General features: G+C 42.8%; 8 protein-coding genes across 14 annotated transcripts in view; 4 read left to right on the top strand and 4 right to left on the bottom strand.

Moving 5' to 3' along the window:
* The first annotated feature begins 1,756 nt into the window (after positions 1 to 1,756).
* Positions 1,757 to 4,624, top strand: fzd9b (frizzled class receptor 9b). The gene has a single exon (XM_030407515.1). The coding sequence runs from the start codon at positions 2,333 to 2,335 to the stop codon at positions 4,088 to 4,090; it is 1,758 nt and encodes a 585-aa protein (XP_030263375.1). The 5' UTR covers positions 1,757 to 2,332; the 3' UTR covers positions 4,091 to 4,624.
* Positions 4,625 to 23,930: 19,306 nt separating this feature from the next.
* Positions 23,931 to 38,256, bottom strand: baz1b (bromodomain adjacent to zinc finger domain, 1B). 4 transcript variants are annotated; one of them, XM_030392524.1, is made up of 22 exons: positions 37,460 to 38,256; positions 36,139 to 36,255; positions 35,189 to 35,333; positions 34,748 to 34,940; positions 34,350 to 34,471; positions 34,011 to 34,208; positions 33,736 to 33,924; positions 32,314 to 33,619; positions 31,960 to 32,133; positions 31,638 to 31,776; positions 31,383 to 31,546; positions 30,952 to 31,072; positions 30,756 to 30,854; positions 30,250 to 30,427; positions 29,811 to 29,996; positions 29,506 to 29,653; positions 29,137 to 29,307; positions 28,795 to 28,942; positions 28,099 to 28,214; positions 27,391 to 27,527; positions 27,131 to 27,237; positions 23,931 to 26,942 (listed from the first exon to the last, which is right to left on the bottom strand). In XM_030392524.1, the coding sequence occupies exons 1-22, from the start codon at positions 37,576 to 37,578 to the stop codon at positions 26,216 to 26,218; spliced, it is 5,004 nt and encodes a 1,667-aa protein (XP_030248384.1). In that variant the 5' UTR covers positions 37,579 to 38,256; the 3' UTR covers positions 23,931 to 26,215. The 4 variants fall into 4 exon arrangements, with proteins under 4 accessions (XP_030248384.1, XP_030248394.1, XP_030248403.1 ...); XM_030392534.1 differs by having other exon boundaries at positions 29,137 to 29,280; XM_030392543.1 differs by having other exon boundaries at positions 32,314 to 33,589.
* A 413-nt stretch (positions 38,257 to 38,669) lies between these two features.
* bcl7bb (BAF chromatin remodeling complex subunit BCL7B b) lies at positions 38,670 to 41,049 on the bottom strand. Its single transcript, XM_030439170.1, has 6 exons — positions 40,858 to 41,049; positions 40,300 to 40,375; positions 40,122 to 40,209; positions 39,792 to 39,950; positions 39,409 to 39,512; positions 38,670 to 39,318 (listed from the first exon to the last, which is right to left on the bottom strand). The coding sequence occupies exons 1-6, from the start codon at positions 40,968 to 40,970 to the stop codon at positions 39,247 to 39,249; spliced, it is 612 nt and encodes a 203-aa protein (XP_030295030.1). The 5' UTR covers positions 40,971 to 41,049; the 3' UTR covers positions 38,670 to 39,246.
* A 4,858-nt stretch (positions 41,050 to 45,907) lies between these two features.
* On the top strand, positions 45,908 to 95,174 carry hip1 (huntingtin interacting protein 1). Of its 4 annotated transcripts, none has more exons than XM_030393968.1 (32): positions 45,908 to 46,239; positions 68,827 to 68,890; positions 70,343 to 70,485; positions 70,596 to 70,652; positions 72,611 to 72,691; positions 74,269 to 74,345; positions 76,527 to 76,588; positions 77,670 to 77,810; positions 79,100 to 79,157; positions 79,317 to 79,392; positions 79,699 to 79,842; positions 80,343 to 80,440; positions 80,560 to 80,632; positions 80,720 to 80,903; positions 81,325 to 81,413; positions 81,664 to 81,780; positions 81,999 to 82,100; positions 83,825 to 83,827; positions 84,169 to 84,363; positions 84,533 to 84,680; positions 84,815 to 84,901; positions 86,232 to 86,339; positions 87,299 to 87,435; positions 87,539 to 87,649; positions 87,854 to 87,912; positions 89,270 to 89,363; positions 90,066 to 90,166; positions 90,453 to 90,558; positions 91,309 to 91,432; positions 91,636 to 91,697; positions 92,336 to 92,453; positions 92,637 to 95,174. In XM_030393968.1, the coding sequence occupies exons 1-32, from the start codon at positions 46,123 to 46,125 to the stop codon at positions 92,645 to 92,647; spliced, it is 3,147 nt and encodes a 1,048-aa protein (XP_030249828.1). In that variant the 5' UTR covers positions 45,908 to 46,122; the 3' UTR covers positions 92,648 to 95,174. The 4 variants fall into 4 exon arrangements, with proteins under 4 accessions (XP_030249828.1, XP_030249838.1, XP_030249846.1 ...); XM_030393986.1 differs by lacking the exon at positions 45,908 to 46,239 and adding an exon at positions 55,383 to 55,717; XM_030393996.1 differs by lacking the exon at positions 45,908 to 46,239 and adding an exon at positions 55,385 to 56,065.
* Positions 95,175 to 107,475: 12,301 nt separating this feature from the next.
* On the bottom strand, positions 107,476 to 120,036 carry ypel2b (yippee-like 2b). The gene is made up of 5 exons (XM_030403478.1): positions 119,831 to 120,036; positions 113,430 to 113,661; positions 112,759 to 112,802; positions 112,248 to 112,356; positions 107,476 to 107,642 (listed from the first exon to the last, which is right to left on the bottom strand). Exons 2-5 carry the CDS (start codon positions 113,544 to 113,546, stop codon positions 107,553 to 107,555), a joined length of 360 nt encoding a protein of 119 aa, XP_030259338.1. The 5' UTR covers positions 113,547 to 113,661; positions 119,831 to 120,036; the 3' UTR covers positions 107,476 to 107,552.
* Positions 120,037 to 121,185: 1,149 nt separating this feature from the next.
* On the bottom strand, positions 121,186 to 131,231 carry gdpd1 (glycerophosphodiester phosphodiesterase domain containing 1). Its single transcript, XM_030407090.1, has 11 exons — positions 131,006 to 131,231; positions 130,075 to 130,224; positions 129,504 to 129,546; positions 128,987 to 129,122; positions 127,979 to 128,024; positions 127,481 to 127,602; positions 126,995 to 127,084; positions 126,719 to 126,852; positions 125,023 to 125,082; positions 124,672 to 124,723; positions 121,186 to 123,030 (listed from the first exon to the last, which is right to left on the bottom strand). Exons 2-11 carry the CDS (start codon positions 130,208 to 130,210, stop codon positions 122,896 to 122,898), a joined length of 954 nt encoding a protein of 317 aa, XP_030262950.1. The 5' UTR covers positions 130,211 to 130,224; positions 131,006 to 131,231; the 3' UTR covers positions 121,186 to 122,895.
* A 1,639-nt stretch (positions 131,232 to 132,870) lies between these two features.
* Positions 132,871 to 136,683, top strand: LOC115575211 (transmembrane protein 120A). The gene is made up of 12 exons (XM_030407086.1): positions 132,871 to 133,100; positions 133,411 to 133,529; positions 133,619 to 133,735; positions 133,876 to 133,935; positions 134,217 to 134,312; positions 134,422 to 134,511; positions 134,930 to 134,995; positions 135,198 to 135,259; positions 135,354 to 135,446; positions 135,608 to 135,672; positions 135,932 to 136,000; positions 136,309 to 136,683. Exons 1-12 carry the CDS (start codon positions 133,032 to 133,034, stop codon positions 136,420 to 136,422), a joined length of 1,020 nt encoding a protein of 339 aa, XP_030262946.1. The 5' UTR covers positions 132,871 to 133,031; the 3' UTR covers positions 136,423 to 136,683.
* Positions 136,684 to 138,698: 2,015 nt separating this feature from the next.
* The window catches only part of porb (P450 (cytochrome) oxidoreductase b), a 22,911-nt gene continuing 21,061 nt past the window's right edge, over positions 138,699 to 140,548 (top strand). Inside the window, exon 1 of the mRNA XM_030396363.1 lies at positions 138,699 to 138,825. The gene's annotated coding sequence lies outside the window, so the exon portion shown is untranslated. The remainder of the gene's footprint in view (positions 138,826 to 140,548) is intronic.

The raw sequence follows: 140,548 nt of genomic DNA, 5'->3' as shown, positions 1-140,548 counted from the left end.
CAGGAGGCCAAAATCCTTGAGTTCCACCCCTGTTTGAGAAAAGATCAAATGTTCAGTGCAACAGCTGTGGAGCTGCAGGCTCGCCCCATTCAGCCACTAGATGGAAACAATAGTCCTCCGCTCTGCACAATCACTTGTGCATTCATTTGTTGCACGTTGTGTCTGATTCTGTGCACCGTTTTGTCTTTTTCCTCTCCCTCAATTCAAATCATCCCATTTATGGATTCACTGTTCATGTGTATTTGTGTTTTTTTGGCAGACTGTCCTTGATGCACCCACGCCTGCCTGAAGTGTCCTCAAGCAAGGCAGCGAAACCCCCCACCAGCTTTGTTTTACAGATGAGACCTGACCTGCGGGGCTCAATAAAGTTTCAAATTATACTGCAAGAAAACATTAGCAGAAAATGGTGACAGGGTAATAATGAGTCCGCAGCACTACAACACTGCTGGGACTATCACTTTACAAGAGGAGCGTGCATTTTCTTACAACTGTACTGGAGAAAAGTGTTGACAGGTTTCTTATTACGGATCCGGAGGGGGAAAGTTTTGCTCCCCTTTATAATGTCCTTCTGGTTTTTAAAATTTCTTAATTTTAAATCCATTTTGTGGATATTAATATAACTTTCTAACAGGCTGCACAGTCATCCAGCTGTTGTACATTAGTCCTGCACAGAGGTACTTGTGCATTTCTTGAATTTCTCCAAATTATATCCCTTGGTACTTTTACTTCACTGCAGTTTGAGAAGGAAATATCATACTTTTTACATCAGTAAAATGATCTGAGAGTTGAAGTGACTTTGAAGATTAAAATTAAGATTGATTTACAGCAATTTAAACACTCAAGAGTTTGCTACAATGTTAAAATCCTGCTTACATCTTAACGCCTCAGCAGAAAAAGCAAAAACAATGTGCTTTAACTACCCCAATACAATGTGACGTTAAACCTGTTGCCATACTGCATTTATTAACTAGTATTTGCCCCTTAAACTTGCATAGAACAAATATAAGATAAGCTTGTAAGTATAATGTTTAATAATCAATAATAATAATAATCTAAAAGGTACTTTTGACTGATACTTATGTGAATACTTCTGCCACCACTATGTGTAAGTAATAACACAACACATCAAACTAAAGGGCCATTCTGCAAAAAAAGAGAAGTAGAGGTGGATATTTTCAGATTACGGCACTAGTTTAAAAATCTTTGTTACAGGTAAAAGTCCTCCATTTTTAAAAACGTGTGGGCAAATTGGACCAAAAGTTAAAAAAAGTATTCATTATACAAATACATGAAACACCTGAGCATTATTTAAATATAACTTCCTTGTACTTTATTCTGGTTTATAATCTCACATTTGTTTGTGTAGTTTTTTGGTTTTTTTTTTTTAAGTATAATATATCAAATAAACAGAAATGTATCCTACTCAAGTAAAGGGCAAGAACCTTGTATCATACAGTGATTTATGTATCATACTTGAATGTGACACACATTTCACTACTGCAATGTGCATTTTATTGATAAATCTTCCACCTAGTATCATTTTGAACGCAGCTCTTTCGCTGTAATTGAACATCTGCATTGTTGTGTTGCTCTTTCGCCACACTGAAGGCTCTGAGTTAGATTCGCAGCGGACACGTCGGAGGTATGTTCACCATCCTGCAGCATCTGTCTGATAATTTTCCTTGTGTGGTGCTGCCGGCTGAAATGTGAGCGTCACGGAGCGCCCTCCTCCTCCTCCTCCCCCCCTCACCCCCTCCCCTCCTCCTCCTCCTCCGCCTCTCCCCCTGACTGGAGTCCCACTGAGCGGCTCTCAAACTTCAGTGTCGAGCCTGAACGCGGAGGACGGAGAGCAGGAGCCCGACAGGCGGCTACACAGCCCTTTTGGACCGGCGACAAACACACGCGGACGGCCGCTTTCCTGACCTGCTGTTCATCCCCGCTCGCCCGCCGACGGTCGCTCTGAGGATTTACAGCCGGAGCTCCGTGTCTCGTTTCTTTTTGCTAATTCTCCCCCTCCATTGTTTTTCGAAGTTTCCCGACTGTCACGTCTCACTTGCGGACCTTTATCTCGACTGCATGTGGGATTATTCGCTTTTCAAAATTCAACACCGACTAATCCAGCAGTCAGCCACTTTCAGCGCGAGGCTGTGTTTTTTTTTTGAGGGGGCTTTTCTCCTCTGACGGAGCGGGAGAGGAGACATTCGGACCTGCCTTCGCCATGGGGAAATAGCGGGGATCTCTCTCCCGTGTCCGACCCCCGTTGTTTTGACTTTTTGTTTTTTATTTCATGATTGTTTCTCAGAGACTAGAGCTCAGCTTCTGACTCGACACGATGAGCGTGGACGGCGTCCCGCTGAAGGTGGGGATCTTTCTGTGGTGTCTGCTGGTGATTTCTGGCTCCAGCTTTGAGATCGGCTCCTACGACCTGGAGCGAGGCAGACCGGCCAAGTGCGAGCCCATCGTGATCCCCATGTGCGAGGGGATCGGCTACAACCTGACCCGCATGCCCAACTTCATGGACCACGACGACCAGAAGGAGGCTGCCATCAAGCTGAACGAGTTCGCCCCTCTGGTGGCGTACGGCTGCGACGTGCACCTCCGCTTCTTCCTCTGCTCCCTCTACGCCCCCATGTGCACGGACAAAGTGTCCACCTCCATCCCGGCCTGCAGACCCATGTGCGAGCAGGCCAGGGAGAAGTGTGCACCCATCATGAAGAAGTTCAGCTACACCTGGCCCGACTCGCTCGACTGCTCCAAGCTGCCCACCAGGAACGACCCCAACGCCCTGTGCATGGAGGCCCCCGAGAACGAGACCAGGACGGAGGTCAAGAAGGGCGAGGGCATGCTTCCGGTGCCCCCTCGCCCCAGGCAGCCGGGCACCACCGGCGGCCGCTCTCCGGGCGGCCCGGGCTCCTGCGAGAACCCGGACAAGTTCCAGTTTGTGGAGAAGAGCCAGTCGTGTGCGCCCCGCTGCTCCCCCGCCGTGGACGTCTTCTGGTCCAGGCAGGACAAGGACTTCGCCTTCATCTGGATGACGGTGTGGTCCATCCTGTGCTTCGTCTCCACCGCCTTCACGGTCCTCACCTTCCTCCTGGAGCCTCACCGCTTCCAGTACCCCGAGCGGCCCATCATCTTCCTCTCCATGTGCTACAACGTCTACTCTGTGGCATTCATCATCCGCTCTGTGGCTGGGGCCGAGAACATCGCCTGCGACAGGGAGGACGGCGAGCTGTACATCATCCAGGAGGGGCTGGAGTCCACGGGCTGCACCATCGTCTTCCTCATCCTCTACTACTTCGGCATGGCCTCCTCCATCTGGTGGGTCATCCTCACCCTCACCTGGTTCCTGGCCGCGGGGAAGAAGTGGGGCCACGAGGCTATCGAGGCCCACAGCAACTACTTCCACATGGCTGCGTGGGGCATCCCGGCCCTCAAGACTATCATCATCCTCACGATGAGGAAGGTGGCTGGAGATGAGCTGACCGGCCTGTGCTATGTGGGCAGCATGGACTCCGGGGCGCTCACAGGCTTCGTCCTCATCCCCCTGTCCTGCTACCTGATCATTGGCACCTCCTTCATCCTCACCGGCTTCGTGGCCCTCTTCCACATCCGCAAAGTGATGAAGACAGAGGGCACCAACACGGAGAAGCTGGAGAAGCTCATGGTGAAAATCGGCATCTACTCCATCCTCTACACGGTGCCGGCCACCTGCGTCATCGTCTGCTACTTCTACGAGAGGCTGAACATGGACTACTGGAAGCTGAGGGGGCTGCAGATGAAGTGCGGCTCGTTCAACGGGCTCAGCAGCGACTGCTCGCTGCAGACGTCCGTGCCCACGGTGGCCGTCTTCATGCTGAAGATCTTCATGTCGCTGGTGGTGGGCATCACCAGCGGGGTGTGGGTGTGGAGCTCCAAGACCCTGCAGACCTGGCAGGGCCTGTGCAGCAGGAAGCTGACAGACAGGACTAGAAGCAGGAAGCCCTGCAGCGGGGTGAGCTGTGGCAGCACACACTGCCACTACAAATCTCCTGCTGTGGTGCTGCACATGGCCAAGACTGACCTGCACTCAGACAACCCCACACATGTCTGAGAGGGAGCATGACACGCACACACACACAAGCTGCCAAACACTCACACCACGTACATGCATACATATGCCCTGAGTAAGGAGCTGCTAAAGACTTTGTAAGAAGATGAGTGGTCGAATTGAACTGTTACTGCTCTGCTGCTGCCAAGGGACACACAGGTACAAGCGTCACTATGAGAAACTATAAACAGTATTCAGTGCATAAAGGGAAAATGTTCAGTATTGTTACCCATATTTTCTGTTCAGTAGTGTTCTGTGCAGTAGACATGCCCGGTGTTTGAATGCAAAAAAAAAAGAAGAAGAAGACTGTTACGGAGGTATTTTGGGAAAAATATTAGTCTCCTCCCTGAAAGTGGCATGATTATCTGTATAAATCTGTATAAATGTTTTATTTATTGTAAATATATTTAATTTAAAATCGGCTCTTATCAGATTTGTTGTCTAGATGCATTTATTAAAGGTAAAGGGAAACTAAGTGCCTTTTCTAAGAACTCTGGTTCTGGCCTTTTTGGAGGATAATAAATTTGTGGAATTCATCTTCAGCTTCCTCATTGTCATTTTTGCAACTATTCTCACAGCACAACCAACATTTAACCATTTTAACAGTCCTCAACAGTCCCACATTAAATAGTCACAAGTGGCTGCTCATTTCAGTCTCGTTTGCCTGATCTTTCTGCCATTCTTCTCCTGGGAGTTCTCCTTTTTTTTTTAGCGGGGGGGGCTCTCCGCCAAATGTGTTGTCTTCCAAGTGCACGCTCCGCGCCCCAGAGGCGTCCTCGACAATAATCCTCAAAGAGAATCGCTGATGAATGGAGTGACAATCCGTGGCAAGCGTTAATGTTTGCATCATCGTCTTCAAAAATGCAGGAGCAGTTTGCGATGGCATATATTTAATTAATGGCAGGGTTTTTTTTTTTTTTTAATCCTCGCACAGAATCGCTGTTGTTGCCCTCTCGCTGCTCCATTTGATCCCCGTGCAAACACTCGGCACTTTGATCTGAGAGGACAAATCTGAAGTGGATTTCAGCCTTATTGCATGGTCTCACTGACAGATTGGAGTTAAGCGCAGGCACTCAAAATTGCGGTCGCTCATTGAGTAGAAGGATTATTAACTTAATATTTAGTTTATGTGTGGTTTGTGGTGTTTCTGGTGTCGATTAAGGGAATTCCGTGATACAAAAGCTCCAGATTTCCATGTTTGAATGAATCTGAACTGCGAGAAAACAGTCGATCGCTGCCTGATGCAGAAAAAAAAGTTTGCATAACATTATTTTCATTAAATAAATCCCCCTAACTTGGGATCTTCCAATGAACATTTCAGTAATAAAGGCCACTTTTATTATGCACAAGAGCCACCGCGTTCTCAGATGCTCCATAAAAAAGAGAAAATGAATAGCTTTTACATTACGGGGACTTCAACAATTGAAGTGCCAACGTGAATTGCAGCCACACACAGCAAGTCATGTCACAGCACAACACGGTGGAAATGACTGTGTTTGACAGCAGTGGAATTGATTATTATGTCTATGTGTGTAATTGTGTGTTGTGTCACCAGCAGCGGCGGCACATGGGAGTGATAGCATGGAAAAAATGTGATGACCAGGAGCTTGTTTTCATTACATTACTGGAACCTCGGCAGCGCGAAAAGCAGGCGTGTGCTGGCCGACATCTCCAGAGGTTAAAAGTTGTTTTGTTTTCAGTTTTCCACCGTTTATAATTCCAGCTGAGTTATAATAAGATTCATGTACTACAACGTGTTCCACGCACATGTTAGTGTTCATTTACCAAACACACAGCTGTCCGAGTCAAAGCTGCAGTTTGTCTCCGTAGTAAATTAACCACATTTCCACTCAGCGTTCTGTGGATCTGCGTAACGCCTGAGTTAACTCCAATTACTTATTCCTTCCTCCTGCACAACTCGATGTGGGTTAACTACCAACATCCTCCCTCCTCCTCCTCCTCCACCTCCTCCCCTTCTTCTTTTTTTTTTTTTTTGTTTTCATTACTCAGCCATTGTAGACGTTGTCCATGGCTTGGCAGGCGAACGCTGCGAGTCCTGGACTCTGACACCGTGTGGATCACATTTAACTATTAAAAAGGGCTGTTTGGCTTGGAGCGCGCTCGCAGCCAGAGACTCGGCTGGTGGTGTTTCAGCCACATGTTCCAGTTCATGGGCGCCTGAACGGGGGCGCGTGCTTCCCCCCCAGTTTACACTCCAGTGACATGACCCGGAGAGGCCAAACACTTGCTGTGTGAGACACAAACCAGCTTGTCCCACCTGCACTGATTAGATAGGAAGGAGGTAGCTGCAGAGGGTTAAGGACGTGGGGGTAGTGCGGAGGGCAAGTTTGTCTTTAATGCTGTATTTAAACTTTCTTTTCCTCTCTCAGCCCTTTTCTGCGTTTCTTTCCTGTTATTTTTTTTTTCACATATCGCAGAATGACTAAGTCAGGTTTTGAAGAATTACAAAGGTCAAACAGAGAGGACTTGTGAGAGCAGCAACAGGACGCCTTTGCTCTGCCTCTTTTTCCCACAAATATGAATTCTATCTCTACATTTCCAGGTCACCGACAGCTATTTTTAGCTCCCCTCTCTCGCAGAGCAAAGGAATCACGCAGCACACGGCGCTTCAGATAGAGGCAAGAAAGAAAGGCTCATTCCAAAAACAGAGTTTGTTTGAGCTGTGGTTCCTTTGGCGCCAGAGATGTGGCTGCCGGGAACACCTTCTCCTCACACACACACAAACACACACACACACACCTGAGGTCTGCAGTGCTTGGGCAGCAGCAGCCAATCAACAACAAGCTTCTTCTGAGGAAGACCCCACCCCATCTTCCAGTAATGTCCAATTTCAGGAGTAAGTAAGCTAGGCCTCGCTCGAAAGATTTAGTTTGGCTGAGCCTCCGCGCTGTTTTTCTTCTCCTCTGGCTCAGGAGGTTAAATAGTGTCAGTCGCACTGAGCAGCAAGTCTGTCTGGGCCAAAAGTGAGACTACTCCCAGAAAAGGCAACACTGTTCCTTATAGGTTTCTCAGCAGTATTTCATTGTGTTAACCTGCGTGCCCACTGGTGTATTTATTGACTCTGAAGTAACACAGAACAAGGCCGTTTACACAGGATTTGTACAATTTGTTTTGTGTAAAAAGGTGTAAAAACACCTTCCCGCTTTAGCTGCTGACACCGTGTTATTGTCTGCGGAGGAGAAATCCCTCCATCTGGTCATGGGTCTGATTAAAGGCGATCATTATGGCATCAATGCGCCTCCCTCATAGACTTAAACCCCTGCCCAGCCCTGAGGGGGAGAAAAAAAAAGAGAGAAAATAAAGCATCCTTCATTACCCTGCCCTCCCTCCTCCTGCAGTCCCTCGCCCCCCTTGAGCACTATCCCTTTCCTGTGCTGTTTTGATGTGTAAATGAGCGTATTGAAAACCTGCAGGCCCCCAAAGAGACGCTTTCCATGAAAATGCGGCAGTCAGAGAGCACCAGAGTTCACACAGCTCACCACTCCTCGCAACCGGACTCCGATCAGACACCCAGTACGCCGTCTCGCCTGTTAGAGCAAGACACAAACACACATGAAATCACACACAATTGCACAGGCACATGCTGACTCACGTCGTTATGCAGACATAAACATTTACACGGTGGGGTAAAAAGCTTGCGCAGGCGAGGTTGAGGATTTGGCTTCCCAGTGGCTTCTTTTTCTTTGACAAAGTGAGGATACAGTGTCAAGTGTGTGAGGAGATACGGCAGCTGAAATATTTCTGCAGCATCTATCACGTCCACGATATGAAAGCACGCAGGCGGAGAGATTAAAAGTGTTCTGGAGCACAGAGGATTTGCTGTGTTTTGTTCAGTGTCTTGGAATTTTTGAAGCACTTGCAGAGGGAGAAACACTTTGACTTCTTGTCTTCTTTTATTCTTAACCGCATGTTCCCCAATCAGCAGTCCAAAGTTGATCAACTTTAAGTCCAACTGATAACTACAGCAGTCAAATTCTCAAAAAACGAGCGCCATTATTTCGAAACAAAACTGGCAAATTGCCTCACAGTTGTTAAGAAAAACGACCCTTGGTTTGAGATTCTTGGAAAAACTTCTTTTAAGGACACAGACATCAAGACAGAATAGACATGCTGATCAGTTAACGCAGAGATTTTCTGCAGTGTGAATAAAATCCAAGTGGTAACTGCACTTGATCTGACCTGAAGGACGCAAGTTGTCAGTCTCAGTTTCCAGACTTCACACTTTCATCTCGATATGAAAGACAGTGAAGACATGAACTCCACTGGAAGATAAGTCCTTTTGAATTTAAATCAGAACGAACTTTTAATGAAACATTTGCCAAGCAGGACCCAAAACAAGACGTGAACTCGAGTTAACTCAGTGAATGTAGTCAGTTTTATTCATAAAGCCAAAAACCATGAATCAACCCCTTCGAAATGCCGGAGAAGGAGAAAGAAACCATTTGATTGGAGGTCGAAAGTAAAGAGTGAAAGAGAATGGATGCTTCTTCCATAATGGGCAAACATGCAAAATGTTGTGTGCTTACAAAGTACACAGGAACTAAGAAACACATTTGAGGGATTACACTCTTTTTAATGCCTCAACAAACTAAATAAACAAACTCTATCAGTTTTTCATGACTGAATGAACTGAATAAAAAGGACAACACAGTTTCATACCGTTTTACTTTGCTTATACGTGGCGGACCCTGCCACCTTTCTAGCTTCATGTCATCCAGTTATGGAAAAGATACATTTTTTAAATTTGTATTATCACCTCATTTAAGTTGTAAATGATTCTGAGTTTTAATTTCTTCTCCAAATGCTCCTCTGATCTGAGCAGCTGCACACTACTAACTGCGAATAGATGCGAAGTTACGGATGTGCTGGAAAGTGTACGGGACGCTGCAGTATGGGAGGTATATCCAATACTGGTATCACCCGGAACAGCTCTACTCATGACAGCATTAAGAAGGAATACTAAATGAAAACTTTGTGAAATGAATGCTTGAGTTGCTTCTACACAAAATGCTTAAAAAGTAATGAGAAAGCTCGTATGCAAAATAAATGGATTTTTGACCAAGAGAAGAAAAGTTCAAATCGAGTGCAAACTGGAAGAAAAAGTAGATGCTGAGTTTAGAATTTGTTGCATGATCTTTTGCCACGGACTGAAAACTTTCAAACTTCATTTCCAACACCTCCTGCTATAAACATTTTGCATGAAAACTGCTTTTGGTGTCAAACGTGTGGGAATATTGTCTGTGTTTTTAAATATTTCATCATGAAATAGCCATCTGAAAAAAGAGTTTTTAACTTTTTGCTAGAAGGGAGCCTTGGATCTTTCTTTTTTGAACTCCTGTGGTTCCCACCGAAGAGCACCTTCATCACATTTTGTTTGAACTTGCAAGCACTCCAGATGCTTGCTTAATGTAGATGCTTTGTTGTTTATTTGGGGAAGAAAATGCACTTACAATCTTTGATGACATCAAGATCTAGCTCCGACAGTGATTGAACACGTCTTTGGACACAAAGCATCTGTCAAAGATGCAGACAGGTAGAAAATGGAAGGTAACAAGGTGAGGAGGAGTGAAGGCCAGGCGGATTACTTTAAGAACACAGTGCAGGAGGAGAAAGTTTCAAGAAAAAGTTTCCAGCTTTTTGCTGTATCTTCCTCTTTTCAGAGTGTTTTTTCATGTCCTTTGATCAATAAGCAGAAGACAGAGAAGTAAAGCTTTCTCATCCCTCTGTACTCGTTCCTGTGCTCCGTCTGCCTGTGGCTGAAGGAGAGATGAATCAGTGAACAGAGGGAGGTTCCGCCGCTCGCTCTCGCTCTCTGAAGCCAACAGCGTTGCTGTGATCACTGTTAATCTCCTTTGCCACTCTGCTGCCATCTCCTCAAATACATTCATCTCATTTCCAATAGTGTTCACGGCCTCTTCTTCCTTTCTAATTAGGCACCATCAAGATTTCAGAAGTCACCCTTTGGTGTTCTGCGGCAGGCGAGATTGCTCTTTGAGCTAAGGGGTCAGTGATGGCAAGTATTTGTTTGAGGGTTAAATCACAGCAGGCCTTTCATCATGTTGTTATGTTGCACGATCAGAGGCTTGGGATTATGTAGGTCAGACGTTGGAGAGTGAGAGCGCCCCTTTTGTAGCTGCCATTTTTATTCAGTTGCTAGGCAGCACCCGCTCTAATCTCTTGTACCAAAGAGTCTCTCCCCGGAGAAAAAGAGAGGGAGCAGGAGTTACAAAGGACGGGAAAAAATGTGAAAACAGCATCAACAAAGAACACAAACCCATGCAAGGACTGCTTTTAGAAACACTCTAAAGGGAGGGAGTGAAAAAGGACAGGATGTGGGAGTCTAAGCTCGGCCCTGAAACCCACTCTGGCCCTCCTGAACATCTTTAAACCCCTGTGGTTTTGTTTGTGCCATTGACGGAATATCTAAAGGATGATCGTCCAATCACACAACTCCGGCGGCAGAGTGGGCTCCAACACCGAAACCTGTGCACACTTGCTGGGAAATGTTATTTCGGTGTCAGGGAACAAACAGTTGAGTCTAGACTTTCAAAAACAAGCTGAGTGCCCCAGCAGGTCAGTGAAGAAAGTTGTTTGTCAACAGGTACCAAAATGGATCAGGACCGCTGTGATTCGGGGCCGGGTCGTCTGGTGAGAGTGTCTGCTGCTGTCACACTGCCGCAGTACCCCCCATCCTAAATGTGCTCATGTCACGCTCCGCCATCAAAGGCTCACCCCTCGGCTCTGTGTTCTGAGAGAGGAGCCCCCCCCCCCCCCCCCCCCCCCCACTCCCCTCCTCCACCACCTCCCCCCCACGCATGCACTGATCCCCTCCCTCCCACCCCGGCCCCGGGCTCGGTAAGGATCTGCTATTCTCCGTTGCATTTCACACTCTTTGATTTGGAGTTTTGAAGTTTGTTCTTGTTCTTGCCTCTTTTTTCACCTCCTTTTTTGACTTGGTTGTGTTTCATATTGACTGTCGTGATTCATGAAGTTTCCAGATGATGTTTGCGCTCTGCAAACTTGACACTGCTGCCTCTGATGCTGCCTTTAATCACTTGAAATAAACCTGCTCTGAATCTCGCAGTTTTTATTTATTTTTTCATTTTTTTTACAAAGACAGAGGGAAAAATAATTACATGAAATAGTCTCAAAGGAACAGTTGGGTATTTTTAGACAACAGGCTTGTTTGCTTTCTTGGCGAAAGTTAGAAGACTGATAGCACTCACAATGTCTGTACAGTAGCCTAGATATGAAGCCACAGCAGATTAGCCTAGCTTAGCATTAAGTATGGAAACGGGGAGACAGTTTGCCTGGCTATAAACTGTCAGTTAAACCAGCCTATACGCACATTTACAGCTAAATAATGAACTTGTTACACAATTATTTTGTTTGTTTGTTTGCTTGATTTTAGCTTTGGACAGAGCCAGGCTAGCTGTTTCGCCCCAAAACGATTCTTCATGCTAAGCTAATTGGCGGCATCGTCATATTTAGCTTACAATCCATCACTTGAACTTGAGGTTTACATTCAAGTTGCCGTTTCTTAGAAGAAGGTTATGTGTTCTCTTTTTTTTTTTTTTAACAAATTAAATAAACAGGGTATAACAGCCAGGCAAGCTGTTTCCCACTGTTTCCAGTCTTAATGATAAGCTAAGCTAACCTGTCAGAGAGAGTTACCCATTTTCTCATCCGAAGGCCCTGACACACCAGGCCTGGCGGTCAGTCGTCGGCCGTTGTCAGGGCTGTTGGTGAGCTTCCGTGGTTCTAGCTGGCACATCACTAGACAGCTCTTGTTGGCAGAATTTTAATTGATTCAGTCGATAGAATCGGAAATGACTGGCTGTTCAGGTAAGTGGGTCAGTGCACGAAAAGAGAAAAGAAAAAAGAAAGTGAAGTGGTGTCAAAAAAATGCGGCTTAATCATAACAAGTTTGTATATATCGACAAAGAGGTATTTCCCTTCGTGCCATCGGCTGCTGTCTCTGCGGTGCGTTCAAGTGCAGCTTTTTGCGAAGTAAGAGACGTGAAGTGACGCAACGGTCGGCCTGGGTGGCAGTTTTTTGATGTCAGCGTGGTGTGTCAGGGCCTTAACACACGAAAAGAAGCCAATAAGCATAGTTTCCCAAAATGTTGAACTGTTCCTTTAATATTACCATTAATTCTTATGCATACGTGTGAGTGAGCGAGTAAGTGAGAGAGCGAGCGAGAGTGAGTGAGTGGGACCCGTGAAGCACTCTCAAACAGAGGAGTGATTTTCCTCGACAAGGCTGTCTATAGGTATAAAAGTCCTTTGTGAAGCGGCTCAAAGATTTGTATGGAGGGATGTAATTGGCTAATTAAGGAGAGGCTGTGTGTGTGTGTGTGTGTGTGTGTGTGTGTGTGTGTGTGTGTGTGTGTGTGTGTGTGTGTATGTGTGTGTAGTTTGGGGGGTGTCTCCTAATCATGTACCCAGTGGAAACTACTCTCCAGTCCTTGCTCTGTTCTCGGTTTCTCTGCATTAATTAGCTCACATTTGTACTATTTGCTCAGTGCCTTAAGTATCTGCTGAGGTTATCCAGAGTCATTGGTATTTTGTGAACAAAATGACAGAACATTCAACGGGACATCTTGGGGCAGTTCAAACACATTTGGCCCAAAAAAGTTTCCGATCATCAATTAAGCTCCTTTTCCGGCCAGCACTGTTGACTCAGGCTGATCACTGTACATTAGCCAGTCTGCGTGGTAAAGGGAACCAGCTGGGGCCACACTCGCTCCAACACTGGACCTTTTGTCAAGGTCTCAGCCCCCCTAAAAGTTAAATACAAACCTTGTTGCATGAGAAATACTCTTTGTGTAGAGGCAGACATTGTTCCTATTGTGGCGTGTCAAAGCTGACATGCCAGGTCCAACACGGTGCTGAATAAACTGTGGTTTGTGTACATACTGTAACTGTAGGCTGTGGAAAAGGAGCGAGGCAGCGGTCTGTGATGATCTTGGCGGCCGGTGAGGATTTGGCATGCAGAGCAGGAGCTGGAGCAGTCATACCACATGCGGCCCTTTCCCTCAGGATAATAAGTGCTTGTGGAGCAGAGAGGGAGAAAACCTGCAAGGATCAGCCTTCCTGTTCACACCCCATCATGCATGAGCTGGCAGGATTTTTGTGTTGTTATGGTCATGAGACATTTCCTGTGTGTGTTTTGGGGTTGCATCTGGGCTTGTTTACAGCCCAGGGTAGAAGCCTCATTAAGTGGAACATGGTACTAGGCGGATGTGGGGGGGCTCAAGTGCCTATTAGTGGGGCCGGTCTGTAGCCCCAAACCAAAACGTAACTGGGCCAGGTGCTCCGTACTACAGCCTGGTTTCCACAACACAGCCAAACAGGGCTGGACGCGGCTTACTCATTAGAAAAGTGTGCGTCGTTAAGTTTCGCCAAAAAATCCCCCCTCTGCAACACCGCACGTTTTATCATCCATGTGAATTGTGAGATCGGATAATGAATTTTAAGGATACTCTATAGTTTCTTTTTATCAGCAAATCCCATGAAAACACCAAAAAACAACCTTTGTCTCTATATTTTCCTTCTTGCCTGTCTGTGGCCTGTTGGTTACTACAAGAAACATAATTTTTCTTTTAAATAACAGTTGATGGTTCCTTGTCTTCTAACAGGCTGAATGTTGTCTCTGTCTCAGCCACTCCGCCGCCCCCCCGTCACTTGTTCCTGCGCTGTGTAGAGAGGGTAGGATCACAGCATTACACACATGTTTACTTCAACATACAAGTTTTTAACACATAACTGTTATGATGTAATGAGTTGTAGTCAGCACCTACATTACATCTGACAAACTGTTACAGACCTGGGATTTGTATTTACGTCAGTGCTGTTGCTCTCAGAAACTGTGGAGGGCGCAGAATCGCACAAAATGCCAATTTCTACATAATGTTGCTTTGATTTTCCTGGAACAGCAGAGCACCCATACAGGAATACACAGTGTGTTTGTTGTGAATCACGTTTAGTGCACTAGTGAATATTTATGGCAGCCAGACCGTGGGACTGATTCAAACTACAGTGCCTATATCACTAGGTTTTGTAGAGGGGTCCTGGGACTAATAATAAATAATTTATTATCACTTTAATTTAATCCATAAGTAAAAAATAATCACAATAATGACAGAAAGTTTGACTGCTGGCCATTAATTTTCACACACTTGCTATATTTAAACATCTAACAGTTTGAGGGTCTTTGGTCTGCTTTGTGTCAGTTTAGGGGTCCTTAATGTTAAAAAGCTTGACAAACATTGGCTTTCATTCATCATAATGAAGGAACATGTTGCCCACTGCTGCAGTGAGGCTCACTCATGTTTTTCATGCCTGAATTCCACCAGATCCGTGATCGACCCGTCTCGAAGATCCACCACAGCAGCAGTGATGATAAATTTCAGTCTATGTGTTAACGTCCACTGACTCCGCTGCTTTGCGTATTTAATCAGTTGCAGCCCCTGCATTTCGGACCCTTCTGTAGAAGATACGTAAGGTTTCTATTTCTGCCGGATGCAATTCAGCCCAATTCAACACAGAGCAGACTGAAACAACAACATCTGGTTCATTTTTCATGATAAAGGAGTGACTATATTTGGGTAAGAGTGGAGCTGGGGAGTATAGGCATTGCTACATCTCATCTCTGATTGACAGATGTCATGGTAGCAACTTACAAGCTAGCCAAGCCCTAATATATATAGGGTCCATTTTACTCTAAATAGGAACATTATTTACTAAATGAACTTCATGATGTATTCGGACAACTTGAAACTAGCAATTGGCACCACAATCTGACTAAGTAATAGTTTACTGAGGTAATAAATCAAGTAAGAAGTAGGTCATTTTTCTCATAGGCTTAAATACAATCCGACTTCATTTGCAACCAGTGGAGTCGCCCCTGCTGCCAAGTAAAGAGTGCAGGTTTAAGGCACTTCTACACTGGCTTTTTTTTTAGTCATTTTGATACATGCATAACTTGTCAGTAGCATCGGTTCATTGTTTATCTTTTGATTATAGACAAAAATGTTTGCGGACCAAGCTATAAATATGACCTCAAACAGCGTGAGCACACTGTGGTGTCCTTGATTCCTCCCGTCGTTCTGTTTGTTCATGAGCAAGTAGCCCTCCCCAGTTAATCTTTGTGTGTGTATGCATAACTACAAGACCCTCACATCCAACAGGCCGCTCTCTCAGCAGCAGCTCCATGAATTCCTCCTCGGTTCCAGTGTGAAGTGTCCTGCGAAGACTAAAGCTGTGCAGCAGAGGACAAAGCGGAGAGGGATTAGCATCCCCCGCCTTTCTGCTCATGCACACCCGCACCGTGTAACACTCAACATAATCAAACACTCACCCAGTGTGACACACAACACAACCAAACACTCTTCTGGGGCTATGCTACTAAAACAAACCCTGCGCCTAGAACCCCAGGGGCTGAGGAGAGTGGCCGAGGAGCTGAGGAGACGGATGTGAGGAAGGCCAAGAACTGGTGGTGTTTATGCTGAACGGCCAGAGAGTGGGAAACGCACGCAACATGATCCCCATGTTTTCCTTACCCCAGCTAATCCGACGAAACGACAGAGGGAGCAGATTCCCTTACAGAGAAAGCTGCCACTTAGATATTTATCCTCGCTAAGGCAAACATCTGGCCCCGGCGGGCTCTTTTCATAGGGCGATATGAGTGGGTGTGATACACAGCTACATTTATTTGGGTGTGAAGTTTTAATTAAAAGTGAAAGCGATGCCCGCCGGCTAACCCCCCTCAGCTTTGTCTATCCCCTGAGCGTGGAATGAAGAGTAGCAAAAGCTAGAGAAGAAGAGACAGACAGATGGCAGGAAAAATAGCAGAAAATAGACAAACAAATGCACAGACATGTAGGAGAAGAGATACAGATGGGAGATGTGGAGTCATTTCTCCGCCCGGGGTGTGAAATTCGCCTTCTCGCAGTTTGTTTTCAGTTGCAGTCACATGGAACAGCCTCATTTACAGACAAAGTGGCCGTTGCCCCCCACACACAGAAGAGGGCGTATAGCTTACAGAAGAGTCTGGTTTTCCCAGAAGCCCCCTTGCATGCAAGATCACCTCGACTGACTTAGAGCACATTAGGGACCTTTACAACCCTGAATCAGGAAAATTAGAGGGCCTTCCTGACATCCATCCATCCCGTTTTCTACATTTCCAGACTCGTCCGATCGTGCTCTTCTTTGGAAAGATTTTAGCAACGTTTTTTTTCTCTGAGTAAACCCCTGACACCGCTGCAGCTTTTTGCACTGTGGTCACACAGCATTTTACGAGTAATACTGAGCTCATGTTGTGTTTACCAATCGCCTCCGGATACTAAGTGCTGGGGCCTCATTTATGAGCTGGCACATGGATTCCCTCATCACTCTAAACTAAAAAAAGCTCATTGTACGTACACCTTGTTTATGGCAACACAGGTAATAAAGCTAAACCTTCCATCTATCAGTTGTAATTACCTTTAGGAGGCAGAAAGTGTGTGAATGAGCTTCAGGGCCCCCCCACGTGATAAATGTTCCAGACTCCTTCTAATTAGAGCCGGGGCTGATTTTTTGCTGATGCACAGGAGGGAACTTTTACCCATTTGTCAAGTAAAAAAATGCAAAAGTAGATCACTACATGTAGTGCACATTAAACGTTATTTACATAGTTTCTAGATACTGTAATAATTAGTCATCACATTAACACAGAGGGCCACTTGCCAAGTTGGTTACTGAGTTTAAAAGCAATTAAAGGGACAGTTCGACCTTAAAAAATACATATTTTTCCTCTTACCCTAACTGTATCATGTAAGTAAAATGAGAAATATGATATCACTCTGCCTGTGTTTACAATATGGCAAATATAACGGTATAGCCAGCAGCTAATTGGTTTAGCAACTAGTAACAAGGAAACTTTTAGCTTGGATGTAAAACAAAAGGTTGATGTTTACAGTGTGTACATGAGTTAATATTTCATTTTTAAAAGAAAAAAAGAAATTTTTTGCATGCGTCCATTTTTGATGCCACTGTCCTGTCTGTCAGGCGCACTTCCTGGATTCATCTGTCACTTATAGAGATATAGTGTGTTGAGTCAGTGAGCTTTAGAGATGCTGGTAGGGAGATTATTTTACCATTGGACTGAGCCAGGCTAACTGTCCCCCCTTGTTTCCGCACTAAGCTAAGCTAACGCCACCATTGGCTCTTACCCTTTAGAAAGAAAAAAAAGCCCCGGGTAGTATCACCGACAGATGTCAGGCGCATGGATAAGTTAATGAGTCTCACCCTACTCAACTGTCTACTGGGCCCTTTGCTCGAAGGAGTCTGGCCTATCATGTGTTACCTGGCCGCGCTCTCAGTGTGAGAGGACGTTAATTGGCGGTGAGGCGCCAGTCTCTCCCCAGCCCTCCTCTGGCGTCAGTCGGAGCCAGGAAAGGTGGCATAAAGCCTGGCCTCGGAGCGCTCCAGACTCCGTGGGTCCACAGGGAACCAGAATGCGTGATCCAGTGTGTGGAGGTCATCCCTGAAGCACACACCTGGCCTCAACTTGTACACTTGAGTGGAAAACCTGTCCAGAGAGCAACACCGGGAACTCAGAGTTGTTCTTTCAGGAATAAAAGGGAGAATTATTTTCAATTTAAAAGCCGGAGTGGCTCAAAGAGAAACTCCTGTCTCCTGTTCAGTGCCGTGCAGAGTTCCCCTCCTGGCTGATTGGAGCTCTCCCAACATGTGTGTGCATGTGTGTGTGTGTGTGTCTGCCCTGGCTCCTGTCTGCCGTCCGTCTGCCTCCCCTGGATTGGACTCCTGTCGCCTTCGCAGTGAAGGGCCACTCAACCTGGGTGGATATTCTTTCCCTCACATCTGCTATGAATTTACCAGAGCCAAGCCATTCAAAGGCTCCTTTATGGAGCCGTCAGCAGCTCTGTGACTGCTTCCTATTAAGACACATGCACACCATGGCACACACGCACACACACACACACACATAAAGTGCACTCAGGTTTGTACAGACACATTCACACTGATGCCTACCTTTGAATAGATATTTTTATATAAGCTGCGTTGTCTTTTCTTTCTCTTTCTCTGCTCTTTGTCACATGCCGTATACAAACACACACAAACACACACACACACACACACACACACACACACACACACACACACACACACACACACACACCTCCAGTTTCTTACTAAACCTTAAATATGAACTTAAGTCAGCCCCCAACAGCTGCAGCCTCCTTGTTTTTTTCTTCTTCTTTTTTTTTAAATGAATCACCCGTGCATGGTGGGGCAGTGCAGCGGTGGTTATTGGGCCATTACACACTTTAATCTATTTATTGCTGACATCCCCCTGACTGGGCATATGCACACTCCAGAGAAACATGAGCCATCACAGAAGCAAAGTCATCATGTAACTGTGGATGGATCTGATTTGGAGAGAAAAAGGAAAAAAAATATAAATGTGAAAAAACAATCTGATCCAGGATCAGTGTGCTGTGGTCATTTTAATTTACACACACACAAACAAAGAAGAGATGCTTTCAGGAAACAGGATCTGGGGCATAAGGAATTACTTACTACTATTATTAGATTCCGATTTTGACTTCTTCGCAGCGAGGAATGAGAGATTGAGACGTTTGCCAGCTCCATTTTATAAAAAAAAACTTTTCAAAGACATGGGAATATGATTGTAAAGCAAAAGTTTGAAATCTTTAAAGTTCATTTCCTTGCAGAGAGCTCAATTGGAAGATGGAGATGAAATATTAAGCTAACGCCTGCAGCTCATTAGCCTAGCCTGGCTCTGTCCAAAGCTAACAAAGTCCGCCAACATCGAACGTTCCCTAATTAGAACGATATGGTCCAATCTTAAGACATCCGTTGACCTTACTGCTTAGTCCCACCTCTTGGTTTTGCTACATGGCCCCTTCAAACTCAGGTCTCTGAAACTCATCTCAACCGAGGATTGTGAGAACTCTGTCCTATCAATGTGTCGTGGTCCTACAGGTAAAACATCGCTAGTGGCCAGGTAATTAAACACTGTTCTCTTTTACTGGATGACTTGAGTGATTGTGTGAAGATGAGAAATAACTGTGAACTTTGTTAAATTCACACAAAAACTTGTAAAATTGACATTTACAGGTTTCACAGGGCAAGGTGTAAGCTCGTAACAGAGCTAAGCTAGCTGCGGCCCTCTGTTTCCAGTCATTATGCTAAGCTATGCTAACCTCCTCCTGGCTAAAGCTCCATATTTAACACACAGATATGAGAGTGGTGTCAATTCTCTCTGGAGATTAAGTGTATTTTTACAAATCAGAAAACTTTAAAAGACAGCTTTCGGTGGAGTCGGTGGTAAAACTGAATCAAGGGGTAGCGCTGTGTGTCAGGTGCACGTGTTGTGAGGGAGCTCATCATAATTTGGGCATTTTGTCTTTTAAAAATCAGTCTATGTGCCCACTCAGAACAGTGGGAGGAAGTTAATTGGCTTCCTATCATCCACTGCAAAGCTTTACAGAGAATCCAGATATACATAAGCCTATTCAACATTTGGGATCACTGGCTTGACTGAACAGTAAGATGAAGCCTCAGTATGAATCATGAAAGGCCTCAGCCCACTTATTACGACAACAACTTTGACTGCCTTTCATCTTCCGCGCGGCGCGCTCATCCAATTGTTGCCGCTGCCATATCTGCATCCGCAAGTTCAAAGACATCCCCGGGTTGATTCTGAGGTTATTCTCTCCGGTCCCTTTTTCAGATTGCCTTTAACATTTCTCACTTTTGTGCCTTCATGTAAATCTGGAAATGAAAATATTATTGGTAAAGCGGGAGGCAGCATGTTAGGAATAGCCTACATTTACCATGTTTGATGAGAAGCCAGCCGGAGTAGGCAGGCCAAGTGTGTTATCTTGGCACTGATGTGTGTGGTAGCAGCGATGGCAGAGAGGATCTATGACTGCTGTGTTAAAACTGCTGTTTGTAGCCCGGTCTACGGGAAGACTCAGAGTGTTTCAGAAGAGTGCAGGGTCCCCCTTTGGGATGAGAGCTCTGTGTTCCCGAGAGAAAAGCCATCCTCTGAACTCCTCTGTTTCTGCGCTCCCTCGCTTTTCTCCCCTCTTACTTTGGTTATATCATCAAAGGAAGAGGAAGCACATGAGCGGAGAAAATTGGGGGAGAAGGCTCTGTTTTTGTGAATAATGCATTAATAATCATTTGTACTTGCAGTTAAAGGAGAAGGAAGAGAGAAAGATTGAGGGCATGTCGCCGCCGCTGCGGTCATAGACGTTGGTTTTGGCGCTCAATCACCAGGTCACGTTCACGCTCTGTGAATGATTGTGTTACTTCTCTTCCTGTCTGTTCTGGCAGCGTGTCAGGATTTTTCCTTGTCCTCATTTTCTCTGTGTGTATTCCTGCGGCTGCCAGCGTGATAGACTATTGACCGAGCTCCTTCTGAAGTGTGCCGTGATGTGACACAAATCCAGTTTACGCTCACAGCTCAAAACTCTCCTTCATGCACCGCGACACCGGCTCCAGCAGGAGAGAGCTTGACTCACTGTGTCACGGCACCCGTGGGACAGGTGTCAAAAAAAATGCAGCGGGCAGGTCTCAGTGTAACGTTACCTCAGGCTGGAGACCTGCTCGACATGGAGGAAGATATTTATAACAATTTGATCTCCAGAGTCATCTCAGGGTGATAGTGGGTGTCACGGGAAGGCGTGGAGACACCGCAAGCCTACAGAGCAGCTTCGGCATAAACTCTGCAGGTCTGAACTCTACTGGATTGATGAACGCCATTTTCCAAAAATATATTCCCTCATCAGGTGACCGTGAAGACCTGTTTTACATCTGGAAGGGCGTCAGCTGAGATTTCATCACATCTCTCGACACGTTTCATTTTCTTTCAAACCGCTCATTGACTCCTCGTGTTCTGCATCTACATTAGTTACAATTCTCCACTCCTTGTACTTCAATATATCAAATCTCCACTGGATAGTTTGAAGGAGATCTCGTGACAATGTTTGCAGTCACGTTTTCTGACGACGGTGAGATGTAAAACGTGTAAAACCGGCTAGACCTGGAAAATCAGATGATACATGGGAGTGTGAGGAAGGAAGTCAGCGAATGAAACCAAACGCAGTTTGACTTCAAGTTTGAACTGTTACCCTGTCTGTGAACATTTCTGCCTCATGTCACATAGATCTTTGTGGTGATTGTACAACAATGACGACAACAACTCTCATCAACCGAAACGGAATCTGTTTCAGCTACATAGTCTCTATAAAGATACCAGAGATGTTATTGCGGCAGTTGATTTTATTTAATCAATTAAACACAAATTTCAGGAGAACTTAAAGGAGTGGGACAGTGTTTCGCACATCATGTCTGGTAGAATGAGAGTGAGAAACAAACTTGCTCGCTCCTTGCCAGATGCCCTCTGCACCGACCTGAGGTAAATATTTGCTGGGTGGGTGGCTACACGCTCTGCGAGGATGGCTTGGTCATTCACTGCTGCTGTCAGTTTGCACAGGGGACAAAGATTAGTTAACGCAAGGCAGTTGTTTGCTTGTTAGAGAGCAGGAGCACCTGCTTCTGCTGCTCCTGCTTTAACCTGCCGGGTCAGACTTGGCGATATAATAGCAGAGGCAACATGAATAAATATTTCTAACTAATTCAGTCAAATGCATCCTGACAAGTTAAATCACTGGTGGGTATCCTGAACTGACTTTGTGATGCTCAGCAAGCTTGTTTCATCAACACACACTCATCTGCTACCACAAGAAGTTTAAAACACGCACAGGGGTTTTGATTTGAATTTTTCAACACAGTCGTTAGGATAAACTGTTGGCAGTTAACTGAAAACCACTGGCATGTTCACATGTGTCATAAGTTATGTACCGTATTGAAATGTTCAAATTAACGTTCATGACCAGACAGTCCCACGGGAGGTGGAGGAGCCGATTAAGTTAAAGGCGAGAGGCTGCCAAGCCAGTGACCGCAGTTTGAGACTGTGTTTCAACATTTGTAAATGAGAAACTCCTGCATATTTTTAAGGAGACTGATGGACAATTTCCAGCCATGTTTGTGGCGACAAAAGAAATATTTTTTATAAAAATGCTTACATGCCAGTTTGGTCGTAGTGACAATGCCAAGATGCTAATATACTCACACTGATGACGATAACGTGCTTTTTCATGGAAATGGGCTATAATAACCATCTGAGTTTAGGGTATTAGCATGCTAACATTTGCTTATTAGCACTAATAGCAGATTAAGCTAATGAGAATGTCATTACCTCTGCAGGTAATTTGGTCATATTAACCAAACTATTAGAGATGTTGAGGGTTTTACCCCAAAAAATCATTACAATTCATCCTAAGGGAGGTGTGAATGTCTGTGCAGAATGTCATGGCAAGCCAGAAACCACAAACGTGAACCTCATTGGTCGAGCTAAAAGTCAGGTGATCACCAGAGTTGGATGGGTTCATCCTCTGGGGGACCAGAAATGAATCAATCAAATACATAACTCATCATTATAAAGGATGATTATGTTACATTATGTTACTGTGTGTTAACTGTTTCTGAACCTCTTAGTCCTGCTTGCCGTAGAAACTCAGGAGCACCAGTCATTGATTTCTCCTGCCTCATCGGGGAGTAAAAGTGCGGTGATTAATGCATGTCTCAGCTATGTTTCACTGCGTAGGACGCACTGCACTTCAAGTCCCGAGTTTGGAGAATTAGATCCAGCAAACATCTTAAAGTTAATATATCAAGACTGAATTGTATTTTATCTGGGGTTTACAACAAATTCTCGAAAGAGTCGAAGCCTCCTAAGAGCGAAGTGATGCACGTCTCAGGGTTCATCACAAGTTCGCTCAGGAGTTCATTTTGGTGAACGGCAGTTGGTTTTGGCACCATTTCCCCAACCAGTCTGCCACCAGAACTCGCTGTCGCATCGATTCCGTCACCGTGTAGTCCCAGAAAAAGCAGGGAAAAAGCAGTGACGCCTCAGGGCTTGTGACTCATAACGTCCTCAATCTGCCATCTCTTCTTGTGGGTCAAAATCACAGGCCTGCATCCTCTTTCTTCTTCTCTGGCTCAAATGTAACACACCTCCATTCCCTCTACTTCATATAATAACCATCGTAAATAATGAAAAGGACTATATATCATAAGCTAAACATCCCTTTAGGCTTGAATGCAGCTGCTCCACTAATCAAGTGCTACGTTTCCACTGACTTTCCACATCCCTGACCTTTACTCTGATCCATCTTAGCCTCTACACCTGTTTCCAAGTTACAGATGGCTCAGAGGCTGTCAGCACCTCAGGAGATATTTCATAAGATCTTACTGTCCTCCTTGCACTCTCCTCGGCTCAATACATCACGGAAACAATCTTCACTCTGGCTCCGAGTTCAACAAAGTTATTATTTTGGTCCAGAAGCCACATCCAGGGGCGGTCTCGACACTATCAACAGCCTTGTGTAAATATTTAATGTTTCCTGTGTCTAAACATTTTTTACATCCTCAGATTTGCTTCCCCGTTGGATCTTAAACTTCGACACCAAGTGGATTTCAACCAGCAGACAGAGCCCGACTTGTGCAATTAAGATCAAGCCACTGTCAGCTTCACCTTTTCCACTGAGTGTTTTCATGGAACAGTTTCAGTCCAGCTTGCTCATCCTTCTCTGTGAATAGTGAAGCTATTTATGTTCTGTAATGTCAGTTTTGGCTTCAGCACGCCTCATTTTGTAGCGGACCTGGCTTCTATTAGAAGATGCAGATGTTTGTGAGAAAAGGGTCCACACCAGAGTAAGAAAACTGTTTGATATTTTATTAAAAAGTAAAATTAGACATCAGTCGGCGGTCACGGCTAACCCGTTTTCCTCCCCGTTTATTGTCTCTTCACAAGGTTTACAGATGGCAGTGATGTGTGTCTGTCCGACCCGGGGATGCTCATCAGCTCAACACAAATAAAACAGGGAGAACTACGGTATTCGTCCATGGCCTTTATTGGAAATTCTTTACATGTGAATCCTCTAAACCCGCCCAAACCCTGCTTTAGAGACTATAAATATATATATAAAAAAAGGAAGTGTAAAAGACTTTTGCAGTTCCTCCGAGAACAAAGAAAGCATTTACAGTCAGGTCTCAACTCGAGGGCGGCGATCAACTTTGTGTTTGTTTTTTTTTTCTAATTGTGATTTTGAACTAATGTTAATCATGTCAAAGCCAGATTCAAACAGATATTAGAGGGGGGAAACAAATAAGTGGCCAAATGAAATCAGTAAAGTCTTGATGATAACAGCACTAGAGAAACACAGGAGAACAGCACAGCACAGTACAGACCGAAGAGGGGAAACCAACCACTGCCTTATCAGTATATATACTGTATATATACACACACATATACATACACGTTGCTGGCAACCTCGCCACAAACAGCAGGAGCTTCTGCACAGTCTAAGAGGCTTTCATTTAGTGGGTGTGTGATGATTAAATCAATTAGCTGCAGCAATTTTCATGCGCAGTGTGCATAAGTTATTATAAAGCAAGTTAAAGAGCCAAAAATCCCTCAGCACTGTGAAGCTTCCCCTCTGTCGGGAGTCAGGTGTTGCACCAGACCAGCGAACAGCGCCGGGGCAAATGTATTCAGAGCGCAGAAGTAGAGCACCACCTGGTGACTGAACCAGGACGAGCAGGGAGATCTTTGCATGCCTCTGAGGAGCCGTTTGAGTCATTGATGCTACTAAAACTGCTGTGACAAAAAAAATTAAAAGCAAAACTGACTCTGACATGTTCTCTGCATCGACTAGGAGAGCCCTGGTTTTAAACCTTTGCAATTTATTGGATTTGATTAAGATCGACTGAACAAGTTATCATTTACAATACCAAATAAAATGTGCAAAAAATATCAAATATTCAAAAATGCCCATTTTTTCTTAACAAACGTCACATTTGTTGTTTTTAAACACCGTTTACAAATGTTTATGCACATAATTTCAATAAAGTATGGTCCTGCAGCTGCTGGCATATTGGGTGCACTTTACACAGGCAGAGGTGTGCAAACTGACGGAGCATTGAGGTACCGGTTCTTTTAAAGTGGCAGGGCACTACAGGAGGAGGAGGAGGAAAGGCTGCTCAGCTCTACGCCGCCAAGAACGAGACACCAGGTCGGGTCCATGGTTTTGAAAACACCTTGGCACCAAGAGCTGAGGTGAAAGTTGTGTTTTTGCACTAAAGTGAGGAGACTACACGTGTGATCTGCAGTCTCAACCCAGACAATAAATCTGAGCCTGGGCTGGAAAAACACACACAAAATTAATACTACAACTAGTAAAATCCTATCATGTTTATCTATAGACTTGCATTTGACCAAAGATAATCTTGGTGTCAAGATGCTTCGTAAAGAGAGATTTACAGGTGAACATCTCATATCAGCCATCAGCACAGTTTTTAAGCAAAGAAGGGGATTCCTAGCTACATGGACACCATCTCCTCAACAAGAAGTACTTCAAGTCAGTGAGACCACAATGGTTTGTGACAGATGTGAGTGGGACAAATGTATTACAGCTGGATTTAGTCATCCTGAAAAACACTCCCAGTGACGTGATGGCTGGACTACGTGTGACGACAGACCTCTGATTACACTGAACTGGTGTTTTGGGAGCGCAAATGTTAAAACAAAACAAAATAAACAAAAAAAAAAAACAGCAGTTCACAGGACAACATTTTAAGTCAAATTACACATCTGTGTGTGAGGTTGTCAACTTTGGAACTGAAATTCAAAAGAGTCTTAAGAGCTACGAGGACCTCTTCATTATCTCAAATGTCTCGTTTTTTTCTTGGTTTGGAAAAAAAATAAAAAGCATCACCAATATTAAACATGTTACAAATATAAATCAGTTTTCTTTTTTCAAAATATGAACAAAAATTTTAATAACACAAAAAAGTCCTTCTGAGGTTTAAGTCCCCCGCTGGTTGTAGGAGGAGGAGGAGGAGCGCTCTTGATCGTTTTTTAGAAGAGCAAGAAAGAAATTTTAAAGCAAAGAGATACCACAAAAAACAAAAGAGAAAGAAAAAAAAAAAAGTTCACCCTGAACTTCACGAGCGCTTCTGTCTCTTGGAATGTCGCTGCTGGCTGGACCGCTCCTCGTCGCTGCTTGCCTCCGCGGCTTTGTCCCGGCCGCGCCGCTGACGAGTCCTCCGTGTGTCCCGCTCGCCATCGCTATCCTGTTCCCTGTAATCCTTCTTGCCTGAGGTGGCAGAGGTCCGCTTACTCCTCCTCCTGCCATCATCATCGTCGTCGTCATCCTCCTCCTCCTCTTCCTCTTCCTGATTTTCTTCATCCTCCTCCTCACTCTCGCTCTCTTCGTCCCTCCTTCCCCGACTGTTACTGGCCTTCTTCCTGTTCGATTTGCCATTCTGCATCTTCTTCTTCGGTTCCTCTTCCTGCTCTTCATCATCATCATCATCATCCTCCTCCTCTTCTTCCTCTTCCTCTTCTTCCTCCTCCTCCTCCTCCTCTTCGGATGTAGCAGGGGCCTGGCTGACGCGTTTGCGCGACCGCCGGCGGAGGTAGCTGAGGCCGGGCAAAAGCTTCTGGAGCAGCTCGGTGAATGACTGCTCCGTCTTGACCATGCAGGAGAGCACGGTGCTGCCTTGCTGGTTGTACTCCTCTGCATTGGAGAAGACCAGTTTTATATCTTCCAGGAAGTCCTGGGCATGACGATATGAACCCTGACTGAACTTCCCCAGCATCGTCTGGAAATCCATTGGCTGGGAGATGATGTCCAGGTAGTCTTCAGCCTCCTCTGGGGACACAGGCTCCCTGTACAAAGAGAAACATGAGGGAAGAGATGTTTGGTATGGAGCAGAAAATATTTAATTGTTTTATTCAAATGATACCTACAATTGTATCATTAATTAAAAATTCACCTTACAGTTGAAGTAAACATTTTATACGGTTGGTGCTGCTCCAGTCATTAATAACCCTAACAGATTATGTTCTTTGCTCACCTGAATGGCCAGCTGTAGCGGAATTTGGTCAGTTTCTTGAGGATCTCCTCACACCTCTCCAGTTCCAGCGCCTGCCTGCGCACTCCGGATTGGGAACTCTGTCGCACCTGCATGAACAACAATATAAAAACTGATTTTATTCTGCAGACAACAAATTACTGTAAGTCTATGACGCAAACATCAATGCCTGCCACAAATGTAGTCTTTTTGGGTATCAAGATCTATTTTTTATATCGTGAGTGTGCTGGTTGTTTTGTTACCAATTCATCGATGTCCGCAGGGCTGTTGGGGCCAGTCTTCTGTTTGCTGCTCTGACTACTTGAAGACGGCTTCTTGGATTTACTTTTGGAGTTTTTCTGCCGAGATGAGGACTGCTTGTTTTTCTTCCTTGGTCTCACTGTAGAGAAATAACGGAGAGGTGATCAGGACAACAAGAAGAAACAACCCCCGTTGGAACAGGAAAATTGTAGATATTTAAACGTGTCACCAAAATGTCCTGTCATTTTAATGATATTGTAGCAGTTAATGTTGTGCTACACCCCCATTAATGTGTTCTTAGAGGCACTGCTTTTCATCATCGATGCATAAACTTTCTTAATGGTTGCGGTGCAGGCTCGAGCTGACAGAGGGGATCATCCTGCCACATACTCTGAGTGAAGCCAGAGTGAGACAGGGCTTCAAAGCAAAGGTCCAGACCTGAGCTGTGCTACATGACAACACACAGACAATAGAGACAGGGAGAGGACAGGGACTGAAATTCCCCGTCAGCATTCCTCTCATTCCCAGCCTTCGTCGCAAAAGATCCCCAATTTTCCCAAAACCAACCCAGGTGCCCAAGAATGTGACTTGTTTTTTTTGTTTTGCACATTTGACAAAAATGTTAAAGATATCCTGGATGGAGCAGAGAAACTTACACTCAGAAAATTTTGTGAACCCTGGACGTAATTTTAACTCTCGCAGATACTCACAGCTGTGCCCCATGGCTTTGTAATCATTCTCTTCCTCGTCCTCTTCATCCTCCTCAGAGTCCTCCTCTTCAGACTCCTCCTCGTCCTCTTCGTCATCTGTGTCCTGGTTGTAGTTTCTGCAACAGAGAGTTTAGCAATCAAAGATCTTGACGCGAATGATGAAGACGGAACATTGTCTGTAGCTAGAGAAGAGGAAAGTTTACTGCAGAAATTTTGTTGAATTGGGGAAAATAATCAAACATTAGGTTCATACTAGTGTCTCAAATAACATGTCATAGTCTCACTAATTCTAAAATTCTATTTTCCCCCCTCAATGTACATTTTTCACAGTGAGGGGGACTAGGTACAGTTGTCTTGAGCAAAACTGCAGCTTTAAGAATAATGTCAGTGGAAAAGACACCTGTACATGAGAAACCTGCAAATTTAACACGTATGTCTTCAGTCATTTTTTACTAGATTACATTTTTTTACACATGAAACCTTACTAGATGTGTGCATGCAGATTGTTAAATTGTACATGCCAGTTTAAAAATGGTATGTAAAGCAGCCATTTCTGTGATGACATCTATATTTACAACAATCTAATAAAAACATTGTTTTCTTAGGGATGCAGCTAACGATTACTCACATTAGCCATGACGTAGCAGAACAGTTTATATGCCAAGACAAATCAGAAAGTGTGAGGCAGACAGTTACCTTGAGCGGGAGCCACGTCTGGCCACAGTGGGCTGGCAGGCTGGGCACCGCCACTCTCCGACAGGAATGCGGTACAGTGCCGGTCGCAGACAGAACAAGTGGAAGGCCTTGTTGCACTCATCACAGAGGATGAGTTTCTCATCGTCACCTGGAAGAGATCAGTATTTATCATCAAACTGAGCTTTGTTTCAATATTTTTCCTAGTTTTACCTACAATTTATCCCTGATTTTATCCTTCCTGTTTAATTATTCTGGTCATCACGCCTTGTTAAGGCCTAAAAACTTATTTAACATTTCCCTTGTGTTTCAGTTTGTGATGTCATCTTATCGCTACAGGTTCACCTGTTGGCCTGCAGGGACGCCGACTCTTTACGTAGACCTGCCTGACACTACTAGTCTGTTCTGCTCTGAGCTTGCTGCTGTTGCCCTGTTTGGATCTGGGCTTAGACTCCGTCAGCTTCAGCACAGACGGGTTCTGCCTAAGCGCTAGAGAGGGAGCAGGAGACCACCAAACTGCAATTCAAACATCCAGCACACCTCATAGTAAAGACTGGTTGTTGTACTGAGAGAGAAAAGCCAAGTTACAACAAATCTCTCTTTATGCCAATAAAGGAATAATGCTCTCATTTGCTTATATACTATACTTTATTTAGAGCCAACTCCTCACTTTGAGACCCAATGAGTGGGACGGCAGTTGAAGACTGTCCTTACCTTTCCTGCGACAGACTTTGCAGCGAGCGTTCTCGGCAGACATGTCCCACTTTATGCAGGCGTCCAACATTCCCAGCAGGACATGCATGCGGGAAAACGTCTGGGCCTCTCGGATAGCGGTTTTCCACTTCTCTACCGCTGTCGCTACCTAAGAGGAAAAAGGCCAGACTTGTTTAAAATCAGCAGAACATCACATGAAGAGAGTCCAACAGTGGTAAGCTTTATTCAAATATTAATCTGCTGTTTCACGAACAAATCTCAGCTTCTTTATGGATACTTTAATCACAGCAACCCTGTTCTCTTACCCGAGCCTCTTCTGCCAGTCTCTTCTCCTCGTCCACCTCTTCAGACTTACTGCTCTCCTCCCCTACGTGCTTTTTCTTCTTCTTCTGTTTGGGGGCCATGAATCCCTGCAGGAACTTTTTGATTACACAGGCCTGAATGGTGATGATGCACTCGCCAAAGTCTTTCAAGCTCTCCATGTCTTTCATCTGTGGAGAGAATTAAGAGCTATTAAATCAGTAACACTTCACTCTAAGATTAAACATAAAAATGACAAATATAACCCTTGAAGTTAAAACGCAAACAAACCTGATTTAGACCTCATATTTATGTTTTTTTTATGCCTACAACCGATGAATATTCCAGATGTTTGTGCACAATCCTTCAGACCCAAATATAAAGGAACAGTCTACTATTACTACTAAATGTAACATCTAATATTGTATGTAGTGAAATGATCACCTGCTCTTCGATGTCTACGTTGTCATCCAGGTAACCGAGACCTCCCTTCTGCAGTCGTGAGGCCACCTCCTGGATGTCACTGCGCAGGTACCTGAGAAGCTCAGTGTAGCCGTCGCAGGTCCTGAGGCCCAGTTTGGCCTTACGGGTCATATGGATGGAGTGAAGGATTTCCTGGTATCTGAAAAAGATGAGAGAGACAACTTTGGGTTCAGTTTTATATTTACGACATCACTGCTGCTGACTTGTTTAAAACCCGAAATGTCTTGGTGGATGAAAGACACTGCATTGGTGTTCTTGTCTGCTTTTTTGTAAAACCAGCTTTGTTCATACTTTCTTATAAATGCTCTGACAGTTCTGTATTCAATTTATTTTAAGTGTGCAGCTGCTGCTAGTTCCAACACAACAAAGGCTAATTTAACAACTGAGGTTCGTTTAGCAGCGCACTAGGATGGGATGGATTCATATTTGTTGAAGCAACTATCTTTTATAATAATGAGCATACTCACTTGTTTTGTATCTTCACCCTCAGTTCACTCTCTCTGACCCCCTGAGGATGAAGACTTTCCACAAGTTCATCCAGCTCAGCTGGGTTGTCACATACGAACCTGCGTGCAGACAGGAAAAATTAGAACAAACAGTTGTGTAAAAAGCAAAGAAAGAAATGAGAGAGGATGAACACAAAAAGACAAAGAAAGCTCTTACCAGAGGTTCTGTCCCTGCTTGGGAACAGTCGTTTCAATACAGATGTCGAATGCTGCTCCCTGCTGGGCTCCCTCACTTATAGCACCATCTATGCTGCTATCGTCCTTCTCAACTCCTGCAACTGCATATTATTTTTCACAATAAATAATTTTGTCTGAAACATGTCATAGAGCCCAAAGTGACATCTACAAACTGCTGCTTTTGTCCAAACAACAGTCTAAAACCCAATGACTCTTCATTTACAATAATAAATGACAACCAAGAGCAGCAAATCCTTACATTACAGAAGTTTAAGATTTCTTCTGAAAATGTATAATTGCTTATCAGACCAGGGTGCAACTAATTCTTTCCAGCGATTATTAATAATAATAATAATAATAATAATAATAATAATAATAATAATAATAATAATAATACTTCAGGTTTTGTACCTTGTGAATCATTAGTTGTGGCCGACCCACCATCCTCTTCCTCTTCTACCTCAGGCTCTGCTGGTTTTTCTTCAGGTGGAGGGGTGAAGTTGTAGTCTATACTATCATTAACCCATCCTTTCTCGATATACAGACCAGGAACCACGTCGGAGAAAAGCCAGTATCTGAAAAAAAAATGCGAAGCAGACCACGGTTAGATTTTAGAGTGTACATTCATCCGTCTGTAATCGTTTAATGTTTGTGAGCAGCACTGACCTGTTATGATTTCTGTCTGTACCCAGTGGCGTCCGGCGCATGACATTTCTGGCTTTAGTGATACCATCCTGAAAGGCCTTTTCTGTTGCAGCCCTCTGTCTGCGCATTCGCTCCTCTTCAGCCTCCTTCTCCATGCGCTCTGAGGGGAGATTACATGGTAACAAATATGAGTGAGAAGTTTCAGGCTTAGTAGTCGTAGTTACTACAGATAAACAATCTGGCTTTGCTCCAAGTGACTTACAACAAGGACTCGGGCGTAGGAAGCTACTTGGAAAACAAAATCTTCTTACATTTTTTCTAGATTAACTACTCCATATCTTACCTTTATTCTGTCTGTCCATCTCCTCTTTCTCCTTCTTGGCCTGCATGGACATCAGCCGTCGGCTCTTCACGGTGCTGATCATGTCCTCAGGCTCCGGCTCGGGCTCAACCTTTGGCTCCACCTTTAATTCTTTTTTGCCCTCCTTCTTAGAACCGCCTTCTTTCTTTTTCTCACCTTTGAGTAGAGAAAAAGAGATCAAAAATGTACATAGTCGAATCATGCTGTGTATAAGCTTAGAAGTTATTAATAATTTAAATATAAAAGAAAGTAATCATAATTGAAACATTTATAAATGCATGGAAATAAAAGTCTCCTCCATGGTGGAGCTCTCTGGTGGCAACCACCTACTGTTACCTTCCATCTCCTTCTGCTTCTTCTTCTCTGCCTTCTTGCGGTCATTGACCTCTTTCAGCATTGCCAGGCGCTCTTTCCACAGCTCTGCTGACCGTTGCTGCTTCGCATCAACATGGTCTTCGACCGAGTATGTCATGAGTATGCGGTGACACAGGGCCACCAGCAGATTCACCTTCTCCTGAGGGCTCAGCTCAAACACCTCGATTGTCTCGAGCTTCTCCAAGAACTCGCTGGTCACCACATCATCAAAGCCCCCAAAACCCCCTGTGTCGTCTGAGCCCTGGCCACTCTCCTCACCGTGAGCGTCACACGGTCTCAAGCACAAGCGGGCCAGCTCCGATGCAGAGTGCATGGTGAGGGGGATCTCGGATAAGGGCATGTCGAGCTCGCTGTAGCCTTCTGCCAGCTCATCCTGCAGCAGCGTCTGAAGGAGCACCACCAGCACTCGGTTCAGGTAGAGGAAGCCAGATCGTTCCCCCGAAAGTGCTTCCATCAGCGCCACTGCTGTGATGGGATACTGGTCATCCGGCATCAGCAGCCCTGCATAGCAATGAAGGAAGTCCACAACCATAGCCACATCACCAAACAAGGCATTAGGCAGCCCCTCTGGCATGTCAACAAGCTTGAACGCCGGCAGGTTCTTGCCTTCGATCTCCTGGTCCTCGTATCTGCGAGACTGTTCGCGGCGTACGAGCATCTCCTTCTCGCGCCTCTCCTTGGCCTTTTCCCGCAGTTTCTCTCTGATCTCCTCACGCTTTTTCTTCATCTCTTCCTGCCTTTCTTCTTCACTCATGGCCTTCCATCGCTTCTTTTGCTCCAGCAGCTCCCAGCGTTTCTGCACCAGATCCTTGAGCTCCTCTGGCAGCCGGCCCCGATCATCTGGGGACAAGGCCTTTGCAGCCTTGGAGATGAGGCAGGAAAGAGAGTTCTTTTTGTCCTCTTTGCCCTTGTTCTCCTTATAGTAACGAAGGAGGTGGAGAGCCATCGGGTGTAGTGCCTTACCCAGTTTAGGCGTACCCATGCCTGTACTACGGGCCCTCTTTTTCGGGCTTCCAGCAGGGGTGCTCTTAGCCAGATGCAGCAGAGTCATCTGCTTCATCTTCGGTGTCTTTGTACCAGCTTTACCATCATTTTTAGAAGCTTTAAGTACATTGAGTTTCTTGTCACCACTCTTTCTCCCTCTCTTCCCTTCTTTCTTGTCCCCCGACTTCCTGCTGGATTTTGGTGTGGAGGGAGTCGAGCCTTCACCTTTCTTTGGAGTTCCAGAATTCTTTACCTTGAGTGGGGAGCCATTCATTGTTATTTTCTGAAATACAGAGAAGAAGAGCCCCTTAAGCAAAACCTTGACCTTAAAGGGATACCCCATAATAATTGAGTAATATCTTAACTGAGACATGATACTGTGCATACAAGCCAGCTCACCTGCATGTGGCCCCAAATGGTTGGACTAAGGGGCATGCCTAAAGAGTCCTTCTTCCTTTTCCTTTTCTTCTCACCCTTCTCATTTCCTGAATCCTCTCCTGGCGTGTCAGGAGACTTGAGCTTCTTGCTGGGTCTACCCTCTGGAGATGTCAGGCTCTTACGCTTTGCAGAGGGATTCTCTGCTAAAAACTGTAGACAAGCAAAAAGAGTGTGAGGCAAGAATGAGAGATACCTTTATATCAAGCAACATGCTAAAAATAGAATGAGTAAATTACCTTGTGGGGATCAAGAAGAAAGTCACTGAATTTGCTGGGGAGGTTAAACTTTTTCACCAGTTCATCTTCAACCACCCAGGGAGCACTCTCTCCCATGCCGAGCCTCAGTGCGTTGTGCCTAATGAAGTAGCGCATGATCTCTTTGGTTGGAGGGCGCTCTGTTCTGTAAAGACTGTCTGCTGGGACGTCACTGATTACCTATGCGACAGACAAGATTCATTCAATTATGGTTAAGGAATTTGTTTCAAAATGCAAAGTCTGTGTCAACATTAAAAGGATTGTGAACAACACATGGAAATACAGAAGAGTAGCACTTTGACTGCTGATGCAGATACGAACCTTATCCTCATTTATGAGCTTCACATCGTACTTATGAGGAAGGAATTTGGGCATCACCCACTTCTTCTTCTCTTCCTTCATGGCAGTGGGAAGTTTCCTTGGTGAGCGTCGTGCTCTGTCACCTGATAGGAAGACAAACAAAAAAATGTTAAGAAATGGGAGGCTTTATTTTCAAAATTAGAGAGACATTTTTGGTTAAAACCACAAGTAAAATAGTGAAAAAACATGAAAATCAGCTGCTATAAGCCTGCTTTATAAAACAACACATCCACCTGTTATATGATGGGCCCCATTGATAGTAATTCTACGGTCAGCTTGGCTGCATCTGCACTGCTGGAAATGTTCTATGTTCTTTAAAGCGTTTCTTCCGTTTGTTTACATATTGACTTGGTACTCACTGAGGCTCTCCCTCCTGTTCTCCTCCTCTCGGGGGGGAGGTTCCTTCCTCTGGTTTTCCTGACTTGCATTCTCCTTGTCGCTGGATGGAGAGTCACAGGCACCTTCGAGCTTCTTCTCCGCTGTCTCACCCTCTGGGTTCTCTAGCGGGTGGATCTTCACCACCTTCACTTGCAAACTTTTGTCCTTTCCCACCTGAAGTGAAACAGTCTTGTGAGAATCTCACGATACACCAAGAGGCATTACCGCTGAGGACAGTTATCATATGGCTTTTACATTAATGTTAATTCACATAACACGAACTTTATTGTATTATATTATGTTTCTAGTTCCATGGTCCTCTAAAGATGATGTTGAGAACCATCAATTCTGTTGTCTTCATTACATCATAATACATAGACACATCATATTAACAATGTGGAAATTTAAGAAGTCAAACTGACCAGGAAGTCGCACTCTTCGCCCACAGCATACTTTGTGAGAATTTCAACCCAGGACATCTCAACCAGTTTGTCTAAAGACACGGTGTTGTGGTGGACCATCTCAAGAATTGGTTTCTCAAACCACTGGGGATACTCCTCCTGAAGCCTGCACACAGAAAATAATCAATAGTTAGAAGAAGAAGAAGAAGAAGAAGAAGAAGAAGAAGAAGAAGAAGTCTTTACCACAACAGACATATATTGGATATGTTCATGGGTGTGATGCACTCTATTCATGACAAAATGTCGTTCACATTGTTTGAATTTCTGTGATTCAGTCATCACTGGAACCAGAGTATTACATAACAGGGGATCAGAGGGCTGAGATTGACCAGCAGGGGGAGTAAAGTCCCTTGGCTGATATAATTAGACAGAGCTTGAATACAGCTCGTGATCCTCAGTGACTTGAGCTCTGGGCAGCTAAGCAATGCTCTGTGCTGTCTTTGATGTGACATCTCTTTGGGACACACATGTCGTTCAGTTAACATTCTTCTTGCAGACAGCCCGTATACATACATCATACCTACACCTGGTTGGTGATGAGTGGGCTCAAAGAGATCCATTCAACTATTACATTCTCTAAAAAATGCTATGCCCTTTGCTTTTGCAGATCAGGATAAGACAACTCTCACCAGACCAGTGGGGATGACTCAATCACACACCCTCTAAATAGAATGAGAGGAGGAGCACCGGATTTATCCAATCACAGGAACACAGCATGCCTTGTGACCTTCACTGACAGAGTAAGGCTCTTCCGTGTATATTACTGGGCTTGTGCATCAACTGGTACACCCATACATACCAGTCCAAACAAAATCCCCAAAGACTGGACTACTACATATTGGCATACACATACACATCATTTCACTAGTTGGATGAAAATCATGAACACAAACTTCAGATGCAATACTAACAGTTCGGTGACTTCTTGTTCCTCCTCCCATGCTTCTTTGTGTGTGAGTTGGCTGCTTCCAGTGCTCTTACAAGTCCAGATGCGCTCATCATACCTCAGCAAGCGTGCCTCGTATTCTCTGTGGACGTTTCGTCAAGGAAACTGCAACAGTCGCATAGTAAATAGTTTCTCCTCATCTGGTCATTTGCTTACTTATTAGAAGCGAGATATACATGGTCCATTGTGGACAAATTGTGTGTAACTTATATGTCAGTAATTCAAAAATAGTTCAGTGGGGTCAGTAAACAACTTATATGACTAGTTGAGTTTTGACTTTGCCATCTTTGAGGACGGTAAAAACCAAAACAATAAAAAAAAAACATTGCTAGAGTAGACAGTGTGTAAAGGTAGAGGGAGACATTAGCCATTAGAGCAGTGATGAGAGATTTAGATGTTAAAGTCTTTATCAGTCAAATTAAAAACAATAACTTTGTCACTGCAGGAATTAAAATCAACAATTTACAGTAAATCAAGTGGCTGTCAACTGATCTAAAACCCACTTTTAACACTACGTGTGACTTTGAGCTGTCATAACTGGCGTCACAATCTTTCTTGTAGTTAAGGAACCGCTGACGTTCAAAGTTTTCATTTGAACCACAATAAAAGTGAATCAAGTGGCCTAGTTGCCACAACAGAACCTAACTATTTACCCCAAATTGCTCTACTGAGTCAGTAAACCACTCTCGGACAGCTGTTAACCTCTCTTGACATACTTAAAAGCATAAATGTGCCGGTAGCTAAGAGTTAGCTCACTCTGAAGAGGGCTGCGTGCTAACGTTAACAGCTAGCTAACCAGCCGAGCAACATCTTCAGCTAGACGACAGGCTTTTGTGACATAACGGGATACCTAACGTTAGCAGCGGGCTAGCTAACCCTGCTAGCATTATTAGCTGACAGCGGGGCCATAAAAGCTGAAAGCGAAAGGAAGCATAACAGCTCGCAATGTTTAATTTCACATGAAAAATGCTCTATATGCCACACAAAGTCTTAGTTTTTTGCTAACTTGGTGAGTTAGCCACATAGCTACAATGAGTTCATTAGCTAGCAAAGCGGAACATTAGCTTGCTAGCAAGCTTGTCAGAGTGTAAACTGTGTACATGCGGGAGACAGTAAATGACGGGAAATGTCAGGAAACGTCAAGATTAGGTGCGTTAGCCATTTTAACAGTCATGTAAGTGTGACTGTGTAAATTTCATTTTAGCCAGGTAGACAAAGCCTGATGTAGAGCACACCGGCGGGCTCGACAAATCGAGCCTGAGCCTCAGCATCATGTTAAAGGATACTCTTTGTTCCTGAAGGCCTCCTTGGTGTGCTCGATGATGTACACCTCCTCTCCCGGGCCTGGTGGTTCGGCTAGCGGCTTAGCCAGTGGGTACGGTTTCCGGCCTAAAAGCGGTGCCATTTCAAATCCACAGATGGCACGAGTGCCAACGGTAAAAATCAATCCTCTAGCGACCGACTAGTACAACAATATACAACAATATATCCTTATCATGTATCCAAGTGTCCCGAAATATCTTAGCACGTCTCACGTTACCGCCGGCAGGCCCGGCACTCAACGTGTAGCAGCTAGCTGACTAGCTAGTAGGCTGGATTGCTATCTCGTTGCAAAACAATAACAGTGCACTTCTTGGCAGCCGCCTCATCGCATCCTTCTTCTCTTCTCTAGTAGCAGTGTCATGTTGGTTTTACGCAATGTCCTGGAACTAAAACAGCTTGCTGGACTTGTCTCTCGGTATAGTTGGGAAACTTTTAGCTCCTCCAGATGAACATGAACGGATGGAAACCACACCGAAATCAAACTCGCGGCAACAGCCAAAGCTCAGTTCAGCGGGAGGTCTGGCGCGCGCTGTACATCCCAAGTCTTTGAAAACTAGGCCTGCTTTCGTTCATTCAGTTGCACTCGCTGCATGTTCGCGCTGTCGGCGCTTCTTGTTGTCAGTTAACAGCGTCAAGAAGTATTACGAAAAAGTAACCTGGATCAATCAAGAGGTTAATTCCTTGTCGAAATGGCGGGAGTTTCCAGTCCACCGGCACAATTCCGTACACCGTCAGTACTCCGTTTCCCCGGCAGCAAGCAGCGTCGCATGCACGTCCCGCCCTCTCTGGACCGTCATTGGCTACTTCAGCGAGGCGCCCTCGTCGAATTGTTTAGATACGGTCACTCATTGGCTAATGTTGGCTGTCAGTTAGCCGTCCGGAATGGCCCCCTCACATACACCACGCCCACACAGAATATAAATTGGAGACTAGAGGTCAGCTGACGACAATAAAGACTGTAAGATCCTTTTAAATCACACTTTAATATTTTGTTAATTTAATTGTTTAAAAATGATGATCCATCCGTTACTCCTCAGTCATTTAATTCATTTCTAAACACACTGCATGGGCTCCATTTTAAACAGGTCTGATTAAACAATAGGACCTGCCCTCATTAGCAGAGCAACTGCCTCAAGACATTATGCTAAATAAATAGAAACCTTACAGCACCAGTGAACTGAAGTGGAAATAGACAGATGCATTTATTACGGTTTACAGCGTCTTCAGTTATAAACATGGGCAAATTATATTATAAATATTTTTAAAAAAGCATTTTTTATTCTTACATGTGATAAGCCAAAATAAGATCTGATCCAGAGAGGGCACCTTATTTAAAACAAGATGGCACATCTAAACATCAATCTGCATAAAGCTACACAGTGAATATGTTTATTGAAAATGGCCTGAAACCTCCAAAATAAGCAACAGGATATGGAGACATGCAAAAGTAACGTTTAACTGCAAAAATACTAAAACAGAAAACAGAAAGCTAGATACTTTAGCATGTGAACCAAAATCACACTGCCTGCAACAACAGTGACTTGCAACAGTTTGGAAAAAAACCTTATCCATTCATTTCAAAAACCACTTAGAAACAGCAAGACTTTAGAGACCTTTAAAAGTGAACAAAGATTTTGCAGTACTTTTTTTTTTTTTTGCTGAGATTGAACCTTGGGACAATTTGAAAAGCTTAGCTAGTCAGTCTGAGAACAAGTATCGTGTGTATTTTAACAAAATGATTATAAATAAGCTATCTCAGAACGGCATTTTCTCCTGTGCAAATCTTCTTTAAAGGAGGTGCTCCTGATTCATCCAGCTCCTCCTGTAGAATGAGAAGGAAACGTGTTAAATAGGTTACCTGAATGCTCACACAGTTACATAAAAAATATTTTCTAGTTTAATTCAAGTGAACCTGTGTGTCTGGAGGGGTCCGTCTGACAGTTCCTGATGAGAGAAGGTCCTCCTTGATGAGAGTGGGAGGCTCATCGGCCCCCTCCTGTCCTGAATGAACTGGCTCTGGATTCACAAAGAAGAGTTAGATTATGACCTTGCTGATACAGCTTTGACGGATAAAGGAATGCAGAGTTAATACAGGACACACCTGAATGTGTTACATGTGGAAACTTGACAATGGGACACACAAGTCTGAGTGTACTGCCGGGCCAACTGATGACCGGAGTCGTGGTAATATTTTTATTAACAAATACACTATCTATTGTGTTTTTTTTGTTTGTTTTTTTTTAATTACAGACATAATGTGTAACATTAGGAAAAAAAGAGTCATCATACACGTACCATCGACACTCTCCTGGCCCAGCATTGGTGGCTGAGAGTCTTCGGTCCGGAGGCTGGAGGTGTGTGGAGGGCTGACCTGCTGCGAGCTGGAGGTACTGCTGCTGTTATCCATCTTAGGCTGGTAAACGTCCGACAGAAAGCTCTGGTTGCTGTTTTCATCTAGAGGCGGACACACAGGAGTTGTACTGAACATTGGGCTATTTTCTTCCTTTTTTAAAATATTATGTGTTTGTGGGATTCAGTCTTTGTGACACATACACCTCATGATAAATGCAATGGCTCCGGAGGGCTATTTATTGAATATTTTGAAAAAATAGCCACAAGACTCACCAGTGAAATCCAATAAAGAGTTAGTATTTTCCAGGACCACATCTTTCAGTCCTCTGACATCTCCACCTGTGGATTTGGTGCGATATATCTGACAACAAAAAGGGGATAGTCATTCAGTGTTTTAAATAAAGCCTTCACAGCAATTGGGATTTTTCTGCTACATGCCAGAGGACCCCACCTGCTTTGTTTCTGTCACTGGCACCCACTTGAATATACGTAAGGACGTGTCCCCAACTGTCACCCATTTCTTCTCCCTGGGGATGAAATTAGTTGAAGTAATTTCGGACAGGAGCTCAGCTCAGACCAGCTGCCTTAACACCATTAATCTGCACCATGACATAATACATGCTCGTGTCTTCCTCTCTGTGCACAGCAAAGCTGACAGCTAATCACATATACCATCACGCTCAGAGGTATTCATCGCCTACTCTACATGAGCATGTAAAAATTCTGAGGATTGGACGGCAGGTGTTGATTTATTTCAGTGTAATGTGTTCACAGGACAGCCGTCTCTGTTACAGCTCGCAGCATGTGAGGCTGTAGCCATATTGACAGCTCTCGGCGGAAAAAACTCGGTTAGCCCCGCCTCGCCTGTCAACCCGGGGCATTGATTGGTCAGCAGCTCCGTCAATCATCGAACTTTTCCGACTGAAGTTTGTTGAGCGACGCAGCAGATATCAGCCTACGGTCTACTAATACATTTCCCTCCATATTGTCCCCCAGACAGCCTACATACCATTTGCGCACTTTCTCGATGGCCGCCAGGACCTTTTTAATGTCATCTTTAGCCCGACTTCGTGTCTCGGCGCGGCCTGATCGTCCCGACATCTTGATGCTGTTATGATTCATCTACAGATGCATCTGAAAACTTCAAGACCAAGCCCCAGTCCTCCGTTACTGTGGTAATCTCGCGAGATTTCACCGGCTCAGATGCGTTTTTCTCTTTTTTTCTAGCCTGGCTGTCAGTATGCTTGTACTGTGTGCTGTAATGATGGGTGGACCTGTTTTGTGTCATTTGTTCATGTATTTATTTATTATACATTCATGTATCTGGGTTGAAATCATTGGAGGATTACAGTGGCTGTCAGTAGTAGGGGACTGTACTAAATTACAGTTTTGAACTAGCCTATTTCTACTGAAGTATTTTAATTATCTGCTGCTCTGTACTCATACTCATATCATGATTTTTATTCAACTACATTTGTAGTCACTCTACAAATTAAGATTATACATAAACTTGTAGTTTCAAATTTGAAGTGCGCTATAGGTCTTATATACACTGTGGCTACAGTGAGGCAGTTGCTGGCAATGGAATTCAGACCTCTAACAATGCTTATCTAAATATATATTATAAGTAAATCACGTAATTAAAATCAAATTCTAATAATGTGTGTTATGGATAAACAGCTTATAAATAGGTCATGATATTTTGTTTTGTTGTATATATTATTATTGTTTACTGTTTATAGCACACTGTGCACTGTATATATACACTATGTATATATTGGATTCTATTTATGTTATGTATGAAATGTTTTATTTGCGGACCCACTACTGCTGTAACAAAATAATGTCCCAGTCTGCGATCATTAAAGTAATTCTATCTATCTATCTATCTATCTATATACATGGTATATACATGGCACAGGTATAAACATCTGGTACGAAACAGGGGTAGACTGATTGATTATCAGCCCAATGATCAGGTTGATATTCAGCATTTTCTGATTATCATTGTCAGAGATTTCATATATATATATATATATATATATATATATATATATATATATATATGTAAAATCTCTGACAATGATAACAGTGTATTATCTGGGTAATTTCTGGTATTTGTTCCATATTTCTCCCTGGCCTTAGTTTTGGTTCTAGCGCTACAAGGGGTTTGCAACATTAAAATTTGTTCATTTAGGTTAATTAACCATGATTAAAGAGATACTTTGACAAATTAGGCCTTACGCTTTTTAATGTTGTATTTTATTTTATTGCTTAGTTATCTAAATTATAATATGTAATGTCACATTTTATATACCTGTGGTGGCAATGGTCTTACTGTGGGGGTCCACCAATCAGGGAACAGTCAATACAGAGATAAAAACAGTAAGTAACAGGTTGTGAACAGTAACCTCGCAATAAGTTCAGCCAGTGCAGTAGAATACAATATATATGTACAGTACCAGCCATTACTGTAAAAGCATGGCAAGCACTAGCCTTACTAAAGATAAAACGAGTTGTTCCCAAACCTTTTGGCTTGTGACCCTGTACAAAAATGCAGTATCTGGTTGGGCCCCCTCATCCTTTTTCCACTGTCCATTGTTATCTGATCAACAATGGAATTATTTATCTTCTTAACTTCACAGATTGTCTTATCAAGATCAATGCTCAAGGCCCAAAAGAGTAAAACTAAAATGTTCCACCCTATGAATCATCTCACAGTCACACCAGATTTATCATCTTCTGACTTGTGATCTTGTGTTGGGGTCCACTCTTATTTAAAACTCATATTTAAAACTAGATACAATCCTTCTCACACACTGATGATCTCCATCAGTTGACATCTCTATATATTATGATATGTGAATCACAGGGGCTGACTTTTAAACAGTGAATACTTTATACTTTTGGTTTATAGCTGAAGAAATTTTAATAATTTTACTAAAGTTGGATTTGGAATGGAAAACATTGAGTAGTAATGGAGTGATTTTACACTGTGGTATTGGTTCTGTCACTTTAGGATTTGGATATTTCATCTATTGCTATTTATCTGCTTGATTATGATGTGTGATTTATTTATTTTAAGTAAATATAATAAAGACTTCCAGCTGGTCCTCTTTCTTTTGTTTTCTTATAGATCAATTCTTTTAATATATTTGTAAATGGGGAAAACTGTATTCCTCCTTGCTACTGAGTGTATTTTAGACAAAAGTTTGATTAAACGTACACCAATTTTGACTTGTGGTGGTTCCTGCATTTGACCAGCAGAGGGCAGCCTTGAGTCGTACAAACAGGCTCCTCCTGAGGTTGATGGCAGTTTTGATTTATTAATTATAGGAATGATCACAAACAGGAAATTAACCTTCACTTGCGTACATCCTCCAGGACGTACGAGAGCAGGGTCGGTTTCTTTAACCAGATACTAACCACTCAAAACTCACAAAACTGAGCCAAGTGGTGTAGCCTCAGGACAAATCTGTGTAAAAATAATGTGTAGTGATATAAAGGGAACAAAGAAGCAGCGATGTAAGCTCTCCCATTTAACAATCAATACACGGTGAGACACTGTACATCATCACTGATCAGAAAGCTGATTCGGTGCCAATGATCAGTGACTCTATTGATACTTGGACAAGTGGTGTTGGCACTGATTAAGACACAACAGGAGAGGTGATTATTCATTTCTTGCCGAGCTTTTGGCAAAAAGCACTGCAGGAACACTGTTTCGACTTACAACTCATATCTATTTGATGAGACTGTTGAGTTTTTGGACAAAGCTTTAGAAAATTAAAATCTCCACACAGCACTGGCGTTGTGGGCGGGGCCTGCAGCAGCTCCAGCCAGTAGCTGAGCGCAGTGGGAGGAGTCAGTGACAGTTGCCAGAGAAAATATCCAAATAGCGGCGACGCTGAGAGGCACGCGAGCTGAACGGTGCACACACACCTGGAGCGACAACCTCCTCAGGTTGCTTTGGAGACACGGGGCAGGAGGAGTTTTCACACAGGTCGTGTGTTTTGTGCAGCCTGCTACACAACTGAGTGTTATAAAGAGAGAAATGGAGTTCTGTAAAGTGTCCGCCGATTGTTGCACATGCCACTTCCGGTCTCGTGGGCGCACACATTAAGAGAAAGTGTTTGTAAAATGTATTTCCAACAAGATTTTAGATTACAATTCATCATGCCAATTTTGCTTTTTTAAAACAAATAAAATCGTCCATAGTAATGAGCTTTATCTGTATTGAACTTTCAAAACATCGTTGCAAGATACTTTTATTTACTCGAAATATTTTAAAAAAATACACACACCCAGTGTAAAAACAAGGAGACATAAACGTGGTACGAACAATCAAGACAAAACAATAAAGCCGAGTGATTAATGAAACCCCGTGAAATAACAATAAGTCAGGGACAGAAGTACAAATGCAAAACAGACAACAAATGGTAAAATCACCGGTCTAGTATATTATACATAAGGTAATTAGTCGTTAGTAATTATGACTCAGTATCTGTGATTCATATTGCTCTACACAGTGTTGTAAAAGGTATCCAAAAGCTCGTACAGACACTTTACTTTATTAGGAGTGAAAGTCAGTGATTTGAAAAGTAGATTACTTGAATGAAAGTCTTAAAGTCTCTGATATAAAATGTACTGAAGTATCAAAAGTAAAGTACATATACATGAATATTTACATGTATGTATATTATGCATACTGTTGGTCGACTGATTATCGGCCTGACTGATTATTGGATCCAAAGTTCAGCATTTTCCTGATAACTGGAACCAGTGTTTTGTTTGGTTTAGTCTCTTGACACTAATAATATAGATTAACTTAATAATTCACTCTGATGCAAAGTAACTCGGAACTAAAGGTGTAAGGGATGGACCGCAAGTGTGCCAGTGTGCATGAACAAGGGTTCGATCGATATTGCTTCTTCAGTGGCGATACTTATTATTAGAAACTGATGAGTGTAAAAGTGTAGGCAGTAAAAATGAAACTTTTTTATGTGGAAATTTCAAACAATCAGTGATGAAATAAACCTAGGAACAAATGAATCATGTATTGCTTCATTACTTTGTAACTAGTTACAAGTTTGTAACTAGTATTTGTTTAATAAAGTTTGTTATCTGCTGCTCTTTTCCTTTTCTGAGACACTTTGTAACATTGTTTGGAAATTATTATTATTGTCATTGTTATTATCATTATAGCATGATATTTTGTTTTTATTGCTTGTATTATCTTTTATTCTTCATCTTTTTATCTTCATAACTACCCATATTTAATTGCTGCCTTCGAGCGCATTAGTCTCTAAATCCAGTTTTGTTTTCTGAATAGCTCATGTATTTATTTATTTTTAATCACTTGTATAGCACTTTGAATGCACCTCATTTGTTTGAAAGGTGCTATATAAATAATGTTTATTTGATTGATTCACATAAAGTATTATTGTAAAATGAAATTATAAATCATATCGTGAAATTATATATTATACACAGTGGTTGTACATTCTTATTGCAAATATCCTTTCACCAAACAAATGACAAGTGCTTAACATGACAATATTTAAAGTACAAGCCCTCTTTAGGCATTCAAAGTGAGCTGAGCAGACATTGATATCCATTCAGTATGGGCTGGTGAATGGTGCCAGTGACATATTATCTTGTGGAATCAGTGGGTAGACATGGCAGCTAATTGACTGTTTTTATTATCTTTTGTTCAGATTACAAAATGTGTTTTCCTCTAAAGTAGCAAAGCGTGCATCAGTACTCACCTGACCAGGACATTCTTGAATGGGCAGGTAAAGAGTAGTCCACTGGTATAACTATCTCTGAATTGTACTAAGTCTACTGAGTTGCATTCACTAGCTCTACATCATTAGAACAAAAAATAAATAAATAAATAAAATAAAAAAATCTTCCACTAAGGGCTCAGGTTCAGTTTACTGGACAAACATCTGTATTTTCACACACGTTTTAGTCAACAGGAGCTTTTATTTTGAAAAGGTGAAGGCGGAAGCATTGCCTCCCTCTCAGAGCGCCTCGCTTCACCCTGGTGCCGCTCAGACTACTCCTGTCATTGACTGGGGTGTTGGACAGAAAGGCCAAATGATCCACGGGCCGACGAGTCCAGCACAGCATGGACCGCTGCCCGCCATAGTTAGTGCGGCTTTTATTTCTTATTTTACTCTCTACACTCGCGCCTCTTTTATCGGCTGAAAGTTGTTTTCGCTCTGTGTTTCGCGCTGTGGGAGACAAAAAAGAGAAAAAACAGACGACAATGGATCGAGTGAAAAGCTCCATGCAGCAAGTACCCAACGCTATCCCCAAAGTGATCCGACGGACCGGGGGGGCCAACAGCCTGGAGCTGGAGAAGGAGAACTTTGAGCGGGGGCAGGTACGGAGCGCAGAGAGGGGTGGAGGGTGGAGGGTCACATTAATGTAATAATGTTATTGTAGTGAAAGCGTGGGAGTGGAGCTCCTGGCTCAGAGCCGCTTTGTATGGTGGGAGAATAACAGTCATTCCAGGATGTTTGCTGTCATGAACTCACTGGGAGGTTTTCACAACCAATCACACATATTGATCAGGGCAGATTCTGAGTGACTCGTCCATTTTTTTCATACTTTATTTACACTGTTCAGATCCAGATCATTGGTTACCCCACAGTGTTACTTTCCCTCATGTGTGTGTGATCATAACAGATACCACTTAGTGTCTACTGTACAACAAAAGAGTTGCTGAAATGTAGGTCAATGGCATTTGGAATTCAGATAACTGTGCTGTTTAGGATAAAACCAGACAGGAGGGAGGCTAGCTGCAGCTGTGTGTGTGTGTGTGTGTGTGTGTGTGTGTGTGTGTGTGGAGCTGTGGCATGTATGACAGGCTGTCAGTGCCTCCTGTAGGCCCCCTCAGTCGGGCAGGCTCAGTGATAATGATGATGATGATGAGGAGATCATCTTTTGGTTTAAGTTATGGCTGCTGCTGCTGCTGCTGCTGCTGCCGGTGAATAAAGAATGCTGTGACTTTGCATAAAGTGCTCTCCCATATGTATGTAGGCTGCTGTTACGCTGTGGAGCCTGCTGCTTCCTGCCTGGTGGTCTCCCCTCCCCTCTCTCCCAGACCAGGCACAGGGGAGGGATGGGATGGGAGGGGAGGGGGAGAAAGTAGGTCAGATGAATCAAGGCAGCCAAACTGCCGCGGTAGTGCTGCTGCAACGTGCTTCTCCCGTTTACGGCCGCCGCTACATTGGACAGCACAGTCAACACAGCCTAAATGTGCACAGCAGGTATTTGGCTATTCTGCGTCCACAATTTGCTCCCCCCCACTCCCCCCAGCCTCTCCACCCTCTCACCCCCCACGCCTCTCCCATCCCATCCAGGACAGCGGCAGAATGGATTAGAGAGGCTGGGAGACACGCATGCGTCCGTGCCAAGCCTGGTCACTGGGTCACTGTCAGGCTGTCAGAGATCACACCGTCTGGAAGTGTGTCAAGGCGGAATCACAACATGATACGGACACGTTGGTTTCTTGTCGTGTGTCGCAGCAGTTCTTAGTGAAGCCGTCAGTTACCTGAGATCGCTCAGAGGAAGGTTTTTTTTTTTCTCAGGGAAAATATTTACGCAAGTCGAAACAAGCCCAAGTTTGATTTTTCCGTTAATTATCCAGCGTGTCTAAACCGCGGCGTGACACATTCAGGTGTTTGGTTCTGTGTACACAGTTAGTGTAATGCTATATTTCCTCCAGAGTTCTCACACTTTTCTAAGTCAGCGATTAGGATTTGTTGCGCCCCCCCCCCCCCTGTTGTGGTTGATTTTTGACTGAGGCAGGAGGTGCAGGAATCAATGAATGTGCTGTCTACTTTACAGCGGATCAGCGAGAGATAATCTCATCTGATCTGTTGTGCTCTAAAGCTGCCTAAATCTGCAGGCCGGTTGGCTTTCACCTCCCGTCTGCCTGCAAATATCTGTCTATCTGCCTGTCTGTCTCGCATTTTTTACACTTAAATCACCTCCAAAAACTTTCTCGTTTTAGCTGGAGAGTCTGGCACGAGCTTAGAGGTGCACCGTGTAGTTTTGAGGAGGACGTTTGAACCAGAAGAGAAAAAAAAAATCATCATTGACTGATTTTTTTATGCCTAAACAAACGTGATAAACAAACTCTCTTTGTTTTCATGACTGAATTAACTGAATAAACAAACTGACCTTACAGGGCAACACAGTTTCATACTGTTTTACTTTGTTTATATGTGGCGGACCCTGCCACCTTTCCTGCTTCAAACAGTGTTCTGGACCTTATTTTCCTCTGAGAACAGCTTGTTTATTCAGTTATGGTAAAAATAAATATTTCTGACTTTGTATTATTACCTCATTAATGTTCTAAACATAAAAATTCTGAGTTAGGATTTCTTCTCCAAGACTACACACTGCCTCTTTAATGTATATATTAAAACATTCATGGTATTGAGTTGCTGTTCGTAGGATACTGAAGTACTCGCACTTGTTTTTGTTGTTTTTCTGAAGGTATTATAAACTGAGATCATTCGGCTACTTTTTTGAGTTGTTGAAGTTTGTCGCTCCTTGTGAGGATGCTGGCAACGGAGGAGAAATAACATTTAATCATTAACAACGAGTGTGATCATTAACAATGAGGGGAAACATTTGTTGAGAAAGGTGACCATTAGATTATACAGTGTGTCATTCAATGTGCAGCCTAAATTCAATATTCCACAGTTACATCCATGTGGATGTGAGCAGACAGCAGGGTCGCCTTACTGGGCTTTACGGCCAGAGTCGTGTAAAGGCCTGATTCTGAGAAGTGCTCTGCTATCTCTCTGCCGAGTTGGGTAAACAACCAGGGTGTGTTCAAAATCCTCTCTGTCACAGCGTCCACACTGGGTTATAAAAAGAACGAAACAGGGCAGCCAGATAGCACACAGCGCCTGCTTTTAATGACATGTTTAGCCTCATAATAGCAGCTGACTCTTTAATTTAGAGTTTAAGGGGGATTTAATGTTTGCCGTGTCGGTCTCAAACGTCACTGCAATGTTTCGGGTTCGCGTCCTATTGTGTTGTCAACAGCGGTGCGAAAAAACACACAAGTAAATGACAAGCTGAACCACACCACAAACTTTATAGTCTTTATCTGAAGGCTCCAACGTGTCCGAGGTTTACCCACTCGCTCCTCGATTGCAAAACTGTCAGAGGCCGGAATAGGTTGAAAGCTGGCGGAGGTAGCAATCTCTAGACCGATATGAACGACCATAATTAGAGCGTGTGGGAAAACTTCTGGGGAACCAGTTCCTCAGCTGGGACATGCAGCGTGAGCCCCTGACTGACACCGCACTGTACGTTACATAATTAAGGCCTTAAAACTAGACATCCTGCCAGCCTCCGCCTCCTTCACTCGTCCACACGGAGGTCACTCCTGTTTGCATCTGTCTCTGACTCTGTACAGCAGCGTTTCCCAACCTCTTCTACGCAATTCAACTGATAATTGTATGGTTGATTTGGTTTAGTTTGCATTCGTACAACTTTTCGTTGGTCTATGCAGGACATAGCTATTTCCTCTTTGAGCAGATACCTTCAGCTTACTATGTCAGTTGTTTATCCATTATGTTCAGAGGACTTCTTCAACAATTGATCCATTATTTTACTAAATAATTCAGCTGGCTTTACTTGTATCTTTCTGTTTCAACCATCTGGGTTATTCATTGCTTTCAGTTTATGTATACAGTTTCTACTTATATCCAACTGTTTCAACCATTAAACCTCTTTTCAGGTAACCGTTTAAACCGTTAAACCGCTACTTCAAGCTGACCATTTTCGAAATGTTTTCCATTACTTTTAGCTAGTTTTCCTCCTTTCCAGGGTTCTGTTATACTTTCGATTGTATTTTAGTTTCATGCGGTGCGCCTGATAAATTAGAGTTTGTCACGCACTTTAAACATCGGCACTTTCTTTCAATTTCTTGTTGTATGTGCTGTGACTTTAATGAAGAAAAGCGTATTCCTGTTAACAATATGTGTCAAGAAATTAAATGAAACTTTGTTCAAACGGTTGATCCATTTCTTACCTACCTAAACTATTATTTTCAACACTTTATCCATCCTATTTCCAATCGTCCATTGCTTTTCTAACTGTTTAAACGGCTCTGTTTGCCTGCTAATTTACACGATCGACACTCTCAATAGCAACACATGTCGTGAAGACGTCACGGCTGACTCAGTATATGATTTCCTTTGATTAAGTGTTTTTGTCTACTTAAATTAGTTAAGCCACTATTCAATAATTCTCACATAGCCTCTGGCAACTGCAGATGTACCCCTGTTTGGGAATTAGTAGTGGACAGACCTGCAGTGCTGGACACCCCTCGTCCCCCTGGTCTGCACCCTGGTTTAGTGCTGTTTGGTGCCCTGGCAGCTGTGGAATTCAGGGGAGGAGCGGGGCCGCGGCCTTCGGGCACAAGCAGGACTCAGCAGGGCAGACGTGGACAAGAATTTTTTAATCACCCCCGTTTCTCAGCCTCCCCTCTTTCATCCGTCTTTTGTCTTTCTTTTTACCTTGTTCTTTGCCCCTCCATCCCTCTTTGTCTTTTGAGTTTTTTCCCTCACTCCTTCTACATCCTGCAATTCAAAACGCAGGGAAGTTATGTCGGGACATCCGCATACAGTACATGCAGCGCGCACACACACACACACACACAGACAAGCATGCAGGCACGAAAGCGAGACCATTAAAAGCACTGAGGCAGCAGAAACAGCAGGCGGTGGTTTGTGGCCTCATTGCACTGACTGGCTGTAGAATAATAGAGCTGGACATGAGTGACAGGTCAGTAAGTGGAACAAAGTGCACCGATGAGTTTGTGGCGGCATTAACAATGGCTTTGATTTACAGATTGTTTTGGACTTCTCCTCTGTGTTTTACAGCACAGTAAAGCGGAAAGACAGAGAGACGGAGATGGAGTGGTGCTTTTTGTTTCACATGAGGCCGAGGTCAAAAGTCAGACTGAAACCTACATCATCAGTGGAAGCGTGTGGTATGCAAATTAACCTGCCACAACATGAGTGGCCTCATTTTGAATAATCATCTGAACATAGTTTAGCCCGCAGAAAACATTCTGCACTGACAAAGGACGCTGACATGGTTGAAATAGATGTTAAAGTTAAAGGAACATTTGAGATGAACACATTCTTGAATTAGCTGAAATGATTGACAGAATGTGGAGAAAATAATAGTTTGGATGTATCAAAGCTGTGTATGTATTGTGTTGAAGAGCTACCTACTGAAGTTAGCATGCTAATCAGCTAGCCCTGGCCTCTCTTTTTTTCATAATACCATTCCGAGTACACAGTCTGGACCACTAGCTGCACGGCTAACTGAGCTAACTGATCTAACTAGCTAACGACAGCTACAGTCAGCTGGCTTTAGTGGTTACTTTGGTGATATTTGTATTCTTATTGCACCGTTTAATATTCATATTTTGTGTTATCAGTCTTGGCAAAAGAGTTCATAATCACATATTAAGTGTTTAAACGGAGGTTTTATGCGATAAACTTCACATAATACATAACAACAAACTAAACTTTTGGCGGATGACTTGCTTTGAGGTATTTATTTGAACAGCAGATGTTTGCAGAGTGATGAATGTGAAATGATTTACCATAACCCGGTTATGAAAGCACTACAACTTAATAACAATAATATTGAACCATTGCCCCAGTTCTGACCACGCCAGCTCACATGGATGTTGTTAATTTACCACCGGCAGAATTAAAGGGTACGGCTTGTTCACAGCTAAAATAAGTACAAAGGACGTTCTGTTGCCTTGTAGTCTGTTAAATGTCTGAACCTCAATGCTCTCTGCAAACCTGTTTTAATAAGGCAGACTGTCTCAAGTGTCTGTATTTGGATGTTTCATTTTAAGACCCACAGTCAGTCAGACGTGACTCTGTGAGAGGGGAAGAAGTGTCTGTGTTGGAGGACTTTAACCTCTGTAGTTGTTTTTGCCTGTTTGCTCAGCACAGACTGTGTTTTGGCTCTGCGACTCAACAGATACACCTGAGAGTCGGTCGATCTCTTCTGTATTTGACTTAAAATTCTCTTTTTAAAAAAAATAAAGTATAAGGAAACCTTTAAATATCATTCGATTTGGCCTCTCACATGCCTCTAGCGAAATGTTTTTTATTCAAATTATTATATATTTGTTGGATTCCTCTTTATTGATAATTTTCCATAATCTGATCCGCTCAGAATCAATATTTTCATAGAAAGGGAATTTATGGAATTTACGATCTCAGTACCATTTTGCATCCTGACAAAACAATAATATAGGGTGTCTGCTTTCAGCCCACAGCCCGCCATTAAGTTTTTAGTTTTGGCCCTCCAAAGGAGAAAGCTTGGACACCCCTTATTTAGAGTATGTCATGTCACTGTATTACGTGAAGAGGTTTGTGATGTTTGATAAGTTATCTTTTGTCTCCTGTGCCAAACTGTAGTTTGAACACGTCTACCTTCTTGTCATCTCAGCCCAAATCTGTGATACTTGAGAAAGGAAGATACTCGCGTCAGTAGCGCTTAACTCGATTTCGAGAAGCTAATTGTAACGGAAAGACGGTGACGAGACGACACATAATGAGCACTGACAGCACATAAATTCACTCTGAATAAACATCAGTCACCAGCGTTCAGTTTCATCTATTTGTTCATTTTGAGGAAACTGCAGTTTTTTTAAAGAATGTTTTAACTCAACCTCAGACATGCCCTTCAGTCCAAGTTGGTCAGTTGTATAAAGAGAGGAAGGGGTTGGTGGGCGGCTGAGTGAAAAGCCAGGCAAAGACAGAGTGGGACGGCTGTATGTGAGAAATGCTCTGTGAGGCTGCCCTCACAGCGAAGGGCCCACGCCGTACCAGGAAGTGAAGAGACTCTGGGGGGAAAAGAGCCGGCATTGTCTCGAGACAGACTGTTTATGTTGAGAAGCCTGGAGGTGTAATGTGCAGCCCCGATGGTATAATGAGTAGCATATTGGTTATCGTGGCTGGCCTGGCCATGGCAGGTCAGCTGATGGTCGTATAGAGAGGCCTTTTGAAAACAGTGGCCTGGATTTAAAAATGGATCTTGTGGGCTTATTGTTTGTGGTGAGAGGAGCTTTATCATCATCCTTTTAAATAAACTAATTTACAGTTAAAGACATGTCATTAAGTCCTCAAAGATTTAGTATATTACACATAATTTTCACTTTATTAGGTACACCTATACAATCTAATGCAATCAAGTGCAGCAGCTCTGCCACATGTTCTACCTTTGCAAAGTGCATAATTGTTAATTTGTATTAAAACATGCCGAGAGGGTTTAAATTCTACCCTCATTGAGTCACTCGTGGTGTTTGTTCATCTTGTGTTTGTAAAGGGGGTGGACTGAACGTTATCATCTTCTACAGTATATGATTTGTATCAGAGCTGTTGCGTTTGATAGCATGAGATGTTGCAGCCGTACCTAATGAATTGGCCCCTGGCTGTACTTTTACGGTTTAATACCCCTGAAAATACGTTAAAATTTTTGTCAATACTGTGTTCACTTTAACCCACACAAACACAGTTTTCTCTTACCAACACGCAGCTTAGAACAACACTTAATCAATACAGATATACTTGACATAGTATACTCTGCGTCTTCTCTCACACTAAATCTTGGAAATGTCCCTGTCTGGCAATCTCCAGCGCTCAACACACGCAGCTGAGAGAACTGATCGTGTGGGCGATGGTTATAAACTTTCCTCCTCCGCCAGGAAAACAAATGTGTTGAGGAGGTGGGAGGAAAAGTGTCAGCCTCTTCTCTGTATGTAGCTCGGTCCACATTTACCAACTGTCTGTACAACTAAATAATTAAATCAGAGAATAAACGGCAGGTCTGTCACACATAATTGACTTTAAAATGATGATAACAATGATTTTTGCAATTATCTCTGGGAACAAGTCCAATGAAAGTAGTTTTAGTGACAGGCCTTTAAGTAAATGTCTTCCTTTGTATAGTTTGTTTATAATGAAATTCGAAAGCAAATACAGACAGAATAGGACTCCAACTATAACAATTACTAATAAAACTCTTTTCAAACTTGCTCTCACTGCATTCAAACTCCTCTGCTTTGCTCTGAGTGCAGAAAATTTCGGTTGACAGTCTCAGAGAAACCAGATGGGGGCATCAGTTACCTAGAACTGGTCTCGCAGTGGAAGCTGGGCTTGTTTTCACCTCTGAAACTTGCTCATATTGAGGCTTCATGTGTTTTCCATCAGCACATTATCACCGCACTCACACACACAAATAAAGACCTCAAAGTAATTCACATCTGACACTAAAACATTTGACCAAGTGATATTGTGTTATGTTTTTAGCAACGGTATGATTCTTGGCTTTATCTTTGTAGTCTTTTGTCTTGTTTATGGCTGAACAGTGTATCCAAATATTACTGAAATCACAGTTTGACAAAGTGCTGCATCCAAATCTCCGGATCTGCAATATTTTATGAAGGTAAAAATGTGTCACACACGCCAGACGGTTATAAATTAATCATTATTAATCGTTATTCTGATGCTTTGACTACAAATCCTGTTCTTGAGGCGTGAGGGAACAAGTTTGTGGACTATTTCCATTATCAATTACTCTGCAGATTATTTTTCACAATCAACTAATAATTGTTTAACTAATTAATCATAAAGAAATTGTAAAAGATGCTTGGCACAATTTCTCAGAACCCAAATTGACGTCCTCAGGCTGCTGAACGGTCCAAAACCCAAAGACTCTTCATTTACGTACATAAATGACCAAGAAAAGCAGCAAATCGTTACATTTAAGAAGCTGGAACTAGCAAGAGTTGTACATTTTTATCTAATAAATGATTGGAATGATGAACGGCTTATGAAAGTGGATAGTATTTTTTTTATCTATGAAAACGAAAAATCACCATTCCCACTAAAATTGTTACTCACATCACAATTAGAGCTTCCCAGTAACGTTGACTGCGTCAGTGCACTGATGTCACTTTAGGCAGTAAAGGTTATTATATATTATATTATATATTGTTATCGAGAGGAGGAAGTTTTTTTTTTCATTCTACAAGTGTCAATGTTGAGAATAAAGTTGAGATACAATCTCATGCGGTCGCCTCTTGCAAGCTTGTGTGGTTTTTCTGTCTGAGCAGACGCCGTTTTCAGCATATCCTCTTCAAAGTCCTAATACTGACAGTGACACTGTTTATGTGCAGAATGAGATCATGTCTTTTTATTTTTTCAATATGGACTACAGATTCTCACATACAGGTTCAGCAGTTCATCTACACAAGGCATTTTGTCGAGCAGTCACATGCGCATATTTAATGTTCTCTCAATCGGTCCACTTGAATCTTGAATGGTCCATTTAGACTTTTTTCTCGAAGTGCATAATGAAAAAGAAAACACTTCCTCCTCTCATTTTCTTAATTTCCTCACCCTGGCCTCTCACACACTAGCTGCGGCAGTGAAACGTCTCAGCTGTTTTGTCTGTCCTCACTTCCGGGACCCCACCTCCCCTCCTGCGCGACCCCTCGGCGGTCCCTGCACTCCAGCTTTGGAAACAACCGGGGGTTTGAGCCATCCCACTCTGCGGGCTCCATGCTACTATTGTCTGACAAGAGAGCGGGCGATTTGCAAAATAAAGGTAGCCTCCTGTCCTGCTGCCTTCGGCCGCTCCTGTGGGCTGGCGCGTACAGCTCCGCTTCACTGTGGCTCTGAGGCGGCGGCGTGGATGTGAGGCGGGTGTTATCAGCGGCGGTCCTCCGGGTTTGTCCTCCGGGTTTGTCCTCCCAGGCAGCGGGTCGGATGCTGGAAGTCCACGCCGATAAGGGAGTACGTAGGGCTGGCGGAGAAAAATAAGGAGAAGGGGACGCGGAAGGAAGGAAAGCAAAGGAAAGGAGGAAGGATAGGGGAGCGTTTTAATACCAAATCGGGACACATGTTGAGCTAAGTGCCCGCTCCACCCCCCCTTCTCCTCCCAAATGCATTTGTTGCCTCAATCGCTTTCCCGTTACGAATTACTCCGCGTTAGGATAAAGCCAGCGGACCTACTCCTCCTCCTCCTCCTCCTCCTACTTCTCCTTCTTCTTCTCCTTCTTCCCCTCTCCGGCTCCGAGGGATCCTCACTCACTCACACACTCACTCACACGGGGGAGGACGATCATGGATCTCAGTAAAATTGTAAGTGGAGGTTTCTGTTTTTCTTCATTCACACATGGTGGGTTTTGGCGTGTTTGGTGTGTCCTGATCCAAGGAGTGCTGCTGCGCGCACACTCACGGGGCTGTTAGCGCCAATACACGCAGGCAGGGACTTGTTCTGTTGTTGTCCTGGTGGGTTTTATTTTTGTTTTTATCTTGGAGCCAAACGTGCGTGTGGGAAGTTTGCTTTAGTTGTTGTTGTTGTTGTGGAGATGAAGAAGAGGAAGAAGAGAAGGCTGTGGGGGTCTGAGCAGACCTGGGCGCGGAGTCTCAACAGTCTAAATCCACATGATAATCACTCAGATCACAGGTTTCTCTGTGTAACGAGGACACATGAGCGGTTTTTTGCAGCTTTAACGGGGAACAATTTTGGGGACACGAGACATGATGATGTGCGAGATGTGCGCCCGGAGCTGTCCGTCTCCGTCTCCCTTTTCTCTGTCTGTCTCCAGCTGCAGGTCGGTGGAACAAGTTCAGCAAAAGCGCAGCCTAAAATGTGTCCTGAATGTCAATTGCGGCTTGTGTTGATGTCTGAAGCCGGAGACCAACCTTTTTTTTAAAGACGGAGCGGAACAGTGTGTCTTTGTGTGTTAGAGCGACACTAGGTGTGAATTTAAAGCGAGTGTGTGGATTTTATCACGCAGCGTCCGTTTTATTTTTTTGTTCCCGTGCGCTGTGGACGATGCGTCCGAGGCTCCTGCGGCAGGTGCACGCAAGCCAGAGCAACAGAACCGGCCTCTCGCTGCCAACATTGACGGATGGCTGTACTTTTTAAAAAGCCCCTGTGTAGGTGTGGGGGAGGGTGGGCGATGAAAAGACAACCCGGAGTCTTCTTTTTCCAGCGATCCTCGGAGTTTGTATTGAAGGGAACAACTCTGAGGAACGCTGAAACAAGAGGCACGCAGTTGATAGTAGCAAATGCACGAAAAGGCACCCGGTCCAAACAGGAAACTCGCTCTCAGAACGATTGCTGAAATAAATCTCAGCTGCCCACATGAAGTCAGCCGGGGCACGCAGCGCAGACAACGTGTAGGTGTAGCGATGGAAATTCTCCTCCAGTAGCTCTCCATTCACTTCACTGGTTATGTGAGACTTCATGTAACTGGGTGAAGTGGTCAGCGTTGTGGACCTGACAGAACTTCCTCGAGGGCTGTTCTCCTCGGTTCCCCCTCTGCCTCTGTGTTTCAACTGTTTGGCACGAAGCGAGACACGCTGGTATGAAAACAATCCCACGTTCCCACACTGCGCAGACGTTGGTGATGCATAGCCGAGGCGAACAGTCTCTCGCTGGATTCAAGAGATTTGAGGGATTTGATTTACGTATTTCCGACTCGATTATCAGTAAAACCGCACTGCTCGGTGTCACTGAAGCAGATGCTGATGTTTTTCATGTCCCTGCAGTAGCCTCGTGTGAGGAGCTTACCAAGTAGAGGACCCAGGTGCATTGTACCTGTTGCACATACTGGAGCTGACTTCTTACAAAACTCGACAGTGTTTCCAATTGTCCGTCGTCTCTGAAACGTCGGGAAGGAGGGGAGATGACATGCAGTTAACAGAAGTCGCCAGCCAAAACTTAGGGGTGTGGCGATTGCCTGTGATGGACCTGTAGACCACTATGTCACGGAGACGCCATCTTTCATTTTTATGCTGATGCTGAAGAGTATTAACATCAAGACGGTTGAGTATTAACTGACCGCTACAGTGACACCAGCAACAGGCGAATCAGCGTAGGCTCGCAGTTTGGTCAGATTTAGGCACTTGAACTACTTGGGTAGGTTCAGGAAAACATAGTGGTTCGGTTTAAAATCACTTCATTTCTTTCACTTGACTTTATTACTTAACTTAAGTTACTTTATGTACATGACGCACCTTTGCTACACTAGTAAGTTAAAAGAACTCACTGTCCACTTCATGTTGCACACTGGACATAATCAGCGAAAGGCAAAAGTCCTGTGTTTGTTTCACTCAAACTGTCCATGCACAGATATGGAGGAAATGAATGCAGTGTACTGACAGAGGGCTCATCAGTATGAACATAAACACCCTAGAGTCTCCTATGATGATAAAATGAACGTCTTTGAAAGGTACAACATTCACTTGCAGATTAATAATATAGCTAACAGCTGGTTTGCTTTCGTGGTTCCTCCACGCAGTCGCTAATGAAAAGCGACTTGTAACATTATGTGCCCATCAAGTTACTCATGCATCGAGGAGAGGAAAAAAGCCAGCTCTGAGTCAAGTTGGGGGTCTTGAGCAGCTCGCAGCTCACATTCACCAGCAGGCACACGTGTCCGGCCCGGCTACCAAAACAAAGAACAGAGAAGTTTGGATTACAACATGCAAAGAGGAAGTGTTACTTCATTCGCTGCTCAGGATGCCGTTACACCGCTATATTTTCACTCAGCAATTAATTGTTTGCAACTTTAACCTTTTTAAATTTTGGGTTGTTGGTTGTATAAGATGACATCACCTTGGACTTTGGGAAAATAGTGTGTTCTGCTGTTTTGTAGACCAAACAATTCATCAGTGGAGAAAATAATCTGCAGGGTAATTGACCATTTAAATGCATGTTAGAAACAGAAATGCATTATTATTACATTCATTTGTAATCAAAAACAGGATGATATCAGAAGAAGTTATTATATTTTGAAGATACTGTGCACCTGTAGTTTAGTCTTTTTTGTCAAAAGGGCTCAATAAAACAGGGAAGTTATTTCTCAGGTGCCATAAACTGCCTCCATTTCAAATGACATGTATTTATGGAGGAGTGAACTGTCTCATCTCCGAATGACAAACTTCACTTTTGCCTCCACGTAACTTCAGTAAAGTTTCTAATGATGCACAGCAAAAGCTTTCCTGAGCAGACTGAGCTCAAACACGTCTGTGGCGTGCAGAAGAAAACCAACGACAACAGAGTTTTACTGTTGCAGCATGGTTTAATTGGTGTCAGATCACTACATATGCCATCATCAAGTCCTTCAGGAAAACACACCCACACACACAGACAGACAAACTCTGTGATGTTCACCCGTGTTCAGCGTCGGGGAGTAATGAGCAAGTGGGCCGAGGAGCGTCGCTGAGCTGCACAGATGTTCCTTTTATAATGCGTCGTCGTGACATCACCGGTCCTGCAGGAAGTCGAGCTTTAGAGCCGAGGCTCCTTCACACGAGGCTGCAGAAAGCCGTCCTATTAGGAGAGGCTCATAAACCTGCCACGGGGGTGTCGGCCTGAGAGTTTAATTACGCTGGAGCCCTGCCTCCGGCATATGTGTGTGTGAGTCTTTGACCAGCTGCTGCCCTGCACCTCTGCCCTCAGGAACAGAAGCCTGGTGCTCTGAGGTCACACACTCCAAATATCCTCAAGCTCGATGTTTTCATGCTCTTTAATGGGCTCTTAAGAGACGGCGGCATCCCACTGGGCTTGTCTGCATCAGCTATGATGTTATTAATGGGATAGAAGAGGCTCGGTGTCCTCTGTGGAAAACAAGCCTAGTTACTGTACTGCCAGTGAAACCTACCCACACCTTCACTTATGAGCGGCGTTATTAATTGCAGTGCCGATTCTGCTCAGTTTGTTGACGATGGTGCAGATCAATACGCCGGCTGCCTCAGCTCCGTCCAGTGAGGCCTGTGTAACATGACTTCTGCGAGCTGCTAACTTGCGCAGCTGTGTCTGTCCCTGTGTACACAGGAAAAATAGCCGCTCTAAAAAAGACCATCTTTTCCACCAACTTGCTCTCGTCAGTGCCAGCCGGGGTCCTTTTTCAAGAGGTGTGGAGTGACTTTTGTATGGGAGCGGATGTTCATGTCAGTTGCAACAAGTAAAAACGGCCCTTAAACAAGCAACACAGAGGGCTCTGTTCAGAGGAGTGACCTTTAGAGTCGGGTGGGGTTACTTTTGGAAAAATGTTTGTGCCCAAATCTACTTTTCCAGTTATTATCTGATTTTTTTAAATGTGTTTGTAAAAAATAAATAAATTGTCATTTCATGGTGAAGGGAGTGTGTGTGTGTGTGTGTGTGTGTGTGTGTGTGTGTGTGTGTGTGTGTGTGTGTGTGTGTGTGTGTGTGTGTGTGTGTGTGAGAGAGAGAGAGAGACTGTGGTGAGGCTAGCTTTCGGTTTCAAATGTTTATTTTTGGTCATGTTTGTTGAACCGCAAGGGGAGTTGTATTATTTTCAAGGAAACTGACGCGTGTTTCGAGTTGGTCAAAACCTTCTTTAGCCTCTTACCATACAAGTACACAAGAAACGATGATACTAAATGCCAGATTGGTTTTTTTTGTCTCATGTAAGCAGCAGATACTTTCACACAAAAATAAGCAGTTTGTGTATTTCTCAACCGATGCTACTTGTATGTTTGTGTGTCTCATTGGAGTAGAAAACCTTGAACCCAGTGAGATAACATTAAAATGATAAACAGAATATAAAGAAAGAGGCTGACAGTGTTGATGTTACGTCAGAGACGTTTATGTACTGTGTTGCATGGATATCTATTGAGGTTAGCGTGCTAACTAGCTAGCCCTTAGTAATTTTCTACCTGAAGAGGTGATATCTGATAGTAAACAACATCAACAACACTCCCCTGGTGGTCCGAGCTCCTAGTCTGGACAGAGTCAGCTGATACGGCTGATATATAGCTGCGTGGTAAACTGAACTAACTAGCTGATGTGTTAGCAGCCGTTAGCATCAGTGTTTGTTTTTAAAGCTGAAATAATCCTTATTTTCATATCAACATTTGGATCAAATTTCATGTAGTTGAAGTAGAAGTATTGTCACTGAACTCTGCATTTCGTCTGAGCGCTGTGGAGCATTTTAGCCTCCATCAGCTCACTGTTTTGGTTACTCCCCACAATCTCACCTTACCAGCATTGTTTCAAAGCAGCAGGCAGCTGTTTTCAGTGGAAGGGCTCTGATAAACTCCCTGTATATACCACCTGCTCGGCACCAAACACAGTTAGCGACTAGACGGTTAACACAGTGAGCATTTAGCAGCTAAAGGAACAGATATTCCCCTCAGGAGTTGGTGGATACAAAAAAAAAGAAAAAGAGATTAAAGAGAGTGAACATTGGACTCTAAATGAAGGATAATATTGATCTATATCTGCGAGTAACCTGTTGTTTAGTTTAGTCCATAAATAAAAGGGTCTGTCTGTAAATTAGGGAGTGACATCAGTGACCCCTGTGTGACCCCTAGATTGCAAAGATTCCATCTTTCATCATCGACATTCTGTCCAGCTTCTCTGTGCACAGACACGTGAGGGTAAAGTCCAGAAAACCACAGTTTGTTTCAACTTGGCTCTTCTTTGATCAACTTTACAAGAGAAACATTCAGATAATGAGACAGTCTGTGAACAAGCCAATGTATAGTTACTATACTATATTATAATTATTATTATTATTATCATTATGATAGTAAGTTATTTAGAGAAGACAGCAACACTCTAATGTAAACATCCATCACAGTTTAAAGATCAACTTCCTGGCACAGTTTAATGTATGTGCTGCTTTTGAGTGCACTCCTTTGAAATAAGAGACTACATGTGGGCTTACTTTAAGTTTTACATCCAAGTAAACTGGTTTAGATAATCTGTGGTATATGTTTTTAAGCTGTGTCATCTTGTTCCTAGAGCTGCCAAATAATTTTGGAAAGTCCAAAATGTGTTCCCTGATCAGAGCAGTCCAAGTTGTTATAGGCTGTAGTTTTCCTTTCAAGTCACCTGGACGAGTCCTGGAAGGCAGGAAATATGAGAGGGCTGAAGGAATGAGTCGTTCGGCCTGGCTGACCGTCTCAGGCTCTGTCTGGGTTGACCGAGGAAAGGTTTTTAGCTGAAGGGGAATGGAGCTGGGCATTTTTCAGCAGGCAGCCAGGCAGGAAATGGGCAGTGCAGGGTGTGCCAAGGCAGGAAGCCTGACTGAGTGCCTGTAAACCCCCCGCCTCCCTCCCCAACACCACCGCCACTACCTCCACCCCCAGTGCGTCAGCCACAATGACCATGCCTCCACCGCTGCGCCTCAGTGTACGGAGCCGCAGCATTCACAGACAGCCGTGCATGTTTCCTGTTTTCATTCCTCTGCGCGTCCACTCACTGTTTGCTGTGCAGCTCCTGTACAGCACAGGACAAGTCAGCTGCAGCGTTGGCACCCTCCCTCACCAATCACTTACACTAAAATCTCCAGAAAAATTGTGTTTATGTGCACTCTTGGCAAGGGAAAAGTGGGATGGCAATTATTTATTGACAGATGGAGTCAGATACGACTTTGAAGTATGCTTCGCATGTCCTTGGCTGCAGTTGGGTTTTGTGAGATTTCAAAGGCAACAAGTAGTTTTGATCGGGAAGATGTGTTTGATAAGGTCAGTGCCCTCAGTATTTTAATGCTGAGCTTCAAGATGGAAGAAAACATCAAATATCGAGAATGAAAGACTCTGCACACTACTGTCCAATGTAAGTATTTACCTATAGAACTGAGCTCTCAGTCATTAGGTTTTCATCCGGACATGTGCTTTACAGAAAGAAATCTCCAGGCTAAGTATGATGCAAATGGACCGCTGGATACACTTCAGCAGGTTCTGCTGTGTTTGAGGGTTGTACATGATGCATGTAATGTCATTTCATCTCGATTTTGGTAGAATAATTTAGCTGTTTCCTGCAGGCCTACGTCTGATACAGTTTATTTCCATTATCCATTAATCCGAGCATTATCCTCTCAAAAGATTAAAAAATCATTTAGTCTGTGTCAGAAGTCAAGTTTTAGAGACCATTTCCTCTGTGGGCTGGATAAGATCATGGTCTCTAAACCCTCACGGAGACTTTGAAGGATGTTCCTGCATCTTGCCTTTTTCTGTAAAGATTCTGAATCTCAGTAGCAGGTTTATTGTTGTCTAGCTGTAGCTCACAGGACAGGAGTGAAAATCTGAAATACATTTGCTGGGAAAACGGTGTCTGTCACATTCTTTTGACAGTGCCCACGGCGAGATCCTCTACCCGTACCTAACCCTTTATCACATACGTCACTGAACTCGCACTATAGAATAAAATCAAACTCATCATACATTTCACTTGACTTTATGATTGAATACTTGCATTGGGCCTGACTGTGCAGTAAGAAACAATGGTTTGATAAATATGTGAACCTCCAAAAAACCGCTAGTCTATCATCCCGGCTCTGTGTCCTCCTCCTCCTCCTCCACCTAAATGACTGAGGTCACATAATCATAGTACTGTAGCTGAGATTAATATCTCCACTCCCATACTAAATCATCGGGGTTACACGAGGACGCCTCCTCGTCGACCATGAGAATTCAAATCTGGTGAGAACAAGTGTTTCCGAATTTACTCTTCCCCTTCCCATTTGGGTTTTCCACGGTCATTTTCTCATGACTGGAGACTGATGGCTGAGGGCTCGTCTCATCCTTAATGTTGATATAATGTGTGCCACGGCGGGGACCAAAATAACCGAGAGCACTGCCTTTTCTCCACAGCCATAGAAGCGATGACATGTCTCCAGGACTAACGTGGAAGTCCAAGTGCCGAGGCATGCATCAGTCACATGCCCTCGCGAGTTGCTCAGAAGCGAGGCAGAGGGGCTGGGAAGTGAGTGGACGGGTGAGGGCTTTTGCATTTAGCAGGCAGAAGATGCTTCCTCTCTGTGGGCTCAGTGCACTGACCCCTCCGTGGACACAGCCAGGCTATGATCAGCATATCAATGCCCTGCTTTCTACAGAAGGAGCTGATTGGAGCTTGCCAGGCTTAACTTAACATGCTTCCAACACTGTGTCAATAACACTTTGTTTGAAAGTAGAGCTGTGGAGGGGGGAAAAAAAAAAAAGATGTTTCTGTAGATACCAAGACGCAAAAAGGAGGGTTGTGTTCAGCGTAATTGATTGAGTCCTTGTTGTAACCGTTGTGCGCAGTGGGGAAACTGCAAGGAAGTGGCTGAGTTCAACCCCCTGAGGAAGCAGTGACGTGGGTTTCTGCCCACATTGACCGATCTAACTCCCTCATGGTTGATCTTTGCTCTTCATCGTCATAATTAACTTGCTTCTCACCTCTTGTTAAATGTCTCATCGCCACTCTGTGTCAGCTGGTCTCCGTGGCCGCACTGCGAGGTGCTAATAGGCCATTGATGCATCGATGCCAGCAGCCAATGCCAGGAGTCCCAGGCAGCTGGCCCTCTCATTCAAACCCAAACACAAAGTACAAAGTCTCACTGTGGGCTAATTGGGTCATCCTCATGTGGGAACCAGTTGCACTGGGAGTTTTTAATCAATCCTTTGATTTTTGTGTGTGAGTGACGGAGAGAGAAGGGGATGCGAAATGAGTCGAAAGGACACAATGTTGGAAAATAAAATCAAACTGATGAAATTTCCCCTAATGGAATCTAAATGTCACATTAACGTCCGTAAATATAGAAACACTGTCGCTGAAGTCTTGTGTCATCTTTTCTGCGTGGCCCTCAAACCGATTGTCATACAAGATAAAGTCATTTGTTGTTTTCACAGATTAAGTAACAGGGCAGTGACAGGAAATTACAAAAAAGTCACTTCCCTTTTTGCTAATAAAAGGCAGATGAGCTAACAAAATGTTGTGGCTAAGATATACACTGAATCTGATTTTGGAAATATAGGTTCCCTGATAAAGAGTTATAGTCAGGGGTGTTTAGTGTTAAGTGTTTATTTTGTTAGAAAATACAGCATTTGTACTATAAAAACCTTTTGCTAGCTCCATGTGCTAATGGTGGAAATGAAGCCAGTATTTTGCATTCACACATTTTGAGCATTCTGGATTTGAGTAGATTTTGGACCGATGTGGACAAAGCCAATCAAATGCACCGTGCTTGATGTTGGACTGGACGCCATCAGTCGGTATTTTGAGCGGTTCCGGTGGCTCGTCACTGCTGCGACAGGGGCTCCTGTCCTGTGCTGCAGTTGTAGACAGTTTATGACATCCTTTTCCTATTGGCATCTTTCTTTTCTATCCTTCGAAGAGATGTTGACAAGGGGGTTGTGCAATATGTTGCCATTGTCAGAAGTGTGTGTGTATGTGTGTGTGCACACCGAGATATGGAAGCTATGCGTTGTTGAGGTGTTGATGAACGTATTCTTTAATTCCACATCTCAATGTCCAATTTCAATACTTTGGTCACATAATTAAGTTGAAAGCAACCAAACAGACCTTGAGTTAAAAAGACATCTCTGTTATGTTCAACAGTAGATATTCAATACGTGTCGATGGTAAATGTAGTTAATCACTGCGCGCTTTATTGGCCGAAAAAAGGTGATTTTACTCTCAACATTTATTGCTAAGCCACACAAAACATGGCAAAATGTCCCTTTTGATTTGGTTAGATTTAATTCAACATACTTATTTGTACCCTGAAGGGGCAACATGAGGCCAGCAGGTTTGCAAACACAAACAAATCCATTCAAACCCATAAACTACACGTTGAAATGTTGAAAAACAGTGTAGTTAATGGCAATGTTAGGCACCAAGAGGGAACATCAACCATCCGTACAGTGTCTCTGATAATGCTCCTGCAATTAAAGCCGTCATACAGAACGTGTGGTGTCACTGAAGATGATATAAAGTTGTTGTTTCTTGTGTTTTCACCAGCTATGAAGATAAGAAAGTACATCTCTAGAAGTCGATCCTTACTCAGACTCTGAATCTTCCTTTGTGTAAGTTTGTGTTTATTTGCAAACAGGAAGTGTAATGCTCAGATTTAACACGCTGACCTTTCCCTCGATCAGAGGAAACCGATTGTTGGTTTGACCGCAGTCTTATTTTCTTCTGCACGGCCCGGACAGGACAGAGTTAGCCCTGCTGTGTTTGACCTTTACAGTACGCACACACACACACACACACACACACACACACACACACACTCACACACGCTCACACACAGTCAGGGTCTTGGCTCAGGTTGTGGCTGCTGATGCAACAGGACAGGTGTTGATCTTGTAGCTCCAGAGCTCGTGTTTAATCGCGGCTGTGCGTGTTTAATGACAGGAGTGGAAGCCTTCCTTACGACACATGCTGCGGCGTCCCCTCCTCAGCGGCAGGATTACGAGCCGAGTGCAGACGGGGATGGAATTTAAAGCCCGGGATGTTGAAACAGCAGCCAGCTCCGCATTCCTGCTCTTCCTCCTTCTCCTGTCCACACTTCACCTCTGTGAGCCGCGCTCCTGTGACTTGATCTGAATCTCACTCGTAAATTAGATTTTTGTGAACACAAAACTCGTGTTTGCCAGCCTGCCAGAGCTGCCGATGACAGGGTTGTGGTGTGTGGATGACGCAGTCTATTGTCTGCTGTTGTTTGGACGGGAGCTGAATTTGAACCAGATTGTTTTTCTCTAATACCAACGAGCTGTGTGTTTTGAGGGGATTATGATTCTAAATAAAATATACTCTGATTAGTTTCAAAACAGGCGGTGACACCTGGGAGCAGAAGGTCGCAGATGTACAGTAATCATTTCAGCAGTGTGCTGGGTTTAGTGACAGTGATAGAGACTGATGCTCCCAAGTTTTCCCTCCTCTCTTCTCCTTCACTCCTGCTTCCTTCCTTCCTTCCTTCCCATCCCACTCCTCCTCCAATGATTTGCCGTGTTGAACTTCCAGTCCTGTCAGCTCACATACTGGAAGAGGAGGAGCTCACTCAGGACATCTGCGGGAAGTGAGATTATGAAACGGGCCTCACCCGTCCTCCTTTGACCTCGGCCACCATGCTCTCGGCTCATGATACCATGCAAAGTGACAGAATGCACGTTTGGCTCTATTTTGTGAACTTTCAGACCCGGGGTTTTTGGGTTGAGCGCGTTCAGACGTAGAACTCTCTTGGTTGAATATTCCACTCATGTGCAACATGATACGTGCAGCCAGATGCTGCTCCAGAACACCTTGTTTTGAAAACCATCTGAAATGGCTTAAGCTCTCAAACAACATAGGCCTGGAACATAAAGCAGGAACATTTTGTGGGCTTGTTTTCACATTTTATTTCATCATGCAGCTTTCCTGCTGCTGCCTAACATAACCTTGATGGAACATAAAGTATTTCACAAGGACAAATACCGGGTGTTTAGCCATGTACCCAGACTGAGATACCTCAACAGCTAATTGGCTGGACTGCTGTAATGTTTTGTACAAGCATTCATGCTCCCCCAGAGAATGACTTTTACTCCGGTGCTCGCATGAGATGGACAGTTGTGTTTTTTTAGTCAAATGTCTTGACAATTATTGGATGGATTACTATTACATTTGAAGATATTTGTGATCCACAGAGGAAAACAGACTTTATATCATGACCAGGACTGCAAACAACAAGCAATATTGTATTCACATCATCCTCAGCTGTACTTTCTGCTCAGTTCTTGAAAGCATATGTTGCTATGCTATCATGCTCAGCTGATAAGATGAATCATCATGGCTGCTTAACATTTGCATGTTATCATTGTGATAGTGCAACTTGTAGTCTCTTAAAGTCTTGTATTTCGATATGTCAGCTTTCCTAACCCTAACCCTAACCCTGACAATAAAACAAGACAATCAATAATGCTTACTGATTGGAATCAGATGTAAAGCACATAATTATCTGCTAGTCTTCTCGACTCATTTTCAACACTCGGTTAACTAAAATAGATGTAGCCAAAGGATTTAACGCAGTTCTTTAAAAAAAAATAAACAAACAAACATTTGCATTGAAAAACACTTCTGTGTCCACTGCAAACATCTTACCGGGTATGTTCGTCTAATATCTAGTAAAAAAAAAAACTCATTACACTTATGTATGAGATCATATCAAATACAATCACCTTGAAAGGAGAATCTCAGTGAGATACTTTGAGTTAACTAGACATTTTTCCCCTTGTTCCATTGGCAGATTGTTTTCATTTGTACTTATTACAAGTAAGAAACACTTGGATTCATTGTTGTTGTTTACTTGTGTTGAAGTTCCCTCCAGTGTTAATATCCAACACTTCCACCGGAGCAGCTTTGCAGTGGTCCTGACTGCTGTCAGACCGAGCACATCGATAAGAATCTTTAAACCATGTTTGTTGTCAGGAAGCACATATAGCTGAAAAGCGGTGACACTTCTTCCAGAGTTTCTGTGAAACGAGTTAGATGATACTTTAATTTGAGCTGAAGTTGGAGGGGGTTCAGTTTCAGCTCGGCCAACATTCCTCTGTAGATTTTACAGCACAGACAGCTTCTCTCCTGATCGTCCACACGTCAGTCGTTGCTGATTTCATCTCATTTAATCTGCTTGCTCACAGTCCCAATGCTAAACGTGTCTTGGAGACCATATACATGATTGTTTATCTTCTTTTCTTCACCTGTTATGATTCCAAAATCCCACAAAATCAGCCGGATAGACAGCGTTTTGTTTATGAGAGCATGAGAGGAGAAACAACAGACACTTTGCATGCATATGTGTCTCCTGATGAGACAGGTGTTCACCTCTGTAGCGCTCCTGAAAAGCAGACAGGCGCTCAGGCCGCTCAGCTGCTGCCTTGAATACCAACTCTGCAGAAAATGGGTCAATCACGCCGCACTAAAAATCTGCGCTGCCTCCCCGTTCCCCAGGTAGTTAGGAAAGGGAAAGGCAACTTTCTGAAAGGTGGACGGGTGCCAAGTACTTGACACGACTTGAAGGTTTTTATTTTATTATTTTTCTGTGAATAAAAGTCTGTGGGCTGATTTGTGTTCCCTCTCTCTCTCTCCTCTGCCCTTCCTTCCCTCCTCTTCACAGGCTGTCAGCATCAATAAGGCCATCAACACACAGGAGGTCGCTGTCAAAGAGAAGCATGCCAGGAATATCCTCATTGTCCGTGTGTGTGTGTGTGTGTGTGTTTGTGTGTGTGTGGCCGTTCCTCCATGGCTGTAGGAGGGTTATGTTAGTGCAGGATGGAAACAACAAACTTGTGTGTAGCCACATCGTCTACATGTGGCCCTCCTGCAGAGCTAATTCAGTCGTGTGTGAAACCAAGCACAATGAGACATAGACAGAGAGGAGTGTTTGTTGTTCTGTAGAGTCCTTCGTCGAACACACAAAAAGTACAACACAGCGGTGTAACTCCCAGGGCTTGGTAGTTTTTAATGTTTCAGATGAGATTTGGGGACCGATCCTAATCGTTTTGGATATTAGAAAAATAAACACGCTGCTTAACCTTCAAAGAACTTTACGGCATCTGGCGGCTAAAAATAGCTATTGTTCTAAAATGTTTAATGATTTTAGAAACGCTAATCCTGCTTTAAAAATTCCTATGAAGAAGAGCCTCTCAGCTTTTCGCTGGACTGTTTGTTTGTTTGGGCATTCGGGGGCTCCGTAGAGAACCTGATTACGCGATCAAATTCTGCAGCGTTGATTCGTCAAGGACATCCGTGTAGTTTCTCCCTCTGGGCCGACAGGAAGTAAGTTTAGTCAAGCTACTTCCGTTGTCCGTGTTCAATGGATGATATATTTCTCTGATAGAAGTCACTTTTGCTCCAATGTCCTCTGTTATGAGTTATTAACCTTACTATTTACTTTACGGGGTCAGTTAATAAGACATAGGATTAACCTGTTCTACACTGAAAATGCCTCACAGAGTATTGTAATGTACAGCTGTAACTTGCAAAGGAAACGTCAGATGTAGTCTAAAAATTTATTTGGAAGTCTAAAACATCCAAGTAAATATTATACTTGTATAAGTACATTTTCAGAGGTTCTGTTTGAGTTCACAGTGAGAGAAAAAAAGCACTCAAGTTTGACTGCCTTCAAAAAATTCTGATAAATTAATCCATTCTCAGCCAAATCAAATGTAAAATTGGGACTTTAATTGAGCTAGACTGAAAATGAAGGTTCTCCTGAAGCAAATGATCCGTGACACTGGCTGCTGACTGCTAGAATAGGATAATAAAAATACAGGAGAGTGAGGCGCCCAATAAATTGTTTTGGTCTTTCATTTTTAATACCAAAAGCTTAGCCTAAGCCATCAGCGTTGTTAGAAAACTGTTGTCTATCAGTGTTGTCTTGCACCAAGCAAAACAACAACCTCTTGAACATGTGTGGACATAAAGAGTCCATCAAAAACCGGTTTAGAGTGATCCTAAAAATGTGGGTTTTCTGTATTTAGACTGGTAAAGATTCTGATAAAGATGTAAAGGATGATTATTATGATATGTACGAGTCACATCGCTGTGAAGAGATGATGAAATGTAACACTGGTCACGAGCCAGACTGATGTCCTGCATTAAACCGAGCGATCCTTGACTGTCCCTGTCACCCTGCATCTTGGGGACCCATCATGAGAAGGGCGCCCACACTTTCTGGGCGGCGGTCAACCGGCTTCCTCTCTCCAGCAACGCGGTGCTCTGCTGGAAGTTCTGCCACGTCTTCCACAAGCTGCTGCGAGACGGCCATCCAAACGTACGTAAGAAAGACGCAACGTCCTGTGACACTTAAATATCATAAAAACACACATGACCTCTAACTCTTCCTCCCCCTCCTCCTCTCTGTCTCCGCCGCCGTCCCTGCAGGTGATAAAGGACTCCATGAGGAACAAGGCTGATCTAACCGATATGAGCAGGATGTGGGTGAGGACGCAGAGATTGTTCTATTAATGTGGCTGTGTCACAGCATGCAGTCACAAGAGTATGATCTCATGCAACGGCGCTCTGCTGGTGGCTCTGCATTTTGAATATCGAAAGATTAATCATGGCCGAGCAACTTGAACAACGGAGGAAGCAGAGAAGGATTTTCCCAACCTGATAGATTACTCTGAAAACGTGCTGTAAGAAGTTTTGGACTGGTTATGAAACAATCTCAATTTAATCCTGATATCTCTGAATGACCTACATAACGAGACCATCAGGCTATTTCCATTGTCACAGTTATTCGTAATGCCTGCCATCAGGTCACATTCCAGCTCATCTGGCTGGGATAAGTCCTAAAATTAAAACTCATTTTATGTCGGGGTGCTGAGGAAGAGCCGAGGAAAGACGCTGGCTGCACCGTCGTCTGCGAGCTGCTCCTTTTGTTTGGAGAATCAATTCAAGAGGTTGCCAATTCCTACTTTATTGGACTTTTAGAATTTATTGAAAAATGATATTCAGCTCTTTTGCAATTAGCAGTTAATGCATAGCTGATCATTTCTTTAATACATTTCCTGGAAACTTCTAACTAGTTTCTGCCAAATTTCTGCAGGTCAGTTGATTGAAATAATTTTGTTTTTAATTTACCCATTCACATTTTGACCAGTTTCTATCATATCAGCAGATCGGCCAACCTTTGGAACAATTTACCTAAATGACAATTAAGTTGAGTTTCAGGAACGTCGTCCGCTGGCATGATCGGGACATTCAAATGGCGTCGTTCAGCAGAAGTTAAGCTAAAAGCTAGTTGGAAGTTTCCAGGAAATGTATGACAGAAATTACCAACCCTTTATTAACTGAAATAGCACAATGTTATTATCGGGTAATATTGGGGTAATTTTCAGTAGGTGACCTGGTAATAACAGCGTACTTTCCATGACATTTCCAGACCTGTGAAAATGATCTGCTACCATTTTTGACATTACGAGGGGATTTTGGCCACGCAGCAGAAGTCATTGTGTATTAACCCTTTAATAGATAATAAGAACTGTAATTACAGAGGCGTGTGTTTTGTTTATTAGAATTAGAGCACAGCCACAAACGGTCCCCTCGTTGTGGTCATCATATTGCATGATTGTTTGTTGTGGGCCGTCTCTCTGCTGCTGCCTGAGTGACAGACGTTGCGGCCTGTGATGGACAAACACATGAAGAGCGAGCCAAGTGTGATTGTCAGAGCTCATCTCCTGCCAGCGACGTGTTGTGGCTAACGCAGTTTTGTTACGTAAACTCGTCTATGAGCCTCTGTGAGGGGAAGCTCACCTGTTTTTTTGAAGGGGAAAAAAGCGATTCAAAAACAGAACGTTCTCGCATTGATGGTGAAGTGAGCACGGGTGTCTTCACAGCATCGACGCAAACCCCCCCCGATGAAACTCATGAGGTTTATTGTGTAAGTGCTGCACTCCATTAACCCACAAACACAACAGTCACTCTTCAGTTATGTGTGTTAGGCAACATATCCTCGGGTGGAGAGGCGGCTCCTCTCTGTATCCCTGGATTTACTCTTTGTCTGAATTCATTAGTCAGTTTTTTGCTGATGTCACCGTGCAGGAGGATACAGGAAGTTCAGCCCGTGTGACAGGGTTTGTGGCCTCTCTTTCCTGTTGTGTCATCGCCACCCGCACACTCTAGCTCAGGGAAAAAGGAAGTGAGAAGCAATTGGCAGGATAGCTACTCTATTCAACTTTGTCCACACTTTAGGAGCAGAGTGAACTGAGCTGAACCTGCTGTGAAATTCAGCCGGTTTATGGTGTTTTGCTGTGAAGACCTTGTGCTCAGTCTTTTCATGATTTGCTTCCTCAATGTTCTTGAGCCATAAAAACCCCTCCAGGAGGGGAGAAAGATTAGTTTCTACCTTTGATCATGTCTTTTTTTTCATCCTCATGTCTCCCTTTCCCCATCAGGGTCACCTGAGTGAAGGCTATGGGAAGCTGTGCAGCATCTACCTCAAACTGCTCATCACCAAAATGGAGTTTCACATCAAAGTGAGTCGGCCTGGCCTATAAAAACCCAGCACCAGTCTCCCTCGTCACTCATTATCTTTGTCTCAGGCTCTGCTTTTGGTGCGAGTGTGTCTCTGCGGGGGTCTGACTTCATAGAAAATTCTGGCTTTTACACTAATGGCCTCTCAAGAATCTGTAATGTAGCCTTTTTATGAGACAGCAGAGCGGTGCAGGGACAGTAAAAGCGATGCTGATGCTATCACAGGAAGATGTGGTTAGTCGTTGCTCTGCTGAAGGTTAATTTCTTACCCACGGGAGAGGGCAGCGTGCCAGGATGGAACTCGAGATTCAAAGGAGTAATGTGACACTTTGGCAGATGAAACCATTAATCAAGTTTTTATTTGACCTCTCTGTCACCCCGTATTTGCTCGATTTGTTGCTTATACATCAACACGAAAGTCGATGTGAAGGCCGCGCACACCAATTAAAAGAACTGCTGAGCTCACAGAAGAGGAAAAACTAATTCTCTCCTCACACGTTCGAAGATAAAGGTCAATTAATCAGCAGTCAACTCAAGCAAACACCGTCTGATGTTAACTTTTAACCTGAAAAGAGCTGCTGAGGTAAAACAATCTCTGCCTGGATGATTTCTACTTGCTACAAAAATCACTCTCTGCTGTGTACATGCATGTTTTAAAATAGATATGGTTCCTTACCTTATTATAGAGTTATGTGAACAGAATGAGGGGCGTTGTGTGAGAGGGAATTAAACTTCATACCCCTTTTTTAAACTTCCAGGCAGCAGAGGAACAAGAACAGATTCAACAGATTTTATTGCTTTAGTTTTATGTAAGTTTGAGTCACAGTTTTCTTCCAATCAACTAGTGAGACAAAAACATCTAAGAATGCGAAGGAGCAGAGTCCAAACATCTGTCCATCCTTTTACCTAAAAGATTCAATCGGTTCCATCACATAAGATTACCAGCCACCAGTGGTGAAGAGGGTCCACATGCTATACATAAAGCTGCTCTAATCAATGTGTTCAGTGCTGGCGATGGATCACATGATAACTTGTGTGTGAAAGGGGTCATAGTGATGAAGCCGCAGCACCTTATCTTCCCTTCACCTAGGCAAAGCTTTATTGTTTTTGGGTCGACTCTTACCATTCTCATCAGAGCCGTTTTCATGTGCTATGATCAGCTGTTTTAGCAAAAAAATAAGCGCTCTAAAAACCAACTGTACGCTGCCTGTTCAGCTTCAAACGGCTAACAAGTGGATTCAATCACTATGTTTATGTGAAAGGGGTCAGGTCCCCTTTCACATAAACATCATCTTTCAGATCAATGTTTTAGTTTTATGCCCCAATGTGTACGTAAGCTTCTCACCATGACAACTTACACACTTATGATAATATTGAGGTCCCCTAAGTAAAAGTTGTTAAGTTTGAAGTATAGAACTGTACCTGTAATTGGCCGGTTTTATCAGGATGTTAATGGTTGTGACATCGGATTCTTTCGGCCTTTGTGTTCGTCTCAGATGGACGTCAGGATCTCAGTTTAAAAACGTCCTCATGCTGTCTTCTTCTTCTTCTTCTTCTTCTCCCTCTTCTCCTCCTCCAGAACCCTCGTTTTCCCGGCAACCTGCAGATGTCAAACAGGCAGCTTGACGAGGCGGGAGAGAACGACGTTAACAACTTGTGAGTGCGTCGTGCCGCTGCCTCGCCTCTTGTTATCCTCGTTAATGTGGTATATTGTTGAGCAACACCGCTGTGCTGGCCAGACCCCAGGATCCAGATATTAATTAGTCCCAGTGTCATTTCTCCAACTGTGCTGACCAAAGTGTGAAATTAAATTACTACATTAGACGAATGCTTTAATCATGATTCATGCGCATGAATAAGCCACAAGAACTTATTCATCGTGATCACAATCAAGAGGAGTTCGTCAGTGAGTGAAACAAACAGTTTAAACATTCAAATGTGGGATGTATTTTTTTGATTGTCGTCAATTTAATCATCATAATTACATTTCATTCTTTATTCTTCCAAGTGCCATAAGGTAACAAGTCTTAGACAAAGGTGTAGTAAGAAACAGATTAAGAGGAAAAAGATAATTTATTGTTTTAAAGTCTCCCTTTAAGCACTTTTCATTTGGAGTTGTCACAGTTAGCTACTTAACTACTCTCCCAGTGGTTCCTGACCTTTTTTTTTTTGGGCCTGAAGAGTTAAAAATACCAGTGTTTCACAGAAATAAGCCAAAATTTGGGGAAAGATCATTTAGTGTTAGATCATTTGCCAGGTTGGTACTCTCCAGTTACAGGTGTGCATTGTTTTGGGTATTCCCCCCCCCCCCCCCCCAGCTTTGACCGTGACTCAGCCAATCAGAATGCGGAAAGGAAGTGATCCAGTATTTTGTAAATGAGGTAATGGTGTTGACTCAAGAGAAAACAGGAAGACACTAATCTGCAATGGGGAGATCATGCGACTGGCAAGAACATCATCCAAAAAAACAAAAAAACACACATTATTTTTTGGAACTCTTGACCAAGTAGGAGGATTGAGTTTGAAGCTGTCATGTGAGAGAGGAGAGAGAGTGCAGGAGGTTTAAGCATCAGTGTGGAACTGGCATCACTTTCAACTATTTAATTGCATCAAAGGGAGAGCTGGACGGCACTGACTCAGACACGTACAGGATGGGTTAGAAAAACACGTATAAAAACTCCAATGTGAGCATGTGAGAAGACGCTGGCGTTGTTTGTTCGCCGCTTCTCCGTCTGGAATGTTGAGTTATTTTCCCTGTTTATCTTCTGGCTTTTGTTAGACTTTTCTTCTGGGTGTGATCCTGGACTCCACCTTACCCCTCAGGCTCAGATAAAATCGGTCACAAAATCCACTTTGTATCAAGTGAAGAACGTTTCCAGCCTTCGGCCATACAAGTCCCTCCATGCCCGTGCCCCTCAGTACCTGGCAGACCTCCCCCACCTATATACCTCATCCCAGACTTTGCAGTGTATGGACTCCTCCACATTCCCCACTCTCGCCTCGTAATGGGTCTATTCTGGGCAGAGACCCAAACCAGTCGACTAACAAACAAACACAGGTGAAAGCAAAACCTCCTTGGCGGAGGTAGTTAGCACAACAATCCCTGAAGAAACATTCGACCAATAAGTTTAGACTAAAATTAGAGAGAGACAAATGACATCAATGTGAGAGTCGTCTCCGGGGCCGTGTTCAGTCTGCAGGCAAATCAGATTTGTTTCCCAAATCAGATCTGAAAGACGGAGCATCCTCACTATAATTTGTAAGTGAGTAGGTCTGATTTTTGTGCCCAGGCGTCACTAATGCATCGTCATTGGTTGCTGTGGCAACGGCATAGGCTACGGTCGCTACGTACACTGACGACATGGCTTTCCAGCGCTGAATCCTGAGAAATATTGACCCATCACCTCACTCTGCAAACAATCACCCTATCCAGCCGCAGAGCAGACAGTTTATTTTGATGGAATGTCGTTCCGTGTTGTCTTCCTCTCCGCTCTGCTCTGAGCAGTTTTGATGCACTTCCATCTCTCTGGATTTGTTGTCAAGTGAGAGAAAAGACATTTAGAAATCCGATATGAGCTTCAAGAGCGTCTGGACTGAGACACATTTGTAGAAGTCTGATTCTAATCACATTTCAAACCACCTCCAAATGTGGTTTGGATCCTTTTTGAAAAATATCACATTTCATGTGTTTTTGGTTTTTTTTGCTGTGCAGACTCAATCTGGATGTGCCAAAAACAGATTTGGGCTGACAGTCTGAACATCCTAATACTCCAGTGATTCAATATTAAACAGACCTGTATGTGTGTTTGTTAAAATCATCTCTCTTTCTGTCTGCAGCTTCCAGTTGACGGTGGAGATGTTTGACTACCTGGAGTGCGAGCTCAACCTCTTCCTGGGTGGTAAGTCACTCCGACTGCACACTGCTGTACACTCTACCAGCTGAGCTTGTCTGAGCACACACGCACTTAAACACACATACCGGTGAAAGACAGACAGGAAGATGCTCTCTGACTGACAGAATTCTATATCTGCGGCGTCATCAGAGCTCCACCTCGCCCGCCATATCACTGTTAGCGGTTACATACCGCGCCGTAGCCCGTTTGTTGTCTTGGTGAGTCATCCTGGGCCCTTAAAGTACGGACAGAGCTAAAAATAGACGGAGGGGATGTGACCAGGAGCTCATAGAAAAACGCTGGAAAATCTTTGCGCTGTCCTTCATGAATGAAGAGGAGGAAATTGCAGTCTTGTTTCTGTGTGAGGATAATGTTATCTCCTCCTCTTCCTCCTCTTCCTTCTCCTTCTCCTCCTCCTCCTCTTTCTCGAGAAACCCCATCAGTGTTGAGGACAAAATGTTTCATTAGAGTCACCCAAATCTCAAAGCCCTCGTCAGCTTCCGCCTCTGGTCTGGTGTATTTTAAAAGCATCACGTCATCGAGGGGTGAGAAGGCCAGGCCTGAGGTGTCTGTGTGTGTGTGTGTGTGTGGCTGTGTGTGTGTGTGGCTGTGGGTGTGTGTGGCTGTGGGTGTGTGTGTTTCTAGCTGCGCAGGAAACCACACCTCTGCAGTGCACACAGGCTCTCGGTGCCTGGCTTTGGGGTTTGGTGTGAGCAGGGTGGCAGGGAAATGAAAGCAGCGCCGTAATGATGGAGGCAAAGACGGAGTCGGACAATCCTGTCAGTGTTCAGGGTGCTGCTCCCTCTCTGCTTCACCCTTTTTTTTTCCCTGCCCCCTTTTTTTTTTTTCTTTCAATAAGTGAGAGCCGGCTGCGTGTTGCTTTCACCCGTTTTAGATCATTTTGCAGCAGCACGGCTTGATGGCCTCGTGAAAAATTCACAACGGATGAGCCTGATTGCATTAATATTCACTGACGTGTGCACGTGAAAGAGTGTTTGTAATGATACCTGATGGCTCTGTGGGCACATTGATCTTGTGATTACATGTATTGATCAGGTTTGTGTGTCTCTCTCCCTCCTCCTCACAGTGTTCAGCTCCTTAGACATGTCTCGGTCGGTGTCGGTGACGGCGGCGGGTCAGTGCCGGCTGGCCCCCCTCATCCAAGTCATCCTCGACAGCAGCCACCTGTACGACTACACCGTCAAGCTGCTGTTCAAGCTGCACTCCTGTGAGTGACGCACACACCTCTGTTGGTCAAACCGCACAACTACAGTCTCAGTGGAAATAACACACAGTGAAGGATGTTCGATGGTTTTGATCAAGATTCAAACATTGGGCATTTGTTTTTATTATTGCTGTTGGGATTGGAAAAACTTGAGCGTATCCATTGTTGGTGATATGCATGTTTTACCTTCAAGTTAAAGGGAAATGCTGCCTGTTATTAACAATAATAATTCACATACAGCACACGGTGAAGAGCTTTATTATTTAAAGTTAAAAAACAACAGTCATCATACTGTGACTCTAAAATAAAGTGAATAACAAGTGTGAATTACAGTTAATCGTCAGGCATTTAAGCTTTTTACTTTATTATTCCAAATGTCTGGATAAGGCAGCCTGTTCTGCTCCATTTTTGGAGCATTTGCCCTGTTTCCTTAGATTAGTATTACAGAAGCGATTATTGGAATATCAGAGTAGTAGCCAGTGAAACTTAATCAAAATGTAATAAGCTAATTGCTGCAGCTCCGTTCGGTAGTTTTATGACGAGAGCTAAAACATTTAACCTAGAAAATCATTACAAGGGTTGTCAGTGATGCTGCGCTTGACTGTGATGGAAATAAAGAGGGACTGGAGTTTAAATAACCCAAACTACGGCAATTGAATTATGACTAAATCGGCGAGACATGATGATGATTATTTAGTTTAATTTATGCACAGCGCTTAATGTTCCAAGCAAGACGCCGGTTTACAACAGCTACACAGGAGGCTTTCTATACGTTAAATCTACAAAGAGGAAAGCAAAAATACTATGTAGGTAAAACATGCAATAAAGGTATAAAAATACAGTACTGTAAAGGTACAGATAAGCACATGCAAGGAAAGGTTAAAGGGAATATTAATCGTCTTCATACATTAGCTGAAGTATGTTTCAGTTGATTTAAACGTCAAAATGTGATTATATAATGAAATCATATCTGCATCATGTGGGGAAAGTTCTGGACTGTTTCTGTCTGAAATATCAGCAGCCTCGTGGATGACAGATGCTCCTCTCTGAGTTAAATTAATGTGCAGACTCTTGGCCTCAGATCTCCTCTCGATAAACTCGAAAATGCATGCCGTCTCTAAAAGCCTTTTCTCGGTTTCCCAAAAAGTAGACGCTGATAAATTCATGCGCGAGACATTCCCGTCCTGCACTCGGATGTCGCGTTATATACAGAATACCTGAATACTTCTGGTGTCTGAGCTCTGACGTGTTTTGCCTTTCTCGTGTGTGTGTGTGTGTGTGTCTCCTCGCAGGCCTTCCAGCAGACACTCTCCAGGGCCACAGAGATCGCTTCCAGGAACAGTTTAAGAAGTACGACACAGACAGAAAACACAGGCGGTCACATTCTCTCTGCGCGCACTGACTGAGCGTGACCCTGCGGACTGAGTGCTGAGCACCATGATGAATTCATTTATAATGTCCAGCTCCTGATTCACTGATTTTCCTTTCCTCTCGTCCTCTCTGTCTCAGGCTAAAGAGTTTGTTCTATCGCTCCAGTAACTTGCAGTATTTCAAGAGGCTGATTCAGATCCCACAGTTGCCTGAGGTGAGGTCGCCCTCACTGAGACTTCAACACACCTAAAACACAAGTTGACTGTTTTCTTCTGTCTCTCTCATTCACGTCTTAAATTTTATTACAGGTCTTTATTTCCTGCCCTGCACATTATCGTAGTTTCACTCTTGTTCAGTGGAATAAATTACAATATTCAAAAAATGACTTTTTGACCTTGCAACCTGTGTAGAAGACTTATCGGGCCACTTCTACCTGCATTATTCACACCCTTCCATATATTATGCAAAAAGCTTGGCTAACAGTGCTAACAAAACAATCCAATGATCACGCTCCTTGCAGAACCCTCCTAACTTCCTGCGCGCGTCGGCTCTGTCAGAGCACATCAGCCCCGTGGTCGTGATCCCCGCCGAGTCGTCGTCCCCGGAGTCGGAGCACGTGGTGGAGACGGAAGACCTGGTGGACACAGACGTCCCCGCGCTGCCGGTAAAGAGTATAACTGAATGTTTTGCAGATGGTCAACTCTCCTGCTCACGTGCGGCAATCAGCAATAAGAAAATGAGAGATGAATGTTGTGTCTGTGGGAGTTAGCCGAGAGGGAGCAGATGCAAAGTGAAGGAGATTAAAATGGAAACGACCTGCCAGCAGTGCAGAAATTAACAAAGTCCCCGGCGGAGCCACATATTTTTTTAGATTCTCCCTCAAACATCTGGTGTATACTATGCTGTTATGTTGTGGTGTTGATTAAATTGATGAAGCTAAATTTAGCCAAAAAGGAATATATTTGACACCTTGTAAGTGTGGGAGATAATGAGGTGATTAATGGCATTTTGGAGCCACAATCCAGCTGCAAAACACCTGGATTATAGATGTTTGGTAAAAACATGAGACTATGAGGCCACTGAGGTGGAATGTACGAATATGAACTTGTATATTGTTCGATTGTTCTCACTGGACCTGTCTTTTTTTGCCTTCTGAACTTCCAGGCTGCTGTGGAGACCACGTTTGACGACCTGTTTGGCACGTCGGCGGCTATAGACCCCTTCAACTTCAACAGTCAGAACGGCATGAGGAAGGACGACAAGTAAGGCTTGGAAAAGTCTCATTGTGATTGGACCAAAATCGATCTGTTACATATCATTCAAATACAGTATATTGATTTTGTTTCTCTCTTCTGATTGATGTTGTGTCCGTGTCCATCAGAGACCGTCTGATCGAACAGCTGACGAGGGAGATCGAGGCCCTCAAAGAAGAGCTCGAGTCTTTCAGGCTGGAGGTGAGGAGCGCACAAACGTCATGTCTCGCTCACAAAGAAATCTATATAGAAAGCCTTTAACCTCTCTCCTTGTCATTCTGTCATCAGAGCGGTCGCTTGTGTCAGGCGCTGAGGGGGCGTGTCAGCGAGCTGGAGGCGGAGCTTGCGGAGCAGAGCCACCTGAGGCTGCAGGCTGCAGGGGAGAGCGAGTTCCTGAAGGCAGAGCTGGAAGACCTGCGGAGGGTCAGAGAGGACACGGAGAAGGAGCAGCGGAGCCTGACGGAGATAGAGAGTAAGACGCTTTCAAGCACCTCTGCCGCTCTTAGTTCTGGACGTTCTGGAGGCAAATATGGTATTTTTCACTGCCCTACATCTGTTCAGTTACATTAGTTACTAGTTATTTTGCTGACTTCGACCATTTAGTGTTGATTGACTATTGCTCCTGCCATGTAACCAAACAGATAATGTTGTGGGCGGGACATAAGCGACCGTAAACACAAAAAGCATGCACCTGCATTGGAACCGAAGTATAAGTGTTTTTTTTTTGTTGTTGGGTCCGATAATTGGTCTGTCCCTGATTGTGTTGAGGTGTGCCTGGACACTCTGAAGAAGTGGTAACCAGACTTGAATTGCATTAAGTATCTGAGGAGATTCTCTGACACTATAACTAATCCCTGTCTCTGTCTCTGTCTCTGTTGTCTGTTTCCAACCAGAAAAAGCTCAGGCCAACGAGCAGCGCTACACCAAACTGAAGGAGAAGTACACAGAGCTGGTTCAGAGTCATGCAGACCTGCTGAGGAAGGTGAGACGGTCTTATTTCTTCTTCATATTTGTGAAATCCTTCTCTGTTTCCTCTCTGTGTCCCCTTTTAAAAAAAAAAAAAACAACCTTACAAGTGAATTTAAGTTCTGTCCTCCTGCTGTCCTTAAACATTTCCCCCCCAAGCTGAAGTCCCAGCCTCTGTCCTGATTATTTTGGTGTGTGTCTCTGCATGTCTGCACCTGTGTCCCATGTCCTTCTGTGTGTGTATGTGTGTGTGTGCGTGTGTGTAGAATGCAGAGGTGACCCGACAGATGACGGTGGCTCGAGCGGCTCAGGATGAAGTGGAGGAGGTGAGGAGGGAGATGCAAGAGAAGGTGAAGTCCGCTCAGGAGGTTGCAGAAAGACAGGTGAGTGTGAGATAAATACTATAATTATATATCACTGACACACACGTACAGCAGGTCAGCGACATGCTTACAACTCAGTGCGGTGCGGCCACATGATTTGCTGTGAGAACTTGAGTGTGAATGCATTCGTGTAGTCGTGACAGCTCAGAAGTTTGAGTGTCTGCTTTGGGAAATTGTGAAATTTGTTAAGTGATTTTATTCTTACTTTTGTCGTTCAGGAGAGGGACCAACTGCATCAGCTTCAGGAGCTCCAGAGGGAGCTGGTGTCCAACAGGGTGGAGCTGGAGTCCCTGAAGACCACCATGGCCTCGTCACAGCAGGTCACTCTTTTTGTCTTTTCTTTTTTTTTTGTATCTATACAGGATTAGCCTCCGTCTGCTAACGAGACCCCCGAGCTGCTGTGAACTAATTTAATCCCAATTTAAAAAAAAAAGGATATTAGCGGCTGCTACAAGAATGTGTGAAAAGATTAACGACGTGACATGTTTCACCCTGACTAACAGACCTGTGTGATCCTAATGGAGTACTGTGTGGATAGAATCTAATAATAAGGCTGCTGACTTCACACACTCTTATTTCAGTCGTAGTCAATTTCTTGATGATCTCACTCTCACTTGCATCAGACCTTTTTAAGTTTATTTCTCATTTGGACTGATGGATACTTGTAGTTGTATGTAATCAAGATTAAACAGATGATTTCTATTATCTTTGCTCAAGCTCAGCCATCCTCACCAAAACTCAAGAAGTAGCTGAGTTCAGAGTGTAAACACAGCACACAGGTTAAGTCCGTAACGTTTCATCGTCCAGTCAGTTCAGCCGTAAGCAACATGTCGCCTGGTCTTACAAGATTGTTACTGGTGATGATGATGTCAAGACTCGGGTTTGAAATCTACCCTCATTGACTGAAGCTGCAGCAGTAAGTCAATTGGGCAACATATTTTGATAGTCGATTAATGTTTCAGTCACTTTTCAAGCAAACGTGTCAAACATTTGCTGGTTCCAGCTTCTTAAATGTGAGGATTTGCTGCTGTCCTTTGTCATTTCTGATCATAAATTAAGAGTCTTTGTGTTTTTTTGGACTGTGAGTTGCACAAAAGACGTATCTTTAGTCTCCGGAAAATGAAGATGAGCATTCAACACATTTATAGTCTCAACAATTTATCGATTTAATCCTGACAATGAAGCAGTTAGTTGAAAATTATTAGTGAGTTGCAGCCCTAATTATGACATTATCGTTCAAGTGAAAATGAAGATGCATGTAGTTTGTATGCTGGATCAAACTGTTGACATTGTGAAGACTACAGATCCAGGATCCTCATTGTGATGAAACAGCCTCTTGAGTCATTGTCTTTCATCTGTAGGACACCTGTCACTCCCTCCATCTCAGGTTTTTGTCTCCTGTTATGTCACCTCCCCTCTTAGTCACTGACTGTTCCTCCTCCAGCAGGATCTCGAACGGCCTCTGACAGATATGCTAATACATGTCTTTGACGTCAGTGGATCCAGCGTAGGGGGAGAAGCCTTTTATAAACAGTGGCAGGGTAGTTTTCACCCTCCGCTCTTCCTCTCAAACCTCTTGCGGCCCTGCGTTTGTCATCACTGCACGGCTGAGAAGCCGGGTAGATGTTTCCAACATCCAGGCGACTGGAGGATTTAATTTGAAAGAGGATACCAGGATGAAAACAAAAACACAAATATTTTAGAGGGGGTGACATGAATCAAATTTAGCCATGAATTGATGCTATTAACCGTCACAACTCCTTCCCCGTACCTCTCATCCGTCTCAGCCTCCCACTCCTGACGTGCTATTGTTGTATCCACTACTTGTCAAGTCCCTCATTTTTTCTGTCCTCCTCCTCCTCCATCCCTCCGTAATCCTCTTTCACACACAGCCCACGTCTTATCGATCTTGTCGCATGCCTTCAGTGTCCAGCCTCTCCCTCTTTATCTCCTGCAGTGCGGTTTGCATTCAAAGCCTTAACAATTCTGTTTCTCCCTCATCTCTCCACGTTTCTCGATCTCTGTCGGACCTGCCGGCACACAGGCTGTAAGTCTCTCTTTATAACCTGCAGAACACTTTCATGCACATTACTTAATTCCTACACACAGAAGTGGGGCTAGGTAATGGTCATTTCGTATACTTCCTGTGCGCAGGATCTGATGTAACTCCTCACTCAAGTCGCACAACCGTGACTTCCCAGGGTTTTGTTTGATTGTAAACTTAACCTCAAAACCTCTGCGGGGACTGCACACCTGTCCACAAATCTAAACGAAGAGAATTGTGTTATAATCTCCGGCTGAGGATGTCATGACAGCTATATATTATCCGAACCGTTGTGCCTCCAAATCATTTCACTTCCTTCTTCTCTCCTTCACCTTACCTTTCAGTCCAGTGAGGTGCTGAGCACGCAGCTGGTCGCCCTGGAGACAGAGAAGGCGGAGCTGGTGCAGTCCTTGTCGAAGGTAGAGGCGGAGCTGGCCGTCCGAGGGGAGGAGCTTGAGCGAGTCCAGAGCTCGCTTGCGACCGAGCGGGAGAGCGGTGTGAAGATGGCAGAAGCCCTGCAGAACCAGCTCAACGAGAAGGTGAAGACTCAATTATCTCTCCTGATTAACTTTCTTAATTAGCTGCAATAAATCAAACAGATGTTTCAGGGAACCTGTGAGAATGTTTAACATATGGACCCTCTGGCATTTCTAATAAATGCTGGTGTGATAAGTTCAAGCGTGTGTGTGTGTGTGTTTGCGTCTACAGGAGAGCAGGGAGCAGGCCCTTGAGAGCCAGCTGGTCGCAGCTCGCTGGTCCAGTCTGCAGGGAGCTGTGGAGGAGGCGGAGAAGATCATCCAGGACTCGCTGGCTCAGATAGACGACCCGGCACACATCAGCTGCACCAGCTCCGCGGGTCAGAAGCGAATGCTTTGATTGCTGCTCTCAGTCAGTGTTGGGACGCTAATTAGCACTGTGATTAGAGAAGTTTGTATGCATGCCTAGGTGTTTACGTGTGAGCTCCAGTCTTACTCTGTTTTATCTCTGCAGACTACCTGGCGTCCAGATGTCAGGCCTCTTTGGACTGTATGGAGCGACTCCACTCGGCCGGAGAAGCCTTCCTGGCTGACAACACAGGTGAGACTTATGAGGGACTGTAGTCAGAACTTTTACTTAAACTGGCAGTAGACAGGTTTTCTGCTTCAACATGTCATTATGAAGTAAATGTTGATTGCACTATGAAATGTAGATAGAATATGAAATCATCAGTTTGTACATTTACCTATTAACTAACTAAGGTTACCTAGTGTTCCATTTCCATTATAGACTAAATGATTGAATAGACTCATGGTTTGTTTGTGTTGCTGTTATTTGTGACTCTGAGGACACAGAACAGAAATGATGCAGTTGTCTTTGCAACAACGGCACCAATAATAACACCACCTGGAACAGTGAGGGGAGAAAAGTTGTCCCCCCTGAAACCAATCATCTCTTAGTTGTTAATAATCTTTTTTATATTCTTAATCTACATCTGAAAAGTAACTATATTTATCTTATAAATGTAAGTACTAGATGTATTGAGTTACTTTCCACCACCTATAATGGATACACTGTACTGTATGCGATAAAGAAATGTTATTAACCCGTACATAATGAGCAAGCATTAGATGTGTCAAGGCTTTAAAATATGAATCATTAAATGCAATACAAGGGCGTATTGACAATTGTACATAATTGTCATTTTTTTATTTGCAATTCCCAACAGAAAAATCAGTTTGACCATGTGTCATTCAGTGTTTTAAGGTTACATATTGTGTTCTGCCCAATACAGCTGATCAATGAGTGTTAGCTGCTAGCTAACAAGCTGTTAGCTTGCTTCTCTCCCTCCTGAATGTTAAGGCAGAAATGTTTCTGTTCTATATAACATACATATATATGTCTTTTTTTAAATTATTTTTAACAGTATTTAAATAAAGAATACAAGTTAAAAACATGTAAGAGTCAATAGAATAAGGACATCAACAAGTAACAATGTAAAATGAAGTATAAATATCTTTGAAACAGCAATGAAATACCGATAAAAGTGGACCAGTGTTTCATGTGTGTGCATTTATGGTGTTTATTATATTTTATTGTTAGGGAGATTTCTGTAGAAATTATTAAACTGAACACAATACATGTTAGGAGATAAAAACATAAGACAAACACAGAAACTTAACAAAAGTATTCCTGTGGTAGTCTTAACCATCTTATAACATCAAAGTGTTTTAAAGGTGTTTTAGTTAAACAAGGCAAATTCATACTTACCCATAGATACATGTATTGATAGCTGCACACATATGCTTACATATAGATTTAAACAAAGAAAAGGGAAAGTGTTATAGAAATGATCTGTTTACATTCATTATCACCTTTAAATAATCAATTCTGATTCCAGCCTTTCCCGTTTCATTATTTGTTTGTCCAGGTGTGTCCGATCTGGTGCGAGTGGTCACCCAGTGCGGCCACCTGGTGGGCGACACCATCGTCCAGGGTAGTGCCACCTCCCACATGGTGCCTGTGGAGCAGGCTGATGGTAAGCTCTACGCCCACATGTGTGACGGAGACAAAGAGATGAGTAGATCATCTTCTCCTCTTCCCTCCTGATGTTAATCTGTGAGCGAGTCAGTCGGCCCCAGACACCGACGTGTTCTGACACGTCTGTGGGGAGTTGGTACCTCTTGATATGCTGCATGTACACAGTAAGGGTGGCCGGTATAAGCTGAAACTATTGAGTCTTTAATTTGGTGAGGTGTACCTTTGTGTATATCTATAAATCTGACTGTCCTGCTCCAGTTGTCACACTGTGGGATTAAAACAGCTCTTCAGAAATTCAGCTAAAACGGGCATAGTTAAAACAGAGTTGCAGACTTAATTCTGGAGTAATGTTTGCAGGATTTGGCCTCTTGGGGTTTTAGCAGCCTGAGCAAGTCTAAACACGCCCAAATATAATGGAGCTTTGGCCAGCGCTATTATTAGTGCAACAAAAACAAACACGTCGGATTGAAACTGGGTCGAGCTGATGGTGCGTCTGGGGCAAATCGATGGGGACTGCTCTGACCTTGTCTCCACCCGAGCTTTACTGAAACATTCGAACGCAGGGTTTCAAGGCACAGCGAGACGCACATCAGCTGGCTGTTGTCGACAGATGCTGTCGAGGTAGTTTTGGTCTTCCCCTCTTCCTCCCATCAGAGTGGCTGCTTCAGCTGTTAGTTGACACTCTGCCTGAGGGGATGTCAGTATAATTACCAGTGCAGCTGCAGCCACTAGTGTCACGGTCACCCATCAGAGTTTACAGAAGACATAACATGATATTTGAACAGAAAACAGAGCGTAAATAATGAAACATGTTGGCTTTTAACACTTCAAGAAGCCTCTATATATTAAATCTATCGGGAAACCAGGCGCGTTGATGGTTGTCTTTCAGTGTATCGTTGTCTTTTTCAGTGGCGTTGACACACGTGTCCTCCCTGTCTTTGTCTCTGTCCCTGTCAGCCCTGTCAGAGAGTGTGAAGGCGTGCGGGGCCGAAGCTCTGGCTCTGCTGGGCCAGATGAAGCAGCAGGACAGCCTGGCTGCGGCTGACGACAGCAAGCTGAGAGCAGCACTGGAGGCTATCCTGGCCACCGCAGAGGTCTGTACTCCACACACACACATACTGATGTTTGTACTAATTGTGATAAAAGCTTGTTTAAATTTGGCTTTAATCCTGACTTAAGTCTCTTTTCTTTGATTAGAAACTGCGTCCTCGGGGTTTGGAGCTGCAGCAGGGGGAGCTGGGAGATCTCGTGGAGCAGGAAATGGCTGCCACCTCCGCTGCTGTGGAGTCAGCAGCTGCCAGGATAGAGGTGTGTTTGTGTGTGTGTGTGTGTGTGTGAGTGTGTGTGTGTGTGTGTGTGTGTGTGTGTGTGTGTTTTCAGCCGTCGTCATCTGACAACAGATGTGTATCTGTATGTGCTGTGTGAAAACGTTGCCTCCCGTTTCACTTCGCAGCAGCACTAACTTCAAAGTGTCTTTTTCTGTCTCCTTTGTGCCTCCGCGGATCCCAACAGGAAATGCTCAACAAGTCTCGAGCGGTCGATACGGGAATCAAGATGGAGGTCAACGAGAGGTAAAACCCAGATTAATGAAAAAGACTAGAATCGGTTTTTACCCTCCTGATAGGGTCCAAAGAACGACCGAGCGTCTCCCAGGTGAAAAAGTCTGAAGCTTTAATCCTCAAATTAACTGAGCACTTGAAGATTCCTGCATCAGAATGAGATTCGGAAGGAGACCGACCTCATTATCACATTTTCCTGGAATAGAAACACACTTGACCCTCAGACTTTCCTCTTGCTGTGGCTTTATCTTCTCCCACAGCGTTAAAAGATTAAAGAAGAAACTCAACTCAACAAATCGGTTGTGAATGCGGAATGAAAGTGGCTGAAAATATATGAAGATTAAGAAAGCGATTCACCGGCCACAGATGCACACAGCAGCCCAAACCCTCCAGTTGATTGGAGCTGGAGATGCTTTTCAGCGAGGCAGCAGTCACATGATGTGTCAGGGCAGATGCAGACGGTCACACAGTCTGAGGGCTGATGGGCGGAGAAATCCATCAGTTCAGCCACACAGACGGTGCAAACTTTGAAGACTGGCACGCAAAGTTTGTTTTTATCTGCAGTTTAAATATTGTAGTTGCTTTTCCACTGGAGCGGCTGCGCAAACTATTATCCCATCATAGACATCTTATACCAAATGGGGTTTATTTGTATTGTGCCGCTAACAGCTCCAGGAAGTTCACAAATCCCTTGATTACATTCTTGGGAAGAAGTTCCAAACTTAACCAGCACAGTTGGTCTGTCGCCTGCGCATAAATCTCCGCCGAACCACACAAACAGGAATACCAGTTCACACTGACGTAAGCGCGCATGTCATCTAGTAATTAGGTTTGTATCCTTTCATTTTTAAACTCAGAAGAGAGAGCAATGTGTTATTCATCCAGTCTGTGTAATAAATCTCTTTGTGCGCAAATTCAGCCCATTAATTCTTTGTAACTTTTTTTCTGTAATCTCTCCTTCTGGCTTAATTAAAATGTTACCAAAGAAAATGTGTTTTCTCAAAAGCTGCTGCGCCGCCGCCGCTGCGAGAGATAGTTAGGAAAAGAAAACAAACATCCGCTGCAGCTACAAATGCCTCATTGAGTATTTAAGAATTTAGGTCAGTGGTGCATCGGTCATGCACTAACTAGACTGTGGGGGAAACAAACAGCTAATTTTTTTTAAAATGGAGCCCCTCTCTATGTCAAGTCGGAGGACGTCTCTCCGCCACGAGCCGATCGGACCGGACTGAAATGAGTTTGATATATCTGCATGCACGCCACTTGAGAGGGCTTCCTGGTATTATTCTTCCTATTAAAATAGATGAGTGTTAGGTATACAGTTACAGTATGTGAGTGTTTGTGTCCTCTGCTCTGCCGCCCCCTGCAGGATTTTGGCGTCCTGCACGGAGCTGATGCAGACGATCAAGGAGCTCATTCTGTCTTCCAAAGATCTGCAAAGGGACATCGTGGAGGGTGGCAGGGTGAGTTTACACCGCGGCTTTTCTCCTCCCATGAAGTTAACAATGAGGAAGAGATGTGGCTCATATCATTGCTATCACATGTAACGGAGCATGATTTCTATTATTCCGTCGTCAAACTTCTCCAAACATGCAGCTCGGAGTAGAGCTTTGACATTGGAAATCTGTTGTTATTTGTATTTTATGGCTGAAGAAATCTAATAGAAAAAACTGAGCATGCAGCCATGTCTGTTATAATAATAATAATAATAATAATAATAATAATAATAAAAGCAATATCATTAGACACTCCATACAATACTGTAAGGTTCAGTATAGTATGAAAATATTTTATTCTCCACGTTATACAATTTTCCCTGGACTCAGAAGCTGTCGAAACAAAGCTGCCACCATAAAAATGATAACACACAAAAAAATCTATATCCAAACAAGCAGCACATAACGTAGACAAACTCTAGACAAAAATCATTCTACACACTGATGTCAGACATTCAACTGTAGGAAGAAGGAGAAATAAAAGATTTTGACTGAGGGGGGCTTTAAATGACAGTAAACATAAATATCTGTTGGTGTTGGACTGCAAGACATTTGAATTGAACTTTTAACGTATTTAGTTAAAGAAGTGAATAATTGTTATCAATAGATGCTAAAAGTAATCATGTATTTTTATCTTAATATTTGTGCATGTCCTCTTGTGTCCACCAGGGGGCAGCCTCCATGAAGGAATTCTATGCCAAGAACTCCCGCTGGACTGAGGGCCTGATCTCTGCCTCCAAAGCAGTGGGATGGGGCGCCACGGTCATGGTGTAAGTATCAGTCCTCCCCGGAGTCTCTTAAAGAGATAAAAGTGCTTAAGTTCATAAAGTTAGCAGAGGGAGAATGTGTTGCAAGCAGCTGTGACGCCTCTGTGAATGTCTCAAAGAATGAATTTGTTGACCTTCTATTGGGAAATGAATGTAAAAACAAGCAAAACTGTCAGTCAGGTTTTAAGCGTGGAAAGTAATTTAGAACTGAGGTGGTTCTCCACATTAATAACACATGATGTTGTTTTCGCCTTGAGTTTATGTTGAACTCTGTGTTGTGTCCCTCCAGAGACGCAGCTGATCTGGTGGTGCAGGGCAAAGGGAAGTTTGAGGAGTTGATGGTGTGTTCACATGAAATCGCTGCCAGCACGGCACAGCTAGTGGCTGCCTCAAAGGTGAGCAACGAACCAATCATCGTCATCAGCTCAGACTGCCTAAATAATGCTCAATGAAAATAAGATACCTTTATAGTGCGACATATACATAATAATATTTAGCTTAAAAATAACTTGTGTATTTATTTACCTTTGTATTATTCTCATATTTAAATACTTTTCCATTTGATTTTGTATTATTTTATTCTTTATTATTTGATTTGATTATTGAGTCATTTATTTATTTATTTATTTATTTAACAGGCCATAGTCCCTTTTTCTATTGAGGACTGAAACCGCCAAAATCAAAGAGAAATTAATAAAGTCAATCAATAAATACATTAACGTAAATAATAAAACAAATGTCGACATGAAGTTATTTATACAATGTGACTTTAATTGATGTTTCTGTTAACTTTTCTTCCTTATTTATTTACAGTGGTATTGAGTCCCCTTTTCTCATTTAATTTTCTGCTATTTTTAATGTATACATGTATTTATTTCCACCGACTCATTTCTTCTGTGTACTCTCCTTATACATTTCTTTATGCATTTCTGTATTCAAAATGTAAAGACAAGCACAAATAATTAATTTATTGATTTAGTGTTTAAATTTTGGCCGCTTCAGTCCTCCATGTTTTGCATCCATACAAGTGCAGTGAACTGATAAGGGAAGCATGCTTGCGTTCGATGCAGAGAAAAAAATGGCAGAATGACCGCGAATGACTGGATGGCCTCAGTGGTTTGATGCTTGCTGCTCTTCCTCTCCAGGTGAAAGCAGACAAAGACAGCGCCAAGCTGCACCGCCTGCAGCACGCGTCCCGCGGCGTCACACAGGCCACTGCAGCTGTCGTGGCCTCCACCAAGTCTGGCAAGTCCCAGATAGAAGAGACAGGTGAGGAGGATCATATTGACTGGAGAGATTAGTTTGGTTCAGTAAAAGGCTCTGCTTGTCCACAGTGTCATCGATGTTTTCGTTGTGTAAAGATGCATTTGTTATTTTCTGACTCTCGGTTTAAAAGACTATCGCTCTGGCTTTAACGGTGTTAGGAGAAAAACTCTGAAGGTGTTTCAACAGGACTGTTTGTTTGTGTCCAGATACGATGGACTTCTCCAGCATGACTCTCACCCAGATCAAACGACAAGAGATGGATGCACAGGTAGGCAGCAGAACACAGACAGGCACCGATATACATCGTAATAATAAGCACTACAGCTGAGTGCCCGGTGTCTAAAATATGTTTTAGCTCCAGGAAAGATATTTTTGGAGTGAATGGTTTAATAATTAGTGAGGATTAATGGGATGTGAGTTTGTCTGTAAAGTCGTAAGGTTTCCACATTAGACTCTGAAGCAACATTGTTCATCCTTTGAGAGGATGCATTTCAAACCACACATGAACACTTCACTCTGTGTTTGTGGCTGAAAGGAAAACACAGAGGGGTCTAGACCTGCTCACACACACACACACACACACACACACATGCGCGGTCTATTGTTGTAAATACACACACAAGGTTTTTAGAGAGCGTCCACAGACACGAGGGAAATTGGAGAACAATAATGGAACCAGCAAGGATTAGATTAGATAATTGGATGATGTAATTAATGCTGAACTACTTTCTTTTTTTTTTTGTTTAAAAGAAGAATGATTAATTATTTATCAAATGTAGCTAGACAATTACTATTTCTAAATTACTGCAGAATAAAGTTTGATTCAATGATGCTTCTGTTTTTAAGTTTTGCATGGTTTGAGAGGGGAAATGACGAGTGTGTGTGTGTGTGCTTGTGTTTGCTCAGGTCATGGTCCTGGAGCTGGAGACTCGTCTGCAGAAGGAGAGAGAGCGTCTCGGCGAGCTGAGGAAGAAACATTACGAGCTCGCCGGGGTAGCGGAGGGCTGGGACGAGGGAGAAGAGGGTAAGGACAGAGGACAGCAACCGTACAATAAATGTGCTGGGTAGCTTTTTACGTTTCAGCTCGGTAAGAACATGACATAAAAGTGGAGTGATGGTTTGGTGATAAAGAGGTAATAATGAAGTTATACTGTGGTATTATAGAGCTGTAAAGGAGATAACTAAATTCATTCTTTCTTGTCCACAGGCACCGGTTGAGACCTGCCGCCGCTGTCGTCCCCCCTCATCCTCCACCAGAAGACCGGCTTCTGTCTGCCTCTCTCTATTTATACACACACACACACACTTCTCGGTCTCTTTCTCCCTCGTTTTTTTATTCTCTTCTTTTTGTTATCTAAGCCAAATTAAAAGGTGCTTCTTTTCTAAAAAAAACAAAAGACAAAACGCTTCTCCACCTCCGCCCGTGTCCAAAAAGCTTCCCCAAACGGACAGCAGCGGGTGGGGGGCTGGGAGGGGCTATCAAAGGGTGGAACAAATGGATGTGAGGGAGCCGGAGCGGGGGGAAGGAACACATCCTCCCCCCCCTCGCCTCCCCCAGGACTGTGAACTGGATCCCTTCTATTGAGTATTTATTTGTCTTTTTTTTTTTCTCCCCCCGTTGTTTTCTTAATAACGGCACTCCATCGAGGAGCCCCAGCGGAGACGCTACGAGCACAAGTTCTACTCTAGACATCCCAGGATGCACTGCACAAGGGCCGAGCTCTCAGCATCGAGAGGGGAGATGACCGGTGACTGTCTCTGCTCCACCACAGCCCCCACAAAACCATGTCTCTGTGCAACATAGATGGCATGCATGCTCTCCTACTAAAAAAAAAAAAGAGTCTGTTCCACGTCGTGAGCTTCTGAAGCTGTCGGAGCCCGAGCTGCTCTTTATCTGTCTCTACCTTCCTTCCTCCTCTTCTTCTCACTGTGAGTTATCACCTTGTTAAGTCCACGCCGCTTCACCGGCTGGTTCACTGGACTTTCTGCCTTTCACCTCTCCGCCATTGTAACGACCTGTGACTGTTAACTTGAGCCGACCCTCTTCTTCCCCTTTTTTATGTACGTTTTTATTTTAACAGAGGCTTGTGTGGAAACTCCTAAAACTGCTCCAGGAGTCGTTTCAGAAGAGGAAAGTAGCGCCGTCTTTTTTTTCTGCTAACAGTCTCCGCCTCCCTGTGAGCTTCGAGACTGCCAACTACCTCATGCTACATCAACAGAGGTAGCGGTGCATCATGGGTAGATCTGATGAGAGAGAAACACTAAGGGAACGGGGTCATTTTTGTCTTTTGCCCTTTTTCAAAGGTCGACCAAGAGGGAAACTTGTTTCTATACAGAGGAAAAGCAACAACACTTGGGGGTCTGCTGATGCCCTTTCTTTTAATTCCGGCAGCAAAGTTGTTAAATAAAGTTTCTCATTGGTGCATATTTTTTACAAATGTCAGTGGTCACCACAAGAAATTTACAACAGAAGCAGCAGCACGTGATCAACTGCTGTCGGCGCTGTCCGAGTTGTTCCCACCCGCTCATTCCCTGCAGACAGAAGCAACAAAAGGAAGTCCTTAAAAAAGATTTCTGATCCAACTTTGAATGTCAGTTTTTTTGGTGAAGGCTGCACAAAAACTTTGTATTCATGAAACGTTTCAAGATTTATCTGGGTTCATCAGATGATTCTGCCTCTTCTGATGGAGGACTACAGTTTTCTACCCCAACCCCCCCCCCCCCCCCCCCGCATCACAAGGACCACAGTGGACTCTTCCATCACCTCTTCAAGACCAAGTAGCTGTGTATATAAACTACGAGCCTTCTATCGTTGAAAATAATCGTTTGCTTTCTTTAAATCTAAAAAAAAAGGCATCTTCTTTTTTTTTCTTTTTTTTTTTTTGCATCTCTCCGAGTAAGGATTCAGTTTAATTGAATTAGGGATACAAAATGGTGCACACGAACACCACGCGTAACTAATGTAAGTCATTATTTTTTACCCATATGAGGTTGTTATTTAACTGGACTTTCCTCCTGAGACTGATGGACTGACTTTCATCCTGTTGCCAGCGGACTTTGTGAGAGGACTGATCACGCCTTGAGATGAGTTTGTTTCTTCTTTCTGTCTGATGATGGCAGTGCTGATCCTCCTGGAGTTCGTCTTTCTCTGTGTCTTAACAAAAACTTAGGTTTTTCGACGCTCCGCTTCAGCTGTGTATCTAAGAAGTTGTGACACTGGTTTATTTAACAGATGCTGGTCGGATAGTGTTTGCCAGTCATTCTTTAGGAGAAGCAGATGACAGAGAAAAAAAGTGTTTTATTAATCAGAGCTTTGCTCCAGACAGTAAGCATTATCTGCAGTACCGCCAGGTCCAGGCAGCACGGTACCTGATTTTCATTATGAATTGGATTTGGATTTCAAAAATGACTGTTAAAGAACGATAAATCTACATTTTGTGCTATTTCAAGTGTCTTGAAAGATGAATTGAGCGCACCTTGAGTGATGTTTGGTTGTATTTTTGCCCAGATATTCTTTATTATTAACCCCTCTGTCTCTTTGTCTCTGGTCTCTCTCGGGTCTGTGTCTGTAGTCCTACCAGCTCAGCCAGCCTTTCAAACTGCCTCACACTGTAGTCAAAGAGAAACAAATACTCACATAGCAACATTGAAATACGTCTTTGTATGATATACTAAAACTATGTTGGTGGGTTTGTTTTTATTTTTTCAGTTTTTAAAATAAATATTTCAACTCGTTAATACAGGCCGAGCTGTGTCTGTGTTTTTCTTTTTGTCATGATGTTTGAGCACAGTTATCTTCTCTGCCCTTTCAGCTGCCGCTTTCCACGTAGTGTTTTTATTGGAAAAGCTGGATATTACATAACTGTTGGTGATTGATAAATTGCTTCAGCCAGTCCTCTTAATCTGCCAATGCAACAGAAAAACCACGCGGACCTCTTGGAAAATGAATAAAGCTGGCATTTCAGCTTTTTTTTTCCTCCCCAGACGAGATAACAATGTGAACGCTAACATAATCGAAGATGTTTTCAGTGCAGACACAGCTGCTTGTTTGTGTCTGTCTGTCTGTCGGCTCCATAACTGTCTTTTACAGGAGCAATAACCTCCCGTCAACATCAGAGCAGGGCTAAAATCCTAATGCACCTAATTGATTTCTTTTCTTTTTTCCAGTAAAAGCGTTGAGTCATGCAGTTTTAAGTGCTCTGTTGGCACTCAATTTAAGATAAAACACTGTCACATTACAGACACAAACATGAACTCACAGAGTTCACACAGTGTTTTGATGCTCCCACTCCGGCCTACCTGCTCTTACTACAGCACAAGTGACGGACAACACAATACACACAGATGTGTTTGAGGCACTGCAGGACTAAATGAATCAGTGTAATCTGAAACCACTGTGCTGAGATTACAGAAATCCCTAATCTGGGCTAAAGTGTGCTTCAGGATCAACCGCGTCTTCTGATAAGCGACTTATTTTGTCAGATCTGCAACGCAGCGGACTTGCATGGAAGCCAGTTAAAGAAAACAATCAAGTTTCATGTTTTGTAGTTTTAATTGAGATAAAAATCATGATTATTAGATTAAAAAAAAATCAAATTACGAGATAAAAAAATTAAAACTGAGATTTTCATTTTCGGTCTTATGATTCTGACTTTTTAATTATTAATTCAGTTTTTTTTTTTTTATCCCTTAATTGTGACTCTTTATTTCACAATTTCAACTTCTTTATGAGTGTTTAATCACATAATGACTCATAATTTTATTATACTTTTAACCTCAAGTTTGACTTCTGATGACAATGTGTTTTTCATGAAGCTTAGTTTCAATCTTTCTTTTCTGTAACTGGCAGAAATGGGCTTCCACAGACTCCCGCCGAGACGTAACATAGAGAAATAAAAGCTTCACCTCGTGCCAACAATTTATCATAAACCTCTGGTGATAATGTTTCTTGCTTATTTGCATCTTTTATCACACAGCCACCTTTAAAATGACATGTGGTCTTGCTGACACATACCTGGACTGCAGGAAGGTATTCCTCTCTGACAGTTAAAGAGCCACACCTGCTGCCAGTGGCACACAGACCAGGTGTGCCTTGTTAACCACCGGCAGGCTCATGCACAGAGCAGGACTTGAGTCCAAAACGGCTCTAATTATTTTACTGTTCACTAAATTCAGTGAGCTAAAAGTGTTCAGGCAACAACAGCAGGCTGAGGATGTGCTGCTGCGGAGATGCAGCTGACTGTCGGGACATTTGAGGATGGATCAAATGTTACTCCTCTAATCTAAGAGCTAGTAGACGGAAGGTGAATGCAATTAAATGTTGTGAATTAATAGAGAAGGTTGGGTCAAAGCAGGGACAGATCTCATGTTAAAACAGATTATCAGACTCGAGACATTCAGATTCACCCGACACAAAGGCCCTACACACCTTCACAGGTGTTTTCAATCACTTTGACTGATGACACCTCTGCTCAGATTGAAGGTGTTTAAAGCTGCGTTAAATGATTAATATGTCACCTGTCCCACCCTGACAACAGGCCCCCGGGTGCAACCAAGTCAGCAGAGGAATGGAGGTGAAATCAATCCAACACAGTCTCTGCTACTGAACATCACCTGTGTGGGGGCACCATAGGTGTGTCGTGCCTCTGAAGTGGTGGCATTTAAAGAATATCCTGAATATTCACTTAACTGGAATTTGAAACTTTGATGCAATTCTTTGAAACAATATCAGTATGCTATACCGTTTTTTTAATACCACGGGGGAAGATGACACAACACTGAGGGCATACAATTTGTATTTTTTATTAAAGATAATTATAGCAAGCTTCTAAGTTGATTTACCTCTGGAGGAGCTGGGGCTGTGTGGGCAGTACACGACTCACTGTTGGATCATCAATGCCGAAAAAAGGCTGTATTGAAACCATTTCAAATATTCAGAGTGGATAGTGAAAAATATTAGGAAACTTTTATCTTCATCGTTTTCCTCCCTTTTTTATTTTAAATATTAGCATGCCGGCTCAAAAACCTTAGTTGCTGTTCTGCCACTAATAGTGTTTTATTCATGTGTGTATTGACTTCATACTGTCAGAGCAGCAACAGAACATTTCCATGAAACTGACATCCTGAACCACTGAAGTCACAGTGACGTGAAATGTCAAGAATGAGTGTAGCACCGCAGACTAAACCCTGAATAATCTCCACACTGCATGTGCTGTAGTTTCTCATTAGCTGCCTGACGTCATTGTTCAGATCATAGACTGAACCGTCAGCATGAGTTGTCACAATGTAAACGCAGCTTTAAGAGTGTCTGGGAAACTTTCAGACTTGTCATTACTGTTGTTCTCAGTCAAATGATAGAGCAAAAATCTTGGCCTGCTTCCCCCAAACTAAGACTACCGAGCCCCCCGTCAGCACCACCGGTCCGCTTCTTCTCCTGGCTTCACTTTGTGCCCACAGTCGGCAGCGAGCAGGTTACCTCTGATCTGGTCTTTCTGGTACAGTGTGCAGTCTTGTTTTGCTCTGTTACTGCTGCTCTGCCACATGGGTAATGTGGTGGGTGGTGCCTGTGAGAAGGACTGAGGCTGAGCTATTTATAGTCTCTGCAGTCCTGGGCTGGGCTGCCTTACAGCAGGTCTCCTGGCAGCAGCAGCGACTGTGTTTGTCTCCCCTCTGCTCTCGAACACCAGCAGGGTCCAAGCAGCCTCACGCAGATGAAGGCCTTAAATCAGCTGCTACACTGTCAGGTACATGACGGCCATTTCGGAGTCAGCTGTGTGGCTGCACAGGAGGAGGGAAAAAAAGGTCTTGCTGTGGACCTCTGTGAGACAACATCTGATCTGTTCTTTACAGCATATAACTACTTGGTGAGGTAATGTATCAAATATTGTGTCATCCACCACAGAAATCTCACACCAGGCCTCCAGGAAACAACACCTTTTTTGTTCATTAATATGTTTTCTTCATCATTTGTTTAAAGGCCCAGTTTGTCCCAGATCCCCCCCACCCCCCCCCCAATGTTCGATTGGCACAATAGGTCTGCCAACTTTAAAAAGATACATTTAATCAGGTTTAAATGTGATCACTCTCAATGCTGTTTCTGTAGTTTTTGAGAGTGAAGAAATCTCCTCATCGCAAGTCTTCTCTCTCCACGAATATATTACATTCTTTCAAAAGGATAAAACAAATCTGTAATTGCATAAAGATAATTTAAACTTGTTTAAAAAAGTGGTCAATTTCTTTCCAATAAATTTCCAGGAATTAGTGTGTTCATTATGCAACAGGAGAGAAGAAGTAGGTCACTGCGCTGGAATCGATAAACCATTCGTCCTCTCGTGTTTTCATCTGAAATGATTCAAAAGATTACTCATATTGTAAACACAAGCAATTTGATGAGACGTGGATAAGTCAAAAGGACAGATTGTAACGATAATGTAAACATTTACATCACGTGATAAACATCTGTGGTTGAGTGACTCGGTGTTGTGTTTGTCATGAGTCCGGCATTTCCCATCATCGGCCCTCCTGACCCCTCAGACTCTGTCGCAACAAAAGGCTCCAACATGCAGAGTCTCACCTTCACTTGTTGCATTTTATGATAGTCTCTGCGAGTAAAGACCATTTTGTCTTGACTATTATATAGTGTTTCATGATTCAGGCCCGGGTTTTATTCCCCCCTCCTGCTTACAAGTTAGACTTTGATTGAGCACTTGAAACATACTGACTAATATGTCACCAGTGCAGAATAACTACCTTATTAAACTGGACTGAAGGGGCAGTTTCACCAGATTAGTCTTTTCTTCAGCATCTGTACGCCTGGAAACGGGATGATGTTGTCATGGAAGTAAGGTGCATGTGTATAGTCCATGAGACAAAGAAAAAAAAATCATTTCAACAGTCTCGCTCTCCAAAGCTGCAATTTTTTAGCCTAATTTTAAGTGACACGTGGTGCTGTGGCCCTCTGTGAATGGACAAGGATTACATTCAATGCTCAGGTTTATCCTTCCCACTGAAATGACTCCTGGTCACAATGGATCACTGTGTTAGGAGGCCAAATAAACCAAACCACGGTCAAGGCCAGTAAAATAACAACTGCCTCTTAGCTTGTTTAAGGAGTTGTAAATCCAAAATAACTCCTTTTAAAAAGGGGGAGGAAAGAGGCTTCTGTGTAGTGGTGGTAGCTGATATTTCTGTGTCCCTTGCCAGCGGCGTGAACAGGCTGTGGCAGTGACGGGTATTGTCTCTTAATAAGTTTGGGCTTTTAAGTTGAGGATGGAGAAACCTTCTTCCCCTGGAATGTGAACCAGGCTTCAAGGGTGAGACTCGGACCATTTTGGAGTGAAAGGAAAGGACTTTTTTTTTTTTTTTTCCTAGCATATTTGGTCAGCAGGAAAAAAAAGTGAAAAAAGCATTTTTTGTGTCTTTCATTTGTTTTTCAGGTGAAGAAAGCTACAAGAGAGCTGGACAACACACACACACACACACACACACACACAACACGACAGAGGAAGCTTCTTCTGGAAATCTGGGGTCCTTTCATTTGTTTTAAATGGCATAAATCCTGAGAAAATACTGAAATTGTAACCTATATTCTGTGACCTATGTGATACTTTTTGTATTGTGACCCTCTCTGAACGCTCTCACTGTGTAAGGAAGGTTTAATCTGAATAGGAGTGCCAGCCTTCTGAACAGCAGAGTGTCATCACTCAGGCCTCCCTCACAGAGGGCCTTTGAAAGCATTGTTTTGTGCTTGGCTTGCACATTGCTCTCCAGCCGGCCTTGGGCCCACTTTTGAGTGCCTGATACAGATATGAGGTCACAGAATTGAGGGAAAAAAAAGCCTTCCCATCTCCACTGAGGCCTGTGGGCACTTCTACCCGAGTAAACAAATAAGCAGGCGGCACTTTGCTTCCCTTGGAGGCCAATGAAGGAAGAGCCACAAAGGCAGCTTTTAGATGCTGGTGCAGACGATCATCTGGGGGCACCGCTTGGGTTCTCATCGATAATCGATGTCTGGTGCTTGGACGTGAGACAGCATTATTTTTATTTACTGAAAAAACACAGAAAACTTGTCCGGCGCGCTCGTGAAGCAGCGGGCTGTTGTTCTTTGTGCCTCGAGTCAACAAGCTTCAAGGAGAATAATGAAGCATTTGTGTCGAATCGTGTGATGCAGCTGGAAAAGTAAATTAAAGCAATTAATCAAGGCCAGCCACATCATATCATGGTATGTGGCTGCTATTTGTATTGTGTGTTTCTTTTCCCTAGGCAGTGCTGAAGAGCCGCGGTGGTGGTTTTGTGTGTGTGTGACTGTGTGTTTGTGCATGATGGATGATTACTCTGTGAGCCATTAGAGACTGTGGAGGCTGCTGTGTGAGAGGTGCGCTCCTGAACTTCTGCATTTGTGAGGACCATACGTTGCCACAATAAAAACAAAAGCACAAAGCGTCTAAAGGAATAGTTTGGGGATTTGCAATTCTTCACTTCCTGTCACCAAGAATATCAAACCTCTACTCTCAAACCTGAGCCGGTTAGCTTAGCTTAGCATAACATTGGAAACCGCTAGCTTGGTACTGTATTAACATCTCGGTTTTGGTTAGTTATTTCCTGTTTATTTTGTAGTTTAATCCTTGTGTGTCTTGTTATGACTTTCTACTTCCTGCTCACCTGTGATCCCAGTGTTCTGTTTCTCCCTGTGCTCCTCCACAGCCTGATTAACCCCCACACCTGTCTCACATCAGCCTCGTTAACACTGACCTGTTCCCAGTGTCTCGTTACCTGCACGTCAGCCCCCTCGTTAGTTTAGTTTGTGTCTAAGCTTGTGTTGTACATTTTACTGATTGTCTGTTTTCGTCCAATGTGTGTCCTGTGCTCCTGTGCCTGTTTCCAAGTCCTCATGTGCTCCCTGTGTTCCTGATCTGTTTTCATGGTCCTTGCGGTTTTCTGGTCTGTCCTCCCTACTGGAAAAACCAGCACAGACCAGCACCAAAACCAGCACCAAAACACAACATATGCTATGTTGTGTTTTGTTGCTGGTCTATCCTGATTTTTCCAGCAGGGCTTAGTTTTTATGGTCCTTTGCCTGTCCTTTTGTAATTTGGATTTTGAACGTTGGTTATCTGCATTAAAACTTGTTGTATGTATGTCTTTCTTTTTGCATAAACAGGTGTTACATTATACGTTTTACTCCACTTCATTTATTCAGTAACTTTAGGTACAATGGCTACGTTGCAGACTCAGATTATTCGGTGTTGTTTGGCTATTTACTCCTGAAGTGTAACCAATCAGATAGTGTTGAGGGCGGGACATTGAGTGAGGCTACAGCCAAATTTTTAAATAACTTTATTTTAAACATTAAACAAAATGACACTGATATCGGTGATTATAAATTAATCTTATCTTCTCATCTTACTATTCTTTTAAGATTTGGTTTTGGGTTCATGATGACATTTTAGATTAAGGTAAAAAAAAAAAAAAGTGAAAAGGGCTGGGGATCGGGTATAATACTAATATTTGACAATAATAATAATAACAGTAATGATAATGATAATAATAATTAAACTCACATGAGATTGAGTTCAGTTTTTTTTTAGATCATTCTGTTGGTATGTCTTCGACAACTCAACACTCACATAATGTACTAATGTTTCTATCTGCTTTGACTCCAACTTTCTCCCCTCAAATTTAAAATGCCAATGCTAAAAAAAACAAAAAAACAAAACAAACAGATAAACCAATGAGGGTGTGAGTTTGTCTGCAGGCCTGAGGCAGCACGAAAGGACAAGAACCACGACCATGTCAGGACACTCACCATAGGAGTCCTCATATGTACTGCTATCTTTGTTGAGTGCAGTGTGTGTGTGTGTGTGTGTGTGTGTGTGTGTGTGTGTGTGTGTGGGTGCTTGTCTGGACAGAGCAGACTGTGCACTGCAGTCTGGCGGACTGCATCAACGGCGTCTCTCCAAGCAGACCTGATGATGTGTTTTCATTAGCACAGCTCCCAGGATGGTGATGCTACACTGTCTCAGTGTTAATTAAGAAAAACAGACATGTGCACGTTTTAGCTACCAGGAAATATGAATGTAGGATAATTGTGTCCTTAAACCCACCGTGACCCAGATGTGTTCTTTCCCCGCTGCTGCAACATATGTGAACATCTGTATAAAAATCTAGGTCACATAGGGTTACAAATCACATCGGCTGCTGTGTCCTGCTTTGCCCATTTTCACATCAAATTTAATCATTACACATGTATACTAATCCAGACGGTCAGCCCCTGTCCTACTTTAGCATCCGAGCGGGAGACGGTAGGTGCAGACGTAAACATAGACATCAACACAGAGAGGCGCTCAGGTCAATCAAAAGAGACAGAGGAGGGGGTGGGCATGGCAGACCCAGACAGTGCATGACACCAACTCCTCCACCGCTCTGTTTTAGGAAAGATAGAGAGAGAGAGAGAGAGAGAGAGAGAGAGAGAGAGAGAGAGAGAGAGAGAGAGAGAGAGACAGGGGTTGCTAGGAGACCTGGCCTAATGCAAACACAGCACCATCTGCTGCAGTGATATTTAGAGTGGGTTAGCCAAGTCGGACAGAGAGAGAGAGAGAAATGAGTCCAGGAGGATCAGTGGAAACAACACAACAGGGAGAGACAGAGGAGGACAGAGGGAAGAGAGGGTAACCGTGGAAGATGAGAGAGACAAAAGCAAATGTGAGAGAGGAGGGGAGTGGAACCAGGAGGAGAGGAGAGAGTAAGCTTGATGAGAAGCTTGATTAATGTATGACTAACAGGTGTGACTCTCATGCCACCCACTCATAACCCTCCTCCGCACACAAGTCTTCGAATTTCACAGAAAAACATGGCGAACATCATCCTCAGGTTATTCTGTGCGTTCAGAGGCGGCTGCTGTTGTTTTTTGTTTGTTTTTTTCCCAAGTGGTAACAGATGATGCACTTGGTACCATGGGGACAATAAAATGTCACCATCAGATAGGCTATCGCAGTTCAGTCGCGGCAGTCTCTGGGCCCACGTTTTGTCTGATGATAGCCCGGTGAGCTCACACATGCATCCACCCAACGTTCAGCGTGTGAATGACTCATTTCTCCCACCATTTCTGTTATCATCCGTGTGTTTGAATTAGGCAAGGATGTCGTCAGTGAATGGAAGGTCCACTCGCACATATCAAATGCAAAAAGCAACGCAAACAGGAGATATCTATGTCACAGATTTGAGTTAGAAATGATGTCTTACATCAAGATGTAACTTTTGAAGAGAGGAATACCAGCAGGCTAGCTAATGGCGGCTAATGTTAACCAATGTTAGCTAGTTTTTAGGTATTTTAGCCTACTGTAAATATTTGACCTAATTCTGACTTCTTGACATAAAAAAAAATGTTATATAATAATCTGTAGGGTTTTTTTGTGGATGCTCAACCAATTTGATCTTCAAATGTGTTCTCCAATGATCTAATATGTTGCAGCCTACCAGCAGGAGCAGACTCTGGAGTTTTGATTGGCAGAGATGGAAAGACATTAAAAGGGCATCAGCTGTATTCCTTGAGGCACCAGCGCACAGACATGATACATTTATAGTGAAGAGAAGGCACTTCACTATGTTTTGTTCACTGGTAGGGTACCCCAGAGTTTGTTGTATTATGTTTTGTCTACCACACGGGCATCTAAGATGGTAAATTTGGTGGAATGGGGACGATTACCACCCACTACCAGTATGCAGCTAGCATAATAATAGTGGCTCATGTCAACTAATGTTAGGTAGATTTAGATATTACTTACTTACTTAGTGTAAATATTTTGCAGCATGTCAAATTAGCATAACAAGAAAACAGAGCTAGCCTTAGAACTGGGCTAGCTGGTGAGATAGCCTAAGCTAAAGTTAATTTCACAGCCTTTTCCTGTTTTTTTAATAAAATCAAGTTTGCTGTACAACATGAATAAAACAGTAGCTTAATGTTACATCATATCAGTCAAACTTTATTGCTTAAAGCTAACCTAGCTTAGCACAATAGCAGTAGCTGCCATTTCTGCAGCTGGACTCAAAAAAACAAACAAATTTGTGAGATTTCCTTTGGTTTGAAATCCCATATTTAAATGTAAGTATTGAATTGATTAAGCTAGCTCGGTTCAAATTATTAAAAGAGCAGCAGGAGTAGTGAGAAACATTTTGTCTGTGTATCTGTTTCACATTTTGGCTAAGACTCTTTGAACTTGTTTTTCTGATTATTTCTCTGTCTCGGAAATACAAAATATGCTAATTGGAATTCTGGATATCTAAGCCTCTCCTGCATCAATTTTAAACATTCTTTTTAAAAAAAAATGTGTTTCTTGAAAGTCGCCCAACTTAACAGAGATGCAACACTAAATCACTGCAGTATCCCTGTATAAAGTGAACGGCCGCCGTATAAAGATTTAAGGTTTCATGAGATTAAACACACACTATATACCATACAGATATCAAGGTGCATTTTATTAGATGAAGATCCAATGATATATAGTCAACATCAGCATCCTCCTTTACAAAATACATTAAAATTGAAACATTTTCAGTAAAAAAGTAGTATCATACAGCCAATGTGGGGTACCAGAGAGAAAGCATGACATGACCTAAATCATATTCATTCATCATCGTATGGATCATAGATAAAACACAATACATTAACACTATTTACAGTCTGTAACACAGAGGTTGACATGAATGCTAATCCTCATGGTGAATACAGTAAATAGAATATATTCATATATTAAGATCTTTTGTTTACAAAATCATAATGCATTATATATAATCACAGAGAAAGGCTATCCACAACCTTGGCTTTCAGCTATACACACCCCCGTGTTTGCCCAAGCAAAATGAAATCTTTTGTTTGGTCAATTTATTGTTGATGGGTGGGTTCTTTGGTTGTGCTGGGTTTCGTGTCGCAGCCTCCGACTGAGTGATCAGCTGCTGAGTGTTACTGAAAAGAGTTAAACGCTAGGGTTTTGTTTGAGTATTGAACGAGACTCGCCGTTTACAGGGCAACTTCTTGAGCAATGTTTTGTGGAAACTATGTGCGACAAACAGGGCGACAGCTTTTACTTTTCTGAACCAGGATTGCATTCGATCAGTCGTGCTTTTTCGTGCTGAGATGGAACTGACGGGATGTTACATTACAGCACGGCATGGTTTTCAAATGTTCTTTTCACAAAAAACGTGATGAGGACCGAGCACAAAACTGGTCGGAACACTTGTTTTACTTCATGCAGGCACTAAACGTTGCATTTCCACAGGATGGAGGCAGCTGTAATGGATTCTCTCACTTGAAAATAATACATTTCCATCTGAGAATGACGCATACAGCACTTTAAGAAGGATCCTGGCCTTAGTAAAAAAAAAAAAAAGCTAGCATCAAGGTACCTGAGCAATGCTTCCCATTAATGTTACCACAAATATTACCCAGGCGTCAAACTCGAAGGCCTGTGATGCACGAGGAATACTTCATAAGGAGGGGAAATATGAAAAAAAAGACCTGAAACTGTGGATAAATCTGGGAGCATTAAGGAACAAAGGAATATCTATCCAGTACATTGCTTCATAATGTTGCCCAGTAGGTTTGTTATATTGTTTTTTGAGGGTTGGTTAGTGATGATCAGTGTAACAGCAGTTAAACAGCAGTCATCCCAGACTGAAAGAGAGCCTAAGAGTGATTGATATTACCTTTTATACATATGTATCTACAGTACACACCTATGTGATCATGTTTATACCTCGTAACTTCAGTAAGAGTAATAACTTACTTTTTCTTTTACTATTTGCATTTTCCCTTGGCACATGAGACCAGTCATGCATTGGCCATTTTTTTGACAGTTCCTTCAAACCAAACTGTTACTCGCATCACAGCTGGGGGGGTTGTGTTTGTGTCCGCAGAGTCTCGTCACCTTTACTCATCGACCCACGACAGCAGACAGATGCTCACAGTGCTCGCAAACGTTTGGTAATCCCAGCCAAAGTTGTTCACCTGAGACACGCTTATGTTGTGTAATTCTATCCAGCCAAGTAACAAAGGTTGGACCCAGCAATGTGTCGCCGACACCAGACATACATGGGACGGATCAGCAGATCACTTTACACAAATCAATGTATCGAAGGATGAATAAAACCCGGAGGGGAGCTGCTTTGCTGCTGTGAGGGCAAATTCCTGTGAGGGTTTTGGGACAAGCTGGTGGCTGCCCGTCTGTATCTGTTTCACTCTCGGCCCACCCTGCATCGCTCTGAGCTGCATCGCTGGCAAGACACGGAGTGGATCCCAGCCAGAAGCCATCAAAGCCACTGCGTAAGTGGATCAGGATCCTCCTCTCCCCATCTACCATGATGACTGAGCGGCCCGGTAGGTGGCAATCCCTGAATTCCCCCCCCCCCCGACACACCCCAACACCCATGTGCTCGGGCCTCAGTGCCAAGCCTCAGCGCCAGGCCTCATCACTGGCCCAGCTGGCATGGCCCCGATCAGCTGGATTTGCTATAATCATCTTAGGTCATCTCATTCAGACAGAGCGAATGCATGTCAGCTCTTCGACCAAGACCAGTGAGCCCCACCAGGACGGCCCCACTGGCCTCCTTCTGGCTTCATTTCCACTGAATGACCTGTTAACAGCTCATTCTAATGTGATTGTTGGACAAGGTGGAGTACTTCACACAATGAGGATGTCATCGCCACCTTTTTAAGAGCTATGAATTCATGTTCTAATAAAGTACCAGAAAAGAAGAGACATCCTGTCTTGCTGGCCAGTCACCTAGTCCTGCTAGCTGCGTACAAGCCTGCCTAGTCTGTCTCTCTGTCAAGCTGGGATGTCTGGGACCTTGATGTGTGTGCGTGTGTGTGTGTGTGTGCGTGCGTGTGTGCGTGCGTGTGTGCGTGTGTGTGTGTGTGTGCACCGAAAGGCGTGGTAGGGAGGGATGGGCAGAGAGTTACAGAGGTTAATGGTAAATCAGCCAAACCAAAGTCACACACTCACCCACCACACACAACCCCCCTCCCTCCCTCCCTCCCTCCCATCCATCCATTTGTCCATCCACCTAGTCATCCAGCACCCCTGCCCCCCCTCCCCTTCACTGCGGTCGTGTCCCGGCTGCTCATCCCTCAGTCCCAGCCGTTGTCCTTGATCATGTGGGCCAGCTCGATGATGAACTTGCCCTCTTTATACTTCTGACTGCTCTCAAAGGCATGTTCCTGGAGGGTGTGGCAGAGGACAGGAGAGAAGAGAGAGACAGCTTTTAATTCGCGTGACAGATGGAAAGAAAATATTATTATCTGTGACAAAAACGAAGAGGACACATGTAAAATAAGAATAAAAACTCCTCATGCCCCCCACTTGTGTTTTTTCTATGAAAATCCTTGCCCTGATCCTGGCTTGTCTCTGCTGCTGGCTCTCTGGAAGCTGGTTATATAACAGCCAGCCACCAAACACTGCAGAGAACCCTGCAGAACCAAGACTCTGACAGGACTGGACTGTCGTACCCTAAACTGGCAGAAATGTGTCTCTCACCACTAATAAACTGCGAAAACCAGGCCACAGGTTTGAGCCTCACAAGAGCAAACACAGATGTAGAGTCTGCTCTATTTATGCAGGCTGTAACACGCTAACATTTCTACTGTAAGTTGGGTAATACAAAATCTCCCTGGAAAACATGAATGAGATCCATAAGACATGCCAGCAGAGAAAGCCTGAGCTACACAGAAACCTATTATACCCACTCAGTCTTGTTCTATTAATGAGTCAGATACATTAGAAATACACAAAAACATAATTAATTTGCAGCCTGTATCTAATGAACTTCATATGCACACTGTACTGTACAGATTGTAAAGCCCATTGAGGCAATGTGATTGGGATTTTGGGCTATATAAATAAAATTGATTTGTTTTGATTTGATTTGATTTGATAGTGTGAGTTGACAGCAAAATGTTATTTGAAAAGCATGACAGCAGCAGTCATTATAGAGAGTTATATAGAAAACTGTAATAACTTCAAAGTTTTTGTGCCCAAGGCAAACCAAAGGGCAAGCCAGAATCTCAAGGCACACCTTTATTTAAATCAGTGTGACACAGCGTCTAAACAAGTTTTTTCTGATAAAGTCATTACTGTTTTCTTGTGCCCGAAGCACAACAAATGGCAGGGCCAAGATCTCAAGGCACACCTGAAAACCTGTCCAACGCAGCGTCTATCTCTATAATCATGTACAGAGTATATGTTTACTTTAACTACTGTTGATGCCAATTACAACTGGGAAAACAACTGTGTTACTCATGAAATATTTATTGACAAAACTGATTCAAGAATTAATCCGAAACTTGGTAAAATTGCGTAAAAGCAGCAACACCTGTATTTAAACTAGACAGGTAACAAATTTAAAAAGTGAGGTGAACTGCTCTGCACCAGAAAGCGATCCATTCCCCCCTTTGTTATCCCCAAACTGGTTGTCAATCAGGCCCTTTAATGTGTCACACTCTAATAATTCCCAACATCCCACAGTTGTGCTGACCACATAATACTGCGGTTCCCTGGAAAGTTTTTAAATTGATTTTTTAGGGGTTAAGAATTTGCCTCTGTATTGGGAAATTAATTTAGAAACTGATATTTTATGGTAAAAAGTTAAATTATGCTTACATAGTACTGATATGGTGAATTATATATGTTCACTATCTTAGTTTATTGTGTTCGCATGTTAACGTTTGCATTTTAGAACTAACCACAAAGTTGGCTACACACAGCAGAGGCTACATATTTAGCCAAAAAAAAAAAGTAGGACATCGCCCCTGAGAGAAACATGTTGACTTTGGCTTAATACTGAGCCCTGGCTGTTCGTGGAATAGCCTCCTTCTTATTTAGTGTTTATTGGTTAGGGTTAGGGTTAGGGTTAGGGTTAATGAGCAAATGCTAGCATGCTTACACGCTAACCTAAGAAAGTGAACGTCATACATTTTATACCTGCTTAGTATCAGAAAACTACATTTGCGTTGTCATTAGTGAGTATGAGTACATCATAATAAAAATGTTAGCATGTAGCTCAAAGTTCAGCCTCACAGAGCTGTTAACATAGCTGTTGACTCTTTCACGACTTCCCTTCCTTTAATATTTGTGTTTTTACGGTGATTTAAGAGCCATAATTTCACCTAAAAGATTAAATGGAGAGTGTTAAGCGTGTGTATGTTTTTAATTAACAGATGTCTCTCATGGTGGTCACATGATCACGTTCAGCTGCTGCGGCCGCTGCTTGCTAATCCAACCACAGTTTGTTCCAGTTCCCATATAATATCTCCAAATTTGGATATGTCTGGCCTCGCTAACTGACAGCAGCAAACCCAAGCTTAAAAAGTCATTTTGACACAGCTCTTGTTAAAAAACTGTTTCCACTTCCCAGCTGAGAAAACTGACACAAAAGCACTTCTGTTTCCTGTCAAAGTCTATTAACAACCGTGTCTTCACTGTTAATCTCTCATAAAAACAGTGTCAGGGAGTAGACTGAGACAACTTGTTTCACTGCAGATCGTCTGTACCTTGTTTTGTCTTTGGCTATTTTGGTTCAAAGCTGCAGAGGCACGTTATCAGATTTCTCGGTTTAGAAGTGCAGTAGGTCAGACCTCTCAATAGAACTTTGACGACTGCAGAAAACCAATACTGCTGCAAATGATATTAATGACAGCCCTCCATTAAGTCCTATCTGGTGTTTGTATGCTTGTGACCTCGCTGCCTTGTCAGGGCTCCTGACAGGAATAGAAACTACCCAGAAAAGTATCGACTTCTGAAGCTGGTTCACCAGGTGTTCACCAGGCGTCATAAGGAAAAACAGTTATTTTTAGGCTGGAAGGTTAAAGAATCAGGTTTAAGGTTAGACACGTGGAGGTGAATGTTAACGGGTAGAGGTTAAGCAAAGAGCGCTGGTCAATGGAGCCTTCTCAGAAGTCAAACAACAAGGATACTGTGTGTGTTAACCCCCTAAGGATGATCACGTGCCCTATAGCGTTCACTCTCACCTTCACGCTGACAAGGTTCAGCAGTGACAGCTGCACATGCTCAACTCTGATTAAATATATGGAGACACCTCAAATGGATGGATCCTGTTTATTTCCCCCTGATGAGGATCTTAAAATACCGCCTGTACTAACAAAACCTGCATGTTTATTTTGACATCCTCTACCTCAGCTTTACAGAGACTTCCGCTGTGTGTATATATATATACACATATATATATATAACTCTGATGTTAGCCTTTACAGTTACAAACACATCACCTATACTTTCAATTCAGTCAATATTATTAACACCTAAATTATCTATCATAATTGCAAAGAGCTTTCAAATAACTGTTTAATATTTTGGTGATCTAGAAGGAGACATATTGTTTTCGTTTTGAGGTTTATAATTTTATTTTGGTTCACTACTTTAATATGTTCACATGCTTTAGTGCTAAAAAAAAAAAACGTCTTCTCAATCTGTCCAGTGCTGCAGCTCTGTATTCCCACTCTCTCTGGAAGAGCTCTGTTTAAGCTCCTGTCTCTTTAAGTCAGAATACCCAGTCTATTCTGATTGGTCGACTCACACGCCTTAGCCAGCACCGCTAACCATCTCTCCTATCAACTCTGTCGTGTTTTCAGCTCCTAGTTAACTTCACTTCTACCATGAATATGGTTTTCAAATGTGTGACACGGTGACGTAGCGTGGTCTCTAGAAATCACAGAATTATGGCGAGACTATTGACGTTGCGTTTCAGGTTTTTTTGTGGCCAAGAGGAGCTTCTGTTGGTGCAGACTTTGGGCTTTTTGACTATCAAGGCCTTTCACATCCACAGGATGTTACAGAGATGTGTACTAAAGTCTGGCCCGTCCCAGTCTAAAACTCCTGTGCTAGGGGTGTAAACACTAAAACTCCCCTGGTCCCCGAGCACCCAGTCTGAACTGCTAGCTGCACGGCTAACTGAGCTAAATAGCTAATGGCAGCTGTAAATGAAATTCCATAGGTTAAGTGTCTTAAGTTCATAGTCATACACTTGTCTTTATACTCTGCTTACTCAGGAGGTTGAGTTGCCCTGAGGGCCAAATGGATCACGGGTTCCTCTGCACAGTAGAAGATTGTTTTGGGGCAGCTGTAGAGATAAGGTACTACACCCCAGACAACCAAAGACACATTCTGTTCCTCCAGTATCTTCATCTTGACTATATCTCATACAAGAGACATACTGGCTCCATGTGATAGACCAAAATCCATATTCTCCTGGCTACGAGACTTAGATCAGCACAGGTTTAATGGTGGTGAGTGCCACTGAGAACTGGCAGCTTTGCATTGTGTTTCTACATGTACTGTTGAGCTATGTAACCCTAACCATAACCATCCATTCAGTAATTTTTGTGTAATCCTGCAGACAAACCAGCCAACACAAACAACGGTAATAAACAGAGGAAATGAAATCAGCCATATGAAGAGCAGCATCAGTCGGCACCTTCTGTTAAAACCCTGAGAATGGACTGTGTATGCAAGTCTCCCGATGATCCAGATGTTTTTCACTTCTAAAAAAACACTGAAAACCCCATCACAAGTCACACGAGATAAACAAAGACTCCTTCTTGTCTCCGACTGTTTGGAAAAATCTATCTCATAATTCATTCAGCCCACAGCCGGTACCACTGCACTGACCCTGAGAAAAGAGGTGGTCCAAATGCAATTAGGGTGCAAATAAAATTAGGGTGCGCGCTATAATAACAACCTCCCAGTTTATCATCCTCTAACCTTGGATGCAGTAATCGGCGCCGTGCATCAAATCAGCCAAGGATACTTACGTATTTCCAGCCCAGGGTCGTCTTGCAGTTCTCACAGTAGATATCTGCTACAGCGTGCAGGCCTGTGAGCAGAACTCTCTCCTCTGCTGGGCCGCACCCGACGTTCACCCTGGAAAGGGGGGAGAGCAGAGAAAGAAACAAAAGTTTAAAAAAATTGTATTGTGCAAGTGGCCCGAGTGGCTCTGTTGCATGTCCTGTATGATGTGCTCAGAGTGAGTCACTGCCTCACACAGCGCATACTGATGGGGCACTAGGCCATGGTGCATAGATTCCTAATTTTCACACTCAATTCAGCTGATAATGACGGCTCGCTGAGGCACAGGCTGGCTCCGTCTACACACCAGGGCTTCAAAAACAACTGCTGTGTGCTGCAATCTGAATTATTAACCCAAGCATGTTGGATCGCTTGTCTCCTGTCTAAAACTGGCACGCAGGAGTGTTTCTCCTCACAACGTAACGTCAGCTGCGCTTGCGAATGAGTGGTCTGAAGTGAATTCAGAAGAGTACTCACACTGAGTTGAACAGGTAGGCTCTGCCTTGGCTGCCCTGGAACGACTGCGGAGACAAGATGAGACAAAGATGAAACAGCTGGCGCAAGAATCTAACCTTTAAAGCGGCGTCACAACTCTATTAAATTATACAGGAATGCTGCTATATTGCCATAACGCTGCGGTCAAATGAGATCTCTGGTTTGGCCTTCTTGAAAAAACACCCACATGTTGACGGGAGAAGAAGCTTCTGTTTTCAAACCTGTGGACAGCCCTAATGCATGAGTGTTCTTATGACAAGCAACACAGTCATTGTCTCGCAACACAAAAGCTGCGACTGAACAGACACATTAAACAGATTTATGCAGGTGCAGCTGTGTTACAACCAACAGAAGGCCTTTGTACGCAGGTGAGGAGCGTTGTCATAATCGCACGTGGAAAAAGTGATAGTGCATTCATAATCCAATTCACTAACCAGCTTATAACATAATCCATAAACAGGAAATAATGTGGCAGTGGCTGTTTCCAGCCTGCTGTTTATTCTTATAATTCCTCATCTGCTCTCCTTTTTTTATCTTAAACTCTTATCTTTTAAATGGCTGTTAATGCCTCTAATTATGTTCTGTAACATTAACTGTGCTGTTAATTAAAAGAGACAAAAACTATTCAGAGCGCCGCGGTTGCGGCCGCTGACCTTCGAGATGAGCTCGTCGTGGTTGGCCAGGTGAGCTCGGCAGTGGATGCAGCTGTAGGTTCGGTGGCAGCTCGGCAGGTATGCCTGAAAAGTCTTGGAGCGCGTCATTCTGACCATGGGCGGTGTTGGCGGGCGGTGCAAGAAGGGACTGCCAGCCCAGGTCGGCTCACAAGGGAAGCACCGCAACACACAGGTGAGGGCCGTGGTGGGCGGTGGGTTGGGAGGCGAACACCTGAGCGCAGGGAGGATAGAAGAGGAGATAATGGTTACATGGTTGTGTAACAGCTGCCTCCTTAGACTGAGCCACAGGTGTATAATTGCTGATGGGATTACAGTCTGCTCCTCAACCTGCTCGCGACTGTGAGACTCTTAAAACCTCAAAGAGCCAGGGGGTGATGAGATGCCATGCATTATTAATGAGGCTGAGTCACAACATTTCACATTTCAGTTTCAAGCTGAACACAGTGAAGAAACTCTACTTTAGGAGCTGAGAACTATTTTGATAGGTCCAGTGTGTAGGGGAAAAAGAGGGAAATTCCCTCTCTAGACCCAGTTTGCTCTGTCCAGTCTGGGCTTCTGTAGAAACATAGCAGTGCAACATGGCTGACTTAAGCTAAAGAAGACCAGCTCCCTCTGTAGATATGAAAGGTTCATTCTAAATTAAACTGGAAAAACAAAAACAGAGCAACTTGTAGTTTCATTAGTGTGTAATAACCCGCAGGTGAGTACACACTAATGAAACTGAATTAGGAATTGCATTTTCAATCTCTGCCAGAAATCCTACACAATGTAGCTTTAAGTATTGTTTAGCTATGTTAGCAGCCTAGCTCTGCAGATAACAGTATTGATCTGTCGGTCAGTCCTCCACTTTAGTTTAGACTAAAATATCTCGGCCAGAGACATTCATGATGCTCAAAGGATGAATCCTACTGACTTGGTATTCCGTTGACTTTCGCTCTAATGCCACCGTCAACCATCACATCTAAATTTGCCAAATGTAGGTATTTTTGTTTATGAGCTGATTTAAAAAAAAAAAAACTTGTTCTTGTAATAGCTCTCTTCCTCTTTTGATCGAACATTTTGATCTGAAGCTCAATTCCGAGGCTGTTCTGTAAAAAGTTTCCTAATAAATAAGCTCTCGAACAACTTCCTGTTCGCTCACCTCTGGTTTAAGCCCTGATCATTCCAATGAAACTGACAGGAATGCATATAATTTAGTTGTCGCTTGCCATGACATTCCCATTTGCCTCAGCTGGCCCTTGTCTATGCCAGTAACCAAATATTAGCTTGATAACATAGCAAGCTAAGTTGATGAACATGGACGACATCATACCTGTTAAATATCAGCATGTTAGCGTTAAGATCAATGTGCGTACAGCCTCACAGAGCTGCTAGCATGGCTTTAGACTCCAAGTCTTGTTTGAGCCACATTTCCTGGTCCCAGCTTGTCAAATATGAGGATTTTCCACTTTCTTCTATTTCACATCATTGTTAATTAATTACCATTTAGATTTGAACTGATGGCCACTATTCAATCAATCAGCCAATTCAGAAAACACAGGGCAGATAATTGAAACTGAAAATAATCATCCATTGCGGGCTGTCACCCTTAAATGTGTGGTTGGACCATCCGGCACTGACTCAGTAGTGCAGTAGCACACAGGCAGCACGGCTAGCTCACATTCTGTGTTTAAGTCTATGAGGCTGCGGAGATAATCTGCTTAGCCTAGCACAACTGTGAGGATCGTGCTCTGCTCGCTCCATGATATCCAAATAGACCGAGCCCTTAAAATACTTTTGCTGGTGTGCCCTGGTGACTGAGAAGATTAGTGAGCTGGCCTGGGAAGCCATCCCAAAGGCTCGGGGCCAGGAGGACAGGGGTGTGTTTTGACTAACTGTACAGGGGAAACTAAATGGCTCGCAGCCTCTGCTCCTCTGCTCTCTACCTTGTGGTGCAGTCATAATCTCTGTGTTTTTATTGCTTCATGCAACTTTAATTGGGATTTCAGCTGGTGCTAAACACAACTTCTCACCTAATGTAATGTAGTTTTATTCCCCCCAGCTCTACGACCTCATGACATCAGGATGTTTCATCGTCTGCCGGCCTATTCTCATTTAAAACATGACCTTTCTGGCTAGATCAAATACATATTTTCTTCATCTTCAAAGGACTATGACTCTATAAGACTCACTAACTTGTTTTTATGAGTCGTTTCATCACCTTCACATAATGCTGTGCCATTCTGTCTCCTCTCCTTCCTGCCTGTCTTTACTGAACCATCTGGAAAAACTAATAAAATACTGAATGGGAGCAGGAGGCCTCTGTGAGTCCAGGACAAACAAGAGAGAGAGAGAGAGAAAGACAGAGAGAGGCCTCTTTACTTCACTGCGATTGTTTTTAGCATCGGAGGGAGGCTGATAAAGTTCTCCAGGGCTGATGGGATAGGACCGCGGGATATAAATAAATAAGGCAGTGAGACGTGCCCTTGTTTTCTCTCTTCTCTGACTCGGTGCCAGCGGCGTGGGATTGGGGCACAAAGACACGCTCAGTACAGTTGTCTGAGTTGACCCCTGAAATGCACAAGAGCGCGCACACATACACACACACATTGACCATAAGTGTTTTATCCTCTCGGTCATTTCAGGACTGAGGACACGGCAGAAGTTTATGTAGCATCCAGACCAGCCAAACAGAACTGATACACTGACAAGCCTTTTTTTTTATTATTACAGATGTTGGTCACTTTATTCTTTTATATTTGGCAGCTGTGGGTTAATTGATTGGTTGATTAAAGGAGACTTATCATGCTTGTTTTTTTCCCTTTTTTCTTTAGTGTTATACATGTTCTTGTGTATGTGAAAGATGTTGAAAATTAAAAGAAAAAGTCCACAATTAAAGAGTCTCCTCTCTCCCACAGAAAACACCGCTCCTGAATGCCTCATTCTCAGGCTAGTTTGGCTCGTAAGAATTGATTTAGCCCAGCCGCTCTGCTATCGTTAGCAGTGCTAGCTCAGGTGTGTGAGAGCTGACCAATCAGAGCAGAGTGGGTATTCAGGAGGCGGGCCTTTAAATGACAGGAGCCTAAATGATGATCAATATGAAAAAATATGAATAAGTAAATAAAAGATAGGGTTAGGGTTAGGGTTAGATGAATTTTAGACACAACAAGCATTACTAAAACATTTCATAGACCAATTAATTAAGCAATTAATCAAGAAAATCTCTTGAATTTGAACAAAGCTGCCTGATTAAAGCTCAGTAATTAGTCTTGTAGGTAATCTGGGAATGTAAGCTCCAAACTTAAGCTTCAAATTTAATTACATTAAATGTAAGCTTCTGCTTCTAAGCTTCATTTGCTAGAAGGCCCATTCAGGCTAAAAGTCTAATATTTAATGTGGTGTACGGACAACGAGCTGTCTATCAGGCGAGACTCAAACTCTCTGCTCTGTGAGATGCTGTTATTCTATCAGCATGTTGATACAAAGTGCATCTTGGTACTAATGTGACCTTAGCGGACAGACCTTCAATATCAGCGCTGGATTATAGTGTTGCACGTGTTGCATATCATCTCACGGGTCATACATAATCCATGTGGAGTCCTCTCTGCGTATTATCTCTGAAGAATCACTCCATCACAACAGCAGCTTTGGATGAAAACTGATACCTCTCTTACTCTTGTGATTAAAAACATTGTATTATAGTCGATGTTTTGATTATCAAACTTGTGTTTGTGTCTTTTATCATGGGGTTATGTAAATGTGCTTTATCTGTTAGTATTATACACTAAATATCTTTGGGGTTTTGACTGTTTGGTGTACAAAACAAGACGTTTTAAGACTCTGGAAACGTGTGACAAGCAGCCAGTCTGCGTTTTCTGATGACAAACAACCAAGAAGAGAGTCAGCAAATTAATTCATCATAAAAATAATTGTTAGTTGCAGCCGGATGCAGTGGAATTAATTTAGCAGACTTAAAATTGACTCATTTGGCCGTATTTCTTTGATACAGTCAAAAGCTTATTTTGGTTTGTTTCATGCACATTTTCTAGTGACCAACTTATGACGCTCAAAAAAAGGGAAATAGGTTACTGTAAAGACAAGAACCCCCATGTTATACACATGATAATGACCTGTTAGAGGCTGGATTATGAAGCTGTTTGACATTTTACACTTGTCTTGGTGGGTGGACATCATTTTGCAAAGCATCACTGTTTGTTGGAACAAGGATGCTGACAAGCTGTAAAAGGCTGACGTAAAGAGTCATGTCCTGAAAAAAAGGCCAGCTCTGACAGAATAACAAACTGCGTAAATGATCAGACGACTCGAGGAGCTGTTATCACAACCAACACGTCACGATGAAGACTGTCTTTGGTGTTTGTCCCTCTTTTATCAGTTATATCTTCCAGCCTGCCTGCCTGCATGCTCCTTCTCTCTGTGTCTCGCTACGCCTCTCGGCCTGTTTGTGTATTTTTTTTGTCTGCTGTCACTCTGCCCATTCATCAGTTCTGCCGAGGGGTCTCTTAAGGTCACCGCGCTGTCCATTCTGGTCATTTCTGACTGTCGTCACAAAAGGCTACGTGCCACGAGTCTCCACAGCCAAAAGGGCCCTTGTATCCCAACAAAAAAACCTTTGTTATGTAACGCACTGATGCTGCCGCTGCTGATGCTGCTCCTGACAATGATCGAGAGCAGGAGGAAGACGAAGGAGGGGTGGAGGATGGGAGTCAGACAGGGACAGGGAGTTGGTGAAATGAGCAGAGGAAGAAAGATGGAAGAAGAAGAAGGAGAAGAAGTGTGTGTGTCCCTTCGGCGCTGGATGAGCTGTGTGTGCCATGCTGCCCACAAGCTGCACCGACAGGATTTCTGTACTTTGTGTACTTTCATGCTGTTCTCCATTCAGTCTTTACACCGAGGCCAGCAGCATACAGCAGCATGACATCACTGACTAGAAGAGGAGAAAAAACTCCTCTCTCCTCCCCCCTCCATCATATCAAATCTCACTGAGTGATGCTCCTGCATCCCAGGTGTGTGTGTCTGGTTACTGTTGCCATGCCTGATCTGTACTCACTTCTAATTCTCTTCTGCCTGCCTCTGTGTTGTCCTCAGCAGCCTGTTTTCAGGTGCTGTATTTCCTGACAGAGTTTAATAAAAACGCTTGGGAGGAAAAACTCCTTAAATGCTCATTATCTTGCCTGTTTATTGGGGCTATAACTCAAGGATTCCATATTCACAGTCAAGTCTACTTTCTACCACATTTCAGTGTGTGGCTTGACAGCGAATGTGTCATAAAAAGTGTTAAAAAAAACAAAGTGGGTGAGGTGTCAAAGAGACTCAGACCTGTGAAACTGAAGGCACAGCACATGGTACACAACTTTTGTTGATGTATACAAGTCCTGCCTGTGAAGGATCACCTTTCAAGGGCCTGAACACCATCTTCGATCCCTGTGTATCGACTCTTTCGCATGATCAATAACCATCTGCTTGCATGCTCTGCTATGGAAATGGATCTGGATGAGTGCAAAGGTTGTGACTTGATAAAAATGTCTGTTCTTAAACTGTTTGCATGTACTCAGGTGGACTTCAATTAGTGGGTGTTTTTTTTGGGGGGGGGGGGGAATGCAGCATTTCCACCTGCTGGCCTACCTGTCACTGACTATTATGGGATGGTGTTACATGACATCAATAAATAAACAAAAACGTGCTGGTTGGAGCTTTACAGTAGGTGTGTGTGATTATTGAGATGAATCAGGTCACAGGCAGTGGCGCACTTCATCTGGGGCAGAACTTCAGCCACCGCACGGAACACAGATGGCGGGGATGCCTCAGCTCAGCAATGCTGAAAACACACACTCGCGCGCCCGCGCACACGCGCCACCCATACTGGAAAGCTTTAACATCTGCAGTGACTTTGACGGTTCGATCCCAATCAGGTGACTGTCGTCAGAGTTTATGATCACACCAGCGCATAACACGATATCCCGCATCGACCGCTGCTGACGCGCACCATCACGATGGAAATGCGCGCGCACGGGAATGATGGCGCATACGTGCGGGACTGCCACCACAAACAGCATGTGTCCTCATAACAAGAGCTGGATACTGTGGCTCCACTGCGGAGTAGAGCTGAGCATCACATCCACGAAGGAGGCATCAGTCCAGGCACGAAGAGGTCTTCATGTAACACACGTGACATATAAAACATAAACTTGTCTTATTATTGTTTTATTACAGCATGCGTGCCTCTGGTCTGGTAATAAAAGTTGCCTCGGTTAAAAAGTACTGGACGGGCTGTATACATGAGTGCATCGACGCAGGAATAAGCTTCACAGAGCAATACAATAACAGTGCGTGACAATAAATGCACCACAGTGGAAAAATAACGCAGAGGAACTCGTTTTTACCTTTGAAGGGAAGAAAAAACGGATCTCCACGTAGCCTAGAAAATGTCGCACCTCCTCGCTTTTCCTCGTGGCAGCGCCAATCCTAAACCCCCTTTCGCATTCCTTCCCAGGCAAATTTCCTCTCTTCTCTCTGGACCTGGCAAGTCCTACAGAGACGCAATGTTTTGACGCGCAATGATGCCCAGCAGAGTTTAGAAGAGGCAGAGGGAGAGACTAATGAAACGGCCAGCCGGAGCGAGAGGATTCCCTCCTGCGCACTTCCGTGTACGCAGAGAAACCGTAACACAGTTAAGACAGGTTATTTTACTGAACAGGACTCGGTGGGGTTCTGTCCGGTGTCTGATTTATTTATGTTTCCTTCAGATGTTTGGTGTCGTGATTAAAACGTCTTTTCCTTGCACCGTTATGACACGTAAATATAGTAGGTCAAACACCCTGTGGCGCATGCTCAGTTGAGTTTAGCGACGGAGGTTTAACGTGACCATTTGTTGCATTTGCTTGTATTAAATTAATAAACGCTCTGAGAATTAGATTGTCAGCATGTTGTTTATATTATGTAGAATTAGTTTGTGCGGTGTAGGCGTTTTGACAAACTGCAGCAGAGAAGCTAGCTAAACCATCGTCACACTACTTTTTCATACAATTCAACGGTCGTTTGTCACCTGTCTAACTTCGATAATCGTGGCGAGAACAGCTACTTCTCATGAGATGAACCAGTGGCAACAAGTCCACGGTAAACACAACAGGTCACACGCTATGATCTAGTGTTTTATATCTGTGTCGTTAACGTACACTCCGGAGGACGTGAACTATCTTGAAGTCCACGTTGACGATCTTTGGCAAAAAAAAAAAAAAAAAAGATCATACTAGCTGTTGACGTGATGGATAAATGACAGCCGTGTCAGCCAATCAGCTAAGTGATACGGCATAGCAACACTGAGCCTATTGGTCGAGGGCGGAAATGTGTAACCAATAAGCTCACTGGAATTTTACTTTATTTTTATAATGAATTCTACGCTATGTGGACGTTTTTATGAAAGAAGATCAAACAGGGGAAGGACAGAAACACTCCACTGGTTTTTCCAATAAATTAGAATAGAAACTGTCTGTACGGGTGTTTTTATGTAACAACAACATGTCCAGCATCATTAACTTTTCCGCTACAGGGAAAACTTCAGACACCGTTTCCAGTCTACAGCGCCCCCTTCTGTCAGTCTGCAGGTGTTTACTAAAGATGTATCATGTTAAATGTCATTTGTGGTCCTAAGTGGTCAAAAGCAACATTATCAGGGTGAAATTATACTATACACATACGCCACTTATGAAAGGTTTTGCGAGTTTTGGAGTAAGTGGAGTTTTGTTTGAAATGTTATTGATTTATTCAACAACTTGCATTAAATCAAATTACATGTGATTTCATAAAGTGTCGGGCAGCCAGGTCCCAGACACTGACTCTGTCGTAATCACAGCCTATTGAAACACAGTAGCTTTACAACTATTCACTGAATCATGCAAAACAACTGTCCAATCATGCAGCACAGGAAATCAAAAATATTCTAAAGTGTGCTAATTAATGTAAGATCTGTAATATGATTGGAAGATCACAAATCTTTCTTTCAAGGAATAATGTTTTTAGATGTACAGGCATCTCAAAATGTTGTCAATTATCAGTCATCACACAACTGAAACCATTCATTGACAGCACTGGCACAAAATGTCAAGACAACAAACCTATGAAAATAAAACAGCAATACTGTTTGGACTTTAAATCACCATACGATATACAATACATTCAAGCAATACTACATTCACCACTGAGCCGAACGCTGTGGTCACAAGATTGGATTAGAGGACGTCAGTGGTATGATAATCCTAATGATCTCTATCCACAGCAAAGAAATGCAAAACAACTGCCATCTTGAATACTATTTACTTTCAAGTGACTGCAATCGAGCAATCATTCAACGTGCATCAGTGCTTCAACTGTTTTTGTAAAACACACATTCAAATTGTTCAAATTTCTTAAAATAAGGAGTTCAATTGCTGTTTACGACGACATCATCACATGTGAAAAGGGAACAAGAAACATTTTCTCTGTCTCAGTCGTTTTGTTTGATTCAGAGGAAAATCTAGAGACTTTGCAGCTACACATGAACAAACAACACAGCTATACAACATTCAACCTATTGTGTTTAAAAATATAAAACCTGCTTTTTACAGAAAAGTCCACAGTTTATCTGAATGTGCCTCTGAATTGTAAATACAAAGCAGTGGCTTGTCCCACCTCCGTACTTACACTGACATTTGAAATCTCAATGCAGCCGAGGACTTGTGTCTGCAGCGACTTTTTCAGCTGGCGCATATAAAAATATCTCATAACACATTACTGTATTATTGCATGTGAGTCTGATTAAAAAAAGAAAAAACAAACAAGAATCAAACCTCGACACATTTTAAAGCTTCTGTTGAATTAACATGTCATCAAAACATCAAAGTGTATTTGCTGGTGCACACTGTCATTTAATTGAAGGCGTTATGAAGAAAAATAAGTTCTCTACATAAATAAACTTTAAAAAACCTTTTCAAGTCAAAAGCCATCACTATATTAATAAATCCAAGACTGATAAGACTTGCAAACACTATATTTCAATGGCCATTTTGTCCCATTTTTTATAGGTAAATTGAATGATTGTGTGGTGCGTGCAGCGTGGGAAAACTCCAAAACACATCTCAAAAGGAGATAATAATGTATGTGTGTCCTTTAAGAGTATATTATGTAATTGTTTATGTTATCAGTACGACCACTGGTTCATCAAACCAGTGCAGGAAGCAAAACACGATGGAGAAACGTAGTGCGAGAGTGGCCCTGCTGGAATGCATGAAAGTAGGCGTGTGTGTGTGTGTGTGTGTGTGTGTGTGTGTGTGTGTGTGTGTGTGTGTGTGTGTGTGTGTGTGTGTGTGTGTGTGTGTGTGTGTGCGCGTGGTGGGGGGCCTGGTTTGGCAGGTCAGGTCAGGTTGAAGGATAATCACTGCCGCGGGGGGGAGTTGAGGTAGATTTTGGCAGGTCACTGGGGCTTTGAAATGCCATTCCTGTCCATAAAGTCTTTAAGCCTGGTGGGAAAATCTGTCATAACTCCTGTGGCTCCCAAGTCGAATGCCCTCTGGAAGTCCTCTTCGTCGTTCAGCACCCAAATGTAGACCTTAAAACAAGACGCAGACAAGCAGAGGGAGTAACACAAGGTTCAAGAATGCGCCTGTACTCTTTACAGCAGTGTTTGAAGTCGCTGTAGCCTATTTTTGAACTTGTAGGAACACTGGACATTTCCCGGTAACTGCTCTTATTGTAACTACAGCACAACACCGCAACCACAACAAATAGCTCTCAGCACGCAGATGGGCTCCGTATTGATATCAGTCATTCTTGAAGGTAAAGATGATACAAATAGAGTGACTTAAAGGGACAGTTCCTCTTACCCACAGTGCTATTTATTTATCTAGATTGTTTTGGTGTGAGCTGTCAAGTTTTGGAAATATTGTTGCATTCTCCCAAATATAAGTGAACTCGATGCTACTCGGCTTGAGGTGCTCAAAACGCCAAAACAGTACATTTTATAAACTGAACAGTAATATCTTTCCAGAAATCATGACCAAGTCAGTCAAGATAATCCACAGGCCTTCTTGTGAGCAATTTCATGTAGGAACTTTTTTTTTGCTACTGAACTACATTCACCAACAGAACCAATGGCGCAGAAGGAAACGTACATCAACTGATGGACGAGAGGCTTGTGCTCATGACACTGCGGAATGTAAACATCAATGCCGTTTGTCTTCTGATTGAGCTGCGAGATTAGTACACTTAACTTTTGTATATTGTTTACATAAGGCTCCAGATCAGAGAATCGTTGGGAGGTCGCGTTGCCAATGTTGGATGGATATTCAGCAGGCTGAATATCTGGTTGAGTCGCTGATGTGCTGGGGAGTCAGGAATGAGCTACAGCCGATGACAGCAGGCGCTCCTCATTTTTCTCCCTCATTCCTCTGCTGTTATTCGCAGTAGCTCTCTGAACCCAATCTCATCATGCATGTCTTTGTATGGATTGGGCACAATAACAGCCTTTCTATCACAACAGATTCACTCAAGGTGTTCAATATTTGTAACTGTGTCGTCCTCACTTTCTTGCTTTTTTTGCTGAAACCCAGTGCACAAACAACTTGGATTGTGTCATTCCCTTGTCACAACTTGCATCTGGTCATTTTGATTGTACTTTGTGACCCCTTGTCTCCATTCAGTAATGTAGCATGCAATGCTCAATGACTGCAAGACTCCTGATTACAAGACAGAAATGTGTGCAGTGTGAACAGTACAGTACAACTCCTTCTGCGCGATGATACAAAGAGAATGTAATTCCTGTATAAAGGTGCTCACAACAAAGTCTGTGGATTATCTTGTGTAAGTGGGTGGGTTGCTTTGTGTCCCACAAGCCCCGTGCCATCCAGTTCCATTTTATTTGAGAAAGGACAGCCGATATATCTAAAACCTGTTCACTTACACCAAAACAACCCTGACAAATAAAAGACACTACAGGTAGGAGGAACAACATGCATTTTTGATTTTGGGGTGAACTGTCCCTTTAACATTTACACAATTCTGTATATTTGTTCCCAGTTGCTATAAACTATGAACATGTCATCATTGGATAAACAGTTACAAAAAAAGCCAATTTATGTTAGCAAACAGCTCTGGAGCTCAAAGAAAGTACAAAAGTAGACACAACGTGCAGCCAATACATATTCAATTATTTGTGAGGATGACTATCGAAGGGGCATGACAGCAGTTTTACCTGGATTCCCCTGGCAGTCAGATGTTGAAACAGAGCTTTCCTCATCAGCAACCTGCAAAAGAAAAAAAAATACTCGTCTGCAGGGAGAAACTGAAAGTGTAGCAGAGCAAGAGAGAAGTGTAGCCATATAAATGTAAAAACACATTTTATAATAATGAAGTCTCAGAGTTCTTCCTTGTGTCTGTTTGACAAAATATTGGAACTTCTCAGGGAAAACACAACATACAAGGTTAATGCAGCTATACTGGGGTAGCTAAAGCCGTGAGTCTTAAACAAGCAGTACTCTGAAATTAAAATGGAGGGAAAAAAAAGGACAGAGTGATTTCATAACCTGGCAAATTAGTGACTTACCTGTCGGCAAGCCAGGTGATGATTCGCTGACTCCTAGTTAATCTGTTTGGATCTTTAAGTCTGGAAAAAACAAAAGAAACAACTTGTGACATCCCACTGATGTCAGTCACACTTGACAACAACTAGTGTCTGTGCAAAGTGAAGTGAAAAGCATGTTATCAATTGCATAAACTTCTAACTTATCACTGCTCTTTCACTTATTGGAAGTGCAACATGATCAGCTGCATTTACTCTGTTCGTGGAACAAGTTCAACGCATTTCCTGCTGAGATTCATTCAAAGACAGTAGATGCAAATGAAACAGGCTGGGAGGAAAGTGTCAAAAGTGTCAAGCATCAACGCTTCATCGCATAATTACTTGTCGAGCACATTAAACATAACAGATTGATGATACACGTACACAACTTCAAGAGTGTGTGAGGGGGGAATTGTAATTGTTGTTAATCCTTAATGAATGTTCAGCACGATAATCTGCTCTGCGACCTTGATCCTTACAATCCACTAACACACCCTCTCCAGACAAAGGGTGTGAATGTTTCTTTTAATAACTTCATTAGAGAGCGTGGTCGTCTTTCAGACAACATTGAGGCTCAGGTAACAGAGACAGAAAGGACACACGTACAAGCATCGACCACTAAATCTCATGCAATTTTTAAAAAACAGAAAATAAAAAACTACATTTAATTAAAGAAAACAAAAAAAACCCACTACAACACCAACTTCAAGCCAACTTTCTGAGAAATGTCCATGACATTCAGCCACATCTCTTGACCTTCATCAACAGATAAGATGATCTGGTTAAAAGGTCAAAAGATGTCGCCATAAATAGAAATGATCAACTTCTATTTTCAAGGTCCATAATTAGCGTTCCATTTTTCACAAATGTAGCAATTTGTGACAGTTTTTATGCACAAATCTGTTCATTCTCTGAAACTCACAGCACTTTGGTCAGCACTGTAAATTAAACAGTAGCTTTCTTCCTGTTTTGTAGAGTCTGGGGCCGAATTATACTTTTAAAACCTGTGACATTCATGTCAAACATACCATTTTTACACCAAACCTACAAAGTACGACAGTGTTTTAAACAGAAAAACCCGCAAAAAATAGGCGATTGACATCTTTCCCATTGCCAGTAGATGAGTATGCCTTTCTGTTTTTTTCAGGTGCATTGTTGTGATGTCATGAATGCACCTGAAAACAGGGAACAACAGAAAGCAGCACAGTGGCCAGAGATGATGTTACAGTGGTTTTGTTTTTATTTAATTTGCTTCAGTCTGTCTTTCAAACCCAACACTGATCGAACGATGCTTGAGTGCTCATTGAACAGAGCTGGATGGAGAGGTATTTCAACAGCAACCTCTGGAAGTTCAGCGTCATAGCATTGCGCAAGAGAGGGGTGAAAATAAGCATGTCCAGACAGGTGTCATGTTTGATTTCCATGATTTGAACCGATGATACCCATTCTGGGACTTAAGCCAAAGTAAAAAGGAAATAAATCACTATCCCTGTGAAGCAGGCCCCAACTTATCAACCCACACCACCACATGCTGTATGCTAGAAGACTGATACTGATCACCTCTGGTGGATTATTGCGTTACATTTGTATCTTAATGACAACTAGAATTGTAGTCATATCACCACATACTGAGTGCTGATGCATGTTGCTGTCAGAAACGTGTGTGTGTGTGTGCACCTACTTGGTGATAATAGAAGGCATGGGGATCTCCAGAAACTGCTCTTTGAGGGGAACAAAGGGCAGCAGGCCAGTGTAGAAGAGACCTAACAGCTGCAACACTCTGGGAAGGCTGAACAACACCGGAATATGAGGGTTCTACAAAACACAAACATAAGAACTGAATGTAAGGCCTTCTAAATGGAAATAATATTACTGGTAACAAGTTCTTTCCTTAAGGGAGATTAACTCTGACTGGAGTGAAAGTAAAGTGAGCTTTAAATTCATGCAATAACTGTACCTCTTTGTAACACTTCTTTACAACCTGGTTGCTGGCGTTGCCCCAGACAGTCAGATGCTCTCTGTCGTACTTAACAACCAGCTCAGACACCTGAAAGGATTAAATAGTCATTATTACAGAAACTGCATAAAATAGATGGTGCCCAGATGTGAGGCATGAATCAGATATTTGATGATGTCATGATATTGCTTACTGACAAATAACAACTACGGAAGAGCAAGCAGTCCTTTAAATTAATAAGTAAAAACTGCATTTTAATAGAATCAAGCCTCCTCAGTTTTTTTCTCCTCGTTTTAATGTCTGCCTGACTGACCTCATACATAACTTTAGATTCACTATGGTGAGCACTAATGCTGCCTTAAAGGACATACAAACAAATCTGATAAAACTAAAATAAAAAGAAAGACGAAATGTTGTTTTTAATACCAGAAGAAGAAACAACACAAGGAAACACAGAAACAGAGATAGACACACACACACACATACCTTTTTGATGAGCGTGTCATTGTTGACCTTGATGTCAATGTTAACAGGGGTGTTAGGAAATGCATCAAAAACGTCCCTGAGGAGAGGAATGCGTTTGTCATCTCCCCCCTCACAGAAACACTCTGCACAGAGAAAGACAGAGTCAGCTTCAGGTCAGACTCAATATAATGGGTGGCAGCACGCTGACCAAAGTGTATTAATCATCTTAAATGTGGCTTTTAGCTCCTTTACCACCAGATTTTAAAATCATCAGTCAAAAGTCAATTACATAAAGTCACTACATTCATTCACTAATGAATAGGCAAACATAATATTTGTGTATTCCTACACACAACCCCTGAGGACCATACTGACCAATGATGATGCTGATTTGAATCTGTGTGTCTGTGTGTGTGTGTGTGTGTGTGTGTGTGTGTGTGCGTGTGTGTTTGTGTGTGTGCGTATGTGTGTGTGTGTTCAATGTTAGCTTTGTAGCAGTCAAGTGTATGTGATGCTCACCTCTCTGAAAAGTTACACCCAGCTTGCAGAGGTATGGAGGGAGCTCCTGCAAAGAGCACACGACAGTCAGTGGTTAACAGAAAATAAATACAGCTGATAGTCAGAGCCTGTCAGGTCAGGTCAGGTCCTGTGGTGAGGGTGTTACCATTAAAGACAGTTAATATAGCAGAGACAGGAACCCAGGCAGGTCAAACCAAAATCTGTGTGCTTCTCTTTTCTTTGTGCTACAAGGCCAAAGAGCAGTAAAACCGTAAAGCTAATCTTCATTCCCACAAATGTCGTTTGGTATCAGTCATTTAAAGCTTCTCGGAAAACAAAGGTCACGTTTCATTAACCATCTTGTATAGGTGTAGACAATCAGAGATGTGAATCAACTGACTCACCAAAAATTTCTGATGGATCAGGTTTTTGTTAAGCACGCAAAAGTTAATCATGTGATGTATCTGGTGACTTACAGACCACCTAACCTGACCAAAGCACATGATCCATGAATGCTGCTGCCTCATTAACAAAGTCTATACACGGACATGACACATGACTGCTGTTGTCAAGTCTTTAACCTAAATATTTGTGGGCCTCTTGACATCAAAGATGCCCAAAGAGTTATGTTTGCATTCAGTGCGTTCTTGAGGTCTAACGGTTGAGAATATAACCTTCCTCATATAACATTTGCAACACCGATTTTTAAAGTATTTTAGGTCCAGCGTGTTTTCTCAGCGTGCAGGCTCCTTCTTCCCTGCCTTTTTAGGCACAATGTAGCATATCTCAGCAGGTCCCGCTACAAGAGGTATGAAACCCCACAGGGGGCCTTTGATAGAGATGGCAACATAAACAAAATTTCTATATCTTTAAGAATAATAATGTGATTTAACTATTATTGACTTTTTCTTTTTTTAAAGGTTGCCTAGATAAAGATAAAAAGGACAGCCAGATATTTGAAAGAGCTGGAAGCAAGATGAAAATATAGTGAAGGTGCATTTATTTCTCTGTGACGATGCAGTAACTCACAGCGTAGGCCAAGTCAGAGATGTAGGCATTGATGCCGGTGGACCTCCGCAAGTTGGAGTCATGTGAAACCACTACCTGTTCGTCTTTCGTCAGGTGGCAGTCCAACTCCAGCATGTCTGTGCCAAGTTGCACGGCACTGCAAGAACAAACACACAGTACACGTAGTGTGTTTAGAACTGAACCTGGGAGTATTCACTGATTATTAATCTCACCGACGAGGATACTGACATTAAACAAATAGATACCAACAGTGACTTTATCAAACATAGCACATATAAGCACAATACAATCTTAAACAGTTCACTTCACACTTTAGCAGTATACAGTCTGATGCTTTGACATGAAAAGTCAAGTGTGGATAAAGAGGAAAAACTGACCGTGGTCACAAACCGATCGCTACCGAGCTCAGATGACACATTCTGACCACAATCACAAGTACAAGCACCAGTTATGTTTCACACATAAATACAAAACTCAAAGAAAGGGCTTTGTCATTGTGACAAAGGTTTAAACTTACTGCTTGAAAGCTGCCATGGTGTTTTCCAGGTTTTCTCCTGCTCCTGCAGTGACAAAAAAGGAAAGCTTTTATATTTGCATTGCTGTGGGACATTATCCTCACTGCTGGAAAAGGCCAAACAGGGAAAACCATTTTGTTTTATGTGCCCTGCATGGTAAAGTAAATGTGTATGAAACTTTAATCGGTTTCCTATAACAACTACTGCAGGACACCAGACAATAAACAACAATGACAACCCTGCTGATGGTGGCACGGTAATAGAGATACTGCACTGTGGATTAAGTCACCAAACACTGAACAAGTGGCCCTATTCTTACTTTAGAAGTACGTAACTAGCTCTTAGTGAGAACTGAGAGTTGTCAAAATAACTTCTCCTATACTCTTCGCATAATTATTACCACAAACATATTATCCCTTCCTGAAAAATAACTATGCTGACTATCAAAAAATAAGTTACAAATTCAGTGAGAACCAGTGCGTTTTTCATCAGGGGGATGACAAAGAAACAGAGAGTAAGAGACAGAAAATCCAACGTGACACTTAAATTCAAAGGGGTGCCACACTGACTCACCTCCTCGATGGGAGATGTGCCTGCTGAGGAAAGTCTCTCTCTTCCTCCGGTGCAAAAGGCTCGGGCATTTCAGCAGCAGGGCAGAGGTCAGCACGTAGCCCGTTACCGTTGACAGGACATACACAGCAGCACACATCTCCGGTCAGTCAGCTGCAGAACAAACACAACCCACGTTTTAAGTTAATATCAACTGTGAAATGAAGGATTTCAGCAAGCTAACAGGCTGTGTTTGTTTTTTCCTAGATAGAGAGACACTAAGTTGAGAGAGCAGAGCGGGGCTAAAACGTATTTTTACAAATAATAAATGATTAAATCAAATTCCAAACATGAGAATTGGCCAAAGTAAGGGTTAAAATCTGCCTGCTTACCCTGACCAACAGCCAAAACCTCAAAGTATCACATTTAAATGGACATAAATGGAGATAATAAAATCTTTGAAGGTGAGGGTTGAATTCATACTTTACAAATAATTAAAAACGACTTTAAGAAAATCATCCAAATTACAATAAACATATTGTAAATCACACCCTGTTTGAGACCAGGTCTAGCTTGTGCATCTGAAGATTTACATGCAGGCACAAACGGAGGTTGTTTGATTTCCATACTGTGGGACAGAGAACCAAAGCAGCTTATCTCTCAACACATTTCTGCTGTTCAGAAATCATGTTAATTTTCCAGGTTTCATTTGGCACTGTCATTGTTTACTCAGCCTCTCATTCATTGACACTGGGACAATTTGAGCTGCCTTGTTTTCCGCGTTGGAGGAAGAGTTAACATTAAAATAAAATATTAGATTATATTAACGACATGGCTAATTTCTTCTTCACCACAACTATTACATGACAATAACGGCAAACATCTTACTCACGATACCGTACTAGCTAAAACAGGCTAACGTTAGCTGAGCAAGGGTTCCAACCCACAATCTTACCTTTGTCATCAAACTGTTTCAGTTTTCTTTCTGTTTTTGTGTTGACTCAGTTAAGTAGTCCCGGTATGAGTTAGTTGTAGTCCAGGAACATGTACAGCAAGCTACTTTATATAAAGATAGACCGATGAGTTAGTCTCTTCTCTTCTGCTCCAGTTGTATCTGCACCTCACAGCTGTCTCTGACCACATACACACCGGCCAGTGTGCTGTCAGCTGGCTGCGCATGCGCCGCCCCCCTACGACTGAACTTCCGCCCGATTATTTCAGAATAAAACCAAAGCAAATCGACAAAATAAGAGCGCTAACTACATTTCGGTGGAGAATTTATTTATTTATTTTTTTACCAAAACAAGTGTTAGTGCAGTGAGTTTTTCTTAAACTGGTAACTTAGGCGTGCTAGCATTAAGAATAACATTAAAAATAAATTGTACAGTTGACAATTAAAGTATATGCGTCAATCCAAAAATAAAGATAAGAATACTGTTGTGATGACAAATGCTTTCTTCAAAACCAGGGAATAAAAGATGTATAATATGCTTGTAACAAACTTAATTGAGTACAACCTGTAGCCTATTTCCTGCATATAGCCTGCCTGTATCTGTGCACATATAGATCTATCTCATAAAATGTCGCACAAAACATAAAATTACTAAATTACTACACCATATCAGTCAGGAATCAGAATCAGAATCAGTATTGTTTTCCCACAAACGGGGAAATTTCTTTGCCATAGCAGCCAAAGGACAGTAGTGTTTTAAAAAACAATAAAAAAAAAAAAATTGTGAATAATAAACAAAATAATTAAAAAGATAAGAAATAGAATAGAAAGAATAAACTCCCATTCATATGAACATATTTAGTGTACAAAAACAAACAAAAAAAACAATGTGGCAGTGTATTTATAAGTGATAATGATGGGTATTTATGAAGATTGTATGCAGATGTAGGATACTGGGAGCAGTGCTGATTGTAAAGTCTGACAGCAGCACGAAGGAAGGATCTGCGATGCCTCTCCTTCGCATATAGTGGGAAACATATTCATTCAGAAGAGAAAGATCCTCACTGACAGATAATCGGTGGACCCTGCCATCTTTCTAGCTTCAAACAGTGTTCTAGGGGCCTTTGAGGACAGCTTGTTTATTTAGTTATGGGGAAAAAAAATCTGAGTTTGGTTTATTACCTCATTGATACTGTAAACAATAAAATTCTGAGTATGAATTTCTTTTCTACATAGTGTCCCTTTAAATGTTACAGCATATCCCACCATGTATTTCGATTACGTGGAATTGGACCAGCAGTCTTTTTCCTTAAAATCTCATTATGTATATTTAAAGGAGGATTGTATGGTGTTTAGACACCACTCTGACTGGCTGCTGTTCTGGCCGCCAAGTGTTGGCTGTACAATTTAAAAGGAACTTATAGCAGTCTTATATCTACTCCAAAACGTCATTTAAAAAAGATTACATTACATTAACATAATTTATTATCTTATTTGTCAGCTAAAACATTCCTCCTTGATACCATTCTCTATGGTTAAGTGAGTTAAGTCTTGATTTAGTCCTTTCATCCACCAGATGTTGCTAAAGTGCAGCTGTAAGTATGAGTGACAACCTGAAAGAGATAATACGCACAAAAGCAACATGTAGCTTTCAGGGAACTAAGTGTTTAATGGCAACGTTTGAAAAATGTAGTCCTCTTTTCTCACATTAAATATTTAGGCTATAATATTTAACATTAACCTATTCCTTTAAGCTCTGTAAGTGATGTCTGAGCAATGTCATAACCAGAGAATATCCACAGACCAATGTCCAAGTTAAAATCTTGCACATTTGTACCAGTCAAAGTTCAATTTGTGCAATAAACCGTCCATGGAGATGTGATACACACCCCGGAGAGAAATATTTCAACATAGCATAATGTACAAGTCATTTCTTTGTGGTTAAACCAACTAAACAGCCTTCCTGAGTCTTCTTTTAAGCGGGTGTGGGTTTGCTGCCAGTATAGAAAAATAAACAAAAGATCACAAAATGCCTCGAGGTTTGACAGATGTTCTGGAGGAGTGGAAGTGTCTGGAAGGAGAGTACGAACAACTTCAGGTAAGAAACTGAAGGAAATCAAATGATTCACATGGAGCAGCTGTATAGGTTAACTGCTTGACAAACTGATTGCTTGCTGTTGTGTTACTCAAACCGCACAATGAAATGTTTATCATATCCAGGAGTTAAGTCTCTTGTAAAACTATCATATATGTACTCGGTTTAATATCAAGGATCTTGGCTGTGCTCCGGATTGTAATCTACCATATTCCAAAACAGGTTAAAGTGTATAGACGCTCCTTGTACGCTATTTATTTTTATTTTTTTCCATTTTTGGTTATTGATGTGCCCCCATGTTCTTCTCATCCAGGAGACACACCGAATGTACTTACAGAAACTGGACGAAATTTCTAGTCTACAAACCAAATGCACCTCGTCCATTTCCAGGCAGCGCAAAAGGCTGAAGGAGGTGTCCCAACTAGCGAGAGAGTAGGTTTATGCGTTGATTGATTTATAATTTAAGAAAGACACAAACACGTCATGCTGTGTTACTGAAGCGGACCTATCTTATTCATCAGATGCAGCACTGGACCATCAGAAGAAGATGCTAAGACCTTGAATGTTGTCAAAGAGAAAATAAAAGCGCGACCAAATGCTTTCTTTGAAATGGAATCTTTCCTTCCCAAGGAAAACGGGTGATGACTCATATTTCAATCGAAAGCAGGAGCAAAAATACAAGTTGATCTCATTGCACTTATTTAAAGACATGAAGACTGAATAGATACATGTATTCCCTCTTAGTTAAATTACAAATATAATATACTTGTTTCATCAGGTTGTACCTCAGTCTGGTTCTTGGAAATGTGAATGTGACTCTTCTCAGCAAGCAGTCAAAGTAAGTAATGACCACCAACACACAACCTGAATATCACGTCCACTTCTTATCTGTGCAGTAATATGTGTCTGGTTAAACATGATTTTTCTACCAGCGCCTGCTACCAATTATCTGTTCACACAGTGGTTTATCACACCATTATAATTCAGTGACTGATAAATTCCTAAGGAAAAGATCCTTTATTTCCCTAAATGACACATTCCCTTGGCTGATGAATGCATGTGTGTTTCATTAGTTACTGCGCCTCACATCGAGACATGAATGTGTCACATCCTTTTCAGATTTGCCTACAAAGATGAATATGAGAAGTTCAAGCTGTACCTCACAGTGCTCCTGCTGCTGTTCTCCTTCATATGCTATTTCTTTGTGAGCTACAGGTAGGCATCATCAGCATATCGCACATAAACAATGAGTTTGTGACCTGGACACTACATGTACCTTATGTCTTATCACAGCACTTGTCTTACATCACGTCCCTGACTTTAGATTCCTTGATGCAATCTTCAACTTCCTGCTGGTGTGGTACTATTGTACATTAACAATCAGGGAAAGTATCCTCATCACCAACGGCTCCAGGTCAGCCACATTTCTACCTTACAACCATCCTGTGTATTATCTTCTTAATTAAATGATTATTTGTTTGTTCTATAAAATCTTAGAAAATGGTAAAAAAAAAAAAAAAAAAAAAAATGTTGTTCTGTTTTTCCCAAGATGATGTCCTCAAATGTTAGCAAAATAATATGTGAATCTAAATAACATTTAAAGCTACACTGGGTGCTTTTATAGATAACAAATACAACCAAGAAGTGGCCTAACAAAGGATTAAGTAATTAATTCAAATCAGTTAATTGATTCATGTTGAAGCTCTAAATAAAAAACATATTCTAAGCTCACCGACCTTCACTTTTCATATTATTAAATGCAGCTAGTCATAATGGCAGTAAATCATCTTTAAAAGTAGAAATATCTAATAGAGATGTGTCCTGCATCATAGAATCAAAGGCTGGTGGGTTTTTCATCACTACGTCTCAGCTTTTCTGTCCGGTGTTATACTGACATGGTGAGTAGAAGAAGATAAAAACCCCAAATAATAGATTAAGAACAAATGAATATCTATTTTGATACATTAAAACTGAGAAAAGTTGATTCATAATCATATGATGTTTGCTACTGATTGTTATCCATACCTATTCCTATAAAAAGACCTTATCATGCTGTTTCTCTCCTATGTTATAACAAATTTCCCTTCATTCACTCCCAAGGCCTGATGGAAACCTGTATAAATCATTCAGGAACCAGTTCCTTGCCTACTCCTTGTATCAAAGTGAGGTCAAAATACATGAAATAAAGTAATTGCGCAAACATTTCTGAATCAAACCGAAACCTGATCTACGTTTCTTCTTCTGTCTGGAGCACAGGCTTTGTCCAGTGTCTGCAGTGCTATTATCAGAGCGGGTGTCTGTACAGGCTGCGAGCTCTGGGAGAAAGACACAACATGGATCTGACCGTGGGTGAGATACACTGGCCAAGGACACAGATGCGCTCCGCCAAACATGTCATGATTGAATATTTAGAAAAAATGCTGATAATTTGGTATGACTTGGGCTCGGCCATCATCGTCATCATCATCACAAGACAAAGTGATTAAACCCTTTGTGCTTCCTGTTTTTAGAGGGATTTCAGTCGTGGATGTGGAAAGGGCTGACATTTCTGTTGCCCTTCCTCTTTTTTGGACATGTGAGTACAATGTGTGACACTGACACCATTTGCATCTTGGGAGATATCCACAAACTGCCACTTCATCAAAAATCCTGCTTTGTCATGGTTTAGACTGGGTGATTAGATATTGATCTCTCAATATTATTCTGCATAGTCATGATGTGACACAATGTTTAGGTTTTTGGTGATCAGTTCGACCTTGTTGCTGTTTTGCATACTATAGCACATTCAATCGGTTTTCACAAGATAAGTCTTTAAGTCATGTTTTGTCTTGTAGTTCTGGCAGCTCTTCAACTGCCTGTCTCTCTTCAGGATGGCTCAGCTCCCAGACTGTAAAGAATGGCAGGTTTGTGCTTTCACCAAAGTTGAACTATTTCAACCGGTTCTGCTTGTGATGACAGATAAATAAATATTCCATTTGTCTATCATCTAGCCAGCATCAACACATCTTACCTGCTGAAACTGTTAAAGTTACACCACAGTTTTGTGGTGAGCTGTCAAATCAGCCTCAGAAATTCAGATTACCATCTTTGAAAGTAACTTTACATTTCTGCTGAATACTTCATCCCACCCTGATCCCGTCCATATTACAAGAAAATGATAATGAATTAAAGCTTTTGTGCTTACTCACTGTTTGTTCTCTACATGTGCCAGGTCATGGTGTGTGGTCTCAGCTTCCTCATTCTGTTCATGGGAAACTTCTTCACCACTGTTGCTGTGGTCCGCCAGAAGCTCAAGACCAGGAAACAAAAATCAAAGACTCTGTGATTCTTAATGACGACCGAAACAAGATGCTGTGATCTTCTCCGAATGAAAGCTCATGTCATCCATACTGCTGTCATTAATGTTTGCTATGTTAAAGTGCTGTCAAATTAAATATTCTGGCTATCATTACAACACATGTACAGACACAGGAAAATAAAAACATTGTATTAATAATCAATGTCCATTAAAGGTTGATGACACAATACTAGTGTATTCGTATCTATCTCATAGGAATAAAAGTGCCTCCAATAAAGAAAAATATTTTCAAACATGCACCCCTTTGTGCAGCCGTTTTTGCTTTGTACTTCCACATATTTTATGCTTGTGAAAACATGTGTCTGAATACGTCTGATTACTTTATTGGCCTTTTATCTGGATGAGTTGAAGCTGGTTGTGTAGTTTCCCTGCAGGGGTTTTTAAAAAGTACCCCTCATTTCATCTCATTATGTTACAGTGAACAATTATGTTCCTCCCGGTGGCAGAAGTTGGAACCAGTATAACTTAATGCTTTCACTCATGTATGTAAGTAGAATTCACTTGAGTATTTACATTTTCTATTACTTTACACTTCTGCTTCCCTACATTATAGGGGAAGACTGTAATACTTCCTTTGTAACAGTTTCCAATCAATCAAACTGTTACAGATTAAAATACACAACAGTCTTAGGTAGTTCATATTATAGCTCTTCCTCTGAGAGTTACAACAACGATATAACAGAAATAATATCAAAATATATTAAACTTAAAGGTGTATTGTGTCCTATTGGAATATAAATTGAAATCCAGAATTTTAATATTTACAATATTTATGAGGTAATAATACAAACTCAGAAATATTTATTTTTTCCATGACTGAATGAACAAGCTGTTTTCAGAGGAAAATAACATCAGCAGAACACTATTTGAAGCGAGAAAGGTGGCAGGGTCCGCCACATATTAACAAAGTAAAACAGTATGAAATTGTGTTGACCTTCAGGGTCAGTTTGTTTATTCAGTCATGAAAACAAAGATAGCTTGTTTAGGCATGAAGAAAAATCAATCAATCAAGATCTTTCTCTTCTGATTAAAGTCTCTCCCCCAAACTACACAGTGCACTAACAGTAGCAATCCAATGCTTTAAAAGTAACTGTATTCAAATGTATTTTCTAAAATACAATCAGAGTAATAGTTACAAAATGTACTTAAACCATCAAATGTAAAAGTACTGATTATGCACAATGGCCTCTGTCAGTGTTATATTACTGTGTATTACTGCATCATTATTATTGATGTAATGAATGTTATGTTAAGAGCACTTTTATGATGCAATTACAATGTTTTAATAGCTTTATGTACCACTGGGTGTTTCAATCTAACAATGCTTAATATTTTTCAAACTGATGGGCTATTCAAAATCTCAGGCTAAAATCTATAGTTGTTTAGATACACAGGGTGAGGTGAAAATTCAACATTTCCCTTTGAAATGTATTGGGCTGGAAGTATAAAGTACAAGATATACAGATACATATCGTGTACTTAATCAATTCCAATGACATAATATAAACGACTCAAGACAAAATTAGGAAATACAAAGTTTTAAATACAAAGTTACATATGTAAAAACAAAGATAGCAGAAATTTTAACTAGAAACTGAACTAAAACTGAAAACTGGTCCTATACAAATGTGTGCCTGCTAATATGATGGGCGCAGTAGTATTAAGTTAGATAACAGTTTATGGAGCATAAAGCGAATTGACATTGTGTTTAAAAACCCAGGTGTTGTAAATTGATAATAAAGTGAACATTTTCAAACGACAAGTACATCCTAGTACAAGTTGTTCCTAAACTCGGCTCCAGTCTGAATGACTTTTAGCCTACTAGTGTCGGAGTAGCTGGGAGCTGGAGTTTCTACTTTTTCTTGAGTGAAGAATATGAAGACTTCTCCCACCACTCCACATGGTAGTTGAGCATGGCTGTCCAACAATATGCCCTTGATTGGACATGTTAAATTAATATCCTTCTCGGTGTGACATTGATATGCATTCTGTCCTGCTGGCTCCATTACATAACCATGACCCTTGAGCATGCAGCACGTCTACAAGCATTTATTACAGCGGGTTACCTCGGCTCAATGACATTAGGTAATGCCTTATAAAACCGGTCCATGTTAGACACGTGACCACCAAACATCTTAATTGTTTCGTTTAATTTGAACCTTAAACATCAGCAGACATGTTCCCTTTAAAAACACACGTGTGCAACTTTGTGGTAAAAATCCAAACATCTCTACGTTAGGTTTATTTGGCGTTGAAAGTGCAACGGTCGCACCCCCGCTGCCAGGATCCACTTGGTTTGATCCTATGTGGCGTAAAGTTTCCTTCCGCGTTGAACACAGTGTGAGCGTGACACAACGAGGGGAGGTGAAGGTAAGCCAGACACGAAACTCACATCTTTAAATTGTTACACAAGGAGCTCTAATCTGTGGAAGTCTGTGGGAGCTTTACGTACATAACAATTGAAACCATAAACTTCATATACTGAGGAAATATGACGCGATTTCAGTGAAGCATTAGCTCCAGAGAAGTGCTGATTCCAGTGTTACGCAAACTGAAGGCTAACTTATCTAACGTACCTCTGTGGAGAAATTCCAGTCTCCAATGCGTGTTATTTGTCTAAATAAATGGATTAAATAAGCTCTGCACATATCATGTTTAGCCAACACTATATTGTCTTTGAATGAACGTGTGTGTTATTGACAGTGTCATGTTTTCAGCCAGTGTTGTCACGGTCCAGGGAATAGTCGGGGCCGACGTCCTCCCGCTGGCTGTCTGTGGTCATTTCGCTCATTCAATGTGATCGACAGCTTTAGTTTCTAACTTGGAAACACCTCACCAGCTATGGCTTTACTCGGTTTAAACAAACTAAAGTGCTGTCTAAGTTACATTACATGTGGACCCTTCATGCTACTGTCGGGCACCGGTGCCATCATCTCGACTGTTTCACAACTGTTTGCTTTTAGCTGAGGAGGTGAACTGTGAGGATGAACTCATGTGATACTCCACCATGTCTGATTTGTTGATCATTTGACATCCCCAGTGGCAACAGCCATTTAAGTGTTACTAAACATTTCTGGCAACCAACCAAAGTCTCATATGATTTGAATACACCCGGTGTTAGCCAGTGGTAGGCGTAACTCATGCATGAGCCAACAGTATAGACAGTGAAGTGTGTGACTGAGGTGTTAATAGACAAGTTTTACAAACGACTTAACTACTGTCTGGGCCAGTCTGGTAAATTACACATTAGTGTTTGAGGTCAGCCTGCTATAAGGTAAGTGCTTCTCCTCATCAAGAACAGTCACTTCTTAATTACACAACTGTGTGGTAAATAAAAAATGAATTATATAATTCATAATTTAACCATCATTAATAATAGAAGTTACGTAAACGTTGCCTGTTCCGCTTTGTAAAGAGGTTGTTCTGTTAGTGCTACTACCTGAAAAGACACTGTGTACTTATTGTCTTTTCAGTCTGGGCTGTTAATTAACCCTGCAGGGACATCACTAAGGAGAGCAGTAGTTTGGATACCAAATCAAAACAGACCAGAGACATTGACACTCTGACGTATGCTAAAGATGATGTATTTCGTGATTATTACATTTTTGAGAGCTGAAACTATTTTTAAGAGGGAAAAAAGTCAAAATTCTCTTATTGCAGCCTCTTAAATATGAACACTTTATGGTTTCTGTATTCCTCTGTCACAGTGAATTGGATATGTTTGGGTTGTGGACAAAACAAGACATTTGAAGATGTGTGGATCGAAGTTGTCAACATTTATTACACTATCTGAGGTTTTGTTGACCAAACAACTAATTGTTTAATAAAAAAAATGATCAACAGAATGATCAGAAATAAAGTTATTCCCTTAGCTTTTGGATGATCAGACATAATATCAGTTTGAGGTTTATGAGGTACATCTAGCTTAAGTTAATGTCATGATACTATTCTCCTGTCATTGATTTAATTGGGTGGACATAATATGTATTTGGTTTAATCGCTCATGAAGACAAAGAGAGTTTGTTTATTTAGTTGTTTTAGGAATAAAGAATCAGTCAATGAAGATCTTTCTCATCTGATTAAAATATTTTTA

This window comes from Sparus aurata, chromosome 2, assembly GCF_900880675.1.
Source record: "Sparus aurata chromosome 2, fSpaAur1.1, whole genome shotgun sequence".
NCBI lineage: Eukaryota > Metazoa > Chordata > Actinopteri > Spariformes > Sparidae > Sparus > Sparus aurata.
This window is presented reverse-complemented; position numbering and strand designations above follow the sequence as displayed.

Excerpts from the sequence above, each read along its gene's own strand:
- fzd9b (XM_030407515.1), top strand. The coding sequence starts at position 2,333 with ATGAGCGTGGACGGCGTCCCGCTGAAGGTGGGGATCTTTCTGTGGTGT.
- baz1b (XM_030392524.1), bottom strand. The coding sequence starts at position 37,578 with ATGGCACCGCTTTTAGGCCGGAAACCGTACCCACTGGCTAAGCCGCTA. Across the intron at positions 34,941-35,188 it reads GCGAAGAGTGCGACTTCCTG|GTGGGAAAGGACAAAAGTTT; the intron begins GTCAGTTTGACT and ends GTTTCACTTCAG. Across the intron at positions 26,943-27,130 it reads CGCTACAGCTGGCCATTCAG|GGAGCCTGTGTCCCCAGAGG; the intron begins GTGAGCAAAGAA and ends CTCTTTGTACAG.
- bcl7bb (XM_030439170.1), bottom strand. The coding sequence starts at position 40,970 with ATGAATCATAACAGCATCAAGATGTCGGGACGATCAGGCCGCGCCGAG. Across the intron at positions 40,376-40,857 it reads ATCGAGAAAGTGCGCAAATG|GGAGAAGAAATGGGTGACAG; the intron begins GTATGTAGGCTG and ends TTTCATCCCCAG. Across the intron at positions 40,210-40,299 it reads CAGTGACAGAAACAAAGCAG|ATATATCGCACCAAATCCAC; the intron begins GTGGGGTCCTCT and ends TTTTGTTGTCAG.
- hip1 (XM_030393968.1), top strand. The coding sequence starts at position 46,123 with ATGGATCGAGTGAAAAGCTCCATGCAGCAAGTACCCAACGCTATCCCC. Across the intron at positions 79,393-79,698 it reads AGATCCCACAGTTGCCTGAG|AACCCTCCTAACTTCCTGCG; the intron begins GTGAGGTCGCCC and ends CGCTCCTTGCAG. Across the intron at positions 79,843-80,342 it reads CAGACGTCCCCGCGCTGCCG|GCTGCTGTGGAGACCACGTT; the intron begins GTAAAGAGTATA and ends CTGAACTTCCAG.
- ypel2b (XM_030403478.1), bottom strand. The coding sequence starts at position 113,546 with ATGGTCAGAATGACGCGCTCCAAGACTTTTCAGGCATACCTGCCGAGC. Across the intron at positions 112,803-113,429 it reads ACGACGAGCTCATCTCGAAG|TCGTTCCAGGGCAGCCAAGG; the intron begins GTCAGCGGCCGC and ends TTGTCTCCGCAG. Across the intron at positions 112,357-112,758 it reads GCCTACCTGTTCAACTCAGT|GGTGAACGTCGGGTGCGGCC; the intron begins GTGAGTACTCTT and ends CCCCCTTTCCAG.
- gdpd1 (XM_030407090.1), bottom strand. The coding sequence starts at position 130,210 with ATGTGTGCTGCTGTGTATGTCCTGTCAACGGTAACGGGCTACGTGCTG. Across the intron at positions 129,547-130,074 it reads GCACATCTCCCATCGAGGAG|GAGCAGGAGAAAACCTGGAA; the intron begins GTGAGTCAGTGT and ends TTGTCACTGCAG. Across the intron at positions 127,603-127,978 it reads GGGTGTAACTTTTCAGAGAG|AGTGTTTCTGTGAGGGGGGA; the intron begins GTGAGCATCACA and ends TTCTCTGTGCAG.
- LOC115575211 (XM_030407086.1), top strand. The coding sequence starts at position 133,032 with ATGCCTCGAGGTTTGACAGATGTTCTGGAGGAGTGGAAGTGTCTGGAA. Across the intron at positions 134,512-134,929 it reads CTCATCACCAACGGCTCCAG|AATCAAAGGCTGGTGGGTTT; the intron begins GTCAGCCACATT and ends CCTGCATCATAG. Across the intron at positions 135,673-135,931 it reads CCTTCCTCTTTTTTGGACAT|TTCTGGCAGCTCTTCAACTG; the intron begins GTGAGTACAATG and ends TTTGTCTTGTAG.